General features: G+C 40.3%; 9 protein-coding genes across 25 annotated transcripts; 5 read left to right on the top strand and 4 right to left on the bottom strand.

Moving 5' to 3' along the window:
* The first annotated feature begins 30574 nt into the window (after positions 1-30574).
* LOC117544723 (delta-type opioid receptor-like) lies at positions 30575-37298 on the top strand. The gene is made up of 4 exons (XM_034214073.1): positions 30575-30754; positions 31021-31294; positions 34548-34900; positions 35165-37298. The coding sequence occupies exons 2-4, from the start codon at positions 31050-31052 to the stop codon at positions 35692-35694; spliced, it is 1128 nt and encodes a 375-aa protein (XP_034069964.1). The 5' UTR covers positions 30575-30754; positions 31021-31049; the 3' UTR covers positions 35695-37298.
* An 816-nt stretch (positions 37299-38114) lies between these two features.
* Positions 38115-41661, top strand: chmp5b (charged multivesicular body protein 5b). Of its 2 annotated transcripts, XM_034214075.1 has the most exons (8): positions 38115-38281; positions 38911-39015; positions 40164-40210; positions 40310-40403; positions 40482-40553; positions 40715-40823; positions 41120-41235; positions 41321-41371. In XM_034214075.1, the coding sequence occupies exons 1-8, from the start codon at positions 38213-38215 to the stop codon at positions 41369-41371; spliced, it is 663 nt and encodes a 220-aa protein (XP_034069966.1). In that variant the 5' UTR covers positions 38115-38212. The 2 variants fall into 2 exon arrangements, with proteins under 2 accessions (XP_034069966.1, XP_034069965.1); XM_034214074.1 differs by having other exon boundaries at positions 40310-40553; positions 41321-41661.
* Positions 41662-41666: 5 nt separating this feature from the next.
* fastkd3 (FAST kinase domains 3) lies at positions 41667-45958 on the bottom strand. Of its 2 annotated transcripts, none has more exons than XM_034214072.1 (7): positions 45855-45958; positions 43199-44671; positions 42966-43051; positions 42476-42650; positions 42323-42392; positions 42106-42220; positions 41667-41913 (listed from the first exon to the last, which is right to left on the bottom strand). In XM_034214072.1, exons 2-7 carry the CDS (start codon positions 44640-44642, stop codon positions 41815-41817), a joined length of 1989 nt encoding a protein of 662 aa, XP_034069963.1. In that variant the 5' UTR covers positions 44643-44671; positions 45855-45958; the 3' UTR covers positions 41667-41814. The 2 variants fall into 2 exon arrangements, with proteins under 2 accessions (XP_034069963.1, XP_034069962.1); XM_034214071.1 differs by lacking the exon at positions 45855-45958 and adding an exon at positions 45143-45227.
* A 930-nt stretch (positions 45959-46888) lies between these two features.
* myl12.1 (myosin, light chain 12, genome duplicate 1) lies at positions 46889-49945 on the bottom strand. The gene is made up of 4 exons (XM_034213965.1): positions 49860-49945; positions 48212-48416; positions 47866-48027; positions 46889-47547 (listed from the first exon to the last, which is right to left on the bottom strand). Exons 2-4 carry the CDS (start codon positions 48393-48395, stop codon positions 47375-47377), a joined length of 519 nt encoding a protein of 172 aa, XP_034069856.1. The 5' UTR covers positions 48396-48416; positions 49860-49945; the 3' UTR covers positions 46889-47374.
* A 3156-nt stretch (positions 49946-53101) lies between these two features.
* On the top strand, positions 53102-75072 carry myom1b (myomesin 1b). 7 transcript variants are annotated; one of them, XM_034213953.1, is made up of 39 exons: positions 53141-53231; positions 53664-53877; positions 55515-55649; positions 55749-55923; positions 56916-57073; positions 57268-57360; positions 57852-57940; positions 58307-58348; positions 58994-59008; positions 59733-59894; positions 60447-60608; positions 61626-61767; positions 62320-62519; positions 62875-62928; positions 63022-63146; positions 63217-63400; positions 63481-63655; positions 63741-63862; positions 65547-66002; positions 67521-67717; positions 67807-67933; positions 68176-68360; positions 68445-68559; positions 68636-68792; positions 68874-68980; positions 69070-69114; positions 69214-69350; positions 69445-69589; positions 70044-70103; positions 70800-70867; positions 70957-71070; positions 72200-72287; positions 72374-72412; positions 72511-72616; positions 72840-73003; positions 73172-73208; positions 73404-73426; positions 73708-73763; positions 73855-75072. In XM_034213953.1, the coding sequence occupies exons 2-39, from the start codon at positions 53723-53725 to the stop codon at positions 74113-74115; spliced, it is 4875 nt and encodes a 1624-aa protein (XP_034069844.1). In that variant the 5' UTR covers positions 53141-53231; positions 53664-53722; the 3' UTR covers positions 74116-75072. The 7 variants fall into 7 exon arrangements, with proteins under 7 accessions (XP_034069847.1, XP_034069844.1, XP_034069848.1 ...); XM_034213957.1 differs by lacking the exon at positions 65547-66002; XM_034213951.1 differs by having other exon boundaries at positions 68176-68559.
* Positions 75073-78286: 3214 nt separating this feature from the next.
* On the top strand, positions 78287-89780 carry LOC117544680 (phosphatidate phosphatase LPIN2-like). Of its 3 annotated transcripts, XM_034213959.1 has the most exons (22): positions 78287-78546; positions 81841-82041; positions 82799-82894; positions 83010-83287; positions 83361-83477; positions 83597-83723; positions 84424-84868; positions 85224-85323; positions 85400-85587; positions 86073-86166; positions 86251-86320; positions 86421-86501; positions 86596-86672; positions 86873-86932; positions 87010-87166; positions 87378-87526; positions 87662-87748; positions 87831-87983; positions 88244-88358; positions 88463-88566; positions 88650-88770; positions 89459-89780. In XM_034213959.1, the coding sequence occupies exons 2-22, from the start codon at positions 81850-81852 to the stop codon at positions 89483-89485; spliced, it is 2838 nt and encodes a 945-aa protein (XP_034069850.1). In that variant the 5' UTR covers positions 78287-78546; positions 81841-81849; the 3' UTR covers positions 89486-89780. The 3 variants fall into 3 exon arrangements, with proteins under 3 accessions (XP_034069850.1, XP_034069852.1, XP_034069853.1); XM_034213961.1 differs by lacking the exon at positions 86873-86932; XM_034213962.1 differs by lacking the exon at positions 86873-86932 and having other exon boundaries at positions 88650-89780.
* Positions 88100-98998, bottom strand: emilin2b (elastin microfibril interfacer 2b). Of its 2 annotated transcripts, none has more exons than XM_034213964.1 (9): positions 98634-98998; positions 98388-98513; positions 97178-97359; positions 95445-97064; positions 91748-91933; positions 91013-91054; positions 90891-90929; positions 90696-90812; positions 88100-90483 (listed from the first exon to the last, which is right to left on the bottom strand). In XM_034213964.1, the coding sequence occupies exons 1-9, from the start codon at positions 98759-98761 to the stop codon at positions 90149-90151; spliced, it is 2775 nt and encodes a 924-aa protein (XP_034069855.1). In that variant the 5' UTR covers positions 98762-98998; the 3' UTR covers positions 88100-90148. The 2 variants fall into 2 exon arrangements, with proteins under 2 accessions (XP_034069855.1, XP_034069854.1); XM_034213963.1 differs by having other exon boundaries at positions 95445-97070; positions 98634-98989.
* Positions 98999-99328: 330 nt separating this feature from the next.
* Positions 99329-131748, bottom strand: smchd1 (structural maintenance of chromosomes flexible hinge domain containing 1). Of its 6 annotated transcripts, none has more exons than XM_034214023.1 (48): positions 131573-131747; positions 131321-131457; positions 125455-125530; positions 125082-125240; positions 124909-124991; positions 124635-124768; positions 124393-124507; positions 123913-124032; positions 123612-123778; positions 123417-123510; positions 123130-123337; positions 122932-123052; positions 118353-118533; positions 111710-111907; positions 111519-111632; positions 111308-111414; positions 111002-111084; positions 110804-110917; positions 110185-110253; positions 109950-110069; positions 109714-109858; positions 109365-109467; positions 109075-109147; positions 108639-108778; positions 108382-108510; positions 108056-108280; positions 107759-107901; positions 107278-107363; positions 107068-107186; positions 105746-105907; positions 105041-105169; positions 104840-104919; positions 104544-104701; positions 104348-104460; positions 104194-104255; positions 103920-104007; positions 103608-103739; positions 103336-103491; positions 103120-103246; positions 102864-102983; positions 102492-102571; positions 102250-102372; positions 101891-102072; positions 100756-100862; positions 100227-100297; positions 99972-100140; positions 99724-99882; positions 99329-99619 (listed from the first exon to the last, which is right to left on the bottom strand). In XM_034214023.1, the coding sequence occupies exons 1-48, from the start codon at positions 131595-131597 to the stop codon at positions 99510-99512; spliced, it is 5916 nt and encodes a 1971-aa protein (XP_034069914.1). In that variant the 5' UTR covers positions 131598-131747; the 3' UTR covers positions 99329-99509. The 6 variants fall into 6 exon arrangements, 5 of the variants coding, with proteins under 5 accessions (XP_034069914.1, XP_034069912.1, XP_034069913.1 ...); XM_034214021.1 differs by having other exon boundaries at positions 110792-110917; positions 131573-131746; XM_034214022.1 differs by having other exon boundaries at positions 109365-109470; positions 131573-131745.
* On the top strand, positions 131707-138327 carry mettl4 (methyltransferase like 4). Its single transcript, XM_034214025.1, has 8 exons — positions 131707-132154; positions 132504-132569; positions 132731-133097; positions 133338-133407; positions 133761-133935; positions 134019-134125; positions 134208-134299; positions 138016-138327. The coding sequence occupies exons 1-8, from the start codon at positions 131894-131896 to the stop codon at positions 138255-138257; spliced, it is 1380 nt and encodes a 459-aa protein (XP_034069916.1). The 5' UTR covers positions 131707-131893; the 3' UTR covers positions 138258-138327.
* Positions 138328-142030: the final 3703 nt, after the last annotated feature.

Raw genomic sequence — 142030 nt, 5'->3', positions numbered from 1 at the left:
CCGTTACATGTATTCCGTTACAACCCAACCCTGTGTAAGGGTGAGTGCAAACATTTTCGTTAAAACTAGTACCTGAGTGCAACGGAAGTTGAAGCTCCTGTGGCGGAGTCTTCCAGAGCCTGGAGGCGAGCATCGATAGCTATCATGGAGCTAGCCAGGGATTGCAGGGAGCCGGCCGCGCTACTCTCCATAAGGGGTGTGACACTCCCTGCCTGGCGAGCCTGAGAAGGGGTGGATTTTTGGAGGGGGACGGGATCCTGGAGGGCTCGACTTCCTGCCCTTTTTTACCTCCGTGGCTGCGGCCTCGTCCTCGCCCTGCTCTCTGGGGAGCTGACTGGAGCTGCTGCCCCGGACTGGGGAGCTACGCTGGAGACCTGGTCCGAGAGCTCTCGCAGCTTGAGAGAGAGTGAGGCCTGGGGCTGTGGGAAAGCCCTGCTGCAGGAGCCGGGCGATGAGGAAGTCTGCCTGTAAGCCTATAAGCCGCTGTGGGGAGCCGAACCGGGAACGGAGACTTCCAGAGAAGGTTCGTGTTCCGAATTGTCCGAGTTGGACATCTTGAGCTAGTTGTTTCTTACGGTTTTTCTCACGAGAAGGAGTATTGTATTGCAACTACCATTGCGTGTGATCATCTGCAATGACAACTGACAGGGAGGAAGAGCAGGCATTTAAGGAATTTAGCATGTGCAGCGATTGGCTGCTGAGGGGTGACGCCCTCGTATTTAATGAGGGAAGGGAGCCATAGAGTGACGTGTAAGTGACTCGTGTTAGGTCTTCATTATTGAACTTGCGCTAAAGCTTTCATTTATCTTATCAGTTTGATCAGATAATCAAACTTCCTCCTGCAGCCATTTGTTTTTCCTCTCCGCTGTGCGAGGGAAAGGGCAATTGGTCTAGGATGTCAGCTTCAATCACTTCCAAATGAGCGGACATGACATAACTGACAGCAGCCGACTGGGATCCCATGGAGCCTAAGGAAGTGCAGGATAGTGAGGAGATGATTAAAAAGAGAGGAAAGAGAAAGCCCGTTTATTGATCTGATACGAGCCATCTTCCCTGTTTGTGCTGTGGAACAAATGATTTCACTTTGAAAAGGGATTTTCAAGTGATGGGTTTCCCTTGTTATGTCCTGGAAGAGCCTTAAGGGATGGAGAACAGTAAATAAGATGTTTCTGTTTGCTGCCCTTCATCTCTGAGCAGCAAAGATAAAAGCACAGTGGACACAACAAAGCAATTGTAGTTAGTAAATCAGCTTTGGAGGTTGTGCTTCTCTGTCCATATGTGAGGAATTTCTCATCGGAAACTAATAAATAATGCTCTGATGATGGAGTTATTTGTCTGGTGAAACCATTTACAATCACTGGGCAAATCAGCCACGCTCTGAATGATTCAGATTTGTGTAATGGAATAATTAGGCTTTTTTTCTTATTTGGCACTTCAAAGACAGAAAATCAATCCTACAAAAACGTCTTCATTTGAGGTGCAGCCCTCAGAGCAAAACTTTAGTTTGTTGAATATTATACTTTTATTGGAGTTTCAGTCTCGACATGAGACATTCGTTGATTTTAAATCGTGTTTTGACCACAAATAGCTATTTTTTTAAGTGTATTGAAGCAGATGGAAAACCATTGGTTTTTAAGTTTTACAAATTGAACTAAACAAAATTAAACCATGTTTCAAGACAAACTTGGATATTGATACTAAATATTTGTACCTAGGAACTTTACTGTTAATTAACGTTAATTCAAGATGCACTTGTTGACACTTGTATAAGCAGGACAAATAATGGATTTTACTCAACATTCTATTTTAAATGAGTAAGTATATAAAAGACCAGCAGTTTTTTTTATTGAAAACTCTTTGATAATCTTCAATAGTGTCCATAGTATGTGACCTTATGACTCTAAATCAATGCAGCATTGTTTAGCTACACTCAAAAAGTAGGACATTCCTCGTAGGATTTTTGTGTATTTTTTTAATTCTCTTTATTGTTGGAAAACAACAGCAATCGTTTTTTTTTTTTTAAATTCCCATTCCTTTCAATAACTTTCATGTCATGTGACCCAAAGACTCCAAATCAATGCAGCATTGTATGGACAAGTAACACACACACACACGCACATCTCTTTTTATTGAATTTGTGTGCTTGTGATGAACACTCAGTTTCCTTTTTGAATAGTCTCTTTTTTCTTTTGAAAGCTTCCATGTTATCTGACCCAGTGACTTTAAATACAGACGGCATCTCGTTTAATTGGATTTGAGTGCTTTTTCTAGTTTATTTGATTTGTTTTTGTGCAAATTCAGGAGAGAAATGTTCTTTTTAGTAAAGCAACAAAGGAATTTTCATAACAATATTCTCCATTCTCTTTCATGCAAGGTGTCCCTAAAGTGGGTTGTAAGAGTTTTCTGCATGCAAAGCTTACAAGTCAACATTTCATTAAGATTCATTTTAATAAAGAGTTCCTGCACATAAACCTTCAATACCACCCTTTCTATAAAAATTATAAAATAACTACAATGTGAAATGAAGCAAAAGTCATTTCTAAATTCCCAGTCTCAGCCTCTCTCTGTTTTTCGGCTTCTGTTTCTGATTGATTTGTTTAAAAAAAAAAAAAAGATATCCTGCCAGAACTCTTGGAATGAAAAATCCATCAACATTCAGCTACTTATCTCGTATAATTTCCTGTGACTTTGTGTGGCACAAGGATAATATACACAGACAGATAGTGCCACAACAATAAGGAAAGGCATTAATCTTCTCTTTCTTGCCAAGTTCAATGCTGGTGCAAGGAACATTATTTGATGAGCTGGTACTCACAACAACACATGACAGTTTTAACATGTAGCTTTGACACTTTAGCTGCAGGCTGCGGCACATTTGGTGGGTGACACATTAAGGGGAGTGAAAGGGGATACAAAAAACATGTAAATGACGTTTAGCTGCCTCTAGAAATCTGAGATTGAGTTTCTGAGCTGCTCCAGGGATTTCATCAGTGACGTGCGGTGAGGTTCATGGCTGGTGAGGCACTGACTCTTTCAGAGTCAGATTTACAAATATTATATTCTGACCTTAATCGAAATATTCTGTTATTTTCAAAAGCTTTTTTGGTCTGATGTTTCGATTCATTTTAAACAGACCGTTCAACAAAAGGAAACCCACAATCTAAATATTGGATTGTTCTTTCTTAGTAAGATCCAATTTTCATTACCAATGTGGTCTTACCTTGACTTGAAGATGAAGTCCATGCTATCCTTCTGGACAACAATCTCTATTACTTTTTTGTAAAAGTCCTCCTTATCTTCCTCTAGTTTCAAAAGTCTAGTTTGTTGTTTGCGTCTGGTCTACCGTCTCTGCGTAGAATAACAGTAGCAACAAGGACCTGTGGGCTCACGTGCGCCCCCTTCAGTGCGGCAGAGGTTATGGCTGCCTCCCCTGGTGATTTTTTCATTGCCGTTGTACGGCGAGCCTAAATATCATACGTGAAATAAGTTATTTAGAGACTATGGATGGCGAGAATAAATGTAATAAAGGGATCTACAAACATTACATTGGTGACCTACAGTGAGATGGTAACAGGCATGCGCTTAGGGCCCGCTTTCCAGACAGTTTCTGTGAGGTGACGCATTCTGAGGTGAGGCAGATCTCATCTGTGCCTCACCTCACCCCACAGTCTGGCTTGAGCGCGCTCACAAAATAAGTGCCCGCGCTAAATTAGTGCCCGCGCTCCAGCAAGTTACTGTGGGCTTACGAGAGGCAGAGCTCGTCCCTCCCTCACTTCTCATCGCTACCCGTAGTTGTAGCGGAGCTCGGCAAATTAGCTGATTTTGACTATAAAAAGCGATTGGAATCATACATAAATCACATTTACAACACAGATCAGTGGAGACATTTTATTATTACTATTTAGTTTTTCTTTAGTTGTTTTTCCGTTACATTGTAGTATGGCCAGTCTATGAGTATGACAGGTGAGGCTCTGCCTCCCCTGACTGCACGTCGCTGGATTTCATATATGCTTCACACACGTAATGTTATATTGTGGGGTCACTTCTTTAGTCCTCTGAGCACAGATGAAAGACCACTTACAGTAAATGTTCTAGATAAAAAACAAACAATTCCTCCTCTGCACGAATGCAGACGGGAGCAATACCATAGCCAAAGTGGAAATGGAGTCAAAGATATGGTATTTTTGAGCTGCAGTCTTTAATATTGTGATTTGGTACCGGACACAACCCCTATTAGGTTATTCTGACTTTTATTGTTTTTATTCCGCGTCAATTTGATCGCATATGTTGCACGCTTCAGTTTATCTTATTTTGTTACTCTTTTATACGATATATCAATGTTTTACTTACTTAGTTTAGTGTTTTACCTTATTTTGTGCTTTTGTTTGGTTGTTTTTCTTGGAAAAAGAGTGTAGTTTGTTGCAGAAACATTCAAAAAAATCAAACCTTATACATCAGCCCAACCTGGAAATTCGATTCCTAATCTCTAATAGTTTTTAATCCCCCTAAGACATTTATTTCCATTCGAGTTGACCCAGAAGGTTAATAAAGACCCTGGAGATGCTTCACCTTCAATCTCGCAGAGCTGACTTTCCCCGAGGGGATGAAAACATTGTGACTGCTCCCTGAAACACTTCGCCACAATAACGATTGTTAAAGGGATCATGTTGCTGTCATGATCTTCTTCTGGAAATTGCATGAATTGAGATGATGACTCACACTTATCTAACTCATACGTGCCTATAATGTGTCCTCCTGAGGCACTGAGATGTATTTCTGGCAGACACTTAGGATGAAATAACAGTCCTTTAATTGCCTCTGGCGTGTAGTTCAAAGCATGTAAGTTATCTGGATGAAGGATACAGTGGCCATTAGCAGACGGCCTGTCAGGATATTGACCATTAGGACCATGGCACTTGTCACCTCTATCAGCCTAAAGATCAGCATCTGGCCCCAAAGAAATCGCGTTGACGCTGAATTAAAGCTCTGATACTCATAAATGATTCATATGTTATGATTCGTATATATCAGCAGCATGATTGATGATTGCCTTTATAGATCCAACCACTAAAGCATGCCCAAGGAAGAAATATATGAGCAGTGCACCATTATTGACAATGACAGGACAAGACAGTCTCAGTCTGAAGCTGATATTTACAACTCAATATCTCAAAATATCAGCCGTGCGCATCGCCGCATCATGCGTGCTTGGGGTATTTGCTGATGCTTAGTATAACCGTGATTCTGATAATGTTTACCTCAGAAAAAGTTTCTTTCGGCTTTTTTGTTTTGAAGTCTTAGGCGACGGCGTGTTGGAAATGTCCTTTGATGATTACAGATTTAAGTGAATACAGAAGAGTATATCGAACAAGCTCTCATGTCTTCCATCTCCATATTAAAATAAAACAAACACTGACATCTCCTGTGATCCTCAACCAGCTATTCACAGTTTCTTTATTTTGGATCATGTAAACAGCATTTAAATACAGAATGGTTGATGAAAAGGAGGTTTAAGGATTCACATGTAAATGTAGCATTATTTTCTATACATGTGTTTGCATAATGCACAAATCATGTATCGACAAGGTTTAGTATATTGCTTTGATGTTGTATTCTTACATTGTTTTATATTTCGTTTCGGATGATTATTTCCCTCTTCATAGCCTGTTTCTTGTACATGTGTATCTGAGCATCATTAGATCTTATGTGTAACACTTTATACATTCACTTTCCTTATAACATACTACACACAATACATAGTTGTACACATTTACAAAGACTGTTTTAAGTGTAATTTAACTTATAAAGTATCCATAACTGACGTATAGATAGTATTAATAAATGATGATAACATATTTGTAATCATACAAAAGGACACATTTTCCTGGCTTATAAACACATTATACTTTGGGACAGGTTATTTATAATTATATAGCTTTTTAATTAATATTTACTTGTCACAATCTTTTATCCTCATTAAGAAATCGTCTAAGGATTTAAGGTCTTAAAATCACTGTAATAGATAGATAGATAGATAGATAGATAGATAGATAGATAGATAGATAGATACTTTATTTATCCCAATCTTGGAAATGATTTAAATTTGGGAAATCATTTAATGATGATGGTTCAAACACATTTCATTACTTTCCGTAATACATTCTGTAATGAAACGTGTTTTCAATACAGACTAGCATGTCCATTTTCTGAAATATAAGTGAATATTGAGCATTTGGAGTGTGAATAAAACTCAATGTTTCTGTACTCACAATCTAAAGAGTTTGAGTGTAGAACATTTGACTCAAATCAACAGCCTTTTAACCAGCAGTAACTGTGAGAAACTTTAGTTTGAAAGCCCATTTATTTCCCCCTTAGTGTTAACAGGTTAGCCCTGCGTGTTTTAGACAGTTACGGCAGACGGCTCTGTTATCGCTGACGGATGTGTGCTGTCCCCTCTTTGACAGGGCTTATTAGTGAGAGTAATGCCTGCTATCTGTAGGCCACCTCTGGCCCGCATTTAATCGCATGTGTTGCTGTGTGGGATGTGCTCTTTGGGTTTGTTCGTCAGAGTTATGAATACGTTCAAGTGTGTCGCGCCTGCTGGTAGATGTGTGAACACCTCAGCGAGAAATCAGAGGAACATCTGTTGTCTCCGTTCAGCTGAAGCACATATTACTGAAGGAGACAACTTACATTCATTACACCACAGCAACGTTTTCCAAGAAGTAAACAGCAGGACATAGTCTTTATGTACATAATCTCAAAATCCCATCACTTTTACTTGGAAAATAATCTTTTCAGAGTGTTGAAAGTCAGATAAAATCATCATAGATCTTAGAATAAGCCTGCCCATCTGGCCTCCTCTGCCGAATGAAAATCCCGGTGATTTTCTTTGATCCTTCCCCTCACACATCAAAATTGTTGTGCACATGGATCCCATTGTTTTTAAAAGAAAGATGTTATATGCGGCTCACTGCACCCTCACTGCGAGTGCGAGGGGGACCCAAGTTCCCATCAGCAAAAACACGTGGGTTTGCTATCCTGGCTCCAAAATGGTGGAATGAGCTCCCCATTGACATCAGGACAGCAGAAAGCTTACACATCTTCCGGCGCAGACTGAAAACTCATCTCTTTCGACTCCACTTTGAGCAATAAAATAAAAGAATACAAATAAATGTATATCTATATATAAATAAAAAGCACTTATATACTAACAAAGCACTTATATACTAACAAAGGACTGTTTGTATCTTCTTGATCGAATGCACTTACAGTATTGTAAGTCGCTTTGGATAAAAGCGACAGCTAAATGCAATGTAATGTAATTATAATCTAACAAAACTAACTTTCGTGTCTCCACCATTTAAAATGAATGAGCGTTATTTTATTTCCTGAAAACTCAACGAGGCGGCTGGGGTTTAAAATGCAATAGACCAAAAACACCTGTTCATATAATTTAGAGCTAATTATAGGGACATGGAGACAAAGTACTGAGTTTGTGAGCTTGTTGTGTTCCAAAGCAGTTGTTCAGTTCCAGAGGAAAGAAGAAAAGCTCTAATTTGTAATTAGAAACATTACATTTATGCTGCCAGAAGGGTGGCAGTGAAAGCAGAGGGTCTCGACGGACCAGACCCGGGCGACAGAAGCTGGCTTTGGGGACGTGGAACGTCACCTCTCTGGGGGGGAAGGAGCCGGAGCTTGTGCGGGAGGTGGAGCGTTACCAGTTGGATCTGGTTGGGCTCACCTCTACGCATAGCGCCGGCTCTGGAACCTTACTTCTGGATAGGGGTTGGACTCTATTCTTACTCCGGAGTTGCTCAAGGTGTGAGGCGCCGGGCGGGTGTGGGGATACTCGGTTGGGTGCTTCGTTGTTGGAGTTTACCCCAGTGGACAAGAGGGTCGCCTCCCTACGCCTGCGGGTTATGGGGGGTAAAACTCTGACTGTTGTGTGTGCTTATGCACCAAACAGCAGTTCGGAGTATACAGCCTTCTTGGAGACCCTGGAAAGAGTCCTGTATGGGGCTCCTGAAGGGGACTCTTTAATCTTGCTGGGAGACTTCAACGCACATGTGGGCAATGATGGAGACACTTGGAGGTCTACATGTGTTTTGGAGGAACGGCCCCCCTGATCTGAACCGGAGTGGTGGTTTGTTACTGGACTTCTGTGCTAGTCATGGATTGGCCATAACAAACACCATGTTCGAACATAAGGATGCTCATAAGTGTACGTGGTACCAGAGCACCCTAGGCAGAAGGTCCATGATCGATTTCGTTATCGTATCATCAGACCTGAGGCCGTATGTTTTGGACACTCGGGTATAGAGAGGGGCGGAGTTGTCAACTGATCACCATCTGGTGGTGAGTTGGGTCGAGTGGCAGGGGAAGCCTCTGGATAGACCTGGTAAGCCCAAACGTGTAGTTCGGGTGAACTGGGAACATCTGGAGGAGGCCCAAGTTCAGGAGGCCTTCAACTCACACCTCCGGCCGAGCTTTTCGGGCATTCCTGTGGAGGTTGGGGACATTGAACCAGAGTGGTCGGTGTTCAAAGCCTCTATTTCCGAAGCCGCGGCGGGGAGCTGTGGTCTCAAGGTCTTAGGTGCCTCAAGGGGCGGTAACCCTCGAACCTCCTGGTGGACACCGGTGGTCAGGGAAGCCGTCCGACTGAAGAAGGAGGCCTTCAGGGATTTGTTATCCCGGGGGACTCCCGAGGCAGTTGCAAGGTACCGACAGGCCCGAAGGGCAGCAGCCTCAGCCGTGGCCGAGGCAAAGCAGCGGGTGTGGGAGAAGTTCGGAGAAGACATGGAAAAGGACTTACGGGTGGCACCAAAGTTGTTCTGGAAAACTGTCCGACACCTCAGGAGGGTGAAGCAGGGGACCATCCAAGCTGTGTACAGTAAGGATGGGACGTTGTTGACCTCAACTGATGGAGTGTTAGAGCGTTGGAAGGAACACTTTGAGGAACTCCTGAACCCGACAACTCCGCCCTCTATGTTAGAGGCAGAGCTGGAGTATGACGGGGGATCAACACCAATCTCCCGGGGGGAGGTCACTGAGGTCGTCAAACAACTCCACAGTGACAAGGCCCCGGGGGTGGATGAGATCCGCCCAGAAATGCTGAAGGCTCTGGGTGTTGAGGGACTGTCATGGTTGACACGTTTCATCAACGTTGCGAGGAAGTCGGAAACAGTACCGAAGGAGTGGCAGACCGGGGTGGTGGTTCCCCTTTTTAAAAAGGGGGATCAGAGGGTGTGTGCCAATTACAGAGGCATTACACTACTCAGCCTCCCCGGGAAAGTTTACTCTAAGGTACTCGAAAGGAGGGTCAGGCCGATTGTTGAACCTCAGATTGAGGAGGAACAACGACGGATCAGCTTTTTACTCTCGCAAGGATCCTGGAAGGGGCCTGGGAGTACGCTTATCCGGTCTACATGTGTTTTGTAGACTTGGAGAAGGCGTATGACTGAGTTCCCAGGGAGTTACTGTGGGAGGTGCTGCGGGAGTATGGGGTGAGGGGGTCTCTACTCAGGGCCATCCAATCTCTGTACTCCCAAAGCGAGAGCTGTGTCCGGGTCCTCGGCAATAAGTCGGACCAATTTCCGGTGAGGGTGGGCCTCCGCCAGGGCTGCGCTTTGTCACCAATCCTGTTTGTAATATACATGGATCGGATTTCGAGGCGTAGTCGTGGGGGAGGGGGTCTGCAGTCGCTTTACCGCACCGTTGTGACGAAAAGGGAGCTGAGCCAGAAGGCAAAGCTCTCTGTCTACTGGGCCATTTTCGTCCCTACCTTCACCTATGGTCATGAAGGATGGGTCATGACCGAAAGAACGAGATCGCGGATACAAGAGGCCGAGATGGGTTTTCTGGTGTCTCCCTTAGGGATAAGGTGAGAAGTTCAGTCATCCGGGAAGGACTCGGAGTTGCACCGCTCCTCCTTCGCGTCGAAAGCAGGTGGTTCGGGCACCTAGTTAGGATGCCACCTGGGCGCCTCCCTAGGGAGGTGTTCCAGGCACGTCCAGCTGGGAAGGGACCAAGGGGTAGACCTAGGACCAGGTGGAGGGATTATATCTCTTCGCTGGCCTGGGAGCGCCTTTGGACCCCCCAGTCAGAGCTGGTTGATGTGGCGAGGGAAAAGAAAGTTTGGGGCTCTCTGCTGGAACTGCTACCTCCGCGACCCGACCACAGATAAGCGGGAGAAGATGGATTGTTGGATGGACATTTATGCTGTATATTATACATAGGTTCATTGTCACTGGATGTGTCATTTGTGAAGGTTAAAAACAAGTTAACCCCCATGCTCTTTTGCAAAAATACTATAAATAAATGCATTATTAAAAATCACATTATAAGCCTCATTTAACTGCGTTAATATGTCACCAAGTGCTGGAAAGATCTATAGTAAAAGAAAAGCTACCCTAGTAAATAATTTTAGATTAGTAATTTAATATTTATATTTATTTTTCATATTGAATTGTACGCTTGCATGTAGACATATTTTAACTTTTCTTTTGGTGCACTGCAGACATTTTTGTTAACTAACAGGCCCTCTAGGTAGAAATGTATTGGAATGAATTAATTGGAAGCTAATCAATGGGACTGTACCGAAGGATATTTCATTTTTTAGGAACTTTTCTTTGAATTTACAGTTACATCAACCCATTTTGAAGAAGAACAGAAATGGACATTTGTGTGAGGTCATGCTTTACGAAAACAAATAATTACCATCAATGCCAATGTTGAACTGAAACATTAATCAGGCTGACATTGTAAAGCTATAATTTACTTAATCAAGTCATTCAATCTTGTGTTAAATAAAGAGGAATTGTCAGTAAAGCTCTATGACGGAAATCCACCTGAAATTAGGCCTTTGGTGAACACCTGGGACTCTTTACTCAACACATACATAAATGAACATGCCAATACCAAATCTGCATTGTCAGTGCAACAGTTTAGTCGACTTTGTAGCCACGTCTCATGCTTTCAGGTGTTATTATACGTCTTCCTGCCTTTAGTGCTCAGGTTCCTTCATCAACAAATATAATAAATGAGCTAAATTTGGCTGCGTATGCTTCGGGCTACACCTGGCACTCTGCTCAGTCTCCTCTCACTTCCCCATCTGAGTTACTGAGGGCCTGAATGCACCATCAAAATGTCGGTGCTGTACAATATTCATAGCTCAATGATTGATGCTGGTCCTCTTTACTAGTGTACTGGCACTTCCTGACATAACACACTGTATATAGGTACACACATATTTTATATACATGGCTGTTAACAGAAAGCCCAGTGGAATAGATTCATCAAGAGTTGAAGAAACATGACATTAACTGGAATTTCCTGCTTTTCCCAATGCGCATGTAATAATAACTTAAGACCCATGTTAAGTTATTGAACAGTTCAAGACATTAACGCAAAAATGTCTTGCTCAATCAATATTTACTGATTTTATTTCTGGGCATTGGAGTCAGATATTTAAGTTGATCAAAACATGAGAGGGAGAAATATGAACTATTGGTTTACATTTCTGAAAAGGCACTTTTTTATTGATACATTGACTTTTCTGACTGAGCCAAGCTTTTTTAACAATTTTTCCAAGTGCAAATTAACAACATGCATTTACCTCATTTAATGTATCTCCCACACTTCCATGCCTCTGTTGGATGTTTAACAAAATATAATTTGTATTAGACTGCTGTAGATAATTTTCTATTGCTTTAATCGGAGTATTTGCTTTTAGGTTATTTTTAAGACACAGATGTATAATTCAGAGACAGCAGTAAGTAAAGAGTGTCTTGTCTTGCCTCTTAGCAGTTCAGCTCATTTAGAAACAGGTTAATTACACCATTGGGATGATGCAGCTTTGAAAAATGTGATTTACGGCTTGTTCGTAATGATGGATTAACCCCAACAAATTTGCTGTTCGTGACCAAATGGGAATGAGCTCTAAAGCTAACACGTGACAAAACTGATCTCCATTTCAAACTATCCAAAAACACTTTCAAATGAAATGTCTATTTAAATACTTTTCAACTTTCAGTAACTGGACATCAATTCAAACATGTATGCACTTTTGGCAGTAACCTTCAAAATATGCATTTAATCATGCCCAGAATCAGACTTTCATCATCAATTAAATCTAAATGCGTAAGTCTCAATGTCCTTCATCAATTCACTGAACTCATTTGACCCCCCCCCCCCCTTTGACGTCTTTTAATCATGAGCCGCTGTATTCAGATTCTCACATGCATTCAGTCTCTTGTTCACAGTAGCACACTATGCTATCATTATTCTCCCAGAAGCACTCTCTGGCTCTCATCTGCACCATAGCGGATGAGAGCCAGGACTATTGGAGCCAAACTCCTCACTGCTCTGCAGCAGATGCAGCTGATGTGTCCAATCCATGTTTAGATGGAATTGTCGGAGCAGCTGGGCCCTTAGAAAGAGAGTGGGCAGAACAAGCCTCCAAACAAGCTCAACGTTTTTCTAAGGAATCTCTCTGTTGTCTTTTAAAGGGGACCTATCATGCAAAATGTACTTTTTCATGTCGTTTATATAAACATGTGTCCCCTATGTGGAAAGAGACTCTGAAAGTTTTAGGAAAAAATATTGGCTCACTTTTTGTCCTGATCCATTTATATAAAAACCTGTCTGAAAATGAGCTGATCAGATTTTGGCCACTTTATGATGTCATAATGATTTTTTGGCTTGTGTAACCATTAGCCAATCACCAACCAAGGTAACCCCCGCCCACCTTATCACCTGAATCTCCTCCTAGAGCACAATTTGCAGAGGGGCGTGGGGAGTGGCTCCTTATTTTTCATCTAAAGTAACAGACCCAGAATCAGCACTTTTGAAACCCAAACACTTCAGAGACATGTTTTGTATATATCGGAGACCTATAATATATTGATGAAAAACAGTATAATAGGGGACCTTTAAAGTCAAGATTATGACATTTAACGTCACAAATTAAAGGTCCACTATTATGCTAAATCCACTTTTTCATGTATTTTATACATAGATATGTCCCTTCTGTGAAGAGATTCTCTTTTTGTCCTGATCCATTTTTTTTTCTGTCAGAAAATGAGCTTATCAGATTTTGGCCACAATTTTTTTGGGTTGTTCAACCATTAGCCAATAACCAACCAAGGTAACACCCGCCCACCTGATCACCTGAATCTCCTCCTAGTGCACCATTGTGTTTTTATAAACCAAAGGGGTGTGGCCAGCAGCAGCTCATTAGCATTTAAAGCTAGTACAGACACAGAAACAGGGCTGAAACAGAGGGGTTTACGTCATGCTATGCATGATCTGTTTAGGATATAGAGCCAAACACTTCAGAAACATGTTTTGTATATATCTGAGACCTATAATATATTAGCCTACTAGGCGACATTTAAGCAAAAAAAAGTTTTAAAAAAGTTACAGGGGACATGAACTCACACAATGACCAGGTTATCATTCTGTGAAAAAAAAAGTCAGGGTCTCAACCTTCTCAGTATTCTCAGATAAAAGTAGAATAAAAGAATGTGTAGGACTGTGTGGGCAATCCCCGCAGGCCTCCAACTCTTCCTTTTGCTTTAACTTCAAGGAAGATTTCACAGGGGAAGGATCTTTCTTACTCCTCCTCCCCTCCTGAGATCAGTTATTGGGGGGCTGTCATGAGCTGCTTTTATTCTCTGTAGCAGTCACATTGTTCTGCTGCTGCTGCTCTTTAATCCATCTGATAATCACGGGGTTTAGATCCAGAACAGAAGGATAATCAGGTAGTGGAATTAGTAGTTCACTGATATTAAGGAATGATTGTTAAAAGTTGTGAATTATTATATATTTAACTTTATGCAGCGCCCTGAAAGTCTATTAAACTTAGATCTAATTATTTTGTTATTCATTCACTTTGGTTTACAATTTAAATGCACTTGATCAGGGTGAAAAGGCAGAAAAGTGCATTGTCTTTAATGCCACAAATATCATGTAAAATAAGTCTTGCTCTACTTTGTGCAATATATGAATATAAAAACACTTTCTTTAAGCATTTAAAAAGGCTTTTATGTTCTCAGAATCACAGCTGAGGCGTTGTTTGACAAAAAAAGAATCCCAACTCAAGGTCTTACTCTTTTTCTTTAAACCAAATCTTGCCGTTTTTCTCAGCAGTTTGCTTTACATGTACACCTTATAAATATAGGTGGTTGTATATAGGGGTTAGATTGTGACGTTTGACTCAGTTTAAACATTAATTAAAAAATGTCTGTATACACTGATTCCTCTTCAGTGACCCAGTATATGCTGTGAAAGCTTAGTCTGAGTAGTGCTGAATGTGTTTTGAGCTTAGCATCAAAAGTAGAACAACATCTTCAATTCAATTAAATCCCTTCCACCTTATTTCAATGCATGCATCGAATATCCATGGCAGGTAAATATTGGATCTTGCCATTCCGACATATCCATCTTTCTTTCCCACTGCACGGCTTGTCCGATGGAGCATACATTCGCGGTATCCAGTACGCGGCATGAATAATTTAACAGGACAACGCTGTTTCTCTGGTTTCTGCAAGTATCCTTAAAACCATTATCCCCCATGGCATCCATTTTAAACACAGTTTTTCTATTCTCTCTCCAATACCTGTTGTGTAATCTCATGCTAATTCAAATGCAATGTCGATATAAACCATCATGTACTGCCAAAGCAGACCCAAGGGAACAATGGAAATAGAAATATCCAGCTTTACTTGTCAGTTATTTTTAGTAAAACAGCACATATGTGACTTTTAGATGCTCGGAACATTTATTCTTGATTTTATGTTAAGTGTTTTGACCTGGCCTTGAGCCAGGTCAAAAAGCCTTGAGGTCGGGAGAAATTCACACTGTTCTTTATATATCTCACTGTGTGGAGTAGTTCGGTCTGATTTATCAATATCATATACAGAGCACAGATACAGGATTATGAGGATGTAGGAGGTTTACACATGACAGAAATGGGCCTCAAATTGGGTTTTGGTCTGACAGCCCCTGGGGGGAGTGTTTAAAAGGACAGCAGGTTGTACAGCAGCCCTTGTTCAAACCCTGCTGATGTGTCACAGTGCAAACTCATCCTAAAGCTAATGAGGACGGAAGTTGCTTCAGGGATCATTTGGGAACACATGCATATAGAAACTTTTGAATACATTAAATTGTTTACAGAACACACTAAAACTGCTTTGATAAAGAGGTTGACTTAAAAACATTCTAAATATTTGTTGGTGATGATGAATGATCATAAAACAAGCCTTTTTAATTGTGAGTATTGTTCCTGCTGAGCAGCTGCATACATTTTGGCAGTGTATTAATGAGCCTGCCATTTGCACAGCTTTAAGGATCAAAGCATTTGGGGGTTCATGGTCAGACTTCATGACAGCACCACACCGTGCAGGCTGTTTGTACAACTTCATTAAGCTGTAGCTGGAGGTACTTTTTAATTGGTAAGAGCAGGGTGGGAGCTGTTTCTGACTTCTAACCAGTTTAATGGGCCCTAATATGCTAATTTTCAGGTTCATATTTGTATTTTGTGCCTCTACTGTGACATGTTTACACAGGGCCGGTTTTTGGCATAGGCGACATAGGCGGTCGCCTAGGGTGCCAGATCTGATCTGCGCTGGTAGCTCTGGGAGGAAAAAAAATATTTTTGACCCTTGGTGCTCATCCTAATTTCGGCCTAGATGAAACAATATTCATAATTAAGTAAATGTAACACCCTTTTCACCCCGGTTACACGTTTCATTTGCCCTGTACGATGGGCGCTGTAAGTGATGAAAGTGGGGGATGTTGGCTTATCAGGCGCCTGCAGCTCACAGCCAAAGTGCGAGTGAGTGTGGAAGCGAGGGAGAGAGGGAGAGGGAGAGAGAGGGTGCACCGGTACCGGCGCTGTTGTTATTAGCATCTGGTGCTAGCTGCTCTAACAGATATAAAAAGAAGATGTTTCTACAACAAGGGTGGAGGAGAGCTCTCCTGTCAGACTGAGAGGCTCAGTGAGGTAAAGGACTCTGAGTGTTTAGATCAGTGCTTCTCAAAGTGTGGTCCGCGGACCACTGGTGGTCCGTGAGCGCTCCCTAGTGGTCCGTGAGTATATTGGTAACATTTCACATTTGAAATAAATAAATACATTTAAGTTTTCCGCACTCTCGCGGGAATATCTCCGCAATGGAGCGCGCTAAAGTTTCACTTTCGATTGCATGATATAGCCCAGCGCAACACCTTCATCACACTTGCTGCCACTTGTTTGTACCATTTTCAGGCGATTTGTAATCTGTTCTAGAAAAACGATGCGATATTGGATATTTGTGGAGTTAGGTGGTCCGCGAGTGTTTTTGTATTGGTTAAGTGGTCCTTGGTGTGAAAAAGTTTGAGAAACACTGGTTTAGATAGTTCACTTTAGTCTAAGTTATCTCAGTGGGTCTCAAACGTTTTGATCACAATGTATGTAAACACATATTTCCAAGGCACTCCTTCATAATTATTGGGATAAACAGGTTTGAAATAATTTCAATGTATAGGATAGGACAGTAAACCAAACATATTGTTTAAAACTGGAGAGATAAAAAAAATATGCATAAATAAATAAACGTTAACTAGATAAAATAAGATATGAATGAACAACAAAAATAAAATAAGTTACATTTATTTTGTATTGGCTATGGTAGGTTATTGGTTATGTTCACATACTTATTTGATTATTAAAATGTAAACCGATCTTTTTCATATGGGTGTTTTAGAGTTGTACCCCCTAGATCTAGTCTCTTGTACGTGTGTGCTCAAAGTGCACCAGATTGAAGCCTTTTACTTTAAAATGTTCAAAAATGTCCCCCGGACCCCCCTAGAGGATGTGATGTCCACCCCCCAAATCAAACATGTTCATACAATACTGAATACATTTGAAGCCTTTTTGATGTATATAACCAATGTCAATAAGTTTCTGTTTTCGTAGTGTATTTGTCTTTTGTAAATCTCGCCTATGGGGCATACATTGGCTAGAACCGGCCCTGTGTCTCCATGCTTTAATGTTCAAAAAGCTCTTTTTTTTTCTCATACTGCCTGTGCTGCAGCACCTCTTTTCACCCTCTGTCTGAAACCAGAGCCCAGTCTGCTCTGATTGGTTAGCTGGCCGGCTCTGCTGTGATTGGTCAACCACTTAGAGATGTCCCGTCCCTTAGCCTATTATGCTAAATGTGTTGGATTGCTAGCCAATAGCAGCAAGAGTGAAATAACACACTACAGGAAAGGGAAAACCAAAAAAACACAATAGGGCCCCTTTAAAAATTATAATTTGCAATGCATTTTAAACTAGATATATTGCACACTTCTTTCCATATGGCAATAAATGAACTTTGCTTTGGTTTTAGTGGTTGTAAAACGGAGCATGAAGCCATAGCTACATACTTAATGAAAACTCCCTGTCTTTATGTTCTGATAATTTAGGTGCTGCTGACAAGACTTAATATAAATGCACTTCCATTGCCTTAACACCCCCCTCTGCCTGATATATGTATTCATATTTGCCTTTCCAGTTTCCCAGAAGCAGCTAACGAATGAGAGAAAATGCCTGGAGTCACACTTGGTAATGTTCTGGAGTAAACCTAAATGATCCATATGGGGAAAAGGCTCATTAGGTTTGCCTCATGATGTGCTTTTAAATTGCTGTATTGATGGTAGCACACCCGGAGGACATATAGTTTGTATGTAAAAAAGATTCCTGAAGCTCTATAGTACAGAAGCATTCACATTATATTATTCATATTGGGTTACTGGTGGTTAAGACTAACCCAGAATCTAAAAGGGTTAAAACTGCAAATTACATTTGAATGTTTTTTACTGTATTTTAGAGGTTAACTTCTTACCTAAAGTTTCGTGCCTTTTTTAATTCCAAAATAACGTATCGATCTCTTTGCACTGAGGATTGAAATAGGAGATGCTGATGTCCAAGCTGTAAAATAGCTATCATTTTGAGATTATGAAAACTGTTGAAAAATGTTATTTAGAACTATAAAAATGTATTTTACACAAATAACTAGGGCGAATTATTAAAGAATGTCTTTTATCCTTGCAACAATTGATCTTTTTTTCGTATATATTCCAGAAATGTCTTTCCCTCTGGTTTGAGGATATATTGTGAACAATGTGATTAATTTCCTCCATGGTAACTGATGTAATAAAATTAGTCCATTACCATCATCAGCAGCACAATGGCTCAAGCTGTTATTATTCTTTTTTCAGTGTTCCTGATAATGCTGGCAAAGCTTCAGAGCATCAGCAGGTGAGTCAATGAAACCGTATTAATACCATGGAAACACAAAAGCTTTTCAGGCTGATAGCTTGTTCTCTAGGCTGTAATGCACAGCAGCATTAGCCTCTGTGCCTTCATAATAAAATGTAAAGTCAAATCGGTGCCACTCCAGCTGTGGCCTCCGTTATTGAGTGCAGATTGGAAAAACAGCCTCCCAGCTCAGCATCAGGGGGATTTATGCCGTTCATTTATCTGACGGGGGTGATTCATTTGGCGATGATCTACGATCCACCGCAACAAAACACACATATGCGTTTAACCTGTTAAGCCCCATGCCTGTTTTTCAGGTCTCAGGCTCGAAAATGACATTTCCAGAACAAAAATAATTTTTTACTTATAGTGAAAACCACCCTTGGATGATGGTAAGGTAGACTAAAAGCTTTAGGAATCCAAAGTACAACATATAATAATTACCCTGTATCAAGATTGATGCAAAACAAGTGACATTTGACCTTTTTAGAGAGGTTTAGAAGAAAAAAACTCCACCTCTGGGATGATTTGGGTGGAAATGGGCGTTTTTGCCGTTTCTCTGGAACCCATTGGTCGATTTTGATGATCTCTTTTTAACCGTTAGAGCCAATAAAATCAATGGGGAATTTCCACATACACACCAACGTTACCATTGAGAAGTGGGGGGTATTCGCACACAGTTTGCCCAAATCGAAAGCTGTCTTATGCTCTGAAATCTGAAAACTAGTTTTATTGCTGATGGATGGTCAGAAATCATTTCAAAGTGACACAGACACATTGGATTAACCTTCAGCAGCGTTGTTATTGTTTTAATGCCATTGAAGACAACTTTTGATCAGACAACGACAAAGGTAAGAGATATTGCCGTGTTTGCTACCTATAATGCCACGCGTTGTGATGTCTGTTTTTGTTTATAATGTTGCGAGTAATGATCATGGAGTAATGATATAGATACATATCGATTCTGTGTATTCTAACGATGTGCAGTTACGATAAGTAATAAGGGTGTTATACCGTGTTTTCTGTGCTAGCATTTTTTTGCTCGGGGCTAATTCAGAGACTCAGCGTTAGCCTTGTGTTTCATCAGTTAGCTGAGTTTCTTCCCGTTACATGGATATGAAACATTCATAGTTTATTAAATCTTAAGAAGTCCTCAGATACTGTTGCTTGCAGATGTTGTGGTTTCGGACCCGCCGAAGGGTACGTGGGGCTTGAGAGGTTTTAAGGCATGTGTAATAAAGCTTTCATTATTAAGCAGGCGCATTTTAAAGCAGTTATTAGTAAGTGCAGCCATAATAATCCCTGCTAATCTCATTTTAATATTTGTTTAAAATTGATTTATGAATCTTATTTAGCTCAGACATATGACAGCTAGTGGATTATTTATTCATACAGGGTTCATACTTTTCTTCATGAGCTCCCTAAAAGTTATTTTGAATTAGGAATTATTTCAATCATTTCTAAAGTTCACCCCACACTCCGGTCAGAGTGCTGCCTATGGATGTCATGGAAACTGAGAAAGTGATTCACTCCACACCCAGCACACCACATACCTCCATCTGTCTGGTGAAAGTGACTGTGTGCACCCCCCTGCAGACGAGGGGGGGGGCTCTGATGAAGCATGCATTCTAAATATACTACAATATACATCTGAGTGGCATGCACGTGTGAACTGTAACTCATGTGTATTGGAACAGTGGAAACGAAAAGGGTCGCAAAAGTAAGGAATTTGGGCAGTATTTCCCTAAAGGTGTATGAAGACGTTTTGTGACCCCTTCACATTATAACCAAAATGAAAGTTAGTGAAGCAATGTGTTCGACAGCTCTAAAAGAAATAGTGCACCACAGTTCCTATTTATTAGTCTTCTGAATCACGCCCTATAGTATTTTGTTTGATATCCGTGGAGTGTCAGCTGCTGCGGCCAAAAGCTCTTCATATCAGACTTTAGAACATCTGTGGCAGTGTAGTTTTTAACCAACAGCTCTACTGAAAAATGGCACAACAACTCTGTTTGTCCATATTTAGGCACAAATTGTCTAATATACCGCACTTGCATGTATTAGCGTTATGTGTGCCAGGTCCAATTATAATAATTACCTCAATCTTATCAGTGTTTAGCTGCAGGTGGTTCAGAATCTGGGCCATCCAGTATTTGAGGTCAAGGATGCACTTCTTGAGTGTTTTCATTAAAAGTCCAATGAGTGTCATCAGGGGAGCTACAATAAATAGTTGTATGTCTTTTCATTCCTACTACTATTTTACAAGCCTTATCTGAAAACACCATGCATTATTTATCATTTGTCGAACAAGTATAATATAGAGGGCAGTGATGTGTCTTTAGTCTGCTCCGAGTAATAAAACATATTTTAATAAAAGCTTTTTTTATTATAATTATTGCATTTTCTCTATGAGCTAAAACAATTGAGCAGATGATCGTTCCTTGTAGCCATTTGTCATCTGTCTTTTAAAGGCTTATTGTACGTATGAATGTTGCATGTTCAAACATTTAAAATACTGTAAACCAATTCAGAATTACACAAATGTTTTTGATTATTTCATTCAACTAAAGTAATTACAAAATAAGCTTAGAAAGCAAGATTGAATAGAGTACGTTTAGCGGCCATTTTGAGTAATCCTATGCCTTTCTTTTCTCGATACTGTGCGCAATAATAATAATAAATGATTTACAAAAGGAGAGTCAGCTGAGGATGCTAACACATAAAGAGCCTAATAATCTGCTGATAGAATATTGATACGTTCCAGAGAACCTGATAGTGTCTCTCTTTCTCGGAAAAAAGCGATGGTTTATTTATCTGTAGTGTGGGGGAAGCATCCTATAATAGCTGAATGTTGTTTTCACTGGTTTTAACCATCTGTTCCCATAACTGACATCGTCATCAAAGTCACAAACATGGAGCGGATACACCTGATGCCAAGCGCAGAACAACACCATGTGTTCCACTAATTCACATAGAGCTAGCTCAAAACTGTCAGGAAAATATTGGCAGGCATTTGTTCAAGAAATAATGTTATCTTTAGGAAGGTTTTTGACTCTCCTATACTTGCTGTGCATGTTGATAATCTAGACACTTGACATCGTATTGTAATCGTAATTGCATCTGTAGCCATGAAAGAAAGACAAATCTGGTGAGATTTCTACATTTATAACGATGATTGTGCAGAAACTTGCAATACCGCTCATCATCTGTTGAAATAACATTCCGAAAAAGTCGAGTCTATAGGCAACAGGAGCTATAAGCGTAGATGCCAGCTAGTTTTTCCTTCTCAGTGAAATACAGTAAAATAGAAGAGTTGAAACTAGCAATCGAGACCATGTTTAAAATGGTTACTGAGGTTTTAAATTAAGTGAGAGGTTGGGTCCTTTTATTATAGAGTTACTTATAATCTGACTTCTTTTTACAACCAGTGCAGAGGCCATTAGAAGGAATGTCCATTTAACGCACTTCACTCCTAATACCCCAGGTTGCCACTTGGCTTTAACGCTCTGTAAAGCTAGTAAGGATGGCACCTGGAAATGCCATCAATTTCACATTAGGATAGAGCAGATAAACAAACTGGTGAATCCATTCCTCAGATGTTTGTGTTTATGCTATGAGAAACCAAACTCTGAATCTATCCCAATGCAAACGTATATCTATGACTAAATAACTGAGTGGGGGAAGTCTTAGATCACAGTGCGGTATAGCGACATGTTACATTTCAGTGTGACTCTCACTTTGGTGCCATGATGGGAACCTGTTGCCATTGCCCATTGTCAGTTATCAGTTACCAAGAAGGTTGGAGCGCTACGCTAACACTTCCTCACCTAATACCTCAAATATGAATTGGAGTAACTGGGAATATCAGCTGGGTATTTTAGCTTTCACTATGTTGCATTGGCTTTGGTATGAATTACACACTGTACGTCCACTTATATATTCCGTTTCATAGAACTCAAGGCTGCTTGCTGGGTATGAATGTATGTATGCCTGGGGGGGTAGCACTGCATGGTTCTAAATCAAGGTGGAAAATGCTGCTGAGAAACATACCTGTTGATCGTGTCTATTGACAGCTCTCACTCCTCATTAAGTCGCATGCATCCATCAAAAAGTCCCCGGTTCCTCTGCTGACTGTTGGTGGAGCTTCACAGCGAGAAGCTTCAATGTACCGTGGCCGACCTGCCGTGGGGGACCAGGACCCCTCGCACTGAAGCCCAGACCCCCCCCAGCAGAATATGTGAGGATTACTTTTTGAATAATGCATACAGGTTCTGTGAGTATAGGTTTTTTTTTATTTATGAAACACATAGTAAACATAGCTGTGACTGCACTGCAGGGAGATTCCACACTGCCCGCTGGAGCTAAACAAGTTTTTAGACCGAGGGACAAATCATTCTGTACTGAGCGCACGTCCAATGCTGTGAGATTTCCGCAGTGTGTTTTCTCTGTGTAATATCAGGCTCCAGTGGGTTTGTCATCCATCTCCTGATTTGTATTAAATAAAAACAAAGTTGGCAATAGGACAGTACGGGTAAACTTGATGCAAACAAACTGAGGAAATACGATTTATTTCTTCCAAAGGAAATCAAAAAGTATGTCTGCAATATATCGGAATATACGTGGGTTAGGGTTTGCCTCCTCTAAAGAATATAGGCACATTTGTTTTATTTAACTTCTACAACAAAAATCAGCATTTTGAAAGAAATCTGAAATGTCCTTTATGTTTAGGGATAACTATGGTTAAGATAAGGACAAATTAAATAAATGAATGTTGAGTATGATGTGACATCATATAAAAGTATACAGAGAAATAATGAATATTATGCTTTTCAAACAACACACTCTCACTCCCTAACAACAATAGCTGGGGATTGTGGGTAGTGTAGTCTCTTTGGCGCTCCACATTTCAAAGAAAACAAGTTGTTTCTCAGAATTGAAGGGGAAACACACAAAAGCATTGCACACAATTGAAACCTATCAATGCCATTTAATTAACAAAGGTAATCTGGTGTTTTTGAGTTGATGAGTAGTGGAGATATCACTGTCAAATCAATCGACAGTAAGGAGAATACTTACTTCCGGGTGTACAATTCTCCGTTATCCAATGGGAATGGACGCTCACATTGCCTTTAAGAGCTGCCGACATAAATGAATGCGGTGCTTCCCTGAGCGTCAAATACCGCCGCCGATGGGAATACATTGCAATCAGTTGAAAGCTCTTTGCGTCCGTTTATGAAGCTGAAGGAGCCTCGGCGCGTCACAACTGGACGCCACGGGACCCTGACCAAGCATCGCTCCTGGACGCTTAGGGAGTGAGAGTGTGTTCTTTCAAACAGTTTTTCCATGAGAAACAGCTTATTAATGACAGTATGTGATGAATTTACTGACAAATGATGAGTTTACAAAAGGACACATACAGTAGATTGTGAGTAATGATTATTTTGTGCCCTTACTTTCCTCATCTGGTTGGTTTCCACGCTCTCCATCACTCCTGCCTCTTCCTCCAACTTTTTCTCCACATCAACCTCTAAATTCTCCAACTTTCTCCCTCCCATGTGTTTGATGTAGAGGACCCTCTGTGTGCGGTCCAATCACTCGGCCATTGATTGTAAACGTCCCGCTCGCTCACTGCGCCCGGTCAGCATTTTTAAAAATGATCGGCTGCTCCTCGGGTGGTAGATCAAACACGGTGTGCCCCGCTGGCTCCACACTCAAAATGGAGCTCATAAACAACTACAGTATGGATGAGCTTGGGGGCACTTTGTTGCATTCGTATCCCTTTTGGAAAGCAATCAATAACATTGTAATGTCAAATTAACTTTATTTATCCCAATATCGCAAAATTCCCTATGGGGCTTTTTCACACCAATAATGTTTTGATCTATCTCTCTGTCTAATGATAAATATATATTCTAATGTTAAAGGTCCCCTATTATACTCTTTTCAACAATATATTATAGGTCTCAGATATATACAAAACATGTCTCTGAAGTGTCTGGTTCGAAATACCAAACAGATCATGCATTGTAGCATCCCATAAACCCCTCTGTTTTAGCTCTGTTCCAAAAGTACTGAATCTGTGTCTGTAGCTTTAAATGCAAATGGTCTGCTGCTGGCCACGCCCCTCTGCAAGATGATTGGTTTACAAACTCACAATGGTGCTCTAGGAGGAGATTCAGGTGATAAGGTGGGCGGGTGTTACCTTGATCAGTTCTTGGCTAATGGTGGCACTATACCCCAAAAACATTGACATCACAAAGTGGCGAAAAATCTGCTCATTTCAAGACCGGTTTTTTATATAAATGGATCAGGACAAAAAGAGAGAGAAGACATTTTTGTGAAACTTCCAAATCTCTTAAGACAGAAGGGACACATATTTATGTATAAAAGACATGAAAAAGTGGATTTTGCATAATAAGTTACCTTTAATATACAATATTATAACTTATTCCTTAGTTATAGAGGCTTCATTAATCACACTGGCTTTGATTGTGAAATGAGGAGCATCTAGTCTATTTATTTCTTAAGGGATATGGATTTTACAGACAACACTAAGGTCACATCCTCAGTATTTTAAGACTGCAACTCAAGATTTTTCCAATAATAACTTTCACAATTACTGTTACCATGGGAAAGCAAGCTATTTTGTTGAGTTTACACTTAGAAGAAGTGTTTTGCAAAGCAGTTAATGTAGTAATTATGTCCAGGGTTTTATTGTGAAAGGTAAGAGAGGGATCATTTCCTTTCCCCACAACCTTGTTAAAGTATGTGTGGTTTTGTTATTAATGTCTATGATTATTTTGGCATGTGAAACATTTTTTGTTTTGTAAGTAGGACTCAGTATTTCAAAAAATCTAGCTAAATCCCTGACAACACAATAAAAATCTGACTTTGACAGATTTCTTTGTCCATCAAAAGTAAAAAAGGAGTTTGGACATACCGTGTTAGGAAATGATAAACACTTTGAAAAAATAAGCCATAATAAAACAAGGTTTGAGGGCAGCAAATTACTTTCCTATCCCCCTCCATACATCCATGTGGTGGAAGCATTAATGTATAGCTCTGATCGAAGGACAAAGCTTGCAAGATACATTTTATAACATCAGGGCTCTTCTTGGTGAGCAATTTTTGTGTTATTGGAAAAAAGTCATCTTCCATTCCCCGAAGTAAGTAAATAACACAAAAAATTCTTTACTACCTATTCCATGCAGAGAGGAACTATTGAACAGCATAACAACACGCTAGAAAAAAAGGAACCCAAGGACTAAACAAGGTAAATTCTAAATGAATTCATTATGTCCTCTTTTTTCTTCATTTTTACGATAGGATGTTATGTTTAAACCAAAATGACGTTGATTTGGGGCCTGAGTGCACAGTAATGGCCCCAGGAGATCAGAAAAGAACCAGACTTTCCATTCTCCTTTGCACTTTTCTCTCTTTGTGGAAATGGGCTTCAGACTTGTATTTGTCTGTCTCAGAAATCCTTTTAGACTAAACATTAAGAGTGAGCATCAGGGCCAAAATAATATACACTTTTCTTACATACAGTAATTCCTCTTTGACCCCTCCCATCTCTGCGCGGGCGAACAAAACAATTTATGGCTTCCATCTGTCCTTTCATGCTTTGTGAGTTCAGACAAAAGCTGTGAGAGATACTCCACTGGCCTCCTACACGTTTTCACCCAAAAAACTGACAAATTATGAGCAAACTAAATGTCATCATCGGTGTTGCAAATAAGTAAACACTTAGCTCAATAATCCCGCACGTCAAAACTAGATTAATGCAATTTCTACACAATGGAGGCTCTGTACTCAGTCTATAAATATCTATAATTTTGAGCTGTTTTGCTGCAAATTAGCTATTTGGATAGAGATGGGTACATATATTTTTGACGCTGTTGGTCTCTTCCTGGAAAAGAAAACAATTCCCTTTTTCTGACAGGGAAACCTCAAAAGCATTCATTATATCCTAGATTAGCTCATATAACATTCTTTTGGCTATTTTGACACTTGTTATTCAACCAATCAGTTGCCCTTTCTTTACAAGGAAAGACTGAAGTATATCTATACAAGTTCTATATTGACGCAGTAACTACATGCACATAAGGATATATTAAAAAAACACTAATAATATACGAGTGAAATGTCAATGACTGAAGTGGATTCATTGACCCATCATCACTTCTACTGTTCTGACCAGATAACCTTTAAAGATTGCATTTAAATCCATAGAATAAGCACCTAATGGTTCATTAAGTCAATACCACTGTCATCACGCTTCTGATCATCTGTAAACCATCACCTTTTTCATAGATTCATTTGCTTAACACCTCACTGGGCAGAAATGACACTCAGTAAAGTCGTAAATCTTGAAATTGGTTCAATAAAGTTTTGGAAGAAACAAGGAAAGAGATAAAGATGGTCATAATTTACTTATCTGTGTGTTTATTTCAGATTGGAATCATTGAGGGATATGTGAAAAATGTTTACCGACCAACGCATCAAAACATTTGTGAAAGGAGGAGTTACAAATCCAAGGTTTTTTCTCTCCAAATAATCATTTCTGATGCTGTTTGTTGGTGATCACAGACACAGGCATTACAAGTAATCCTCTGTATTTGTTTAATCCCTCACTGCCGATGTACAAATGAAATACTTACAAGGACAGAATTGTCTCTAAACTCAATTGTGAAGGAAAGATGGGATCTAGTTTGAGTATTAATGTGATGGTGTATTGATTTCTGAGGTAAGATTTTCTTGAGCTTGCTTCTCTGCATCAGAGGTCAGGGCCAGTTTGAGTCGAGAGATGTTTGCCAATGCAGAGCCTGAACTGGATTTGTTTGGATTATTACAGCAGAGATCAAGAGCCTAAGCAAAGAAGTACTTCTACAGCAACATTGACTAAGTCTTACAAATGAAATTCACATGTTTATATGTTTGTATTGCCATGCTAGTTGAGCAGATAGGGATGGCATATGTCAGTGATCCCCTGATTAACAAATCGGAAATCAGAATACTTTATTTAACCCAGGGGGAAATAAGGGTCTTTTGATATTTGGCCATTTTACAACAACATAAATACATACATATACATGAGAAATGTAAGTAAAATGTGCAATAACAGTGTTATCATCCAGCCTCAGTTGTATTCTGAGTTAAGCGATAATCAGTTTACGCTAGCATGCAAGCAAAACTAAGACACTGAGCATGCTAAACATAATTCTGTAACACCTAATATTATCCCTTTTTATGTATATTCTCTCTCGACAGGAGCTGTTTTCATCTGACTTCTCTTCTGGCATGTTTTTCGATTTTTCGACCAAGTTATTTCTATCACCCTTGCCCAGCATGCACATGGTAAGTATCCCAGATTATGTTTTCCTCCTCAAAGAACACGGGAGATGCTGTAGCTCTACTTTGACCAAGTACTGGGGAAGATTTTTTCCCTCCTTTTTGAAGAATTCACCTTTTTCTTCAGAACCCCAAGACAGTTCAGTCAGTGTTTTTCGAATGTACACGTCTATAACTGAACTGTAGCTAAAAGTCAGTGAATCTCCAACCAGGAGGGATATAAAACTTGAGTGAAGGCTGATGCTCACCTTCAGGTTCGTAGACAGGTGAACAGGAGGAAAAGTCCGGAGTCAAGAGAGGTTCCTGCACTCTGTTGATTTAATTGCAATAAAACGTATATTTATGACTCATGGTTTCGATTCCTTAGACCTTCATCTGGTGAGACCGCTAGGGATATAATAGCCAGTTAATAGAAGAAAAATGAAGTACTCACTAAAATGGCTAGTAATTAGCCAGAGGAAGCAAATATTGAGCTGCCACATAATGAAGGTGTAATTAACATCCATCACTTTCAAATATTAGTTCTATAGTTTCTTAGCTTTAGGAAACAGCAAAATAAATTGAATTTTGTTAGAGTTAGGTTAGAGACACGTACAACTGAACTTTCACAAGCTTCACAAAAACATATTGACATGAGCAGAACACTTTAATTCAAAATGTGTAATGTTCACTGGTTTTAAAATTAAAGGTGCCATATCACAAATTGAAGAACTCTTAGTGTGAGTAGATAAGAAAATATATATCTGTGGATTCTTTTCCATTTCCCTAGGAATAACTCCCACTAATCGACCTCATTGCACAGAGATTTCTGACTACAGTTATGTAATAAAAGCTAACACCCGGAGCAGAATTGAGCTCATTCATTACTCTGCTTGAGTCAGCAGCGAAACTGTTTAAATGATATTCTCTCTGCAGTAATAACTTTTGACTTTTCAGTGTTTTTCTCCATATGTTCACCACAATTGCTAACAGAAGCTCACAGATCCATCTCTCCAGAGGGGCCTTGAGGAATCAGGAAATGAGACATTTTCACATCCTCAGTAGCAGATTGATTACTTTGCCTTTGACATGCTGAGGATGAGTCACATTGAGATCCAATGTAAATGACTGTTGCATAACATTGACACAAAGCATTGCCCTAATCATGCATCGAATGTAAATGTGCGTACGTTTCTTATTTTAATCTGATTGTTTCATATAACCCCTGAAGCCCTGACGTTTGCTATCTTTGAAACAACCGGAGAAAATGATCTACAGTAATATAAAAAAAATCTATCGTCTTCTTAAATAGGACAAGATATAAACCGGACAAAAGTAATAAAAACAATCCTGGCTTTCAGTTGAAATCAATCACCTTTACACAGAGATTTCCACTTACAAATAAAGTATACAGTAAACAATGTAACCCTGTACATTTGGTGTACTTCTTTGGGTCCGACAAAACCACTGCTGTATGTCTAAAATATATAGATGTGGATCTTTTTCTGATGACAAAAGCCCACATGAAAATGTATGAGTAAATCCTTATTTTGACACAAACTGACAACCAAATGTGGCGATAAAGCATGTTATTACAGCAAAAAAGCATGAAATGTTGGTTATGCAATAACAATATTGGTTGTATTTGTTGATCTATAGTATTGTATCTTGTCTTTATTTATTTTAGTGCCAACAGCCTATATATATTAAGCCTATGGATACCATTGCTTATAGATGAAGCCTATTAAACCTTTAGCAGAAGTATGTTGTTGTCTGTACTTCAAGCGAATAAAGCGGTATGTTTTCGAGGGGTTAGACACAGCATCACAGTGAGACAGATGCACCTCACACAGTTGTGCAATCTGTCGTCCAACACACTTCACTGACTAAAATAATACTCAGTCTTAACAGCCTGTGATGCCAGTATTGTGGGATAAAGAAGAGCTTCTTCCTTCCTGGCAGCCATACTGCAGGGGATCCTTTGGGAAGGATATCAATCAGACTGTGGGGCTACATTGTGTTAAACAGCATTGTTCACAGTTAATTAAAGCTATTTTCTATCTAACAAAATGTATGTGTTCAATAAAAGCTGTTATCAAGTGAATTAATAGGCAATGTAAAAAAAGAACAGCAGCATTCTGAGAGCTGCGTCCCAACTTTTTGTCATTTAGTTCATTGTTTGAAAACTTCGGGCACTGGACCTTAGTCATCCTCTTCCTCTCCTGACCCTCTCTGCACTGAAATGTGCAGTATGGTGCACAGTGAATAACCCCAGCTGAATGTAACATCATGTCCTTCCTCCTGCATCCCCTCTCCTCTGTTTCCCCCTCAGCTGCTCCAATGTCTGTTTACACTGAGGGACATTTAGCTAATTGGCCAAATTCCCTTAAAATATGAAAGACAAACAAATACAATTTGTCAGAACTAAACATGGTAAAGCAGCGTTCAGTTATTATGCTCCAAATATCTGGAACAAACTCCCAGAAACCTGCAGGTCCGCTGCAACTCTGACTACTTTTAAATCCAGGCTGAAGACTTTTCTTTTTGTCGCTGCTTTTAATTGAACTATTCATATCTTAGACTGCACTGTAACTTTTATCCATGTACTTTTTTCTTTTAATGTTTAATTGACTGCCATGTATTTTTTTCTTTTAATGTTTATTTTATTAGCTTTTCTTTTTAATGACTGATTTTAAATGCCATTTTCTTAATCTCTTTCATTTTTTGTAAAGCACTTGCCTTGTGTTGAAAAGTGCTATATAAATAAACTTGCCTTGCCTTGCCTTACAATTGATGCATTTTTTATTTCTTGACAAGGATGTGTTAATGATGAACAGTTTTGGACATAAGATTGTAGGAGGCTGTGTGGCTGCCTGCAGGTTATTGTCATCGCTCTGTCATCTCATATTTTGTGTGTGTGTCTGTGGTGTGTGTCTGACTGCATGCGCGCCGCCTCTCATTCAGTGCGTGTGTGCATGAGTGTCCGCAAAGCCGCTGCTGCTCCTCTCCAGGCGCGCATAGCGCATAACCATCCACAAACTTTGATGAGCCGTATCCTCCACCAAGGCAACAAAACAACCTAGGCTGAATACGTTTTTGAATTATTTTATATTCTGTGTCCGACAATCCGGGACGACCAAGGTAAGTAACCTGCGAGCTTTAAATTCCAATGATTTTTTTTCCTGAAAAGCTGGATCTCCTGTTTGTTTTGCATGATTACAAGTAGCTTGAGTGAAGTTTGAAAGGCTGTCGTGCTTTTAAAGAAACGTTATGATTTATTGTTTTTATTCTAATCAGGATAAACTATGTTGCCTATATTATATGCAGCTAGTGTAACCCCGTTAATGAGCGCAATATCATTGTACTGCCCATGAGCATGTTTTCCAATCGAAACTCTTATTTTGAAGCTTTTTTCTAAAACAAAAAAGGTGTCGAGATGGAAAGCACTCCTGTTGAAATATTAAAAGAAGAGAATAAGTGCCTCTCCACGCTGCTGGACGACTGTCCGGTGAATTCTTCAGCCTGGGTGTCCGGATACTCCGAGAGCCGCAATGTGACCCGCAATGATAGCTGGGAGGCGGAACACATGTCCCCCATAATCCCCATCATCACTGCGGTCTACTCTGTGGTGTTTGTGGTCAGCTTGTTGGGCAACTGCCTGGTCATGTATGTGATCATCAGGTAAGAACGTTTTAAAGTAAAATCCATACAATAAATATATCTCACAATACGTTTATAGAAGATTACATTAGGAATATTAAGGTTAGAGCTGTATGTTATACCTACATGATATCTGACAGGGACTTTTATTCTGCACATACATGAAGCTTAATTTTGCCATTTGTTTTTGGAAAATACTGAAAACAACAGAGGTCCATGTTAAAGAATGTGTTCCTCTGCAGTCACTGTAAATGTTATTACTTGTGGAGAAGGCACTGGCACCAACCCTTGGGCTTTCACAGTGACCTCAAGGACATCTGGTCTTTGTTATCGTTCTATTAAGTGCCATGATTCTAAAGGTACTCTGCTAAAAGCCCATTTATACAGCTCATCCAAAGGGCTATTAATGTGCAAGTTAAATGGCTATGATCTAACACATTTAAATATACATATGCATATGTTTGTAAGGTAAAAACAGAAGCTGTATGTTGTCAAAGAAAGGTTAAGACATTCTGTCATTCAAATGTGGAACGCAATATAAATGATTGTGCCTCCTTCCAACCGACCCATTTTATGAATCTGCAGTATCAACCCTCAAGCTGTAAAGTACAACAATATTCTGTAAAATGTTCCCAGTCTTGTGGATATGATACTAACCATAGTTGAAACCTGTGGTGCTTTATCAGGCCGATAGCTTGCTCGCACCTCATTGGTTGTTATTTATTGTCTATGGGAGCCAACCAATCTCCACTGATGAAATGTGAAATGCAGTAGTGGCACCCAGAATGCTCTGTCGGAGACAACAATTACCTCAAATCAGATTGATTGCAACGCATGCCAAGTTTATCACTTCAGTTACAGAAAGGACTGTACGATTCTACGGTTGAGTTGCTCCGTGGAGGACGATGAAGAGGCAGTAAAAAGGTTTTATGTTGATTTAGTGTAAACAACATCTGGAATTGCCCTCATTTAAACACTCACAACGCCAACAGGCCGAATGTTTACGTAAACGTTAGCAATAAGCCATAAGTAGAAGTAGCCTACTTGAACAAGACCAGTGCACCTTTTATGGCTTTAAATGGTAGTGTTAAGCAGGGGTGCCCAACCAGTCAATCGCGATCGACCGGGTCGATCGCGGGGAGATTCCAGTCGATCGCGAGATGTGTCTAAAAATAGAACACAATATTCTGTTTTATTGTTAATGTCCTATAACATAATCTTCCCGTGCCAGAATAATGCACTTGAACGCATCAAAGCTTTGTGATTGGCCGGCGTGACCCCATGTGTCGGGGCGTGGCTGGTGGGGCAGTGGGTACTAGTTGACGTTAACTTGTCCGTGTCAACAGGAGTGACAGTCCGCACACACACGAGACCGCAATTATGGCAGAAGCAAAAAAGCCCAAAATATATAATTTTCACTCCGAGTGGGAGGATGATTATTTCTGTATCTATTCCAATTCAAAGTCCATCTGTCTCATCTGCAATGCGAGCGTGGCTTTATCGAAGAAGGGTCATTTAGGAGCGGCATTTCAAAACATTGCACAAACGCTGCGAGACGGAATGCCCTCCTAATTCTGCCCTACGCTCCAAAAGGGGAGGGACCTGAAAGGACAGCTAAATGCACAGCAGTCCATTTTCACCAGGCCCAACAACAAGAGCAAGGCTGCTACCAGAGCATCTTATCGTGTCAGTCACGTTCTTCGAAACACATGAAGTCTTTCAAAGACGGCGAAGTTGTGAAAGAAGCATTCCTGGAGGCTGCCGACGCGCTTTTGGGGGACAGTAAAAATAACAGTAGCATTTCAACAGGTTTTTGATATAATAAAAACTCAAGTTAGATACCGTTATTAATCAGCTGTAAGTTTTAGTTTGTTTGAACTTATTCATTATAATTATTGTACACAATTGTATAAGAATGTAAACATTAAGATCTGTTCTGTTTAAATTGATTATAGTCTATTATCAATTCAGGTTAATAAACTAGTGTTGCTTGCATCCTATTTTAAAGGCATTTATTTTTATACTCGACTAAAATACAACAAAAAAAGGGTTTGATTCTATTAATGTTGTCTTTTTTATTGCACTTTGGCAGCAGATTCCTGAGTAGCTTCAGATCTGAGTTGTTTTATTAGTAAGCCTAATTTATACTTTTGTAGCAATACTATTTTTATATAATGGCAAAGAAAGGGTTCAGAGTCTTTTCTTTTCTTCCTGTGTCATATGTGGCAGCACTGTTCAATGCTTCTTGAAAACATTACCCACTGTAGTGACGTGTGAATAAACTCCAACTCTGTATCAACAGCACTGTTGTGTAACTTCAGTTAAATACTTGTGTAGATTAGAAAGAGGTAAGATAAAGGATCTGCAGTATTTTATGAAGTATTAATCGTACAAAGGTCAGTTCTATACAAGTAGAAGTGTGTATTCACCTGGTAGGCTGTCAGTAATGGCTACGCCTCTCTATTTGGACTGGTAGATCTCGGCAGACTGGCAACTTTAAAAGTAGCTCTCGGTTCAAAAAAGGTTGGGCACCGCTGTGTTAAAGCATCTGATCAATAAGTTTGCAAGAAAATGTTTAAAACAACTAGCCTTCAAATTAAAGGGGTTACGTTGTAGTGCCTTTCAGCTCATTGTTTTGGTTTATGTTGTGTTTCACCCTCACAGCTCTATTCAGTGTTGTTTCCAGTCACAGAATATAAGTATTCGCATTGGGAAGTTAATTTGCTGAAAAAAACCATATAATTCAACTTTCCCAGTATTTAGTTTTTTTGTTTTAAAGTACGTCGTCTACCCTGCAAAATCACCATTAATGGCTTCATTCAAGGACTTTACCAATGGATAAAAATACTTTTTTGATTTGATTTTCAGTAAACATGCTGTATGTAATAACTCAATTAACATAAACAAAACATGTATGTAGGCCATTCAAAATCACCATGCATTAGAAAATGCAATTGTGAAGGACCTTATTTTAATCTCAATGAGTCATTGTATCCATAGGCGCCACCACGTTCACAAAATTAAAGCTTAAACAGTCATCACATACTGCTTTAATGCTATCATTATTAAATGAACTGAAAACAAGTTGACCATAAATGACCTGCGAGCAGCATACTATACATAACAATAAAGTGTGAGTCAGAAAAATTACATTACGGATTCATAACAAGCCAAGAAGGAAGGTCTTCAGGGCCAGCCATGCTATATATATGTATTCAGTGGGAGGTACGCTCTGGTCATCATAGGACAACCTTGTGCTCTGCATTTTTAACAGGTACACGAAGATGAAGACAGCGACCAACATTTACATTTTCAATCTAGCTCTGGCTGATGCCCTCATCACCACCACCATGCCCTTCCAGAGCACGGACTACCTGTTGAACACCTGGCCCTTTGGTGAGGTGGTTTGCAAAGTGTTCATCTCCATCGACTACTACAACATGTTCACCAGTATCTTCACCCTCACCATGATGAGTGTGGATCGCTACGTGGCTGTGTGCCACCCTGTGAAAGCTCTGGATTTCCGCACTCCAATCAAAGCCAAGATGATCAACGTGTGCATCTGGATCCTGTCCTCGGCTGCGGGGATACCTGCTTTTATCCTCGGTGGCACCCAGACCAAGAGTGGTGAGGAAGTGCTTTCACGCACACTGAATAACATTACTGACTTAATTAAAAAATATAATATAATATATTCTATCCATTTGGCAGTGAAGAGTTTTCCATTAGCCACACATCATGCCTCGCACTTCCTGAAAAGAAAAAAGCAGGGCTGAGTGCAAGATGTTCCCGTATGGGTGAAGATTAGCATAACCACTGATAGCAGGCAGAGTGGAATTTTATTTTTGGTGAAGTGTCACTTCATTGCTTCTCTTTCCCTTTTTCTTGTAGGAATAACTGAGTGTGCCTTGCAGTTCCCAGAGCCGTACGTGTACTGGGACACACTGATGAAGATCTGTGTGTTTGTCTTTGCCTTCGTGGTGCCTGTGCTCATCATCACTGTGTGCTACTCCCTCATGGTCCTGAGGCTGAAGAGCGTCCGAATGTTGTCCGGCTCCAGGGATAAAGATCGCAACCTGCGGAGGATCACGCGTCTGGTGGTGGTCGTGGTGGCTGTGTTCGTGGTCTGCTGGACGCCCATTCACATTTTCGTCCTGGTTAAGGCGCTGGTGGGCGTACCTGAGACCACCGCCATCATGGCCGCCTACTTCTTCTGTGTGGCTCTGGGCTACACTAACAGCAGCCTGAACCCTGTCCTGTATGCCTTTCTAGATGAGAACTTTAAACGCTGCTTCAAAGACTTCTGCCTCTCGGCCAAACTGAAGGGGAAGAAGGTGTCGGGGAGCAAGAAGATTGCAAGCAGCGTGCGGGAGGCCGCTGTTCCGTTGGAGAACACCGATGGGACTAGAAAGCCGGCATGACTAGCCGTGGAACTGTCTTCAATTTCCCACATTGGAAAAGAAGACTCACATGACCTTGGCATAACCCATGTCACATCAGCCATGTAGTTTTGACTTTTTTTTCATCATCACTTGGACATTGACCAGTGCCAATATTCAGGATATAACTTCAGAAAGCAATGGAAAGTTTCACATGATAAATTGTACTCCATTTTGATTTGATTTACCCTCATGGGAGTTGTTACATAGATTGTTCACTTAGTATCACACAGTATCAGAAACTCATTAATAATATATACTTTAAATATTGCTGTGAATGGGCATCCCCAAATCATATGGCACATCCTGAAAAATATTGCATGTAGCCAGCATTCAGTACTCATTTAATGGACAAATCAGAAAAAAGACTGTAACAAAATTGGCTCCTTGACATCAGTGTTTTAATGTTTTATGATCATTAAGTCGCATTTTGTTTATGCGTTTCTCAAATTCAATCTATTTCTATCATTCCCTCCTGTATTTCTATAGCCAAATGTGCCTTTAATAGTCCAGGATAACACGGTTGTAGCGCCGATAAATTATTTTAGTAATGATAACTGAATGGGGTCAAACAGCCACTGCTTTTTAAGAAATGCAGTTAACATGTTAGCTTCATGAATCACTGACAGCAGATATGTGTCAAAAACCTTTTCACCTCTGTGAAATGTTCTGAAGGACCACAATGTGAAAGAATTGATTCATGTTGGACTTTGAAGTCACTGGGAGGTAAACAAAAACCTCTGCCGCATCAAAGCAGCAGAGGTTTTATCGACGAATAAAGTTTGAAATCCTGGACTTGAATGTGCTTTTACAATTTGACAGAGGGCTCTCTATCAGCTTTCACTCTGGTGTTGTTTCCAGATTGATAAGCTGTTTGATTTATGGTATATATTAAGTCATGTGTGCTTTGTGTGGCTTTTACCATGACAACCTCAATCTAGTAATGTTCTCATCTGGGCAATCTAACAACATAGCTGTTCAAACACGTTTTTCTCTTATGAGCTGTACATATGTATACATTATTTTGTATGGATAACAAAAGAGCTTTGCACAGACTAAATTAAGAAATACTGTATTTGTGGCATGTCAATGATCATTGCTAAGATAGTATAAAGCAACATCTGCAGCCTGTGCTTGACGCCTGTGCAATGATGTCCTTTTGAATGTACTGCAAATATACTCTGTATTATATAAACATATGATTACTCATGGTATTAAGTCATCTATCTCATTAGAGGTCAGTAAGTATTAATGGATTTCAGTGATACACTTAACTCCCATTCTGTGTCATTCTTATTTCCATAATCCAGAGCTTTATTGGTTTGTTAACAAATGTTTATGTATGACGGCATTACAATAGATAAAGCACAGAAGTTGTGTTTTTTGACAACTTAATAAGAGACATTATTATAAGACACTCCACTGTGACCAAAACATCATTTGTTTTCTTTTCATTCTCTGTGCTTACTGTTTAAATTAGCTGCTGCTGTATATTGGCATTGTCATCTGTCATCCATCAGAAGACATATTGATCAAATCGTTCTGTGTGTGACTTGCTCAATATTAAATTAAGTTTAAAAAACCCACATTGATTCTTTTTTCTTGTCAGTTTTCATATGTGAAGTCTTGGTAGTGGGTGACGCTCTCCTTAGACTTAGAGGCTGCTGGAACGTCCTTCTGTGTTTGCATTGAATCATTTATTTGAATACCTTATATAAAAACGAACATGAAGAGCAGTTTTTCCCTTTTTTTTCCTCACAAAGTTTCAGTGTGAGGTCAACGATCCTCCTGCAGGTGTAGATTCTGGGTTTTACTGTATGACCACAGCTCCCTCCAGAGGATACAACATGCCATTACTAAAATGTATGTAGAGTAATCAATAGAAACCAATTCTGCTCTGATTGATAGTTTCATACACACTACTTGACATTATCATTTTACATAAGTGCTATTAACAAACCAGCTTCTCTTTGCAATGTTTACATTATTGATGTGCTGTTTTGTGAGCACATTTTTAGACATGTGCAACATTCAAGCACAACAAAACCTGAAATGTGGAATGTTTTTCCTTAAAAACCTTATTTGGAGTATCTATATTGTTCTTTATTTAAAATGTCACCTTTCCTTTTGTTACATACTTCATTCAGGTACAGTGGAAGGGGGGAAAGTCATTGAAACCCCATCCCTATGTGTTATTGTATTTACGATTGATATGTTTAAATATCACATTATGTTCTAAATGCCAAAAAATATATAAGTTACACAATATTGTTTAGGGACAAACATACATAACAAATAATCTAAACATGAACAAAAGACAAACTGCTGTTTGTAGGGTGTGACTGAGATGTATACATCTATGGACTGAGTGAGCAATGATCATGTGACTTCTCTGACGTCATCCCACAGTCTCTTCCGGGTGTTTTGGTGTTTTCCCTCAGCTGGACGGCGGACGGTGACAGCGAGCTAACGAAGATAAAAGCCTTAATTTTTTGCCAAAATGAACCGACTTTTTGGAAGAGGAACGCCCAAGGGTCCACCACCGAACCTTACGGACTGCATAGGGAGTGTAAGTATAATCCAGAAATAACTTTATAGACGCTGTCTCGAACAAAGTAAACAAAGATGGTTCCCCTCTCGGCTGGCTAAGCTAACTGCTAGCTCACTTTTATGAGCAGTAAACAGGCCTAAGTGTGCCATATGTACTGCCATTATGTCATTATAAACTAGCCTAATGGTTAATAGTTGTTGCTTTACTGATGAAAGTAAGTATAATCCCACTTGGCGTTTGTACCCACACACAATGTGTGGCTAGTATCGGTCGATAATCAAGGGTTTTTAACGAAACAATCGATGTATCTGTTAACGAAATGTATCAGCATATTGTATTCTGAGCAGGAATTTGAGCCATTTAAGTGGCATTCAACCGAAACGATGTATCTCTCTGAATGAAATGGCTGACATCAACCAGTTGTACAGGTTATATGTCTGGGCAGAGTTATTTTTAGCCAATAGAAGGTAAATGGGTTTGCTGGTTATCACTCTATCAGCCTCAATTCAGCTTGTGTGTAGTGCACTTAATGTAAAAGCCCTCTTTCCAATGTAACAGTTAGTTAGACCTGGCTATTGGCTTTTAAGATTAGCATCCTGTAATTCATTAAAAGTGGATGTACTTATCATGTGTTTTATTATTTGAAGGTTGATTCTCGGACGGAGTCCACTGACAAGAAGATTGCCAGACTAGATGCTGAGTTAGTGAAGTACAAGGACCAGATGAAGAAGATGAGAGACGGGCCCTCAAAGGTGAGATTCATTTTCCAACGATGCTGTAACACAAAAAGTATTTAGGATGCTGACAGCTAGGACCACATTTTATATTCTAATTTTTGTATAAAGTGAGCATTCACACACATGTATTCCTATATTTGTGTTTTTCTTATAACAGACATATGCTATGAAAGGCAGAGCTCAACACGTGTGTACATGAACATTATTTTTGATGCTGTACTGTATGGATCACTGAATACAGATCTTGTATTTTTATAACATTACATTTGGCTGACGCTTTTATCCAAAGCGACTTACAATAAGTGCAAAAACCAAAGAGATTCAAACTCCCAACAACAAGCAAAGTGCAGATATATTATCTTCAACCAAGTCATACAATTTGAAGTGCTGGTGAATTAGTTACAAGGCTTTTAAAGTGCTTTTTTATTTATAGATATATAGAATCGGAGGGATGAAACCCTCTTTAATGGTCACACATGCAGAGCACACAGCACACACAGTGAAATGTGGCCTCTGCTTTTAACCCATCCTAGTACCAGGAGTCTAGTACCAGGAGTCTAGTACCAGGAGTCTAGTACCAGGAGCAGTGGGCAGCTAGTGTACAGTGCCCGGGGAGCAATGGGAGTGGGGGGAAGGGGGTTGTCCGGTGCCTTGCTCAAGGGCACCACGGCAGGGCCCAGGAGGTGAACTGGCGAGCAGTCCACACTCCATATTTCGGTCTGTTCGGGGACTTGAACCGGCGACCCTACGGCTCACAGTCCAAGCCCCTACTGACTGTGCCACTGCCGGCATATATATATATATATATGTATTTTCTTTATTATTATTATTTTTACAATAATTGAATTGCCAAAGTACACTCGGAACAGATGCGTTTTCAGATTGTGACAGAATGTCTGTTTCCATTACCGTACTACAAGAAATGTAAACATATTTTCTACAAAAGTCTGTTTTTTTAATAAAGAATTCACACTTCTTAAATGTTAAATCTGGCTGTATCAGAAAGTTGTTGTTGTGTTGCAGATGTTTATTTAAATCAGAAACTATATGATCAATAATTGAATCAATACAACTTACTCTTACTGTTGTCCAGTTAATGTTTGGTGTTGATCTTCTGTTGATATCCTTTGTGAAATATACTCGCTCATTTTCTCATTTAACAGAACATGGTCAAGCAAAAGGCTCTGAGAGTTCTGAAGCAGAAGCGAATGTAAGTGCTCTAATTTCCAATATTTTCCCTATCAACCAGAGTTATTCTTAACATCAACTGATGTGAAAGTCTAATTTATGTAATTATTTTGTCTTCCAGGTACGAGGGCCAGAGAGATAACCTCATGCAGCAGTCGTTCAACATGGAGCAGACAAACTACTCAATCCAGACCCTTAAAGACACTAAAACCACAGTAAGAGAGTTCATTTTCTACTGGACGTCTTCACACATAGAATGGCTCTTTGTGTTAACATGTGCTTTTTCCTTTCAGGTTGATGCCATGAAAGTCGGCCTCAAAGACATGAAGAAAGCCTACAAGCATGTGAAAATTGATCAGATTGAGGTATTTGTTTCTAAAATATATATTAAATGTGAGAGCCATATTTGCCATCAAGTGTCGGCTATAACCAGCACAAGTGATATCAGCATATAATAGGGTGTCATACATTACGTCCAATAGAATCTGTCAGTGCTGACAACAACACTTTTTATTGATTTATTCAGGATCTGCAAGATGAACTCGGAGACATGATGGAGGACGCCAATGAAATCCAGGAGGCGATGGGCAGAAGCTACGGCACACCTGACATCGATGAGGACGACTTGGAAGCGGGTCAGTAAAACAGTTCTTTATCCCTGATTTCATTTAAATATATGAAATAAATTGTAGTGTACAGATTATGAAGATGTAAACATTTGTGATAATATCAGTAGTACTTTAAGTAATCTATGCCTCTCTATCATATCCAGGGCATCTAGTCTAGACCCAACATTGGGGATTGTACTTTGTCCATAATGATTAATAGCTCATTACCCATAGATTTTTTTTATTATAAATTGTTGTCGCCCTTCCTTTCTATGAGGTGAAGGTGGCTGCTGTTTGTAATGTTGAACTGTGTGTGTCCACAGAGCTGGACGCGTTGGGAGATGAGCTCCTGATGGACGAGGACAGCTCCTACCTGGACGAGGCTTCCACGGCTCCTTCCATCCCAGAGGGCATGCCCGGCGACAAGTCCGTCAACAGGGTACTTCAGTTTGATAATATGAACAGGTCTTCTGATGTGTCTACTGTCAGACCTTTCATTAATAGGCTTTCTTCTTCTGTTACAGGATGGTGTCCTGGTGGACGAGTTCGGCCTTCCTCAGATTCCTGCTACATAAGAGCATTCAGGATGCTCGTGCTACTTTTACATGTATCATAGCCTTTTGTATGTATCCAACTGACACTCCTAGCCTTATAATGCATAATCATAAACCAAAGCATCTTCTGTTGAATGCATTTTGGAAACTAATGTCAAGTCAGGCATCTTTAATTAAAAGTTGTGATTATTATTTTGAGTGAGCTCATATCGTATGTATCTGAAGTGAAATTGGATTCTCTTAAACTTTGTACAGTTTCTGCAGCGTTTGTTGCCAAGAACAAAATAAATTATATTTTTCAAAGACTACAACCAAGTCATTTAAAAGTCATTTAATTGTTAAATAAATTTTGTGAAAGTGCATAATAAAATCACTATACATTTATTTGAAAAAATAAATACAAATTCCTTTATAGAAGAAAGGGCTAAAAGAAAAAGACAACCACAGCATACTGAGTGGCATCATCACCAGCTCATCCTGTACGTGTGAGGGAAGACTTTTTGGTGCAGATACTCCATGGCACTGCTCTTAGTTCGCAGTTGTTCAAACTCATAGTAAGGAACCTAGGAAGAAAATATACGTTTTCAGTCATTTCATTCGGACAAGAGATACAAAATGACATGGTTGAACAGTGATAAGTCCTGAGATACTTGTATTGTATGACCGATGTTGGAATAAGTCATTAAAGGGATGAAAATCAGGCAGAGAAAACAAACTGCTGAATCACTTAAGAATATGTAAGATGAAGGTCTAACCTGAACAACTTCATATCCCAGAAGCCTCAGGTGTCTCTGCTTGATAGCCTCTTTTCCAAGTAGTTGCCTCTTGTTCGTAGCAAACCTCTTTTGTCCGTCGATACAAAGAGCTATCCTGTAACATCCATGAAAAGAAACAGTGCAATGTGTTTTAAACGATGAACCTCAGAATCATTTTCTATTTAGTGTAGCAACCTCTCAATAATAAACGACTGACCTTTTGTGGACGTCATCATTATGACTGGCAGGCAGCACATACCCCTCTTCATCGAGTTTTATCTCCACATCTTCAAAAACAAAGAAGTAGTTGATGTTAAGCCCCTGGAAAGAATCTTATGAGAGACGTAGGATCTAACAGATGTTGCGTTACCCAGTGTGTAGCAGTACGGTGTCAGAACTTTGGATCCAAAGTATGACCGAGCGCCGAGCAAATCCACCAGTCCATTTGTCACAGAGTTGTACAGCTGTACGTCCACTGGCGTTTCCAGAGAGCGTCCGGATGTGAGGAAAGACTTGACCCAGTAGTTGGGGTGGAGCCTGGGACCCTGAGGAGAGGACAGAAGGTGTAAAGACACACATGCAACTCTTTGTTTCACAGATGGAAACCATTTTGTTATTACTTTACAACTAAATCCACCCCATGTCCATTTGTAGTAGATTTTGTTCTGAATTAGAGGTTGTATTCTTTTTGTTTTCGTCTCTGGGAAAGTCACATGTTCAGGGTTTAGTCACGGATAACTGATGTGCACTGAGCCTTACATACTGATGGCATGTTAAGTAAGAGGGTGTGTATTCAGGTTTGGGGCATTCTTTTGAACTGGCCTCATCTTTAACTTATCTAACTGTTGAAACATGTTTACCTTGTAGTTAGGACACTCCAGCTTCAAAGTCATGTAGAGCTGGGTCAGCTGTGCCATGGCGATCTTGTCCAGTCCCGTGCTCTGCTCTGAAACACAATACAATCTATGTTAGTCTATTGTTTGAACGATAATGGCCAAATTATAGATTGATTACGGGACAAACATAAAACCTGCAACATGAGAGGTTGAATAACATAGAGGTTGGGTTGCTGGTGTTTGACAGGATGTTTTACCTTGCAGTTCCTGTAGAAAGAAATTGTTGAAAACTTTGGGGACAAAATTAACAGGGAACCTCTCCACCAGGGTGCAGGAGTGGAGCAGGTTGAGCAGCGTTCTGGGCTGAAAGTGCGACAAGCGTGTACGCAGGATGGTCTCAACTTTCCTGAACACATCTCCTGCGTTGGGAGGAAGGTAGCCGAGTTTCCCGAGAGCCATGATCTGCCTCGTCACCTGGCTGGTGCTGTAGTCGTCCGCTCGGTACACAAAGCTCTCTGCAATGGCGTCAACCACAGTCTCTGACAGGATGTTCCTCCGGCCAAAGAACTGCATCACCTTGGTTACTGTCTCAGGGTGGGAGGTGAAGGCCATTCGCGGAACATACCTCTCCATTGCCTCCACAAAGTAATGATCGCTGTGACCAAAGTGCATTAGGGCCCCGAGCACAGCGGTGAGTTCATCGTCTGTGAAGTGGGGGACATGGCGGACGGACTGCTTGCATAGACTGATGACAAGAGGAATGGCCTGCATCTGGTTCAGGGACACCAGAGCACCAAGCAGCCCGCTGACAGCAGAAGGGTCCATGCAATAGGTCACTTTCATGGCGTGGGTGTGCATTGCGTTCAGCAGGTGATGGTATTTCCCATCCTGACCCACGCCACCTTGCATCAACATATAAGCAGCGATGAGATCTTCAAGGCTCCAATCGGCAGGCTTCTGCTTCTGGATTTGCTTCATCACCTGCTCCAGCATCACACAGCTGGACCCCCCTATAGCCAGCATGGCCTGGCCCAGGTTACACAGCTGCCTCACGCTCATCTGCCCTCTGTCCAGCCTCTCCTGGCTTTCAGACACCAGCCGCACCATCAGCGTGCTCCAAGGGTCCAAGAAGAGGCGAGTGCCAGCCAAGAGTGTGGATACTATCCCAGCATCCGTCAGCCACCCAGAGTCCTGCTCCAGCTGGAAGCACAGGGCTCGGATGGTGTCGTTCTCCAGCACCGTGGGGTCCTTCAGGGAGGCACCTTCCTGCTCCAGGTCGGCCACACGGTGAAGTGCTTCAGCAGCCATGGTGTCAGACATGATCTCCACGGAGCGCAGCAGTTTGAAGACCTGCCGGGATGAGGAGCAGTTTGTGAGGCGCTGCTGGAAGGCCTGATTCTCTGCATCGGTGGGTTGGTGCAGCCGGGTCAGACGGAACCGAGGGGATGAGTCTTTGTGGAGACCCACAGAGCTGCTGGCGAAGAAGGATGGCTCCTTGACGATGGTGGTCAGGTTTCTTATCCCATAGTCCGAGTGGAGCTTCTTGCTGCTGGATGAGGTGAACACGTAGCCTACACATGAGGACTGGCCTTCACTCCTGGTCCTCAGCAGCCTGGAGGGGAGCACAGGTCCAACCGGAGGGTAACGGAGAATCCCGAACTGCCCGAGCAGCGGAAATCTCTGGATCAGCTTCAGGGCCATGACCCTGCATCAGGAATCTTCAGACCCAACTGAAACAAGAAACACAAGAAATCTTTTTTCCAGGATTGCTTTGGTAACACACACACACACACACACACACACACACACACACACACACACACACACACACACACACACACACACACACACACACACACACACACACACACACACACACACACACACACACACACACACACACACACACACACACACACACACACACACACACCACACACACACACACACACACACACACACACACACACACTCACAATATGTAAGTAATTCAGAGAACATTCTACAGGCAGAACTTAGATCCCTTCGTCGTTACTCTGCTGTCAACTTACAAAAGATCAACCTTGACGTATCTGTTAGCTAACGTTAGCTACTAGCTTCCTAACTAGAGTTTATGAGTCGCCCTGTACGAAGGTTGACACTTTAGCTTACGGTATTAAATAAAACACTACATGAAGAGGTGAAAACGCCAAAAAGTATACCTGGACATTCATACGAAGGTACAGGCTCACTGCACCAGTGTCAGCCAAGATGCTGTCGTAACGTGGTTCCGTAAGAACTATGAGGCGTTCAAGGCACCTCGTTTTTCTGCAGTTGATGATTGTTATGACTCGGGCTGAACGCATTTCATGCGGTATTTGGTAGGAGGGATATTGACAATGTAAAGTTACCAGAAATATTGCTAAAAAAAGTTAGGTAGTGTTTCTGTAGCAGAACAAAGGGTGAGGCAGGTGCCACAACATGAACATTTTATAAACCTTTCCAATTTTGATGGACATTATTATTTGTCTTGTAAATCCTGTCTGAACCGACAGCATTAGAAGGCAGCACCATGACGCGTAAAATCCGTAAAATCATGCTGGAAATGTTCATTCAGATAATAGTCTATGATTCAGATATATACTGTATGATTAACCGGAGGACAAAACACAAAAACAGATCAAAGTAAAGTGTGCCAATCATGGTGCCAATACATTTATAAAAATGTCAATTTGAAGAGATACCGAAGAGGATTAAGAAAAGGCATAGTATAGTATTTAAAAAAACCTCACAGTATATTTTCAAGATCTATAATTGATCATAGAATAGTGTATCAAGGAATTAAAAAAAAGTCACAGTATAGCAAGTCCTACATTTTGAAAAAAGCCATTTTATAGCATGGAAAAATATATAAAATCCAGTTCAAGTACTTACTTGTTGTTTTTAAATCATTGCATGGACTGGCACCACATTACCTGTCTGAGTTGTTGCACCGCCATGCTCCAGCTAGAGCATTGCGCTCAGCTCAGCAGAATATGTTGGTGGTTCCTCAGAGCAGGAAAAAAACCAGAGGTGACAGGGCATTCAGTGTTGCAGCTCCTAGCCTCCCAGCACATATCCGGACTGCTGAGTCTATTGAACTTTTTAAATCTCAGCTAAAAACTCACCTCTTTGCACTGGCTTTTAATACTAGTTGAACATTACATTTTTATATTTGTATGTGTTTTTTATTTATTTATTTTTTATATGTTTCTAGTTATTGTGCTTTTTATGTTTTTAATTCTCCCATTGTGTTATTTAATATTGTAGTTACTGCCTGTACAGCACTTTGGTCAACTGAAGGTTGTTTTAAATGTGCTATATAAATAAATAAAGATTGAGATTGATAAAATGGTAATAGGAAAGAATATTCAAAATATCATTAAAAAAGTCCCAGTTTAGTTTGTTGAAATATAATGGCTAGTATGTTTTTAAAAAATTATAATGTTGAAAACATTTTTGCATTTAGAAAAAAATGAAAAAGTCATACTACTTTAATTTTGTATAGCTTAAAAAAAACAAACGAAATTGTATAGTTTGTCGATTATATAACAAAAAACACATATCCACTTTGTTAATTTGAATTATTTTCTTATTTCAGTTATTTAATTTTTAATTGTATTAATCTGTGCTGTCCTGGTTTTCATCCTTACCCTGTTGCTGTTCAAACTACTGAAATTCCCCACGGGGATTAATAAAGGTCCATCTTATCTTATGTTGAATAAAATGAAAAAATGCACACAAAAAACATGGTATTTTATGTGGGAATAAGGCACGTTAGTGTTTAGAAACCAGGCGTGGTATGTCGTTGACATACATAGTACAGCATGTTAAAAAAAAATGCAAAAATAAATACATGGTATTTTTTTCGAGTGTGTGTTGTGATCATTTCACATTTTTCAGAAAGAATTCAGCCAATGCTAGTCGGAACATGTTGAATGAATTTAGTGAGAAGAAAGTCGACCTGTCAAGACTTGAAAGGCATTCTAATTCTGCCACAGGAAAAATAAAGACAGAATAATGCAATATGTAATTCAGTTGTCATTTATAGAAGGGAAACAGTAGGCATAATACAACTTGATAGAGGGCTTTATTTAAAAAGTTTATATTATAAAATGTAAAAATTCATCTAAACCTGATCATATGAACTGCAAAGACATTTCCCTTAGAGCTTCCAAGGCGCTGCCACTTCACATCTTTACGTGACAGGAAAAACATTTTACAGCCTCTTAGATTTATCTTCTCATTGGAGATGTGTACATTTGGCAAAACTGGAAGTCCACAACAAACAAGATTGGATATTTATTGCTTTGGTGGTAAATGGGGTTTATACTGGAGAGTTGAGACATGCAGCACGGTGCTCTAGCTGAAGAAAGAGGCAAAAAGGGTGAAAAGGAATCTGCTGGTATGGCTCTTTAATCGTCCTTATCCTTGGCGCCGTGCTTTAGGATGCGTGTGAACTCCACGTAGTTGAAGTTGCTCTTCTTGTCGATGGGGGCCTCCCTGAAGAGCTCGTCCACCTCCTCGTCTGTAAATCGGTCACCCATTGTTGTGAGCAGATCTCTGAGGTAATCTTCCGAGATGGAACCTGAGGGGAAAACAGTCGGATCAGATAAGGACATGAATAAACTTGCAATGAAAGCATTACCATCTTTAAGAAACCACTATCTTAACAAAACTGGATTGCTTTGGGCAGGGTAACTTTTTCAAAACACACCTGAAATTTAAAAAAGGTGTAGGGGAGAATTGGAACAAAACTAAACTTCCAAAAAGATCATGGAAAAAAAGGTTCTTTAGAGCCACTCTTGTCTTTAAAATGCAGATAGAAAATCAGCTACACTTTCACTAGGTCAAACCAGGATTATTTTCTGTCGTTCAAAAAAAAAGTACTGTCAGAAGAATGTACCTGCTCCCTCCTCATCGAAACAAGCAAAGGCATTTCTGATCACATCCTCAGGGTCTGTGCCATTGAGCTTCTCCCCAAACATGGTGAGGAACATGGTGAAGTTAATGGGTCCAGGAGCTTCCATCATCATGGCCTCCAGGTACTCATCAGTTGGATTTTTCCCTGTAGAAATACACAGGTATATTGCACTTAGGCTAAAGGGTTTCAATACAGAATGTGTTTTAAGTACAAGTGACAATAACAACTGCAAAATAAAAAATGTCAGCCAGTAGAACTAGTTTTAAAACCCATGTAGGTGCACACCCACACACTATTAGGATGTTAGTAAGCTCATGCTACTACTCACCCAGTGATGCCAGCATGTCGTGGAGGTCCTCTTTGTCCACAAACCCATCACGGTTCTGGTCGATCATGTTGAAGGCCTCCTTGAACTCCTGAATCTGAGACTGGTCAAACATGGCGAAGACATTGGAAGTCGCGCGCTGAGGGCGCTTCTTCGTGGTCTTTCCCTTTGCTCTTTTGCTAGACATGTTGACTGTTTTTTTGTTTACCTGTGAGAATAAATATATAAATATTAGATTATGCATTCAGCAATTGTACTTTATTATTTAAGGAGGCGACCATAAATATCAGTATCATTTAAAAACACTATGGACATGTACATAGCAAAATGTAGCTATTCCATCGAGTCATCTTTTCTCTAGCAGTCAGAGAAAAGATGACTCGTTGGAAGACAAGCTCATGAAATGTTTTGTCCTGTTACTATATGAGTTTGCCTTTACAACGATTTGGCAGGGTGTTTAATTCTCTGGCAGCGATTCCCCAGTGCAGTGTCCTTCGCGGCGCTATAAATGGAAATGTTCACTTATCTTTCTATGTTGATCAGCTCACTGGCTTCACTGAGGGCAGGATAATTAGTGATGTGAGGACAAATGCCCTTATCAGGACATGTCTGAGATGAAGACTGAAACAGTCCTACATTTACATCTTTATGTTGACATAAGGAAAGTGGCTCGACCAGCTTGAACAGGAGTTGTATAAAGCCTTGCTTGGTATTATAATTAGATATTGACAATATAGTTAAATGGTTACAACTTCTCTATGAAACTAGTACGTTTTAAATATAAGGCTCCAGTAACGTTCAGTTATAGTTCTAAATGTCATAAAAATGTTCTCTGGAAGTTATCAATTGGCCTGCCAAAAAACACTTTATTTTGTGTATACATCTCCCATTACAAATTCAGAAAGCGACACTTTAGCAAAGAAAAGCAGAACATTCAAAAACCGGGGAGGATGACGACAGGAAATAAGCGTCAATTAGGCTTTTTAAAAAAAAAGCCTTTCCGAGTAAAGAAATAGTCAAAATGTTAATGTTTATATTTATTGCAAAGCACTCATTATCAGGTTATGAACACTGTACAAATACGGACTGGCTTGATCCCCCAAACATGAGCTAACGTTATGGTGACACGGTTTTAGTTTGTACTGCGCACTTGACAAACCGTACATTACAAAGTTTAACTTCAACAAAACTAACTTGATCCTTAATTCGTTTTTAATACCTGACCTAATCACTACTCCTGGGGAATTACGTGTACAGTCTTAATGGCTTGCGGCCTAGCTTGGGTCACATACAATAATTACGATACTGTGCACAAGGCTGTGAACGATAGCACACTACAAACACTCATCATTCAGTTGCGGAAGTTACCTATGTTCACATGGAAGATGTATAACATTTTCCAGGTTAACCATTCACTTAAAAAGTAACAATACTAATTCGGGATCTAAACAGTCGCTGTCTAGTCAGTATCCGAGCAGCTAACAGTTAGCCGTGTTTTTGATGCAATCAAACGGAACACGCCTAACGACACGATAGCACGTTATTCAGATATACGCTTTTTATATTTCTACCAGCTGTGTGGTATCTTAATATCAAATTATTCATAAAGTAACTATTGTAAGCTGAAAAAAAGGCTAGAACACAAACTTACCTGACAACAACCCGAAACTTCTGCTAGCCCGATGCTGCTCTTTTCTCAACCACCGCCCTCTTCACTTCCTGATAACATTGTTGGGTATTTAGAGCAAACCAACTGTATAAAATAGGGGGATTTATAAATTATGTTACTATTATTATTATTATCTTGAAAACCAATTAATAGGTTGTTTCGGTGTATACATAATAAATAGATAGATAATGCTTAACTTGATCAGAAAGCAGATGATAATGTTTAATTCTTAGTGGTAATAAAATACAAAGTATGACATCACACCCCCCGACAGAGTGTTTGTGTAACTTCCACAAACACTCCCTTGCCTGCCTTGACATTCCTGGATATGCCCTTTTAAGGGAAGAACGAATACATCGTCCTTCCTGCAATTAAGGCAAGGGAAAACTTGAAGGATCCTCACAAGGAAAAAAGGCAAACATAACAGTAAATTATTATTTAGCATCAAATTAAATGTCTGTGTTATTAGATGTATCAAATTAAAAACATATAGTTCATTTTTCCCTATTTAGTTGACACTGTTTTCAAGATACATAGTAGGCTTTTTTGTGTTGCTTTTGCTCTTTTATGGTCATTTGGAAAACTAAAATACCTGCATATGTTACTAGGTGCTGCATTATCTTTTTGTAGCCTTCTCAGCTAAGTTTTTCTTGGATAAAAACGACGTTAACCTCAATTGAACTTTGACCTGAGGAAGTAATGTGAAAGCTAGTAAAAATGAGAAGAAGTTCATATGCTCAAACCAAAACAATGAAGAGAAACATTTTTGACAGGATGGATAATAATAGATTCTGACTCCCAGCTTGTGCCAGACAACAGTTGGTACCCCGGGTCATAGCTGCAAAAAGGGAGGCTTAGTACTGCAGGGACTCAAAGGAAAGATGTTAATCTGTTGACTCACTGGTTAAAACAAGCCATGCCAGCCTTTTGTCCCGTTGTCATATCACTTTCAAAGTGCTGTAAGCAAACAAACCACCACATGCATTAAAAACACGACTATTCGTAATGATGGTTACAATTGTAGTTCATTTATTTAAAAACTTGACCTCACTGTTGGATCCCTTCTCTTTCAAAGGAGCAGTCGAAACACTGTATACTGTATATGTAGTGTCACCACCAACCACTAGAGTGTGCTAGCTTTATAGAAAACCATTCCTTCGCTCACTGATATTATAAACAGTTTCTTGAGTTTGTTACCTAATATTGTGTTAGCTATTCAATTGAATTTGTTTATGTCTACAACTGTTATCTCAGACATTCAAGTAGCTTTTAATGTGTGGGGGCCATACTAAGCAGAGCATACAAATACCCTTAATAGATCCCATGAGATGTCCATAGGGTTGGAATTTCCTGACAGCTGAACCAAGTGGCATGGTGCTAACATTAATGTACTTCACATACAGTACACAGTTCACATATATGAGCATCTATCAATACAATGTCACATAATACAACTTAACCACAATCTGCTGTCATTTTTTAAATTCATCACATTTCTGATATCTCAACAAACTGAACATGATAGGCTTAAAGTCTACAGGGTGGTTGTATTATATTGCATTCAAGTATACAGATGAACTCAATGTTATTAACCATGGTAGTTAAAATGTGATACAATTAATCATTTCAATAATTATTAAACGTTTTTATTCTTGTGCATTCTTAGTCAAGCAGTATCAACCAGATTACACTAAAGGCCATGCTGCTTATGATAGAACCTACAGAAAGAATGTGTTCTATTCTTTGATATCAATAATATTCACTAATAGGTAGGTACAGTATGTCAGGGTTCTACACAGACTTTATGATATAAATATATGTAATAAAATCAAGTGAACATTATTGTTACACACATACTGTAATATGCTCAGTGTGACTTTTGTTTGCTTAAGGTATGATCATCACACTGGTTACGTTCCTAGGAAGATAATAACATATATAACACAAACATGTATCTATAATAGAAAATTGCATTTCAGTGCAAATAGTTTGATCAAAAAACAATACCACTGTTAGTATTTTAAAAACGAGGGCCATAGTCAGCAGATGGCTAGCTTAGCTTATCATAAAGTTCGATTCAAATCATTCATGTTGGCAAATTATTAACGGCTTCTGACATACAGTATAATACAATTGTAGAATATATCAAAATGAATATATCAAAATGAATTTTGATATATTCTCAAGAGTATTGTTCTTCTCAGTGTTAATCTCTTTTATGGGTTTACACTTTAGATTGTTGCCAAAACATTGTAGGCATGTTGGAATGCTCACTGTTTTAAAAAGCTTGCAACTCAAAGGTCTCAGAGGTGTTCACTGACGTGATATTTTTGCCATGGAAACCTACCTAGTGTTGTGGTCAATTCCAAGAACAATGTCCAAACATCTGTGGCTGGCAGCTAAATTGAATCTGCCTGCCAAATGGCCTCTAATAAACTGACTTTCAACAAAAGAGTCCTGAATGAGTCATACTTGCACCAGGAGAGTGTTTCCATCAACAATCATTGAGTTATCCATCTCTCCTTAAGGAGGCTCTGATGAGACGAGGGAACAGGAGGGGACGTTTGTGAGCTTCCACAAAGGAGAGTGGGTCTGAAAGTGAGAGTGACAAAAGAGACTTTAACAATAGCATGCAGCAGCTAAAGTTAGACTGCTATGGTAACAAGTCAAGACAAAAGATACTGGAGATTAAGCAGTGATGGCATACTGTGGGCTGAGAGCAAGCAAGATCTTCAAATGTAAACAAATAATAATGAATATTAGTTCATACATTTAAAATGGTCACTTTTGAAATCTGGGGGTCACTGCGCCTTTCGGGAAATCTGCATCGTGAGGTGCTTTTGTATCCTAACTTTAAAGTAGGCTTTGTCATATTAATACCTGGTTGACTCCATCACATTTATTTGCTTACATCTGCATAAGGCTGTGACATAGAAACAAACAAAGTATACAGTAAGGCATATCAAATCTGTACATTAACTCATAAATACAGGAGTTAGGATAGTATTTTATACATAGACAGGATAAGAGGCAAACATTCATATCAAAAGATTAGACAAAAAATACAAGAGTAAGCCTGTGTTTACCTGCAAATTAGACAGTAATGTTCATCAGCAGAGACCTGCAGCCATAAATGTGTTGTCCCCCAACACTCTGCTCTCAGCTATATTTATCTCCACCCTCACCATAAAAGGTTGTGACTGCTGCTTGGACATTCTGGCAAGGGACAACATTATTTTTGTTGTATAGACCGCAGCCCTGAACGCACCTACCTGTAGTTTTGCTGGGATATCGAGCTTTGGATTTTGACCATCTTTTCCTCTATAACTTGGAGTTTAAGGGATTTTTTCGAGGGTAAGTGGCAACAGATATGCAGGGAGGAGGCCTGATAAGTGAGGTTGTAATTGATGCATGTTTGTCATAGCATGCTGAGAAAATGCCTGAAGCCTGAACCTTATATGTTGTCTAGCTAGCTGATTAGGTTTACATTTGCAATTTGAGGATGTTTAAAAGTATAACCCCTTTAGTTTTTCCTGTTTTTGGTCAAGACAATATTATGCTTTTTTTTAGCAACAATATTGTTAGAAATATGAAATGGCATCATTGGGATTACCAACTTCTCCATATTATTATTATTTAGTTTGGCAAAGTAATTTGTTTTCCATAAGCACAGTAAAGCCAATTACTGATTTCGACCAAAGTATGTAACGCTAAATGAAAGTCATTGACCTACAGTTTATAATAATGGTAAATCCACCTGCTCTTGAATACTAACTAACCAAACAGACAAAGTAGGCAGCAAGAAACTCGGAAGCTCGCGGCTAACACCAGGAGCGGCCTGCAACATGTCTGGATCTTTACCGTTCTACCAGAAGCACCACCGCCACTATGACCGTGACTACAGGAGCAAGGAGACAGTGTCCAAACTGAGCCAGTACCAGGCCAGCAGCAGGTACACGGCTGGCAGCAGCACCTCCGCTGCCACCAGCAGGAGCAGTGGGTAAGAAGGAGGAAGAGGATCATACCTTCATCAATCCACTTCTTGTCACAGGAAGCTCCCCTTAACACCCAACCTAAAGTTCATCTCCATCAACCTTGTTGGATCACTTCCCGGTCACAGCTATGAGATCATATGTCCCGCTTCACAGCCATATTGACACCAAAGTAACCATCCTTCCCTCTTCTGATTCTCCTTGATCAACCTTCACACACACACCAAAAGATCTTTGCTCCCTAAAAACATCTTTGAATCCAGCATGAAGCTCCTTGCATGATGACTAATAAAGGACCTGTTTGCTTTTCTGCCTGCTCATGAACTCTTATCTGTAACACATCTATTCCTAAATAACTCAAATGATTTTTGGATATGTGGTTTATTACATTTTTGCTCCAATCAGGGAAAGACTGTTGGTTAGAGAAACGGGACGGAAATGCTATGTATGTTGTGCAATGGTTGAGTTATGGTATATGGCATAGACTGAAATAGAATCTTGACCTGTACATACCATGCTGGAGGGAAAGTAACAAATGACAGATTGTCAGTCTATCTTTAAAATCTCATATCATTTACATGCATTATATATTAAAAACGAAGTGACTTACCAAAAGACACAAGTAAAGTTGTTCTTTAGTGGACATTGTTGAAATGCATTAGTGTTATTGCGGTGAATATGCTCGGTCAAATGTACTGAAAAAGAATGATGGTGGTGTCAAGTCACTGATTTAAAGCTGTTTTATGAGATGGATTCTCTGTCCCTGGGAAGGTGCTCTTCTTTCATATTTAAGGATTTACAAAACACCCTGCTTATGGGGGTCCCATTTTTTTACAGTGGCTTATGTTTAAATACACTGGCCTGGAGAGTGTGAACAGGTCAGGGGGCTTAGGCTTGGCTTACACCATCAGATATTTGCCTTTACACCAGCCACCAAATCTGTGCTGATGAGAGGAGGATTATGATGTGATGATGATTTAACAGTCCGAGTGGTTGCATTAATGTCGTCCTGGCAAAGATACTGCATTTATTTAGGAAGGAACATTGACGTTTACTGGATTTCAGTAATGAATCCAAAGTGTGGTCTTATTTCTGGATATTGGAGAAAGTGAAAATGGTCAGAGCTGAAGGAAAAGTGTCCCAGATAGATACATGGAAAAAGAGAGCAGTAGCCCTGTCACCAATCTGGTCCCCCCTGCTTATCAAGTTCTTGTTATCTCATTCCCTTAGCCCCCTACCCCCAACTCTGAGTGCTGCAGATAGTGTTTCCACAGACAAACTGTGTGGCGTCTGGCCTTAAATCTAAAACGTCTTTTCTTTCATCGCTCCACTTGTCATTCCTTCCCGAACTGTAGCCTTAGAAAGCAAATAGAGTATGATACATGATTATTCGATTTGGCGTCTTTTAGTTATTGAATAAATACAACAGTGGTACTCATGTTGTCCTTTGCATCAGATGCCATTTGTTGATTCAAAATATTTAATTATTCTGGACACATACAAATAATACAACTAAACCTCTTCACTACCCACTGAACCTTCATCTACCACTAATTGACCCCCCTCATGGCTTCATCCCCACATTTTGATGTAATCTTATTAGTTGCATAGTCTGGCCAGGCTGATGGTTTTCTAAATGTCACAGACTTAACGTGTCTACACATTATGGGCTGGAAGCGAGCAGACTGAGCCCTATACTCAAGAGGGCCAAGCCAACTTACTTGGCTGTGGATAAGGACCACCAAATCATCGGCTACGTAGTGCCTATCTTCAGGGGCAGGTAATAATCTCTTCAAAGTATACTACAAGAGTGTTTGGAGACAATTTTTTACAGTTATGCCTAACTCCCCATTCCTGGACCTTCTCTACAAACTCCTAGTCAAGAGTTTGGGACTGGGTTTTCGAGTAGAGAGGAAGCAAGGGTGCGGGACTCTTCTGAGTACATGGCCCGCAGGGATTTGTTCACCAGTGGCATGGAGATGGAGAGGTCAGAGCAGACCTCCAGGAGGGAGGCCATTCGAGAGACGGCCGAGCGCATCTCTCTAAACAAAAGGGTCAGTGGGGGAATTCTAAATGTAGCTTTTTAGAGCTTGTACAGGAGGTGATATACTCTTTCAACAATATAAATAACTAACTGCTTATCATTTTTACATCACAAAATATGAGTGACATGATTGTGAAGGCTACTCTTACTGTCACTTAATGTAAATCATTTAGTAGATCTTGATCATTGTGTTCTTTCAACCCTTTGTCGCAGTTACATTTTTCTTTCTTGCATTTTGTCACTATGCTGTCCAACAGCAGTATTGAGTTTTTTGAAACCTAATATGGACAGGTCCATTTTTAAATGTTTCAATATATGATTGTTGAAATACAGAAAGCTTTTCTACCATCTGACATCTTCAGATTAGACTATCCTCTTTCATAATATTACAAATATATGTTCTCCAATCATAGAATAATATCAGGCTACATTACAAAATGAGGTTAGCTGCATGGTTGCATCACTGAGCAGAAATCATTTCAGTACTACTTAGTGACACCTAAGTGCCTTTGGTGTTTGTTACTACTCCTTACACAAGGAAGTTATTATTGTCCCAGGGTGATTATCATGTGAAGTAGGATCCAACCATTCATTAAGCATCATACAATCCACAGTGACCGCTTCACTGTATTAATCTGTCTTCACTCTGCCAGATAGCGTTACTACTAGGTGACACATTCTTTAGGGGATCCTGTTTCTTGAGACATAGGGAGGCAGTGTCCCAGTGGTGTTGTCGTTTTATGTGTTGACTGGTTACTGGACGCTCAACTAGACGATGCCTCAAGACCCCTAGCTATTCTCAGAACGTAATGAACGACAAACACTCACAACACGTTTCAAGTTTAAAAGTACAAACGTCTTGCATGGGGGAAAAAAGGGATGTTGCTGAATTAGTTTGCTTTGTTTTTGCTTCAACTGTGGATTGTGAATACCTGGTGAAATATACTATATATTTTTTAAGTTTAAAGTTCAATTGTCCTAAGTGATTTTGTCTGTTTATAGATCCATGAACACGGGGTACACTTTAAGCGTATGAACGAAGACAGCCTGATGCATACCCCGGAGTTTGTGATTAAACCGCGCTCCCACACTGTGTGGGAGAAGCAGTGTGTGCGGCTGCACTGCACTGTCCGCGGCTGGCCGGACCCCCGGGTCGTCTGGTAGGTCACAGACATACATAATAACCAATATTATATCTTTAAATCTATCCTTTCTGTCCCCTTCTCGCCTGCCTATTCATCTGTGATTGTACTCATCTCATTTAGATGGCTTTATCTATTATATGTGTCATTTTCAAGTTCTTTCTTTTTCTTCTGGCCTGTTTTCTTTCATGTTTGCTGCCTCCTACTAAAAGGTACAAAAACAATGTTGCCATCGACCCTGTTGGCCATGGTGACAAGTATAAACTTGAGAGCAAATACAACATGCACTCACTGGAGATCAACAGGTAGGTGTAGCTTCCCCTACATACAAATAAAATCTTCCCAAAACATTCAACACTGTAACAGGTTTTGTAAATATAAATGAAACATTGCCAAATGTGTTAGACTTTGCATACATCTTAGCTTGTGTAGACTTATTGTTCTTATGTTATTTTGTACTTTTATTTTACATGTACTTCACCATACTCTAAGATCAAAGACCATTTTAACACACTCAAAATCACAAGGAGAAACAAATGAGATGATATTTTTTCCATTTTAATAGAATATGTCGGCTGCAGATACTTTCATGTGAGACCCTCACCACCTGGTGCACATGACATCAGCAGTGGTGTCTATTTATAACCAAAGTATTCAGGAGATATGGAACGCTTACAGCCAGGGCTCACATACTTGGTATTATTTACATGTTTGGGAGGTTGACACGGGGGAAGGGCACAGTACAGTAGATTCTGCTTATCATGGGAATTGATCACCTGATGCTCTCCTCTTTCAGATGTGATTTTGATGACACAGCCCAGTATCGTGTCTCTGCCATGAACTCCAAGGGAGAGCTGTCTTCATTTGCCTCTGTCGTTGTTAAGAGTAGGTTTCAGAAAGTCAGACAATCATCACACCCCAATTCACCTATCATGAACAAGCTTCACAAAATGTGTTAAAAGAACAAGAAAAGCCAGTAATTATAGCTCATTGTACATCAGTTAATTAGTAAATAAGTAAAGTTGCCAAATGTAAAGGCTTTTTCTGCATATACCGATGTATTAACTGCAACATCTCTTAAAAGTAGGAACCAAATATACTTTGACTTGTACATTTCTATTAATGAGAGGCCTAAGCCAGTGAAACGTGGCAAATGTCATGGTGTATAATCTCATATTTGGATATCTTGACAGTATAATACTGTGCACACCATGTGTTCGCTTTAATGGTAACTACTGCTTTTCTCCATAGGGTTCAAAGGTGATATGGATGAGTCCCTGCCATCCCCTAGACGTAAGTGTGAATTTACTGTGTATTTGTATATATTGTATGTTAAATTGTGGAATTCATGTTGCATTCATTGATGTACAACCACTACGGAGTAGAAGAACAAGATAAAAACACAGCATAAACATACTTTGTCTTGATAAGCTGTTTTTAGCTAATTTGTTAGCATATTGCATTAATTTATACCTCTAGCAGACTCTGAGCTACGTTAGCATTTGCTTTTCTGCCAACCTGATGAATATATGTCATAAAATGTACTCTCCTTTTAGCTCTGTTTTTGTCTTCAACAGTTCTTGAGAAAGATGTTTGATTATTTTCACCAGCTATTTGCTAACTGTGTCTGTCTGCTGTGCGCATGTACCGTACAGCTGCTTACTTTAAGATGCTGAAAATATCTGCCCAATGCTGATGTAAGAAAAGTGAATGAGACTGAACAAAGAAAACAATAGTATAATAATGAAAACGATAGTAATAATGGTAATTATGCATTTATTTGTCATTTGATTTTTTTTTATATTATTGACTTTACTCTTGCTGGTTATCTGCTTATACTGTACACACTGATATACAGTGAAGAGTGTGGGGGTTGGGGGCTGTGCACTACTGCACTAACAACTGTTCTGTTTCCTTGATGCTGCGGCAATAATACAGGGGGCAGTACTGAAGGTAACAGGGTCATGTGATCACTGTCACTGTTTGGTCTCTGCATGACCACTTGTCTGTCTGTGTACATGGTGTTCACAGTACTCCTTGTATGGAAAAATCTACAGATTTTTCAGCATTTCAGAGTTGACACCAAGTTAAAGTATGCAACCTTGCAAGCTTATGCGTCCATTTTTTTAAAAGGAATGTGCTAGTGTGAGAAGATGCATTTGCGTAAAATGAGGGATTTTGTTGCCATCAATGTATAGAGCCTTGGAAATACAAAACTGTAGAGTATCTTTTTTCATTTTGTACTGTAGATCCTTTCAACTAATTCCACATCTGAAATCACTGAATATTGAGTGATTTCTTTCAACCAGGTTTTTCACAAGTTTGATGTGCTTCACTGTTTAATGCATGATAATGACGAAAACATCCACTTTTTGGGAGCACTGTTCTGTTTCATAGTCACTCTTTTAGCTCGTATTTTATGTTGTTCTTTATTCCTACACGTGTTCTCTTCCCTACCTTTTTCTGTCTGGCTGAAAAATGTCGATCTAGCTTATTGTTTGTTATTTGGATATGATTTTTGATGTGATAATGTTGTTTCGTAGTGAATGTTTTGTTCTTCCACTTGAATTGAACGCTAGTTCAACTCTTTGTACAATGAGTGACGTGTGCAAAGTGTTTGCACATTAATGCCAGTTTAAGCTCTGACTAAAGCTGCTGTATCTTGCTCTGTTTGCAGATGGCCCCGTGTGTGAGTACGGCGTAAACTTCAAGACTCACATTGTTGATAAATTTGGTGTGACGTTTGGAAGAGAGGGTGAGACCATTAGTCTTGGATGTACAGTCATCATTTCCCCTGCCCTGCACCGCTATCAGCCAGAGATCCAGTGGTACAGAGACGGTAAGAAGATGAATTCAACATATGGATTTACTTAGCCGCCCCAAACCATTGATCACTCATATCATTTTCTTTGAAAAAAAGTACAAAATGATTGGCATCAATAAATACTTATTTTACCAAAAATACAAGCATTTGGCAGAATTATTTCAGAATGAAAATATGAAGATCATTTGAATGATTGTGTTTCTTATCTTAGCATTTAATATCGCATCATCATTTGTTTATTGATTATACTTTTTATTAGGGATCAGAATCAACAGAGTAACTAAGGTTTTTTTTATTAACTGAGGGGAGAAAAGAGTGAATTATTTCTCTATGAATTGAAGATATCTTGAAGTATAGAGTAGCAGAATATAGGAAATTATAGTACTAAAGTAAAGTACCTGTGTAAATATACGTTTCAGCACTACTCCTTATCTTACACTATGGAATGAGTAGTGATTTTGAATAAATTAAGATTTTTGTGAATGTCCCTGGTTTGTATATTATTTTTAGAAGAGGATTATATTTTTATCACATGTTACTCAACCACCTTCTATTGTATTTTCCCAGATGTCCTTCTGTCTCCTTCTAAATGGTACAACATGCACTGGAGTGGAGATCACGCCACAATGACCCTCACACACCTGAACAAAGAGGACGAGGGGCTCTACACCCTGCGTGTCACCACCAAGTCTGGATATGAAACCTACTCCGCCTACGTCTTTGTCAGAGGTGGGTATGCCATCCGTAACTTATCCGTAAGAAATAAATATCCCAAAATAATGAGTGCATAACATGTCTTTGCACAGACATTTTCACCACCATTATAGTCAACCAAAGCTAAATGCAGCTTGTTATTGCGTTATTATGTCATCAGGTCAAGATCAAAGCAACAGCTTGTCCTCTGGCAGCTGATAAAAACACTACATTTAATAGTCAAATTTGAGTGACTGGTTTTAAAGGATATCTTTATAGCGACAACACACAGTGGAAACTCTTTGGCATGGGTTTGAATACTGTGGAAGGTGGTCAGGGAAGCTTATCTTTGGTGCCTTCAGAGACAATCTGACCTTTACAGCTTCAGCTCCTACACGCTGAGTGTGAACAAGCTAGAAAATAGACCCTGTTGTTGACTCAGAGTTGACCAGGGGGGAAAAAGGAGACCAGGTACAGTCTCCATAACAAAACGCTATATGAGCCTGGCTGCCGTTGGGCTATTCTCAGAGAGCTATGGAATGACCCTGGTGCAGAAAGATACTGTAAATATCTGCTAGACGAGAAACAATAGGCTGCCCAGTGTCCTTATTGATCTGTGTTTCTCTTTGTGAGTGAACACACTTTGTCTTTTAAGCTGCATGGATACACACTTACCCAGTTGACATTTGCTCCTATACTTAATGATGCAACTCTTAGGTGGCCTGGCATTACCCCATATGTTTCTTTAAGAGTCATCACTCTTATCCCCTTTCACTCGGGGGGGGGGGGGGGATACAGCTAATTCTGTCCTCCTCTCGCTGATTGCTCTTGGCTTGTGTTTAAAGTGAGGACCAGAAACATTCCTGGCATCAAGGGCTGAGCCCAAACCGTTCAACATACATCACACAGCTCATTTTAAACCCACCAGTAGAAGCAATCAACTATAGACAACACTTTAAATGAAAGATAACGAAATATGAAAAAGAATAGTGTGTAAAACAAAAGAAAGTACGCATACCGTTATTTTATTGTTGGTGTTTCTGGATGTGTTAGATTCTGAAGCTGAGGTTGAAAGAGCTCCTGGGGCCCCTCTGGATGTGCGCTGCCTGGATGCCAACAAGGATTACATCATCGTCACCTGGAAGCAGCCAGCTGTCGATGGGGGAGACTCCATTTTGGGCTACTTTGTGGACAGGTAGGTCAATATGGTGCTAGACATTTCAGTAAAGTGTCTCACAGGAGTGGTAATCTGGAAAACAAACCTCAAAGATTTAAGAGAATGGGAGAACAACAGTTTGAACATAATTGTCTGTGACATTACACTTTTTTCTGTTTGTGATTCGTCTCTAAAACTCTGGTGTACCTAGTTATTCTCATGAAAATGTTTTAATGAAGCAGCTTCAGTGGCTTGCTTTGCAAATTACAAAACATAATGTATGTTGAAAACTTTTCAAAAAATTGTTTAAATGAAAATCTGAGGGAAAAGATAATAATAATGTATTTAAGTACTATTTGAAAAGTCTGGTATGAAACCAACAGATACCACTCCCAGATGCAATACTTATTACGGAAAATAACCTTTATATAAATACAATAGCAAGAATGTCACTGACTGGTATTTTAAAAATCAAACAGCTGCACTCAATCCTTTGCACACATTCTCCAAAAATTCTGGGAGTCAGTAATTATTTAGGAACATTTTGTTAAAAACGGATGTATATTATAACCTATTGTAATTTGTGTTCAGATGTGAGGTTGGAACCACCCACTGGGTCCAGTGCAATGACACTCCGGTTAAGTTTGCCCGTTTCCCCGTCACCGGTCTGGTGGAGGGCCGCTCCTACATGTTCCGTGTGCGTGCCGTCAACCAGAATGGCATGAGCCACCCGTCCAGGGTCTCTGAGCCGGTAGCTGCCATGGACCCCTCTGACCGCGCCCGCATTAGAGGTACTGCAGCCTTTTAATGTCTGTCAGCTAGAATACAGCCTATCTCTTATCCATATTTAAAGAGCTTTACAAAGTAATTCAAGTAAGATAGTACAACATGAGTCAGGTACAATGCTATTGGCCGATATAGACTCTATTTTTTCCTATTGTTCCAGAATATTATTTAGACATTTTGTTTCTTTTTCCTAATGTTTTTTTTTTTTTTATGTTAAAAAGCTTTTTCCACTGCCACTACCTATGATCAAATTCTGTTCAGAAACACCTTATGATTTCAAATTGGAATCTTTTTTATTTTTTCATAAAAAATATAATAATTTGAAATCCCTAATTCATAACTTTTCATGATTTTGATCAGGTGCCTCTGCTCCTTGGACTGGCCAAATCATTGTCACAGAGGAGGAGCCTGCAGGTAGGACACTTATTTTGACAATTGCTGATTAAATCTAGTTTGCTCATTTAAATGGTGTCTTCAGGGACTCATACTTTATCTCTTGACCTTCAGAGGGCATTGTTCCTGGCAGACCTCTTGAGCTGCAGGTGACAGAGGCCACCAAGAACTATGTGGTGCTGAGCTGGAAGCCCCCTGGAGACAAAGGCCTTGAGGGTGTCATGTACTATGTGGAAAAAGTAAGTTATTGACCATTTTCCTATTTGTGACTTATTAAGGAAAAACTCACACTTCGTATCTTTGCTTCAGTGTGTTGCGGGCTCAGACACCTGGCAGAGGGTGAACACTGAGATCCCCGTCAAGTCTCCTCGCTTTGCCCTGTTTGATCTTGCTGAGGGGAATTCCTACAGCTTCCGCGTCCGCTGCTGCAACGCTGCTGGTGTCGGCGAGCCATCTGATCCAACGGAGGCCTCAACTGTTGGAGACAAGCTTGGTTAGAAAAAACAAATGCAGGCATCATCATAGCATTATGTCCCATTTACAGTTAATGACACCATGCATTCTGGCCCACAGATATCCCATCTGCCCCAAGCAAAGTTGTCCCTATCAGAAACACAGACACATCCGTTGTTGTGTCTTGGCAAGCATCCAGTGAAGCTAAGGAGTTGGTTGGATACTACATTGAGGCGAGCGTTTTGGACAGCAATGAGTGGGAGCCATGCAACAACAAGCCTGTTAATGTTACCAGGTAAAACAACTCCTTTCCTGTTAACCATATAGAGGAGTTTGTATATAAAAACAATGCCATTATCATATTTGAAATACATTCACAGGTTCATCTGCCATGGTCTGACGACGGGAGAGAAATACGTGTTCAGGGTGAGGGCAGTGAACGCAGCAGGGCTCAGCCAGTTCTCCCCAGAGTCTGAGCCTGTGGAGGTGAAGGCTGCTATTGGTAAGTAAAACTTTACAGGAGTAAGAACAAAGTAAAAAATATAGGTCATCCTGTTTTTTAGATGTGTGGTTTTAGGAAAAATCCACCTATAGAAAAGCGTATTAATATTGTTTAAAAGTCAGCCTTTGGTATTGCCGAAGTATGTTTTTTAACTTGGTTGTAACAAAAATTATGTTAGGATATATTATATTAGGACATTTCTTAAAGTTATAAAAGACATGCAAGAGTTTGCATTTTTACATGATGTCTTCAGTTTGTTATACCATCAGCATCTACACTCCCACACTTTCTCCACCATGGTTCCACCCTGTCAACCTATCACGTTGTTCTGCACTGGTATGTGCCCCACCTACCCACCACCATGTCCAGTCACATACACCCTCCCTCCTCCTCCTCCTCCTCCTCCTCCTCTTCCTCCTCCTCCCTGCACAGCCTGAGGCGGGTCAGGACTTGTAGACTTCCTCTATTTTGGGTCATTCTGATCCAACTCAGTGGTTGTTACAAACCAGCCCAACGTCACACACCACCACCATCCCCCATTTCCCTCACTTTTCCTGGGCACAAGGCGTGTCGGCAACCCCACACGGTGCTAAAGGTACCGTCACACACACCTCCCCGCCCCATCGAGCCCCTTAATGTGTGTCTGTGTATGTTTAAACCTCTCATATCGCAACTAACCTGGCAGTGGAATTGCTCTGATCAATTGGTGCCTGAATTAGAACGCCAAACAAAAACGCTATGGCTAAAATAACAGTATTTTTTCATTTATAAGTTACGTCATGATACGGCACATTTCTGCAAGATCATATATATAGTAATAACACCCTATACAATAATCTATAAATCCCCCCAAAAATATCCTCAACTTGGACACCATCATTCTTTAAAGCAATAATTTAGTATCATCACCTTATCAAGATAAAGGTAAAGATAAGATAAACAATAACATGGAATAGGATAAAATACCAATTCTGCTGCTGTTATAATCGTCCTTATCTCCTGCATGTGGTCCCTAAAAACTCTTGGCATTTCAACCAAAATAACTTCCAGCCTTTGGATGTTGCTCATTCACTGGCAAACTTTTAACTGAGCAACTTTCTCTGTTTCCCTCATGAAACACACTCACTTAGTACACAATGCCAGTGTGTTTCTCTTCAGGCAGACATATTGGTAATGTTTTTAGGAAACACAATGATTTCTACTTTGTTTAAATACAAAGAATTGAATGGGCTGTTAAACTACTGCCCCCTTTACTACTTTCTTAAAAACGTAACTCACAGTACAATTAAAGTACATGTTATACATAGATAAGGAACAGCTAAAAGCTAAAAACAAATAGGCCTACAATACTTCATATCAACTTTTTAATGGAAGTCTACAGTGTTTTTCATAGAGGGTTGCTATAAAGCCTGCACGCAAACAGTCATTGCCTGGTATTTTTCAAACACCTGCATGCTCTCATAATCCAAAATAAAGTCTTGTCACCTCCTCACATGGATGTCACTTGTTGGCCATCTTGTCTTCATTTTTCACTCCCAGTCAGATGAAGACATTTCACTGTATTTTTAGGCTGATAGAGAGAACTGTTTATGTTTCTGCTAGTCTTCTCGACTTGACTTGTGAACAGATCTTGTGCCTGTTTCTTTAAAAAGCCTCTTTTGCTTTTCTCTGCTAACTCCTGTAGGGGGCGGCATCCCTCATGGTGTGTTGCCGGAGATGGGTCCGGGGGGTAACGCTGGCCAACTAACTGAGCACAGGCCACGCTGGACGGGCACGCATGAAAATGTCCAGTCCCCCCTTTACACTAAGCGCAATAAAGCTCAGGCTGACACGAAGGCCAGGCAGGGGGCTGGGCCAGATAGCTCAGCACTCACACAGCCTGACCCCGTCGAAAATAAACACAAGGGGGGCAAGAAAGGCAGTGTGTCCTGGGCCCCTGACCTGGCAAAAGACCTGGTCTCAGAGTCTGTGTCAGACTCAGTTTCTGACTCACTAACTGCACAATTAGAACCTGTCACTGCTGAGGTTCAGGATCAGGCTGTAAAGACAGTCAATGAGCCTGAGGCCAAACAAGCACGTAAGTTCCCTGTAGATGCTTCTGCTAATCTGGAGACTGCAAGGCCCCGGAGAGAGTTGGAAGGTGAGCACTGGTCACAGATGGACATCTTTCTGTCAAATCCAAAAGAAAAACACAAAAAGCAAATCCCCCCTCTTAGCATTCTTAGAAATATGACTTCATCATGTAATAAAAGAAAGATTTCCCCTTATGAAAACAGTTTTGCAATGTTCTAAATGTATCTGCTTTTGATATGAATCACTAAACAGTTGGTAAAGTTGTCTACTGGTATTCTTCTTTTTAAGGTAAGTCGCTGTATAACACACCAAACTTTAACTCAACACAGTCCCGCTTGTCAATAGTTTTAAGTCCACCACTTTCCCACAACCTCCTCACTTGGAGGCTCAACATCGGTCACCCGGCACCTCGGGACCTGCCATCACATTCAGTACTCAGAGCACTATGTCATGGCAGGAGCCGGCTAATCACACCCTGTACTTGAAAAGTGGGTCATCCAACCAACTCAAGAGCACCACACTTGTGACCTAAGACCTTTTTGGTATAACTGTGTTCTCCTTTTGAAGTCCACGTCTCAGACATTTGACTAAACATCCCTTAATAGGAAAGAGTATCAAGTTAAAGTGACTATTTGTGTCGAAAAGCCATTTTGTTATCCCCAAGTTACAAATTATTGATTTTGGGCAGCCTAAGGGGCTGCCCAAAATCAATAACAGTCACAGTCCCAGAAATCACTGTGTCAAATGTCGGAATTTTCATACCACAAATTGTACTGCATAACTATCCAACCCATTATATATAGTTCTTTTTTGACAAGAGGTAGACAAGAAAAAGAATTCCACATCTGTCTGTAAAATATGATGCTAAACATGGTTCGCTTAGCATAGCATTAGCAAGACTGGATACGGGCGTCTCATTAGCCCGGCGTTGTGACTTCCTGGATGACTGGTTGTCACATTTTTATTTTATTTAAATTTAACAAACAAGTTACAACATTATAGTGAGCTTTAGCAAGGTTTAACGTTTTCAATTTTCCAGTTGTCATGCTAAGGAAAGCTAGCTATCCTGGTTAGCATGTAGACCTTTCAATGTAACTTCCAAAGCAAAGAAGTGTATTTTCTAAAATCTGACACAGTTCTTCTAAGCACACCTTAATACAGAAGCCTTTTCAAAAAGGTGCAATTGTGTTGTGGGTTGGAAAATATTCTGTTACAGCAGGTACTCATACTATTGTATTTAAAGTAATAAACACTTCAATGACTTCAGTAGAATTTTGGCGATGGAAGAAAGAGAATTTAAATGTAGTCAATACGTGCTGTAAATAGAACAGTTTTCAGTAATGGGACACTGAAGCTTACTAGCATCGACAAAGCTACAATAAACTCATGAAATGCATTTTTAGGCTACAAGCATTTCAAAGGATTATTAATGAATTCCAATTCATTTGAATGCAGCTGGACGGAGGTATAAAAAAATACATTTGAAAATTAAAAGTATCACCTCATTGTTTCAGTTTCCCATTACTTCACCCAGTTCCCCCTTGGGAGGCGTTATGGTGTTAATTTATGTTTTCTATCATCTCAGCCTCCCCTGCTCCACCCTATGGCATCACTGTCCTGGAGTGTGTATTTGACTCCATGGTGCTGTCCTGGAAACAGCCAACATTCATCGGCGGTGCTGACATCACCGGATACTTCGTGGATTACCGTGAGGTCATCGATGGTGTGACAGGGAAGTGGCACGAGGCCAACATCAGGTCGATCAGCGAGAGGGCCTACAGGGTGAGTTATTAAATTCATAAAACCAATAGGTTCCAATTTTAAAAGGCTCTTATAACTAAGGGTCTGTCTTCATGTCTCTTTGTCTAAAGGTGTCTGATCTGAAGGAGAAGAGGAAGTATCAGTTCCAGGTGCGGGCAGCCAACATGGCAGGTGTCGGCATCCCTTCACTGCCCAGTGACACCTTCCTGTGCGAGGAGTGGACCATCGCTGTGCCAGGTTGGTTTGACCTACTGTTTCTAAAAAGTTATCTAATCTCTGTCACTATACTTGATAAATGTGTTCTTATCCTCACTTTTACTTGAAGATGACAATCGGTTGTTAACATGTTCATATGAAATCAAGGAAGAACATGGAGCAAAAAGTAGTATTCCTTTTTCTGTGTACACATGTAATCAGACCAACTGACCTTCAGATTTTGAAGCCTTGGTGTGTTTCTTACTTCCTGTTTTGGACCTTAGGGCCTCCTCACGACCTGCAGGTAAGAGAGGTGCGTAGCGACTCTCTGGTGTTGCTTTGGAAACCACCTGTATACCAGGGCCGTGATCCGGTCAACGGGTTTTACATCGACATCAAGGAAGCAGACGCACCAGTGGAGGCGTGGAAAGGAGTCAACACTAAGGCCACAGAGAAGACGTTCTTCAAGGTCCCCATTGTCCGGCTGAGTTATTTTGTCCAGTTACATGTGTGGCAGCAGCTGTTGTGTAATCTGATTTCTTTCATTTTGCAGATTAAGAATCTGAAGGAAGGGGGGAATTTTGTGTTCCGTGTACGCGCTCAGAATAAAGCTGGCGTTGGACAAACCTCAGAGGAGACAGAGCCGGTCATAGCTGTCACTAAACCAGGTAGGCGAAACTTTTTGTGATGCTGGTGATGAGGTCATCATTTCAAGCTGTAACACCAGCGTCTTTGGGTTTTCAGGCACTAAGGAGATCGCAGTGGATGTTGACGATGACGGTATCATATCCCTGAATTTCGAATGCTGTGACACAACTCCCGACTCCAAATTTGTGTGGTCCAAGGATTACGAGGAAATAGCAGACACATCCCGCCTGACAATAGAGACCAAGGGGAACAAGTGAGCTGACTTATTTTAAGTAGAGACTCTTTGATAAACAGAACATCACTCAGTATGTCTTACCCCTTTGTTGTTTTGCAGATCCAAAACTATTTTCAATACTCCTGCGGAGGAGGACATTGGTATTTACTCATGTATTGTCACCCACACTGATGGTGCTTCATCCAGCTACACTCTCTCTGAGGAAGGTGGGTTAAAAATAACACAGAATATATGAAATACAATTATCTTTCTGCTCTGTTTCCTCTACTAATGGATCTCTTTTTCATATCTTCAGAGTTGAAGAGGCTGCTGGAGGTCAGTCATGACCACAAATTCCCCGGTGAGTGTATCAGCATATAATCACAGATGTTTTCTAATTATGTCATGAACCAGGCTTTTTTTAAATTTTGAGCTGGCCCTCACTCTTTCTCCAAAATAGTTATTCCCCTGAAGTCAGAGTTGGCTGTGGAGCTGTTGGAGAAGGGCAAAGTTCGCTTTTGGCTGCAGGCGGACAAGATGTCAGCTAACGGCAAAGTCGATTACATCTTCAATGATAACCTTATCTCTCAGGGGGATGTCAGTAAACAGTTTGTATTCATGATAAGAATGATGCTTTTTGTGTTATTTATTTAGATGATTAAGGTTAATAGGTGTTTTCTTATTTTTGTAGAAATACAAGCTCAACTTTGACAAGAACACCGGCGTGATTGAGATGATCATGGACTCTCTGACTCCAGCTGATGAGGGCACCTTCACCTTCAAATTGCAGGATGGAAAGGCTACCAACCAGTCCAGTTTGGTACTGATAGGAGACGGTATGACCAGTTAAACAAAACAATATTGAGATGATTCTATCGCATATCCAATAATCTAGGGGTCGTGAGATTTTTGTATAGTTCAGATGAGAGGCTAATTCATGGAAATCAAGTGATTTTTGGCATTGAAATACAAGATTCTGCTTATGTGAGTGAACTTTTATTTATAATGTGGTATTGTGTAAAATACTATTATTTTCTCATTTCTATTATATATTTTCCATTATTATAACATTTACAACAGAAAATCTGCCATGATAAAACAGATCTTTTCAAATGTTGACACCAAAATCTATATAAATGAAAATAATTGTGTCAGTTCAATCTGGCAACATTGATTTTGTAATCCTATAAACTAACAGCAACCTAACATGTATATCACCTGGTTCGATACTATGGTTAGATTAAGTGTTTCAAGCTGAATGTTAATATTGTAAACCCTTTTTATTTGCAGTGTTCAAGGAGCTGCAGAAGGAATCAGAGTTCCAGATGAAAGAATGGGTCAGAAAGCAAGGTACACTCACGATTGAAAATAATGGGATATTGCTGATTTTTTAGTAATGAAAAGAGATGTTTCTGATTGGTTATTGATTTAAATGGTATCATGTGTAATTGCAATTTCACTCACATGGAGGTGCTATTACACAAGAAAGCTTTGAAATAACACACACTTAATGTAGCCAACAACAGGGCACTTTCACCCAAGGTCATTTCCTATCTTCTTTCATCCCTCGCCTGCAAAGTTTTATAATCATCAAACAGGAAGAGGTCACCTCAACCTCCTTTTTAGACTAGGATCTTTTATAAATTGGTTTCCTGTATTCACATTTTACAACCCCCTTATCATTGCTAATTTCTCAGAGCACCCTCACACACACTTAGTAGTTTCTTCTTTAATGGGCAAGCGTAGTAACTGAAATGGCCTGTTATCTACAGTTCAGTTGGATCATTCTACCTTCTTTTTAATAGTAACTCTTTGCTAATGTATTCCTTATAATGGTCAATTGATAACAACACAGGATATAAAACAGATTTAGGTTATGCATTTATTATGCAAAAGACCCACTTGCCTTCAACATTGGAACAAGCTAATTTTTTGAATTTTAGCCTTAAAAGTTGATTTCCTGTTGGTCAACTAATCGATCGTTCAGTTAAACGTTTCAGCTCTATGGTAATCACTGTTCATTTTTAACTGACCTCTTTCTTCCAGGTCCTCACTTTATCGAGTATTTGGGTTATGAGGTGACACCAGAGTGCTGCGTTGTTCTGAAATGCAAGGTAAGAAAGAACTTTAAACTTCTTTTTCATGCTTACTCGTTTAAAAAGCTACTAGTTTAATTTAATCAAATCCTATTTTTGTATTTCAGGTTGGAAACATGAAGAAGGACACCTCTGCGCTGTGGTACAAAGACGGACACGAGATTAAAGCAGACGAGAATCTGGGATTCACCGAGGGAGTGCTGAAACTGGAAATTGCTCAGGTAGAGAATATGAGGAAGGAAACCTGTATGAAGTGTGACATTTTCTGTGTATTTATGTGTATTTCTGTACTGTATATTTGTCACTGAATTCATTTGCATATATGAATGTTAATCGTGAAATCATTGCACAGCTCTGTTTATGTCATGCCTCAAAAATATATGGATTCTCCCCAATGTTGGTCCACAAGAACAGGTTGGAAATAAATACAATGAACAATTAAGGGACATTTCATTTACTAATTACACTAAAACGTTTGGATATAAATAACCAGCATTTAAGATGAATCTGAAAAATATATTTTAATTCCATTTCACACAATGTCTGTTATCACTCTCTTCCTCTAACTGTTTTGTCTTCTCCTTCTTCCATTCTCATTTCTCTCAAATGTCATCAAATTTTCCATCTCAGAACTCATTCCCATCCAACTGTCTCGTCTCTAAACGCCTGTCCTATTATCAACATCCCTCCTGGTGGTCTAACATTTAAACGTGATGTCACATCTGTCCCATTTCAGCGCGACTCCCCTGCAGACAAAGCAGACTATGCTGACGACATAATCTGGAGAAGACTTAAAGTTGGGAACAGTTATCTATTGTCGTCACGGGCCAACGGCCACTTCTGGTTTTGCCGTTCTGCCTGAGAATGCTTAATTTATTTATACATGTTTGTTTGTTCGTCCGCTTTTTTGCTTTTGCGTCATATATCTGTTTCTGCAGCACCCCTAGCAGAAGAGAAAAGCTTGCCTTTTCAGATGAATACATTACATTACATTACATTGCATTTAGCTGACGCTTTTATCCAAAGCGACTTACAATAAGTGCGTTCGACCAACAAATACAAACTTGAAGAAAACAGAATCATATAAGTACATCAGGCTTCATAGAGCAAAAACATTTCAAGTGCTACTCAACTGGCTTTAGGTAAGCCAGTCCTTTATTAGTATATAAGTGCTTTGTTAATAGTTCTATCGCCCGAAGTGGAGTCGAAAGAGATGAGTTTTCAGTCTGCACCGGAAGGTGTGTAAGCTTTCTGCTGTCCTGATTTCAATGGGGAGCTCATTCCATACAAATGAAATTCTTTGTTCAGCGTTTTTATGACTGAATTTAATGCTCCTGCTCTTTTTATCAGATTTCCAAGAAAGACTCTGGTGTGTATGAGGTTGTTCTGAAGGACGACAGAGGGAAGGACACTTCCACGTTGAATTTGACCGATAAAGGTAACTTTTAAGTCACAAACTGACCTAAGCAATCTGACTGTAGCAAAACATATCACTTAGCATGATCAAATGTTGTTCTCTTTAAGGTTTCAAAGACTTGATGAATGAAGTTTTCAGTTTCATCGGTAAGAAGATACATTTATTTTACAGAAATTCAACCTTTTGGTTCCTTATTCATTTTCGATTTTAAATTTCACCCCCAAAAATAATATTCTAATTGCAGCCAATTCCTCCACTCCGCTGAAGATCACAAGCACAGAAAATGGCATCCGACTCTACACCTTTGTCAGCTACTATAACGATTTACTCCAAGTGACATGGCACTACAAGTAGGTCATGACTCTAAAACAACTATATAAGCATGTACACATTTCATAAAATGTACACACTATAAGATATTCAATGATGCTTATTTATTTAAGAATGATTCATAATTACACCCGGCAGTAAAATGGCGTGTCCTAATACTTTCTGAAGCCTTGTGCCCTTTTAACCATGGTCAAATGTGTCAGTGGTTAGCCCACCTCATGTTTCTGCACCTCTCTCTGACAGGGATTCGGCCATCTCCTTCTCTGACCGCATTAAGAGTGGAGTGGTGGGGGAGCAGCTGTGGCTGCAGATCTCAGAGCCCTCAGAGAAAGACATGGGCAAATATGCCATTGAGTTTAACGATGGGAAAGGTGGCCTGAGGAGGACCGTGGAGCTGTCTGGTCAAGGTAAGACCACCAACATATTTAAAACTCCAAGTCACATGATTATACACTTGTTTTTAATACCAATGTTTTACATTTGGGAAGTATAATAGCCTTTGTGTAGTTCTTTCTATTATTCTTGTTTTGTATTCAGTGTATCCTTGACTATAATCCATATGTTTTGTTTTGCAGCATTTGACGATGCTTTTGCAGAATTCCAGAGACTCAAGTAAGTTACGTTTTCCTAAATAGCTATCATATTTTTGTAATCACAACATGCATGAAAGCCACATTTTGTATATGTAAACCTACAGTGTTTTTAGAAACCACATGCAAAAGTATGCAGACAGATTAAGCTCTCACTTTCAGTTCTGATTCTCTCATCTAATTTGTTGTTTCCTCTTTCTTTTTATTACCTCATCAGAGCTGCTGCTATTGCAGAGAGAAGTAAGTGTGTTTGGCCTTGTTTTTGTAACGTTTTAAGCCTGGATGAGGTAGTGATTGAATATCAAGAAGACCTGTCTATTGTTTAGAATACTGGGAAGTGGAGATCGAATTCTGACAGATCATACAACTCTGAGTCCTTTGAATTGCATTATTAAGCTTCCACTGATAATGTTTTAAGCAATGTAACATCCACACTGTATATTAGGATAAATATTAATATATGTAATGTGCAACATGGTGGTTGACTACTACCTTATTGAGGTTAACATTGTTTCTTTCAGGTCGTGCTCGAGTAGCAGGAGGCCTGCCTGATGTGGTCACTATACAGGAGGGCAAGGTAATCTTTTTAAACTAATAATATGAGCAAGCAATTAGACCATTTTAGTATTACTGAATAATTGTACGTGTGCTTGCTATCCTCCATCCAGGCCCTCAATCTCACCTGCAACATTTCGGGCGACCCCGTGCCAGAGGTCACCTGGCTGAAGAACGACAGGGAGATCACGTCCGACGAACACTGCATTCTCAAGTTCGAGTCAGGCAAGTTCGCCAGCTTCACCATCACCGGCGTCAACATCTCGGACTCTGGCAAGTACAGCATCCTGGTGAAGAACAAGTACGGCACGGAGAGCGGGGACTTCACCGTAAGTGTCTTCATCTCTGAAGAGGCGGCCAGCAAGAAAAAATAAAGGCGGTCCAAATATTGTCGTACATATGTATAAATGAAAAAAACACTGGAAACAGTTAAAAAAGAGAAACAAAAGTGAATGTGTTGTAGAATATAGCATTTAAAGGTGCTGAGTCTGAAATGAAATGTCAACAGAAGTTAAGAAAGAGTGCGGTGATGAGTTAAAATCATAAAAATACACATTTGGTCAACAATAACAAATCTAACATCATGTCCACTCAAAAATTTTACTGGTGCAATTTTAGTTTTTCTTTGTGTAAAGTTGTGGCATGCAGGGAGCCAAATGTTTGCATTCATATTACTTATGAAACATTACTTGACAAAATAATGCCAAATATTTAAGTTTAAGAGATGTTGTGCTGATGGGATGCAACGTAAAGTCAAGGAAATGAAATCATGTGTTGATGGTCTATTCAAAAGCAAAATGTTATTACATGTTTTATCCCATTTGCTACAAATTAGGTCTTATTTTACTGCCAAGCAACAGTTTTAACAGCTTGTCTTTCAGGAAGCAATGCATTATATTATATTAGAATTTAGTTTAATTGTATGACAATGTAGAAAGGATTCTGAGACTCAAATTATTGGTCAAATTAAACAATAGTAAACTAATTTGTTGCAAATGGGTTTAAACATGCATCGTGTCATTTAATCACATTTAGCCCTGTTTTGCAATAATACACAATCATTTGAATGTTGTGCTCATGACATCACGTCCATTGTCTCCCTGTTAGTAGTGAACACTGTATGTTTGCCCACTCTCATATTGTTATTTATGTAATTCACCATTGTTATGATATCCCTTCACATTAATGATTTTGATGCCTCCTTTATTGTGATGATAACGATGCCACTGTAATGAAGACTGTTGGATCACTGTTCATTAACAATGGATATTGCATAACTTCTTCCTTTCCTGATTAGACTAATAAAAATGAGCATGTACTTCCCCACTTCCTCTTTGAGTTGTCTCACTTTGGTTTGAAGCCTACACCCTTCACTATTCACTCTCTCATTTCAGTTGACTCTTACCTTTTTCACTCCCAGTCACGATATCTGTAGACTTGGACTCCTCGACGATATACCACCAGCATGGAGAAAAACCCATCCCTCTACTGAAATCAATGTGTGCTCCATTAATGATGCCCTGAAAATAAAATCAAAAACACTTTTAGGGAGCAGAAAAAAATCAAGCTGTTCTGAAAGTATTTGAGAGAAAACTAATGTTGTTTCAACGCGTTGTCTGGTCACCAGCATCAGTACCCTCATACAGAAGACTTTTTATACTTGATACAGTATTCAGGTTTTTCACATGAGGACGTAACCCTGTAAAAGTATTTGTATGGACTAGATAGATAGATAGATAAGATGGATACGTACTTTATTGATCCCAATTTGGGAAATGTTTTGCATTGCAGCAGCATAAAAAACAAGGCAAGGTAAGAGAAATAAAGACACGAAATACACAATCCAAAATATTTCTGAAGTAGAAATAAAATAGCTTTTAAAAGTAAAAAAACATACATGTGGAAATTTCCAATAACAAAATATAATACAGGATATTATATGCACATTCATTTAGCAAGAAATTGATTATTCAAACCACCTAACATGATATTCAGTGAGCTTTTGAGATGCTGGTGGGACAATCTTTTTTTTTTTACAAAACAAATCTAGTTCTCATTCATAGCATTCTTTTCGATGTCTTACTATGGTATACGCAGGAAGGCGCATCTCGTAGTGAGACATCTCACTCGTGCTACTCTGAGAACCGGGGTTACACAAGTAACCTAAAGTGATTCCCACTACTTAGTAGTCCTTATTCTAAGTTTAACTTCTCCTGTAATTTATTTGATATTGATATCGATCTTCTCATCAAGAAACTATATATCTCAAAATGTCAAACAGGACTATTGTATGCCAAGTACTAAGTGTTGTCTCTTCGGCTTATTTAGACATCATTTTAAACATTGAAGAAGAAATAATACTGATGAAGGTTCTTATTAGAAAGTGGGCCAAAATTATCTGAAGAATCGGAATGCACTCGACATGAAGCAATATCATTCCATGTGTTTTTAGATATCATTTTTTCATCAGGTGAATATACATTTGGATAGATTATGAATGTTTGGAGTCAAGAGTATCCAGGTCACAGGCAGTCATGTATAGGTCTGACCTCACTGAACGTCCTGGGTGAGTAGAGGACTTAATTCTTCGGCTGCTGTGATGGTTATTTCTGGTTAGAGCAGGTCTTTTTAATACATGGCGACGTCTGACTCCAGTTCTCTCCTCTCAGGTGGAGACCACAGATGGAACACCTGACCTGGGGGTGACGTCATACTGGACTGATGCAGACGGAAATGTAGTGTTTGGCCCAAACACCCCAAAGGAGAAGATGAACACCACAGTCACTGGAACGAAAACCCCAAAGCGGAAGGGTGAGAGCTTAAAAGAAATATGGCTGAAACATTACAGCATGGCATCATTTTGTCAATAATGAATGAATGAATGTTCTTTTGCAGAATCTGTAGCTAGGAAACTTCCAATGGAAAAGGTTGGAGACACAGATGAGGAGAAGGTTGCAGTTAAACCCAAAGCTACAGATTCAAAACAAACAATAGCTGCAAAGAAAAAAGTTGCTGACCAGCCTTTGACTTCTGACCAATCAGAAGCCTCCGTGAAGCCTGCAGGCAAAGTGGAGGAGCCCGGACCAGTATCTGAAAAACAGCCAGAAAACACTGAGCGGTGAAGAAAGTATTTATTATACTCTCATATACATATATATATTACAAGTTTGATGTGGGCTTTTGTGCTTTATTGATGTGCAGTTATCCTCACTTAGACGTTACATTTTCTCTTTTAAAATATTAATAATAATTACACAATTGTTTAAAAGATTAAGTATCTTTTAGAATATTACTTTTTTATGATGCACTAATAATAACACTCAACAGAACAATGTTTTTATGGATTGTCTGCTTTAGATTTCGATATATGTCTCCTGTTTCTGTTTCTTAATTTTAGCTTGAATAAAGATTCCATTCACACATGTATTAGTTTAAATGATCATCCTTATTAGTATACCGTGCCGGAAGACTTGTAGATATACAATATACAGGCAGTGTGGAGGCTTATGTGAACGTGAGGCCCTCTAGTAGGGAGTAAGAACAAAGCCAACATGGGAAATTCTTGGGGTTAAACAGGGCAGAAATAATTCAAATCAACATGTGCTAAAGAGGTCTAGTGAAGACAATGGTGCAGTGAGGGGAACTTGCATCAGTTATTAAATACAACATTCTGATATTCATTCAAAAATAATTTCCTTGCCAGAGTACTTTGTTATTGATTATTATTGAGATTAGAAAAAAGCAGATAATAGCAATACATATTGCTAACTGACAAAATTGAGAGAAATTGCAACAAAAAAAGCATCGATAAATCAAAAAATTCTAAAAGATCTAACTTTATAGTTGCTTAAACTTTACAAGACCTGTATTGTATGCAAAAGTATCCTAACTTTTATGTGGCAAGGTCCCCAATTTAGGAAATTCCTGTGTAAACATCCAGTTATCTGACTCAGCAGACATGTATATGGGGAACTGAAACATTCTACTTCCCCTCCAGAACTATTAGATGGTACTTCATTGTTCCTCTGAACTTATAATAATAAGACAGCTGGTTTCACACTGCCCTTTCTTTAGGCTAAGGAGTCCCAATACTATGCAGCACTTCATTCACCTGCATGAATAAATTGTAGCATAGTGAATCTGCATCAACTCTTCAATCAGTTTAAACAGGTTAAATATGTTCTTGTAGATGTATCCTTTTTTTAATTTAACAATTTGGTTGAGGTCTTTTTAGATTCTACCTCATCTGCACCAAATGAGGACTCATGTTTTTGTACTCAATCAAGTTTAATTATTAAATGTGCTGACATTTTGAATGCATTGCCTTACATGGAAATATGAAGCATGCTTCACGATATGCAAGCTAAACCCAATCTTAATAAAAGTTGAAGACACCAGTTTGTCTTTGATATTTGAACAGGAAGTGAAACCTTGGAAATACATGAGATTACATAAACAAAAGTTTATCAGAGGTAACGTAAAAAGGAAACAGAAACCAAGAAACGTATTTTACAGACGTACACTACACTGCCATTAAGAGCAGCAAAGCAACTAGAAACTGTAAACACGATATAGCTTTAGTCCATGGTGTAGTTATTTTATAGGGTGTTAAGAAACACTTACATTTAATTACATTTTAATAAAAAATAATCTCATAATTTACCTCAGTATTTAAACTCATCAAACGTCCTCTTGCGTTGGTGTCACGTGCAGCCTGGAAATTGAAGGGTCACGTGCTGTGGTCAGCCTCTTCACAGCAGCTGCAGCATCAGAAACTCACCGGCGGAGGAACTGTCTCCGTGAAGGTAGGATGATTTATATAGCTACACTTTCTCGTTTAACCGAATTTAACAGCTTTAAAAAATAAAACGAGACAGGAAGTGAATACATTATGGTTAATGTTGCAGCGCAGTCCTTGAAACCGATTTAAGAAGTCATTAAGCAGCATTTATGTAACCCATGAGCCGGTGTAATACTGAGTATCCGGAATAAAATGTTATGATAGCGGATAGTAGCGATAACAACTGACAACGACACCCTTTGTGTCTAGTAAAAAATAAAACGGGCATTTACTACTGTGTAACATGTTGTCTATAGATGTTTTGTTAAATGTACCATTCCTAGCTGTCCCTAAACATAAGCATATTTTGTATAGCCTACCTGAACTGAAGACTGAAGATCTGTCCAGGTGAACAAATGGGACTATATTTTTGGAAATATGATTCACATTATGAGGTTGCTAACTTTTTATCATAGGTTTTACATTCAATGCATGACTGATGGTATTAAGGAGTTATCATGTGATTGCTTTTAAGAGCATTCTCTAAAAAAGTGATAAAGAGATAAGGATCCTGATTTGTATAATAGGCCTTTATATCAGTGCATTGTATTAGCCTATAGACTATCTCAATCCAGAGATGAAAGTCATTGTAAACTGAGGTTAAGGCTATTTTAACCGGTGCTTTTTCTTCCTTAAAGTGCACATCAAATCGAAGTAATTATAATACTTCACAGCTTTAGTTTCATTATTAACAGTTACAGTGTATGAGTCAAAACAATGTGACACAATGCTGGTCCAGACAGCACTGGCTGACTCAGTTACATTGGGACACTTGGGACACAGTGAGCAGGACAAACATGCTCTGACAGGGATATCTACATTGGTCCTAATCTTGTAAACAGGATTAACACGTCTTAAGGTCTTCCCAGAGTGCCCAGAGAGAGATCTGGTTGTGCTGGATGTGTCCTCATCGAGTACAGGGCATTTTGTATTGAAGCACAAAACAAAGCTTTAGGGGTTTGGTCATTGTTATTCTAATTGTGCTGTATGCATGAAGATGACTTGATTATTGTCTTAGTGAGAAGCTTAGTACATTTGATTCCTGTGAATGAAACTAAGACACAAGATATATATTTGTACCAGTTTTCATCAGCGGTTTTGGAATTAAACAAGTTGATTAATAGAAAAGTCTGTTACCATCACTTTTGTTTAAAAATATTTCAATATTTGTACTAATGTTTTTTTACTGGTTTCTCGTAGTTTTTCCCCCTCTAATAATACACTGAATTACTTATTTATGTTTTACTTTTTGTTGGACACACAAGCAATTTCATCATATCAAGGTGGATTATACAGAAGATCCAATTTTAAACTATTTTAGTCTTTTACATTTTAGAGACCAAGCAATTAATTGATCAATAATGTATAAAACTGAATCATGGAAAGTTTGGTAAGGACATCTAATTTTAGCAAATTGAAACCAGACAGACAAATGGCAGACTCATCTACATCTTCAGGCTTGAAGTGCTTCAGTAGAGGGTTCTACTGTACATGACGTGCTGTGGGAGTCTAACTAAATGTGTTGTGTGTACATCATGCAGACAGTTTGTAGTCAGCTCACCAGAGAGATCAGTTGTGCAACGTTGCTATCACGGTCGATGACTCTCATCTAGACTCTTCTGCTTTGTCCAATAAATGAGCACTTTCACTGTACAATGTGCTGTGGTTCACCGAGGGGAAAGCCACTGCAGGAACACAGTGTACACTCTGACACTATTATCAACTCGGGGCATAACACTCCGGATGCTCTCTGTAACCTTGGGTAGTTATAAAGTCATTCAGTTACAGCTCTGAATCATATTTAATTGATGAAAATGTCAATATTGTATAGTTATTTAGTCAAGACTGGATGGATTACCAGATATGCATGGTCCCCAGAGGATAAAGCCTACTGACCTTGATGATCCCATGACTTTTCCTCTAGTTCAGTTGTATTTAGGAAAAATATCTCAGCAGATAGATTGGACATTTTGCTCAGACATTCATGACCTCCAGAAGATGTACCCAAGATCCTATGACTTTTCTATTCGAGCCAATGATGGTTTTGAGTGAAATGTCTTGGCAACTATTGGATATATTTGCTTTGAAAATGGTCATGTTCCCCTGAGATAAACATTTCATAATGTTTTTTATTCTCTTAAAAACTCCCACCAGCCTCACCTATTGTTCCAATTAACAAATGTTAGCATGCTTACACAATTAATGACTATTTAGAACATATTTTGAATGCTATCTGCATGTTAGCATAGCCATTGAGAGCTTGTTTGTGTTCATCAGAAGCACCTCTCTGGTAAACCTGACCCTGAGACCATCCTTACTGCAACAGCCTTAATCTGGACCCACATTTCAACCCTACCATTCCATTGGGGATGCCGATAATGGTTAAATAATGTAATGAATATTCACATGGCTAAATAACAAAATATATTTATCTTTTGACCTTATCTCATGCTATAAATGAAAAATTTTCAAAATGTAATTGAATAGCATGGGAATTCTTGATGTAGGCTTATCCATTGAATTAAGTGCATTTCAAATGAAGATGAATTTATTACACTGATCTCAATATTATGGTATTTATCACCATGTTGCCCAACCCGACAGATGTAGCTGTCACCGGATTGTGAAGTGATTATCAGGATAAGACGAGATGCATCGTAGCTATTTCTGAGCAGAGCATATTTTTAACGACTATATCTTAGGAGCAATAGAGTTTAGTTGGTTCAGTTGTGGTCAAGTCCATCTAGCTGGTATGCAGCTCTGATTTTGTCAGTGTAAACAATTGTCCTAAATACTGAAACACACTGCTGCACCGTTGCTGTTAGGCTCACATTGTAAAATAGGTTGAAACGAACATAAACACACATAATGACACAGTGACATTCACTATAAAGCAGGTGCATTCAAAACAGGCGAACACTAAACAGTAAAGTGACATGCTAAAATAGTAATACTAGTCGCATGTAAGTTAAAACAGGAAGAAATTGGGATTTTAGTGTGACTGTGTTGGAGAGACAGAAACACACACTCTCCTGTATCGAGGGCATGATTAAGTCTCCTTCAGCTCAGGACTCTTCTGAGGAGAATGGGACAGAGCCGCTGTGTTTAGAGACCAGCATTTCCTTTGCAGACGTCTCTGATCAACAGGAGACTTAGTACTGGGACACTGACCTAGTAAGACGCAACAGGAAAGTAGCGAGTGGTTTTTTTTTCTGATACTAATTGAATTATGAATGATAATGGGTGTTTTTGCTGACAGGTGGACACCATGAACTACGTAGGGCAGCTGGCGGGTCAGGTGCTGGTCACAGTGAAGGAGCTGTATAAGGGGATCAATCAGGCCACGCTGTCGGGCTGCATCGACGTGGTGGTGGTCCGACAGCCCGATGGGACCTTCCAGTGCTCCCCTTTCCACGTTCGCTTCGGAAAACTGGGGGTCTTGCGCTCCAGGGAGAAAGTAGTGAGTGCTCCAAGTTTTATGTCACAACAGTAAGGTCATTAATAAAAACGTGGCCAAACATCCACTCGGATTAAACAATAAGCTGTTACGATACCGTTTGTTAATGCAACATCTCAGCAAGCATTAAAGTTTACCACAAATATTTTCAGCCACAACTAGAGAATACATACTCATCCTTTGACACATCCAGCAACATGTTGTATATGTTCATTGTATGTTTCTCTCCTTCCCTCTGAAGCTCATAACATCCATTCCACTTCTCACAACAAGAGATGTTCCTCACTCTCTATTCTCAGACTCTGTGTCAGCTAAGGGCTACGGTGGGATAGACAGACTCAAGCTCAATTCAGCCTCTTATTCCCAGCACCTAGAGAATCATCCCATTCAAGATAAGGGTCTTACAGAGGGGTCTTTTCTTGCTGCAGGACACTGAGTGCAGGAAGTACACTTTTGTTGACGGAGAAAAAAGGAGGTTCATGAAATGTCCGCATTTTTGCTTTTCTGTTCAACTCAGCCAGGCCAAGTCTGAGTTACACTCAGTCCAATACATGGATTACAACTTGTGGCCTTCTTACAAGCTGTTGTTTTTTCTCTCTGGCTTAGCTCTAATTCTTCCTTGTGGCACAGTTTGTTTGTATATGCATAAGCTGTGTTTTCCATGCATTTGGAGCTGTAAGCAAACCTTCTCTGCTGAGGCCAGATGAGGACAACGTGGTGAACTACACATTCACTTACAGAAATGTGTTTGATTCTGCAGATTGATATAGAAATCAATGGGGAACCTGTAGAGCTGCACATGAAGCTGGGAGACAACGGAGAGGCCTTTTTTGTCCGAGAAACAGAGCAGCACAACGTGAGTTCTGAACACATCACGATACAACAAAATGAGTTAAAGTAAATCATTCTTTCATGTTAGCATTAGCTCAAAGCATTGTTGCGGCTAAGAACACACTCAATTTCTTTTTTAGGAGATAGTTCCAGCTCACCTGGTGACCTCACCCATCCCCTCAGAAGAGCATCTGTTGAGGAGCAGAGAGCCCAGATGTGAGAACATTCTGCCTCTGAGTCCAGAAGACTCCACCTCTGGAAACCTCCAACCCTGCACCAACACAACCGGGAAGAAGAAGAGGAAACGCAGGAGGAAGCACAAAGCGGAGCCACGTAAGGAGGAGCAAAGCACACCTGCAGGAGGGGAGCCGGAGCTGTGCGAGCTCAGTTCAGATGAGGAGCACACACACAACGGATGGTACGCAGACAGTTTAATATCACTTTGTGATGTGATGTAAACCTTTGTTAACGTCATCGTTTCCCGCCTTCAGGCCATCTTCCCTCTCCGTGATGAAGGAGAACATGGACCACCGGCAGCCTTCCCCCCTCACCGCCCTCGAATGGGACAGCTACCCGTTCTCTGACGCCGACTGGTCCCCTCGCACTACGTACGCACCCCCCACTCTGCCCATATTTACATTGTTCATACAAGCATAAAGACACAATCCACTTTATCATAACATGCTGAGTGAAAACACATCTCAGTGGAAATGTTGTTTGCTTACAGCGGGGAGATGTCGGAGCCCATATCGCACAAGAGTGACTCAGAGCTGATGCTGAAGCCGGAAGAGAGCATTCTCAGGGCCGAGTCCCACATGCAGTGGACATGGGGAGAGTTCCCAGAATCCACCAGGGTAAGGCTAAGACCTAGGTTGCTGTTGTTTTATGCTTTATGAACATGGACAACAGAGAAACATATTCTTCATTACCAAAGTTCAAACATCTTTTAAAAGTTGAACAAACCCCACACAGCTCAGTAAACACTGTGAAATGTTGACTTTATTTGATCATTTCAGTCAAAACTAACGTTCATATTTCTCTTTTTGATTATAATACTGATGAACGTTCAAAACAAAGCACTTTGGCAACTTACCACATACGTTTTAAAATGCTTAATAAGCACCGTAACGTTCATGATATCATTTCTCAGTCATAATCGGTTGTTTCCGTGAACGGCTGACTGCTGTGCGACGGCAAATGCTGCGGCTGCAATGCATTGTGGGGCAGCATTTTCTCCTCTCCTTTCGCAAAGGGAGGTCCAGTGGTTCCTAAGCTAAATGAGGTTATAAAGGAAGTTTGCTTTCCTATCATCTAGAGAATTCGAACGGCACTTATCATGGCTGCCACTGAGGGACTTCCGGGTCATTTCACTCCGTTAGGAAGGTTCCTAAGCTAAATGGACTATTCGACTGCAACCCGAGCCTAGTAGGACTAAACTTTGGGAGACAATAATAATACATCATGTCTTCATTTACACATATTTGGCTAATCAGGAAGGATTTTTGGAAAAGCATTTGTGTATATTTAAGTGTTATCTTGTGCTTTTTTTTCTAGGTCAACAAAAAGGACAAATCAGAGCCAAGGATGCTGACCATCACTCCCTCTGAGAACACACACTTCAGGGTTATCTTGAGCACTGAAGCCATGGAGGAAAGGGAAGAAGAGAGAACAGATCCCATTTGCAGTATAGTGAAGCCAGAGCCCCGCACCATCAAACCTGATCAGTGCAGCTGCTCCTCTCAGCGCCACGAAGCTCTGTCGGGAAACACAAACATGACCAGCCACAAAACAGACCTTTCAGATTTAATGTCCAGCAGTTTTACCTCGAGGGCGTGTCCCCCCAAATCTGACCTCAGCCCAAAGGCAGCCCACGCAATAAGGTGGAAGTCTTCGCCGCCGAGCTGCTGGGGCAGCGGGGGGGGCAACGTGGCTGCAGATTCAGCAGCTGTTTGTCCCGATTCAAGATCTAAACCCAGCGACTCCCCGGCCAAGAGGAGAGGTAACACACACTTTTATAACTCTATTTCTGTACACTATGCTCCTAATCTAAGGCAATTATAGAATATCTTCATTCTGCAGCAAGGACGTTTTACGGGTATTTCAAATAGGTCTTTATTATTCTTATTAGACATTTAAACATATATATATATTTGTATTATGTGTCTTAAATGCTGTGGGAAAATCTTGAGATCTCCAGACAACATGAAGGTTCTCTACATGCACTTGAGTGGATGTTGACAGGAAGGAAGTGGCTTGTAGTTGCGTAGAGTTTACATTCACATGCACAAGTTAAAGAAAAGGAAGTGAAAGGGAAAACTAATCTGAAATGTCTCGTCTTTGCTTTCTAAAAAAAGGTGTGAGCAAGAGGAGCCAACACCAGGGCCCTGAAGATATTTACCTGGACGACCTGAATGCACTTGAACCTGATGTTGTTGCCCGCTACTTCCCAAAAAGGTACACAGAAGCATAATTTATCCCACTCAGAGTTTCTTACTGTGTGAAATCAATTGGACCATGTGTGTCTTTGCAGTGACTCTGAGCAGGTTCCTAAACTCTGGGTGGAGAGGGGCCGGCGCTCTGGGTCCCAGTCCCCCCAGTCTGTGGGCAGCGGCGCGGCAGACAGCGGCACCGAGTGTCTGTCCGACTCCGCTGCCGACCTGCCCGACGTCACGCTGTCGCTGTGTGGAGGCGTCGCAGAGAACTCTGAGATCCCTAAAGGTACCTTGTAATCAATAATAGCAGCAATTATCAAATCCAAACTGATAAAACATGTACTACATCTTGGTTAGAATTCCAGTGGGAACAGTAGGTCCTATTTACAGAATGGAAAGTAGATTTTGGAAGCAGCAGCTGATTGAACTATATACCAGAAAGTTAAAGGCTATTTTTGTAATTTGCAAAAGGAAGAAATAAACATTTATTGACTGCTAGCCTTGAAATACTTCCCTGGGATTGCATAGGTGTACATGTGACGTGTATACACTTAATTATTTTACCTGTATTTAGACATTTCTTTTCTCAAATCCTTATTTACCACATTAGTTTGTTTTGCGTGTTAGGAGAACACCACTAATCCTATTGCTTGATTTTGTGACAAATGAACCTTTAAAACATTGAGTATGGTGCACTACATATTTTGGTACATGCATATCGAAATATGAACTATCATTTATAATGAGGCTTATACGTTCCATTTATTGCAGAGAAATTCATGGAGCACATCATCACCTATAATGAGTTTGCAGAGGATCCAGCGATAATTGACAATCCCAATTTGGTGGTTAAAATTGGAAACAGGTGAGTTGTTAAGGTTCATTTAATAACTCATTAATACCTAATAACATGCGCACATCACAGTTAATGAAACCCTTTTTTCCTCAGGTACTACAACTGGACCCTGGCAGCACCGTTGATACTCAGTATGCAGGCTTTTCAGAAGAGCTTGCCTAAGGTATCCTGTTTTCTACACTGTGTTTTAGTGTCCTCTTACTGTGAATAGTATCTGCACATAAGACATGTATTTACACATGAACTGTTTCTCTGAATGGCAGGCTACAGAGGAGGCCTGGGTGAAGGAGAAAATGCCCAAAAAGTCTGGACGGTGGTGGTTCTGGAGAAAGAGCAGCGTGAAGGTCAGGGGGAATCCCTCACTGTTTGTAACTTAGGAATTACTCAATGAGGAACAAATATAAAAATGGCTAATAATAATGTGTCGTCTTTCTTCAGTCATCATCAGAGACCAAGTTAGAGACACAAGAGTCCCTACCGGGAGAGACTGCCCCTCTCCAGGCCCCAGCAACACAGTGAGTCAGCATCAAGCAGTACAGTCACACACCAACACAGCACTGTTGGGTAAACATGTCCCACAAAGGCAGAATTAGCCTGTTAGTCATTTTCTGACTCATAAACATGCATTCAGGAGGAAGAACTTAAATGCTGTTTTGAATTAGGCAGCTGTAATTCACATTGTTATGTTGTTTTGTGCATGATTCTGCATATTTAGTGGACAACAAAGCAGAGATACAGGCAGAAGAGGTCTACTGCCCTCTGGTGACTGGAAATGGTACTGCAGGGATTTCTTGTTAACCACAGAATCATAAATGTGGCTTTTTGTCTATGAAATTGTGTTTGCGTCTGCAGGCAGAAAGCAGCAGAGAGGTCCAGCGACGATGAGACTGAAGAGCTGAGCGCTATGACAACCGCTACGACACCTACTGAGCATGTGCAGACAGAAGGCCCGACCCCGGCGCCTTGTCACTCCTACAAGAAGTCCCTCCGCCTGTCCTCTGACCAGATAGTAAGATCACTGATACTGGTAGCGAGGCTCAATTTAGACAAAGACAGAAACTGTGTCATCAATCTGCTATTTATCTGAGTGTGTGTATTAAAGCTCAGTGAACAAAAGAGGGAAGAGGACATCTTTGATATCGTTGGTGTACAAAACAGTAGTAAACCCCAATTCTTCCAGGTGTATAATCTTCTTTTATGTGGTTTTCTATTTCCCGCAGGCCAACCTGAAGCTAAGGGAGGGCCCTAATGATGTCACCTTCAGCATAACCACTCAGTACCAGGGGACATGTCGCTGCGAGGGCACCATCTACCTGTGGAACTGGGACGACAAGGTCATCATCTCTGACATCGACGGCACCATCACCAAGTACGAGAACGTCCAAATATCCATCTCTTCGTCACTTGATAGTGTTTATTCTCAGGCTTATTCCTCCTCATTCGCAATATTCAAAAGAGAGTTCTTACTGGTGTATTTACACCACTGCTCCTCTTCTCCCCTCAGATCAGACGTGTTTGGTCACATTCTGCCTCAGCTCGGGAAAGACTGGACTCATCAAGGCATCGCTAAGCTCTACAACTCCGTGCACGAGTAAGATATACATGGATTAATACTTACTATTCAAATATGTCAATAAGTAGATGGGCTAATAATAAATATCCTCCTGCTACAGGAACGGCTACAAGTTCCTGTACTGTTCGGCCCGAGCGATCGGCATGGCTGACATGACGAGAGGGTATCTGCACTGGGTGAACGACAGAGGGACCCTCCTGCCTCAGGGGCCCCTCATGCTCTCCCCCAGCAGCCTCTTCTCTGCCTTCCACAGGTGAGAGACCCTTTACCTCAGCGTTTATTCACAGCTTTTTAAACAACAGCATTTCATCGACCAAGATATTAATTTGAGCAGCTAAAGAGTGAATTTAGATACTGAAAAAACAAATGCATGTCAGAATTTAATGTATTTACACCGTTTTTATGTTCATTTTGAAAACGTTTAGACTATGAACTGTGATAAATGAGTTTTCTGTGTTTCTGTAACGTCAGCAGTGACATTTCATCTTTATTTATTTTGTATTCTTTTGATAGAGAGGTCATAGAAAAAAAGCCGGAAAAGTTCAAGATCCAATGCCTCACAGACATCAAGAACCTGTTCCTCCCAAACACACATCCCTTCTACGCAGCCTTTGGAAACAGAGAAAGTGTAAGTGTAACATGGTTGTTGTATCATTTCAAGTTAGGGGTTTTATCTTCACTTCTTCAGGTATTTTATGTTCAGACTTATTGTCTCTTTCTCCTGTATTGAAGGACGTGTTTGCCTACAAGCAAGTGGGCGTGCCCGTGTGTCGGATATTCACAGTGAATCCCAAAGGAGAGCTAATCCTGGAGCAAGCAAAAGGCAATAAAACATCGTGAGTACGGAGGCATCAATGGAGTTTGTTTGTGTCTCTCAGACAAACGCTTACTGTTCCCATCGCTGTTTTTCATTTCCCAGATACAGCCGTCTGAGCGAGCTGGTGGAGCACGTGTTCCCTCTACGCAGCTCCCAGCACAGCGCCACCTTCAGCTGCCCCGAGTTCAGCTCCTTCTGCTTCTGGAGGCAGCCCGTCGCCGAGGTGTGTTTAGAGGAGCTGCTTTGACTCAATCTGGGGTTCATATTTGAAATGAAGAGGAATGGCTTCTAATATAAGAAATTCTGGAATAGCTTGATATTGTCACATTCCACTTTAGTGAAAGAGTTTGGGATATGAATGTACTCCACGTTTATACATCACATCTAAATTAAGAGGTGTATTTGAGGCTTTTGGCGCATACAAAAGCCAAAACATGAGTCTCGCCATTCAAATCGGTTTTTGTTAGTGTAGGTAGATATTACCGAAGCACTGATTTTGGCAGTGGAGGTGTTTAAACTGGCCACTGTTCAGTATGAAACAAATACTGATTGTATTTCTCTCTTTCCATGACTTGAGGGCGATCATAAAACATCCACGGTTATATTTATAGCAGCTATATTTGCATCCCTTGTAAGGCCTTACTCACTCTTTAGTGGCCTTATATCTCTGCTTACTAACTTTGCACAACGCAACTAATGACTTAGTTAATAATTGCATTGCTGTAATTGAAAAAAGGAAGTCTTTATGAACTGTAGACGCTGATATATTGGTATGAAGTATATTTGCAAAGCCCAGATTGAATTAGATAATTATTAACTAATCTGCTGCTGTGTGACGTTGCCATGGTAAACCTGCAGTATATTAATGTTATGCCTCTTTTTGTTTTGATCCTTTTCACGCTCAGTAACAGCTGAAAGGTGACGTTTTCTTTCTATGAAAGTGAAGAACTCTGTGTGAAGAGAACACACACTATACTGTATATCTGATTTTGTGGAGACGTAGCTCACGTTTCAGGGTAGAAACCTCTGCTGATGTGTTTTCTGGAGATGATGTAACAATGAGAGCACAAAGAATGTTTTAAATGACTGTTTTGAAGAAAAACAAGTGGACAAATACATTCAACAGTTTGCTTTGACAGTTATTTAAAGTAGTGTATATTGTGAACGCTGTATTAAATGTTAAATTAAATGACAGTGCTCTAATAAAAGCACAAGCTATATTTGAAGAAAAAAGCCTTTTTGCACATTTTTGACAATCTTAGCTTAGTTTAGGATGTTATAGGTTGTTTCTGAGAACAAACACTTTAATAGATTTCCTAAGTAAGTATGAACAAATCTGATCAACGGGAATTTCATTTTTACATGTTTTTAAATATTAAGAAACTGCGGTGGACGGCAATAAAATGTGTTAGAAAGAAACAAATATAACAAAAAAATGCAGTGTAAATGCTCTATATATTAGTACTTAGGATAGAAATAATCTCATTTATTGAGACTATTTTTAACCTCTTTTAGAGTGTCTTTCCCTCCCTGATAATAGAAAATCACCATTAGCCTTAATACGTCCATGATATGATGAGGTGTCTTTAAATAAGGCATGGCTACCGTTTGGAGGGGCTGCTGGGGTGAAGCAGCGTGGCGCTGAAAGATGACAGGATCTCAGAGGAAGCGGAGATGGCGAGTTTCCCCGCCGTCATGATGACTCCCGCTCGGTCTCCTCTCCTCAGCGGCAGCACCAGGCTCAGGGAGGTGGAGCTGCTGCAGGGACACTGGTCATGTGACAGAGGTGAAGCTGCTCCGGACAGGAAGCCGGTGGAGTCTAACTTCTGGACGCTGCGGTTGGACACGGAGAGGACCGCCTCCACCCTCTCCCCTCGCTGCGCCGCCAGCACGGCCGTCACCAGGTAGCGGCCGTCAGTGGGCGCTGTGAAGATTCCTGAGAACAACACACGATGATTTTTATGTCCACCACTTCAGATACAAATATTTTACCAACTGTTTGATGGATTCCCATGAAAAATGTAGTCCAAACATTATTCTATTAATTGCCAAACTAATGAACCAATAATCAGACATTTTAAATTATAAACTTGTGTCAAATGTAGCTTTGTGTCTTTGTTTGGGTTGTGAGAGTGTAGTCACTGTTACCTGTGTGAGCGTCATAGTGTCCACCATCATTGAGCAGCACCTTGTCGAATCTAATGATCCCCTTCTCTCCCTGGAACGGCTGCAGAGTCAGCCCGGCGGAGAACGACGCCCTCTCATCTGAACACAGGAAGAAACATGAACTAACAGCCGTTACCCTCACAGCGGGTGTAACCTGAATATTTAATCAATTCTGACCTGAAGCAGAGGCAGGTTTCTGGCGTGGCATGTTAACATCTGTGGAGAAAGAGAAAACATTTCATCCACTCGAAACTGTTGAGTAATTATGCAGCACAGAAAAAAGTCTAACAGGTATTTACCTAAGATGAGTGGTTTTCTTGTCTTAATGGGGTCAGGGGGGGCTGTGAAATAAAACATAAAGATGAGACACGTGGAATAATCCTTGGAAACATGCAGAAGCTCATCCAGAATGCAGCGGCTCGTCTGGTCTTCAACCTTCCTAAATGTTCCCACAGCACGCCGCTCCTCCGCTCACTTCACTGGCTTCCAGTAACTGCTAGAATCCACTTCAAAACAATGGTACTTGCTTACCATGCTGCGAATGGATCTGGCCCTTCCTACATCCAGGACATGGTTAAACCGTACACCCCAGCACGTGCACTCCGCTCTGCATCAGCCAAACAGCTCGCTGCACCCACACTGCGAAGGGGACCCAAGTTCCCATCAGCAAAAACACGTGGGTTTGCTATCCTGGCTCCAAAATGGTGGAATGAGCTCCCCATTGACATCAGGACAGCAGAAGGCTTACACATCTTCCGGCGCAGACTGAAAACTCATCTCTTTCGACTCCACCTCGAGCGATAGAATTACTAACAAAGAACTGCTAACAAAGCACTTATATACTAATAAAGGGCTGGCTTACCTAAAGCCAGTTGAGTAGCACTTGAAATGTTTGGCTCTATGAAACCTGATGTACTTATATGATTCTGTTTTCTTCAAGGTTGTGTCTTCCTGGTCGAATGCACTTATTGTAAGTCGCTTTGGATAAAAGCGTCAGCTAAATGTAATGTAAAGAATTAGTGTGAGTGTCTGACCTGGAGCGCCAGCGAAGCCCAGGACAGGCATCATGCTGCCGTCCGTTCCCTTGGGCAGCTTGGACGAGGTCATCTTCCCTGGAGGTCCCGCCTCCCCGGTCTCCATCACAGGGGGCTCCAGCGGCCCTGTGAGGCTCTTACCTGCACCCTGGGGAAGCCCATGGTCCTCCACTGAAACATGAATACCTGAAAGAGACAGATGCAGAGATTGATGAGGCTGCAGGTCAGAGAGACGCAGGCCAAAGGTGGAGGCCATTCACATTTAAATGATGAGCCAGAGAGGCAAATGGCAAAGAAAACAACAGTTTGCTGTTTTAAGCCTGCTGACCTGAGACATAAAAGTGTCAGTCTTATTTTGAGCTGACTAATGGTAGGTGCAGGTTTTTGATTTAATGAGGGTTTTTTAGGTTATATATTACACATTCATTTGTGCCAAGGAGGTCAAAAAGGTTTGAGAATAAATGTCCACCTTTAACACAACCCTACTTTTTTTAAATAACGGCATTTACTTGGGGACTTCTCTTGTTTATTTTGGGTGGCACTGTCAATATATATATACATATATATACTGCAGTTTATCAACACATCACAACACTGGCTGGGGGGCACACACTCTGGGCCACCACCAGACAACAGACTCCAATAAAAGGCATACCAAGACACGGCCACATGTTCAATCACCAGACGGCCTGCCCCCTCGGCCCGGGGAGAAGAAGGGTCATTTAGAATGGAAGCCTGTATAACACAGCATGTGGAGAGGGACCGGTGTGTGTGGGGGGGGGTAAGTCTGCGTGTCCGCACATGTGCATGGTTTGATAGCCATGGAGTCTTTTAATGTCAGGATTCAAAACCGATTTCAGAGCAGGAGGATAAAACAGGCACACAGGATGTATGTCCGTACGCCAGAGTGTTTGTCATGATGAAAGAGGGGGGCTATAAACACAAGCAGCTGGCTCTTCTGAAAAGACGCACACTCCCAGCAAAGAGGCATGGGAAAACCTCGCTCTGTTAGTCACTTAACCCCCCCCCCCCCCATCAATAGTTCCAACCCCCTTGTGTCCCAAGAATGGCCACTTTCCACATTACATACCACCTAATTATGACTGCAAGGCAATTTGTGGGTGTTGACTTTATGAGTCACCAAAACACCCTCAAGACTCAGGTTTAAGAATCAATAAATCTAGATCGGCATCCAGAAGTCACAGAGGAGATAGATTGCAACAACAAAGGCTTTATTGAACTTCTGGAGGGCTTAGTCGAGCCCCGTCTTGTTTTGGGTTCATGGGGTTATCATGTCACAACGCCGACCAGAGCCCCCCCCCCCTAATCTCTCACAGGAAAGCATCTTATCTGAGAAGGTGCCGGTAAAAGAGCGCTACGATGCTTTGGGTGACTACAGGACACCTTGATAAACAGAGAGGGATGTGCTCTACAGAAGGAAAGACAAGATAGACATTTCACATATAATGAACTGGTGAAGTGACACATCATTTATTTATAAAGTATACAATACAACTAAAGACATAAGGGGAGTTATCATGGAAATGTGGCTAAAGCCAAAAAAGCTTTTAAGTGGACCTTGTTTAAAAAAAATCTGGTACAACTTTCTAATAATAAGACATGGTTCCCAATGGTTTAAGTCATAGTTCAAAAAATATAAAGATTGAAAAAACTATTTTGGGTTGCCAGGTTGTGAAAAATCCCTTTGTTTATTCTCCTTCACTAGGATACCTAAATTATCCATTTAAATAGCTTATACGTTTTGGTGGACACTAAATGACCATTTACCTTTAAGGGGGGAAACATTGCAAAATATTCAGGTGAAATGAATTAATGGATTATAACCAATGTATTTATTATTAAAAAAAACTATTAGCTACAACTTTAAACAGTATAAAGGGTGCCTTGTTGAAGGTGGTATCAGTTTCTATTACAGCATTTTTACCATGTCATGGATTGATCTAATTTCAGCACAATTATTGATAGTTTAGATTTCCACAAAATTCAGTAACTGTTATGCACATGTACTGGACGCCCAATTGTTGAATAAAGAAATGGGATGTTTGGAGAAAAACCGTATGTATTTCTGTCATTTTGTGTCAACGAGCTATTATAAATTTAAGCTACAACTTCATAATTGGCGCAGAAAGCTACAAAAATCATTTTAGGAATGACAAAATCCCTGGCATCTGTCTTCTTCCCCTTCCTGACCCTCTCATTTAGAGTTAACAACTGCTATGACATCATGGCCCTCACATTGACAAATGGCCCCTGGGACACCCGGTGCAGCTTTTAGGGTTTCCACTGTTTATTTCAACAGAAAAGGAACTCAGCCATGCAAGCTAAACAAGTTTTAAAAAACTGCACACTGAAGAGACAGAGTAAAAAGAGGATATGGGTGATATGTGGAACCAGTAGCACTCAGAAGCTCTTGGCTCTGATATAAAGGCTCCCTGTGATAAGCTGAGCAGAGGGCTCTCTATTATGGTCTCCTCCAAGCAGCTTTTTCCACTCTCTGCAGATAAGCTGGGGTGGGCGGCACTAGGATGAGGCAGCTAGCAGGGCAAAGACAAACAAGGAGCAAACATTTTTTCACAGAGCCAGTGTTCAGAATGGCCCCGGTGACACCGCTGAGCATGAGTGGAAATCGTGAATAACTGTGCTCCCACTTGCAAAACTTCCCAATGACAGCATGATGAATCAAACGCCATATTATGACAACAAGCACGGGGTGGAGTGGCAATAATCACATTGGCACAAATGAGAAAACTGGCAGCCATAGAGATGATTCAAGACATAACAAAAATATCATGATGCAAATCCTCTGGTCTGACTTGGACTGTAACCAGAACAAGAACCAGGACTATTTTATTCCAGCCCACATCCCGGGAGAACCTGGAGGGGATCATGTACTGCATCACCTGCGCCATAAACCAGGGACTGAAAAACTAGCCGGTCCCAGAGGAAGAGAGTTGGCTCGTAAATATTAAGGCCGTGCTTCTAGTTCACTTTACAACTGTGGGAGTCCGAGGAGTCCAGCTGGGTCTCAGGCACCATTAATGAGCAGACTTATACCACAAATATGCAACATATGCAGCAATATGAACATGTACTCTCAAAATATGCTTACACCAACCAAAGTCTTACAATAGTATCCAGTAAACTGATAAACTACATAGCTTAAGAGCTTAACAGCGTTTATGGACACATAAAGGAACACTTTGATGCACACAAAAAAAAGCCAAGCAAGCAATATTTCTTTATGCCAAGGCATTGCTCAACACAAGTGGGGTCTATTAAATCAACCATGTGTCTCCAATCAACCCTGGCAGTTTCAACTGAGAACATGGTTTAATCAAAATCCAACTTCCTCCCACTCACACACCAAGTCTCTCCAATAAAAGGACAAAACAAATGGAATACAGTCCAAGCAATGATCTAATAGGTCGGGGAAATATGACAGCTATCCGATTGATCTCAAGCTTCTGCTGTTTAAACTCCTGTGGGTAACAAATTCGACTTAGCTTAAATGAAACAAGAAAAACAATTTGTGAAAGCGGGATTATGAAACTTTTGCAGAGCGAAAACATTTACAGTATAATGGAAAATACAGTAGCACCGTAGTTTAATTACTGAGGGATTCAGATAATCATCCAAACCCGAAGGCAATTATGTTTGTGTTAGCATAGCCGCTTACCTGTCTTCCCAGTATTGCTGTTGGTTAGCACCTGTAGGTCCGTGGCTGCATTAGAGATTTGATTCTGGATGTTCTCACAGGTTCCCCTCAGTCCTCCAATATCTCGGGCATGAGCGCTGACCGTACCATTCAGATGTTTGACACAAGTCCACAACCCAGTGACGTGTTTATTCAGGGCCTCTTTGATCCTCTGGAGGCTAGAGGAGATGGGATCCAGCTTGCTACATAAACCCTCCACACTAACAATGCGGCTGTCAATGCGTGCCATCTCCTGCCCGACATCTTCAGTTTGTCCCTTGCAGTGGTCGGCCCCAGCGTTCACCTCCCTGCGAAGCTCGTCTAGATGGGTTCTCAGCTCTTGATGCTGCTCCAGGAGGTCCTTGGCCTCCTGCTCAGCCCCTGTTTTTACTTGACCCCAGGTGGAGTTGAGGATCAGAGACGCTTGAAACTGCTGGTTGACTACATCTGATAGAGAGTCCTCCAAAATCCCTACACGTCCTTTAAGATAGCTTAACTCGCTGTGGACGTGCTCAATGCTGGTGCTGGAGTTGGGGAGTTGGCCCTCCATGGCTCCACCGATGTGAGCCTTTAGACTTGATTCCACAGCATCTACAGCAGTTCTGCAGCTCTGGAAGTCTTGTTGAATGTTTTCTACAACATTTAAAAGACCCCCAGATGGAGAGTTGGTGCTGGTATTTGCCAACATGGTGGTGAGTCTTTCTTCCATGGAGAAAAGCTTATCCTCCAGAGTGTCCCTCAGGTCTTTGATGGCCTCTGCCTGTTCTTGCTTCAGCTTCACCTCAACGGAAAGACATTGGGACGCTGAAGTTTTCTCAGATGAGTTCAGATGGATGTCCACAAGACCAGTGTCTGCATTTCCTGGACCAATAAGCTGGGTCTTAATGTCCTGGATCTCCTTCCGGAGGTCAGCTTCCTTTGACTCCATGAGCTCGGCCAGGCTGAGATAGTTTGTTTCCGTTCCCTCACACTGCTCCTGAACCGATGTGATTTTATAGTCGCAGGCGTTCTTCATGTCTGCTATTTTGATGTCCATGCCTTCCATTAACTCCTCTCTCAGAGCGCTGATCTTCTCGTCCAGGTAGGCCCGCAGGTCTGCACCACTGGTTGGAGGAGCAGGAGCGGGTGTGGGCAGCTGGTTCTGGGCAGCCTCCATTAACAGATGAATCTGTCCGTCATGGCTGTTGACGCGACCCAGCAGGTTGTCCAGGGCATTGCTCTTGGACTCCAGATCGTCTGTGACCTGGCTGATCTTGTTCATGACCTCGTCCATCTGCGTTGTCTCACTCCCAAAAGAGAAGTCCTGCACCTGAGCGATGTGGCTCTCTGCCCCTCTCGCGCTGGAGGGCTGTCTGAAGTTATTCAGAAGCGTAGCCAGCATTTTACTGGCGTCCTCTTGAAAATCCAGTCTCAGATTGGAAGACATGTCAGTCATTCTTGCCTGCATGTCGAGGACCATCTGGGATAGCCGCTGCACCTCCTCCTCCAGGTGTTGCTCGCTTTGAGATCCTCCACGACCCGACTGTGGCCTTTGACCTGTCTGACCTCCAAACTGCCCCTCCCCTCCCCATGGATGGTTCCCCTGATTCTCTGTCCGCTGATCTGGAGCTTCAACGAACAGACGGAGGGATGGGAAACAGGTATATTAATGCTTTTTTTTACATTTTTCAAGCTGTATACATTTGTTTCACATATATTCATGGTAGATTTCTCACCTTCTGGGACTGGAATATGTCCAGAGGCAAAGGGGGAAGGAGGCATACGCTCTACTTGGAGCCGCTTCAGATCCTTCACCTCCATGCAGTCATGGCCCTGGTAACCCGGGCAGCACCTCCACTCCAGCTCTGTTAAAGTCTTGTATGCAATCTTATACATGGGCCTGAACTGTGTCCGATATCTGAAAGCATTAAAAACATCCAACAATTCACAATTCCTGCTGAACATTGGTCTGTTCTAATAATGAATAGACACAATTCAGTCCATTAGATGGTCCGACTTTGCGCAACTCTTTTCAGGAACACAATGGAAACTTGGAATCACAGCACTGTTTGTTGACAAATTAACAGTAGATAAACACCAGTCACATAAAAACAATAATTAAACAAGCATATGGCAGGAAGCAGCTTAGCCTTTTCACCATTTCCACTGTTAACCACACAGTCCTGCCACTGGGTGATTAACTATTTCACAAGTGTGTTTGTTGCTTAGTAAACACTGAAGCAAAACAAAGTCAGAGGAATGTCTGCCCATCTTTGCCATTCATGAAGATTCAACACAGATGCCTGAATTACCTTTTGGTTTCTTAATCATGTTTTAAAGATTCTTCTAAGGATGAATGTCATTTATATTAGAGAGCCATTTCAATGAAGCAACAATAGAAAACAAGTGCAGTGTAATTGAGCAGAACAATATAAGTAGGCTACATTTACTCATTATTGGTATTTAAGTATCATTTTGAGTTACTTGTAAATTACTTGAAATGTCCATGTTATGCTGTACTTCTACTCCATTACATGTATTTGGTTAAATAGCACATTAAGTTTTGAAATAACTTCATAAAAAAGCAAACTAGAATTACATAAAGTAGCTGAAATAGATCCTGCTGCTGCACTGGTGATGCTTACACATTAATGTCTTGCTCATTCAAATCTAGTAGATATATATTTGTAATCACAGCCATTTGCTTCATAAGTAGGCCTACTTGTTTTCAAGAGTACATTTACGTTTTGTATATATTTGGATACTTGGAATATCTGTAGTAACACTTTTACTTTAAGATCAGATTCATCTCTGAAATGGTTATTTACATCACAGTCATGTTGTCAGTGCTTCACTCCACGCTGTTGATAATAGAAACCACACATTGATAAAATACTAACAGTAGAACATAATATTCCCCTACCCAGTGCAATTCTGGGAACTTACATCACTTGTTGCTCACAGTTTGGCAGCTCCGGAGGACACGGCAAAAGTTCGGGCTGCACGAAACTCTCCGTGCCTCCCACGACGGAACAGCTCACGTTCTTGTGCACAACGTAGGCGCACCAGTTTCTGCAGAAAATGCGCCAGTTAACGGCATTGCTTACTTTCCAATAAGAGTTACTCGATGATACATGACCCAATAAATGAGTAGACGTTTATATTTTAAACACACACACATGAATTACTTACTTATTTCTTTGGCGCGTTCCAGAGCCAGAATATGATCTCCCCTGGAACATGTTATGTTGGAATGGTGTTCCACCGACGAGAGGAAACGTTATTAAAAAGTGAAAAAGTCCACAGATTCCGCGCTTCATTGTTACAATGTTTCCCTTCGGGAGACTCAAAAGTAATATTTGAGATTGTAATCAGCAGTGAAGGTCTGTGTTCCAATGATCAGTGAAGGCACCGCCGGCTGTTCCCTTTCTGCATTGCGCAGTTTACAACCTCCTTCCAGCGTCCTTGGATGTGACGTTTCAGGACCCCCTCCAATACAGACAGAACACTTTTTCCGGTACACACACACACACACACACACACACACACACACACACACACACACACACACACACACACACACACACACACACACACACACACACACACACACACACACACACACACACACACACACACACACACACACACACACACACACACACACACACACACACACACACACACACACACACACACACACACACACACACACACACACACACACACACACACACACACACACACACACACACACCTTTCAGCATCTAAAAACACAATGTTACATATCCTGCACACATGTCTGCACATATCCCTATAACTAAGAACATATTTTAAGTTTCACTGAGGTTATCGAGTAGTAATAATGACACAAGGAAAGTGATATCTTACTTTCTTTTTTTTTAATAGAAAGAATATAAACGTTCTTTGAGCGAAACGTCATGGCTTGACATGCCATCATAAGTCTAAATAAAACAGTGTACAAAAAGAACAAATCTGTACAAAGGGAACATAAAAACAACTTCACAAGAATACAACATTAAGCCAAAGAGGCTTGCTTTCAAAATATCAGGTTGTGGACCTCAGGCGTGGATCTCTGCTCGATCTCTTGGGATTGATGCCGGATGGCTCTCCAGCGCTATCAAGAGCCCGTTTCAATGGTCTGCCTGGGGTCGACACTAGACGTAGAAAACAGACTCGTTACAAATTAACTTGAAAATGAAAAATGAAAATATTTGTATAGATGTATTCCCTGCCCTTACTCCCAGATCAACAAACATACCGAGCTGTCTCTCAATCTCTTCCAGCTGCTTCTTTCTCTCCTCCATTTCTTGCACCTTTCTCAGCATTTCAGGAGACTTCATGTTATTTAAGTGATGGTCACGAGCCTTCGCTGCCTGATCCACCTTCTCCAGAGCTGAGCGTTGTTGAGTGAGCAGGTCTACAGAACAAAACGAGAGAATTTAGGCACAATTGCACTTATAAGAACACCAAAAAGCAACTATGAAATATGATTCTGAGAGATGTCACCTATGTGGTCCTTAAGTAAAAAGTAATGCTGTGGGAAGGGGGCTCCAAACACTTTTAATGTGTCGATTGGTTGGGCTTTGTTATTTCTTCCTCCAAACTTGCCCCTGGAGCTGACCCTGTCCCCCTGCCTGGTCAGGATGGTGGGACATGGCTTCTTTTTCTGCACCACCTGTAAGTAAAGGCACAGTTAAGTGGGGAAAATAAAACACAGGCCGCTGGATGTAGTGGCACGGCTTCACCCTCAGCATCACTCACCGCCTTTCTGTAGTTGTTAGCAGAGTCCAGGTCATCAATCAGAATTGTCTCTCCGAGGATGTTTTTAAAAGCTGCAAAGGAAAGGCAAACAGGAAACCGTCAAAACCGACAAATCTAAAACATTCTTGTTTTACTGATTTACTAGTAAAACTTTCACAATCTGAGACATTAAAGCAGAATACTTTTGAAATTGCTACTGATACATGTATTTGGCAATCAACGTAAATATGTCCCATAAATATTCGAAGCAACTTTTTTTTTTAAATGCAGAAAATTCCTAAATAGTTTTTTTTAATGTGGCACAAGAGGCCCACTTTCTGCTCCAGTGACGGTGAGGTAACACCTCCACTCCTGTGAGGTCCCAGGTGGAACCATTTACCCAGCAGGAGTAATGGGGGCATGAAGGAAATACCCCAACAACAGCAAACACAAAAAGACCTGGGAAGTCTCCGGAAACCCACAGAAAACCTGGGCTGGATCTGCAATAACTAGGCAGAGTCACAGTGAGCATCCATTGGAGGCCGCTAACCCATGTCACGGTCCCGGTCTTCGGTGTACAGCAGCAGGTCTCTGGCGTAGACCGGGTTCCCAGGGGGATCAAAGAGCATGCAGCCACTCCCCATGTGCGGCAACGGTCTGTAAGAAATTCATAACTTAGTAAAGAGACTGAGAGGTTCTAAGAATTGTTATAAAAGGACCAAACAAGTGTTTTTGATTGATTTCCCGAAGAATCCCTGAGGTGCAAACTTTTCCAAAACTCAAAATATTCAGTTTATTATGATACATGATTGGTGTAATGACTCAAACAAAGAGGACTGGAATAGTTGCAGTTGCTGCTTTTTCCCCAAAATAATCAAAAAATGTATTAAATATTTTTGGGTTTGAGATTCCTGGTTAGACCATACGATACATATGGAGTATGGTTTTCTGAAAATAGCTTTTTCAAACTATGCAACACCACTGGTGTGATTCTTTAAGTAGCTGTCTTATTTATAATAATTAGTCACTATTATCATTTAACCAAAATGAAAAAAATCATAATAACTTCTCGTTTCGGACAATCAAAACTGGAGGCAGATGTATTTTCTAATTTTCTTACTTGAATTGCCCCTAGTTTCAGAGTTTTGATATGCTGGATTTCTTTAAATTTAAATGTACAGTATGTTATCTGATGAACGAAAGCAGGAACTCATATGTGTTTACAATCTATTTATAATTGGTCTTTTTCATCCTGTAATTTTTCTTGTTTGGTTACTATGCCGCATGAATGTTCGTCTTGGGAGGGAAGTCCTTCCTGTGGTTCTTCCTGGAGGACATTTTCCTTATCCAATTGTTAAGGCCCTTAAGGCTAATTTGTGGTTTCCTAATATTGAAGTGTATAAATATAATTGCCTAAACTTCACAGAAGCTGTCCTTATTGGCTATTTGTTCAAGAAAGAGGTGCCACAAGATCTTTAAATGACTGTTTTTGTAAGGCTTGGGGGAAGGAGAAAGCTTAACAATGAAAGACTATAATCAAGGACGAACAGTAATCTCACCAGGAAATTCACGCAATAATGAAATGAATCGCATTGAAGTGTGTGGGCACAAATACAGCTTGCAAACCTTTTGGGCTCACAAAACACTATTTAAAAAGGATACTATCATGGACCCAGATTGTTTACCTGTTGCCAGGGTGCACAAAAACACTGTCGAGGGCCATGACCTGCTGCCGGCCCCTGGTGTCGTCATAGATCCTCTTCGCTGCTTCAGTGGTTTTGGTGATGACACAGTCCATGTCCCCCTGGATGTGCCAGGAGATAACCCACGCAGCATGATCGTCCTCCACGAAGGCCAGGTGGCCGACCTGCATGCAGAGAGGTAGAGGCTTGAACACACAGCGCTGACAACAGTTTTCTCTGATACACATATTTAGCAGAAGCATTGATTGGACAAATGTGCATCGAGGTCACTGTTTCCGGAAATTAAACTGGGGTTCAAAAGCTGCTAATCTAACAGAATTCCTTCTTCCCGATGATATTACCATTCCCAAAACATCCTGCTGCCCCTTGTAGTGATCCTGGAGGGAGCAAACTCTTCTGCGTGTTTTCATTATCTTTTCAATTTCAGCACGCTTCTCAGTTATGAGTCTGTCAAAATGTGGAATCTACAACAAAACAAACGGAAGATATGTAAATGTCAGTTCTTGATTATGTGTATAGATGAGATCCTAATTTCAACATGTACAGAAAATACGTGTGTATAGAGTTCAAATGGTACACATACGGTTTGTGCTGTTTCCATGTTCCTCCTGTGAAGATCCTTTCTAATCGAAGTCTCTTTGTGACTTGCAGCGATGTGATGAGCTGTGAGGGAAGAAGCACTTGCAATTATGGACAATTTCAAATATAAATGGGTAGACACAAAAGAAAAGGCGCGGAATGTTTAACTCTATACTCTCTTGGTACCAGTTATAGTGTGTTTGTAATACCAAATGTTAAAAAAGCTGGTGTCAAAGTATATGCTGCTTCTCATAAACATTTCAAATAAACACGTGAGTTGTCCGACTGAAATGTGATTTAAACCCAACTCTAAACACGTGTCTGTGTAGAACAAAACATAGATGGAACAAATACAAAATATGTAATATAGTCTTACAGGTCAGCACACTAAGGAGTTGTCCATAAGTGTTAAATAACTCTTTATCTGCATGAACAGCAGTGGTGAGATCATCTTTCTTCTTGGACAGCTCAGACATTTTCCGTTGGTTGTCTGCATCTAAAACAGAGAGATAAAGGAAGATGATTGTGGTTAAAATCACAGAAAGAATGCAGACTAAAGTTGCACATAACTAAAACATTATTTGTGAAATCTGAGTCATATCTCATGCACCAATATTAGCCCCGGATCATACCATTGTAGAAGTGGAAGGGCAGCTCAAAGGGGGCCAGGGTGGGGGGAACCATCGGCCCTTCAGGTGTGAAGAGGAGGGTGTATGCACTTCCATTCTCCCCGGGGCTGTTCTCCATGAGAGCCAGCCTCTGCGCAGAATAAATTAAACAACAATGTGCATCATGGCGCCGATCCAAAATAAAGGTTGTGGTGTGTACTATGGCAAATGGTTACTCACGTCGATATGTGCCTTTCCTTCTTCCAAGCTAATTTCCAAAAATGTGGTTTTGCCTTCAAACAGAGGGATGGTTTTGTTGCCGTCTCCGCTGCAGTTCTTTATAGAAATGACCACATTCCCGTTAAGGTCTTCCCCCGTTGGGTTTCCAGAAGAATCCTGGAATCAGACAAAGAAACCATCTGATAAACAGTCACTTATTTTAATGTATCTAAAGGGAAAAGTGTTTGTTCTTTCGCAATAAAGTAGACATCCTTCTGAGGAGGAAATCTCACCATTATCCTCAGAGTCATATTCTCCACCAAGGTTCGGTGGGCTAACACCTTACTGTAGGAAACAACTGGGGTGGGTGGCTGAGAGGCGGGTCCCAGTTTGACAGGTTGATTGGCCACCACATTTATAGTGATCTACAGAGAGGAAACAGTGCCGAGTCATTATTTTCAATGAGTCAGGATTATGATCTACTCACCTGAACAAACACCTTCCTGTTAAACAGACATGAGAGATAACATTATGTCTTGTATTTCAGATTAATGCTGGGTGTGTGAAAAGTGCTGTGATGTAACCAGATTCTAGGCTCCACCAACCTGTTCACTGAAAAGGAATGTAGCTCCTTCCAGTCGTAGAGAAAACTGGACCGTGTGTTTTCCAACTTGTTCTGGGATCTCTTTATCTCTGTAGTGAAAGAAATACAAAGGTTAACTTTCTTGGACGGATCCTGGCTAGCTGTTTGTGCTAAGTTAACTGGATGCTTTTAAAATCGTATAAAAACAAGAGCGCTATCTCAGTCATCATCTAACTTTTCCTTTTAAAATATTGCAACAACTCAGAGAAATACATAAGCAGATGAAAGCATTTTACCTAAAGTAAAAACGGTCGCTCTTCTGGTTCTCCATGGGTTTACTGCATTTCAGCTCAGTGGCCTGGACAAAAGAAGAATATAACACAACAATTAAGGATGTACTTTAAGCAAATGAAAGTCAGAGACATTCCCCATGATTAGTCAGCCACTTACCGTCTTTGGTGGAATTCTTCCTGATTGCACTCCCTTCCACAGCAGCATGGACGCAGCAGCAGGATTGGTGGTAATGGGGCTTCCTTCATCAGACACCACCGTCACAGAGAAGACTAAAAAGACACACAGCTGCTTAGTTTGCTCAGAGATGCTAAACAAGATGGAGAGAAAATAGAGAAACAATAGGGATGCAGACCTGGGAAGACGCCTCCTGCAGGAAACGTTGCATTGTTGTCGTACACCACGGACAGGCTCACAGGTTTGTTGGGATCAGGAGTGATGGTGATATTCACTGAGGGACCGGGGATGGGTTTGCGGTCGAGGGACCCTTTAAAATCCAGCTGATAGTACCCCCTAGTGGACCAACAGAGTAACAACACTTAAACTAGAAACTTGTGGAATACGTCATGTTTACACTACTGGAAATGTGGACGACCTTTGATTTGGGATTTTTATTTGCATTATGATAATTAAAAAAACAATGGCGCTCACTTTGGTCCGCTCAAACTGGTAACAGTGAAAGAGGCTTTCCCTTCCATGTTCACAGGTTGTGAAACAACAGATGACTTCACCTAAAGAAACAAGATCTCATTAAATGTCTGTACAAATCAGAAGTAAGTTCCTGGTCATTGCTGGAAAGTTGAAATGGAACAAAGCAAATATTACGTGTTGGTATTTGCTTGTAAAGCTAACCTTCAGTGCCTGTGGTGACGACTTCAATTGAACCACCACCCTCTGGTCCGAGCAGGGGTTCCCCCACTCGTCACACAGCTGGACAACAAACGGTGTGTCGATGCCTTGGTCATTCAACACCTGCAGAGGCTGATAGGTATAGAAGAGGAGCTCAGACAGATAGTTGGTGCTGTAAATATAACACTGTGAGGTAACAGGGTCAAAGGGGTTCTCTTTTAAATGTTATTATAGAGTGGTGCAGGAATGAGTCATTAACCAGCTAGCATGTTTAGCACTTCGGGGCTCCCTTGTCTCAAAGTCAAAAATGTTTTGATTGTGTTTTTGTTTAGATTCCCAAATTAGGTCTTAAATTTAAGCTCAGGAGAGTTTTACGTTTATTTCTAATACATCAAAAACACTTGCTTAGCGGTAGCGACGCAAAATCATGCAACTGTGATTTAGTTCGTTTGTAGCATTTTCTTTTGGCAAATGTATTTACGATTCAACTTTTATATTATTTAATATGTGGAGACTATCCTACTAAATTAAAAAAAGGAATTTAGTAGCATAAACCTGTCCGCCACAGATCTTATTTTCTACAATACTACGAAATGTTTTTTCTTCTCAGAACAAAAACGCGTCATGACTGCACCAATCTATTGAGCTGTAACCAGGGAAGTGGTGATAAGGATCTGAATCCCTCTCTCCAGTAACTTCCTGTCTTACCTGCACTGGCCCACTGACTAGTTTAAGCTGTGCAGGGACTCCAGCGGTCACTTTTACTATGACGCGCTCCTCATATTTCTCGTAGGTGAAGCAGATCTCTCTGGGGCCAACAGTCCCCGACCTGAACTGCACCCCCATCACCAGAACAGAACTGCTGCTCTCCTGATTTCAACACACATGAGAGAGTGAGGGTTAATTCATCAGTTATTATCAGTATATCTACACAGTTATGGAAGTATCCAGATAATTTACTTGAGCAAAAGTATTGGAAACACAATCTAGAAATAAAGAGTAATACATTTTTTGGATTATATGAACTGTAACTTAGAAAAAAATACAATAAAGTTGGATCAAAAGTAAATGTACCCATTAGGTCGAATGGCCTTCGTCACAATAGCATTGTTACAGAGTATTTATTTATTCAAGGAGTTTAATTAAGATTAATTTAAATTGACAGAAAATGTATCAATATCTAACTAAATTAATTCATTAATATCACTACTGTAATAAAGAATGAATCGCTTTAAATGATTTTCAAGGCAAATAGGCAACAATGGTGTCTTGCTGCGAGAAGTTACTGCTTTTCTTTGTTTTACATCTTGTATAGATCATTAAATCTAAATCAAAGAAAAGTAGCCAAAGGATAAATGTAGTGGGATACAATGCACACTATTGCCCGGTGGTAGTAATAAATCAGCATAACAAGAAACCAGAAAAGTTGCATTCCAGTTATTTATAGCTGCCCAACAACTCATTAAATCAGCAACACAATTATCTAATTAGTTGCTGTATCTCTTACAAGAAAAGAACATGCTTTTGAATGAGTGCATGCCATAGAGTGTATATAAGAAGGGAATACTCATCAGGTGGCATTTAACAACACAGCCCTTGCACCGCCCATAAATTAACAAGGCATGGAGATATCATGGCAATAAATCAAAGATAGGCAGTATTGTAGTATAATAGGACACCTCAATGCGTCAGGAACGCTGCTGGTGCCACACAGAGACTGAAAATGCACTTTAGGAGGTGCTCCTTATCAGTGCCATTCAAGTTGATAACCTTGCTTGCTCATGCATACAGTATAGCCTCTGCTTGGCTTTGTTATGGTGTCATGGATGGAGAAATAGGGCTTCCCCCCATGGAGAGATAGGGCTTCCCCCCATGGCGAGTCACAGGATGTAGGAGGAAGAGCTTAGCCTGATAAATGTTGGGGAAAGCTAAGATAGTGAAGACAGCATGGGTGAAAGACAATGTTTCAATTCAGGGCTTCATTTCTGTTGCCCAAGTCCTCCGTAAGGTTGAGAGTCTTTTTTTCCTACCTGCCATTTGAAGGTGATGGCCGATTCGTCCAGACCCTCAGCTTTCACTGCCATGTGGTTCTTAGAGTCGGAGGAAAGCGTCTTTGTTACATTATCATACTGGTCCACAAGCTCCAAGCCTGTAAAAGAAAAGAAAAAAAGATGTGTATCATGAAGCTGTCAAACATATCCTAATAAATCAGATGTATTGTTGATAATGTTCACACTCACTGATGTTTCCTGGTATGACTTCCCCGAGCTTCACTGTGCTTTTCAGTAGAGTTGCTTTCAGCCGGTTTGGTTCATCAGGCTGTGGTCTACAAACAAAACAAGCAGGGATGTGGATTTGAAACATACCAGTCTAGATATCAAAATAAATGTTAGACAATTAGGGCAAATATGCTTAATGCAGGAGAGTTAGATGAAAAAATCTTCTTCTTAAATATAAAGCTGTGCAGGAAATATGTGACAATTAATTAACTTAACAGGGGGATTGTTTGCCCTCCCGACAGAGCTCAGCTAGCTTAATCATTTCCTCACTAGTCTTTAAGCTAAGCTAATAAACGGCATGCATACTTATTACACAGACATGAAGGTATCAGTCTTCTCAGCTAACTCCTGACAAGAAAGCAATCAAGCATATTTCTAAAAACAAACTATGCTTCTCAGTTTGCATCACATAATCACAGTGTAGAGAGAAGATGTGCTTTACTTGATGTGGAAGGAGACTGACACATTCTGGTCTTGGTAGGACACCTGGAAGAAGCGCTCCTCCTGCACCTGATGGGGCACCTTTAGGTCCGGCAGCTTCCCCTGGACCAAATCTCTCAGATTTACATCGCCTGTCCAGTTAACCTTAAACACAATCATAATGAACAAAGAAAAAGTCAGTAACAAGCTAGGAAATGTTCAGAAAAACAACGAGTGAGCATGGTTTCTTTTTATTTATTTATCCCCACACCATTTACAAAACCAACAGGAGAGGAACACACATATATGCGAGACACACCTTTATCTTGGAGGCTATTTCAGCCGTGAGGGGAATGTCTCTACCAGCCTCATCGTACAGTTTGTAGAAGAGGTTTTCCATCAGGCCTCCAGCCAGCCAGAGTATCTTTTCGTTGTCCGTGAGTACCAAGTTCTCATCGTCCTTGCTGCAGATCTCCATGCGGCTGACTCTTTTGCTCGGCACCACCTCCAGCTCCCTCATCACCGGCTTGATTTTCTTCTGACTCTTGTTGGAAAACCGAGAAGGGATTGAGACATCGTGATAAAGATTACATTATGGATTTTTCTACAAAGCAGAAATCTTTGTTGTGGAGTTTTTAAACTTACAGGCATCTCAAATTGAACATGGAGCTTTTCTGGTTGTCCCTTAATTATTTTCAAGTTTACGGGCTTTATCATGAGCTGTCCGGCTCCTGAGTTGCTGCAGTCAGTAGCCACTCCCGGAAACCCCTGAACCTAAGGGCCAGATAAAACTGTTTATTTATGTTCAGATTATATTAGGGGAAGTAAATAGAGCAGGCCCACAAATAAGAAAACATGACCGTTTTTATAGAGATTAATTCCTGGCATTCACACCCCCATACCTCGCATCGAACGATCTGTTTGGAGTTAGCTGTGATGTTTCCTGCCTCATCGTGGATCTCAACATTAAACAAGATAGGTTTTCCATTATCTACTTTGATTGGTTTGTCTTCTGGTGTCACGTGGATGGAGTGTGCAGTACCTGAAAAAAAGCCCAGTTTTTTTTTATTTTATCAACTATGACGAGGAATATTTAATTGACAGGGAGAAAAAGATGAGGAGGACTGCTGACAACATGGTGGTTTGATTATTATCTAAATGTTCGTAGCAAACCAGTTAAACCGCACCTGATTTACGTCTGAAATCTCTACCAACCCCCCAGGTAATATTCAGAAGGCAATAAGTTGATTGTTTGAAATGTAATGACACCAGCAACGAAAAAGCTACGAATAGAAAATGATTATCGATCATAATTTCTCGCAGCACAAACCGTCTTACCAGGAAGAAGACTGAACTTGATAGTCTCTGTGTTTTGCGTCAAGCCCGGCAGGGTCACTCTCAGATCATATGTCTGCGGCATAAACAGGATGGAAATGAAATAACAGAGGTTAAGAAGCAGTGGGATCTTTTCTTGGGTATCAAGCAGTAGCACTTTGTGTCAAATATTGTAGTTTTGTCTACAGGGCTGAAAATTGATATATTTTACAAGTTTGCTTTTCCCTTGAAACAACCTTTAGTTCTAGCAAACCAATTTCAGAGCAGAGTTAAGAGCATCTTGTTTTTCTAACCTTTGGTTGTAGGTAGTTCAAGACTTTTCCACTTGCTTTGACACGTCTGATGTATAACGTCGTCCCACTGCTTTCCGTTTTGTCGAAATTGAGTGAAGTCAGGCTACTAAGTAATAATAATAAGGAAAATGTTGTTAAAGGGGCCAGCACATCCAACATCTTGCAAATTAAAGACATGATCACATTTAAGATAAACCTATGATACTGAAATATATACAAATCAGTTAAATAAGTAAAGCCATGTCTAAGCAGCGTTTCATTTAATTAGAATAAAAGGGGGTCTTCTAAGGAAGCTGTCCACGGCAAAAAACAAAAGGAAACAAATCAAAATTAGGGTGAAGGGACCCACCTGCATTTGAGTATAGGTTTGAGATCTGGAGGAGGCACTGTGGGGTGGTCGTAACCGTCCTTTATCTGCAGAGGAATGTCGAAGGGCATTCCCACGCGAAGACTGGAGCTCATTGTACCAATAACAAAACTCTCAGCCTTTCCCTCTGAGAAGGGTGGAAACAATGGACATGCGTGATTATGGCATTCAGAATGGTTAATGATTATGAGAAGCTAAAGTTTCCTTGTGTTTCAAACCTTTGATGGTGAAGTTGAGTTTGTAGCTCGGGAGCTCTGTGCCCCCAAAGCTGTCGGCCTTGTTCTCGTTGATAAGAGTCCTCAGTATCAGAGTATACTCCCCCAGGCCGGTCAGCATCTCTGCCAAGGGTGAAATGTTTGCAACTTGATACATGATCTTTCCGGAGACAAATACTTCTGGACATTCAAAATTCAAACCAATATTTATGAAACTGACAAATAAAATGGAACGTACCAATCTTTTTGAACCAGAAAAACTTTGCTGAAGTAGGGGTAGCATGACTTAAGACTTCTTTTTTTTGACCTGCAAATGAAAACATAAAGAGTTTAGTTTAAGCTGTGCACCAAAAATCGAAAAAACAACTAGAACAAAGTACAGCTGGCTAGTATTGCATTTTCAAATAGCTGCTTTTTTCGGGCGGTAGATGGAATACTATTGGTTAGCAGACTTTTAATTTCAATTTATCAAATTTCAATGTACCAACTTTAGCTTTGAGAAAATTATTTAAAAAAGCAATTTTTCATCATTTAAAAAAGATAATATAATCATAGTATAATCAAGTATGTACAAATGACAGGATAATCCATAATTTAATCATAATTACTATTTGTAGCAGCTCTGTAAGGAATCAGGTAAACATAAAAAAAAAACTCCTGTAGTTATGATGATTCCACATCAAGCGTGTATCTCTTTGAATGAAAGTTTTATAATATAGTTTTTAGATATCATAAAACAACAGATTCCTTCCGGTTACACCCATAATGATCTACTCTTTAATAGTTTGATCACTGTTTGGTTTTCAAATGCTATTTTCTTTTTCTCTTACTTCATTACTGCTTACCAGGCTTATTACCATGCTGAAAGACTTTGAGATCAATAATGAGTCTTTTCCCGGCTCCCTGGCCAACTGCTGGCATCTGGGATATAGACTCTCCTTTCTTGTTCATTATGTTGATGCTGAGTGGCCCTGAAATTATGCAAACAACGTTTAGAAAAAAGGACAATTGTATTATTTGACCTGGTGTTGTACACAGAAAATGCAACAGTTTACCTAATGGAGTCCCAGCTGGACGAGCGCCACCCTCTAGCCAGGGGTCTCCTTCAGGCCAGCTCACGTTCAGACACTCTGGAAGCCTGGCACAAACAAATACCATTAGCTAATAAAATGTCCTCAAGGGTTAAGTACCACAACTAGTCAGGAGAAGGAGATACGGTGTAGGGAAATTAAGCATCGTAAAACAAATGACTTCCAAAAAATGTTAGAAAGTGGGATATTGGAGAGGATTGAGCTCTGTAAAGGGTGTAAATATTGACTATGCTAGCAGTATAAGAGCATTTCCCCTATCTGCTTACTCACTTGGCTAGGTCATTGTCAATGTTTCTCTGGATGGCTTCGGAAGTGGCGTTCTTGTCAATCTTGGAAATGGGTATGGTCTTGATCTTGTCGTGAAATGCTTTGGGTTCCTAGGAAACAGATTTGTTGGTTGATATCAGCCTCAGTTTTGTCCTTTATTGAATCCTTAAAGTACTAAGACTGAGATAAAGATTAGTAATAATTGTCTTCTTACCATACAAATTTCCACCTCTCCCCCTGTGGCAAAGACATCTTCTTCATGTTGTCCATACAGCAAGAAACGCACCACGCTGCCATAGAGAATGGGCTGCGTTTTCTGAGACTTCACCTGTATGAAGAAGTATGTGGGCATCAATACAGAATGGAGAATAACCCGAAAGTACACATGTAAAAGCAAAAGCTTACAAGTTGGCCTTTTGAGTATATTTTGCCGTCCCATTCGATGGAGGTGAATGTCGCCCAGGGATACTGCATTCTCTTAACAGGCAATTCACTTCGTGTGATGGTCTTCTTGAAGTTAAGGAACTTCACTTGCTTGTCCCACTTCTCGTGACAGTTCTTTAGCCACTGCATGAAGTCCTTCTGAATGTTACCTCTTTGTTTCTGTGGACATGGAAATAAAGCAATACCCGGTTGTTGTACTTTCGGGTTATTCTCCATTCTGTATTGACAAGTAACCTGATCAATGTTAACCCTCTATGGCATGACTTTTTATTTTGGGAGGAAAATAATGTTTCACCATGTGTTTTAGGAGCTTAGGGGTCCCTGATATTATATCAATTATAAAATGTGACCCCCTCACCCCTCAACCAGGGGTTGGTTTGTTGCCTCAGGGCAACAATGTGCTACGAGGGTATTGAAGCACCAAGGATTTATACAATTCAGAAGAAATAGAAAAAACAACTATGAATTCAAAAGGTTTTCTTTGTGTGTGTGGGTCTGTCTGCGTGTGTTTGTGTGTCTGCGTGTATGTGTTTGTATGTCTCTGTGTTTGTGTGTGTATTTGTTTGTATGTGTGTGTCTCTGTGTGTGTGTGTGTGTGTGTGTGTGTGTGTGTGTGTGTGTGTGTGTGTGTGTGTGTGTGTGTATTAGGGCTGTACCCGAATATTCGACTATTCGAATATTCGTTCGTTGGCCAACTATTCGGGTTTCAATTTCATTATTCGGATATTCGTTTTTTTATTTTTCCCCCAAAAAATAAAAAAATGTCCCTAAATGTATGCTATCAATAAAGGCGAATTGCCATATTCTTATACTATATTTATACTTTTGAATTGCACTGTTAAAATGCGGAAATATATACAATCTCAGCCTGTGCTCCTGACATCGCGTTCACTCAGTCACGAACGCAAACGGCACGCTTCACCTCGCTTCACCTCGTTTCACACACCTGAACACAAAATGCCGAAGACTTCAGCTGCGTGGGACCATTTTAAAAATTGGACGACGGTAAGAAGAAGGCAGTGTGCCAAATATGCGACAAGAAACTGGCCTACCACGGTGGCACAACAACTCTGAAAAGTCACCGGATGCTGTAAGTACTAGCCTAGCTTAGCTTAGCTGTTGTCAAATTGCCGTGATGAAGCTGCTTTATCCACCGTTTAAACAGTAACGTTACACATGATAACATCGTGCATTTACATTGCTTGGAAAATAGTTGCAAGCAACCGAATTGTTTTTTTATATTAGTTTTTCAATTGTATCCGAATAGTGAAAATAATAGGAGCAATGTGGGAACATCTGGAGCTAAGGCAATTATTGGCATACAGTTCGTTCATTTATTTTTCGTTCTTCATTTATTTAAATACTGTTTACTGTATCGGTAACAAGTATTACACTGTTAGGCCTACTGTTACGGCTATGTTATTAAAAGTATTGTTGTTATAACAGAAATATGTGTTTTGTATCTTCAGGTTGTAAAACGTTATAGACGGAATTTGGAACCAGATTTGGTCCCCGGGCGCTGCGCTGCGGCTGGGTTACATGCAGAGGACACATTTCGTTGTAATGTATGCGAGTACTGAGACAATAAATAAATATAAATCGTAATAGTATGCTCTTTCTGCGCTTCTGCTTAACAGCGTGTTGTCAGGTGTCTCGGAGCGTATTATGAAAAAAATTTGGGAAAAAAATCTCTCCGCACCGAATATTCGCTGCTGATTACTACCGAATATCCGGAGCCCGACAAATGGTATTCGGGACAGCCCTAGTGTGTATGTGTTTGTTAGTGCTGGGGGGAAACGATTATTTTGAAAACGATTAATCGGGCGATTATTTGATCGATTAGTCGACTAATCGAACGATTATTTTTCTGTTGTTCAATTCATAAAAAACGTAATGTAAAAAAAAGTAATGTAAAACATTTTGTTTCCACGATACTGTGTCTCAGGGGATCTTAATATTTAAGAACCTATTAATGTGTTATACCAGATTAACGGAAATAATCTCAGCTAATTGACGATACAAACCATGTTTACCAAAACAAAACACAAGTCTCATAAGAAGCAAACTAAAATGCTATCTAAATGACCCCTGAGCGAAAAATGCTAACGGACATTGGCACAGAACTCAAGATAACCCTTATTACTTATCGTAGCTGCACATACAAGATATCCGATTAAAGCTGAGACTCCACAGATTATGTAGGTACATAGTATCATCACTGAGTGATCCGGACTCGCGACAGGGGAAGCAAATACAGTCATCACAACACGTACCTTCACAGAGCTTCTAGGGAGATCGTCTCACCGCCGTAGCTGTCAATCTGATCAAAATACGTGTTCAATGGCATTAAAATGAGAAAAAACGCGGCTAAATCGGTTAATCCATAGGTTTTTAACGTCTATGTATAAAAAAATTATTGAATTTATAATCCATAATTCCATTTTTATGTAAACATCGGAGAGCAAATGCTAGCTGCTAATGGTTGCCACCACAGCTAGCTGCTGCTTCCGGTCAAGCAGCAGTCTCAGTGATATATAAATATCTTTGCGTTTTGGACTAACTTTAAAATATTTCCATGCTTTTGAAGACCTAGGGCGAGATGTTTTCGTTTGAGGGCTTCGTGCGCAATCCTGTGAGGTTTCAGTCTCCATTGTGTTAGAAGTGCGATTGCGAACTGCTTGTTGCTTTGGGTGACCCACGTGTGTGTGGCGACCATATATACAGTCTATGGTGTCGACGCGGAAATATGTCGTCGACGATATTTTGAAGTCGACGCGTCGACAGTGTTTGTATGTGTGTATATCTCTGTGTGTGTGTGCGTGTATGTGTGTATTTGTATGTCTCTGTCTGTGTGTGTGTGTGTGTGTGTGTGTGTGTGTGTGTGTGTATGTGGTTGTATGTGTGTGTGTATATCTGTGTGTATGTGCGTGTCTGTGTGTATGTGTGTGTATGTATGTGTGCGTGTATGTGCGTGTGTGTGTCTATGTGTGTGTGTCTGTGTGCCTAACCCTATCTTGACCTTCACTGTCCTCATTGTCAGACGGAATAGCCCTAACAGCCTGATCGTGTCCCTTCTGCCCATAACATGCGTTGGTGTCCATTTCCTGTATATATCATATATATATATGAGGCAACGAACAAAAAAACATAGTTTTAGCTAATTAATAAATACATAATAAGTCTTTAAACAATCAAATATACTTCTTTACGTATTCATGCACATGCATGTATTTTTTATTTTAAGTTGTGTACATTTCTAATATGTTAAAAAGTGAAATGTATCTTACCAAGTGGTGGCCCTGAGTCCCCTGCAGCTTTGCTTGCAGAAAGGACTGCTTCACACCCAGACAAAATGCCACACCCATATAATTCCCTCATTTTATTGGTCACTAGCATGTCAGGTGACATTGTGTATATTTAAAAATATAACAAATATTTAAAGGGCCAGTGTGAAGTCGAAAAAAGTGGTTTGTTGCCTCAGGGAAACAGTATGCCATACAGCAGGGGTGCCCAACCAGTCGATCGCGATCGACCGATCGATCGCGGAGAGATTCCCTGTCGATCGCGAGATGTGTCTAAAAATAGAACAACAATATTCTGTTTTATCGTTAATGTCCTATAACATAATCTTCCTGTGCCAGAATAATGCACTTGAACGCATCAAAGCTTTGTGATTGGCCGGCGTGACCCCTGTGTCGGGGCGTCGCTGGCAGTGTTGCCAACTTGGCGATTTTCTCGTTAAATTTGGCGGCTTTCCAAACCCTCCGGCTACTTATTTGTGTCAAAAGCGACTAACGACTAATCTAACGATTTATAATGGTGTTATTAGGGACTTTTCTGGTGTTTGGAGACTTACGTATTGTTCTGCAGTTAACGAGCCGCGGGTGCTGCCGTGAGCCCCGCCTCCCTGCCATAGTACTCACAGGCGCGCCGCTCAGACTGACGGCCCGTCCACACAGCGGCGTGCGTTGAAGCTTCTAACGCTTCTGCCCATTCACTTTGAATGGGGTGACGTCACTTTTAGCCGAACTGCATTTTGGGAAGCGACGTGGAGCGTTGCTGGCGTAGCTGGCGTCAAAAGTTGAGCAATGTTCAACTTTTGACGCCTCGACGGAGGCGTCAGCCAATGAAATCCCGTTTATTCAAATCTGCCAGTACAATCGCTAGCCAATCAAACCGCGTGTATGCTGGGAGAGACTACGCAGGTCATTTCCTCATATTCAAAAAAATTGAGGGAAAATTCATTGTAGCGGTAGTGAATCACCCGGTGCTGTATGATCAGTCTCTGTTCATCTACCGGGATACAAACCGGAGGAGCGAGGCATGGAGGGAGGTGGCAGAGACAGTGGGTGAAACTGGTAGGTTTTCGCCTGTTTGGGGATTTTATATCCAGTTTACTTCGTTTTAACATTGCTATTGCTTTGTATGTCGGGGGCGGGAGATTCATGTGATTGGTTGTTGGTCGTGTTGCTCGCAAAAAATCCCCAAGCTTCAGATACGCCCACCTCCAAGCGTCAACGCACGCTGCTGTGTGGACGCTCTGTGACAGTTGCCTGGCCGCAGCAGAGCTGCTGCTGCAGTCAGAGCAGAGAGGAGACAACCACACTCCCCCGCGTCGAGACTGCAAATGAATTGCGCATGCGCCAACTGCCAAGCCGTCCTGGTTTTGAGCAGGATTTAAATGTAAAATGTAAATGTTTCTTCACTCACTTTCACACTATAATAAATAACTGCCTTTGCTTTGACTCACACAGCCTCAGTCACTCAATCACCTCGTCCACTGTGTGTGTGCCTCTCTGTGACAAGCATCATGGCACAGTCTACATTGTATTCTCAAAAATACAGAAAGGAGGGGGAATCAAACCCTGAGTATAAAGGATGGTTGAAGCCATTTATTGGAGATGACACACGGGCATACTGCCTTTATTGTAAGGGGGATTTCTATGCCAAACTGTCTGACACCATGCATGTTAAAACCCCAAAACATACTCAAAAAGGCAAAGACATTTCTGATCTACTGCCGTCTGTATTTAACTCCGGTGGTTTCAAGTTTTGATCCTTGAAGGGTTGGGAACGTTTTTTGTACTCCCCTCTACCATGCTCTCTCCTACAGCCGCAATTACATGATATGCAAATTAGGCGATGCCGTCATTTGGCGACTTTTCGGACAGCTAATAGCTACTTTCCTTACCATGGAGTTGGCAACACTGGTCGCTGGTAGGCAGTGGGCAGTGCACTAGTTCGCTAACGTTGTCCGTGTCAACAGGAGTGACAGTCCGCACACACACATGACCGCAATTATGGCAGAAGCAAAACATATATAATTTTCACTCCGAGTGGGAGGATGATTATTTGTGTATCTATTCAAATTCAAAGTCCATCTGTCTCATCTGCAATGCGAGCGTGGCTTTATCGAAGAAGGGTAATTTAGGAGCGGCATTTCAAAACAGTGCACAAACGCTACGAGACGGAATTCCTTCCTAATTCTGCCCTACGCTCCCAAAAGGTGAGGGACATGAAAGGACAGCTAAATGCACAGCAGTCCATTTTCACCAGGCTCAACAACAAGAGCAAGGCTGCTACCATTGCATCTTATCGTGTCAGTCACGTTCTTGCGAAACACATGAAGTCTTTCAAAGATGGCGAAGTTGTGTAAGAAGCATACCTGGAGGCTGCCGATGCGCTTTTGGGGGACAGTAAAAATAACAGTAGCATTTCAACAGGTTTTTGATATAATAAAAACTCAAGTTAGATACCGTTATTAATCAGCTGTAAGTTTTAGTTTGTTTGAACTTATTCATTATAATTATTGTACAAAATGGTATAAGAATGCAAACTTAAAAATTGATTATAGTCTATTATCAATTCAGGTTAAGAAACTAGTGTTGCTTGCATCCTATTTTAAAAGGCATTTATTTTTATACTTTACTAAAATGCAACAAAAAAAGGGTTTGATTATATTAATGTTGTCTTTTGTATTGCACTTTGACAGCAGATTCCTGTGTAGCTTCAGATCTGAGTTGTCTTATTAGTAAGCCTCATTTATACTTTTGTAACAACACTATTTTTATATAATGGCAAAGAAAGGGTTCAGAGTCTTTTCTTTTGTTCCTGAGTCATATGTGGCAGCACTGTTCAATGTTTCTTGAAAACATTACCCACTGTAGTGTGACGTGTGAATAAACTCCAACTCTGTATCAACAACACTGTTGTGTAACTTCAGTTAAATACTTGTATGTGTGTAGATTAGAAAGAGGTAAGATAAAGGATCTGCAGTATTTTATGGAGTATTAATCGCACAAAGGTCAGTTTTATACAAGTAGAAGTGTGTATTTACCTGGTAGTAGGCTGTCAGTAATGGCTACGCCTCTCTATTTGGACTGGTAGATCTCGGCAGACTGGCAACTTTAAAAGTAGCTCTCGGTTCAAAAAAGGTTGGGCACCCCTGCCATAGAGGGTTAATATGATATCTTTTGCACTAATAATATAATATAATATATATCCACATATATATCCACATCTTAAACTGGTGCTAAAAAAGTACAAATGTTGAATGTAGGGCTGCAAAGTTTTGTAACAAAAAAATAAAGTTTCGAATGACTACCTGTCCCTTAACAATGCGTGTGAAGAAAGTGTCCCTGTGCTTCAGTTTCAGCTCCAGTTCCATGAAGGTGAGCTTGTTGGTGCTGACTGGGAATCTGTCGTCAGTGAAGAGCACCCCTGAAATCCGACTGTAACACTCTGCAAGCTCCTTTACTCCTTTACTCTGAGCACACCAGTCAAACCTGTAAAACACATGGATAGCACCAATGTAAGCAGACCAGCAGTGTCAAATAAATAAGTCTTCAGATTGTTTCAGATTTATAACTGACAGTCAATTAAAGAGCTTCATTGTGTGAAAGACTTTAGAGTTTGATATGACTGTTAGAAAAATATCGTCACCGGCTTGAGCTTCAATATCAGGATACGTGTATTTATTATGCTTGAAAGAATGGAAGAAGTCATCACATACAGAGCATATGGTACAACTAGTTTCCAGAACAGTGTCCCGTTGTGTCAAATGATCATATAATAATTTAAAACATATTGTCTTATACTCTGATTGCCTTTTACACTGTTAACATTGTATTTTTAGTCTTGTATGTGTTTAACAGAGACATACACTGAACAAAAATATAAATGCAACACTTTTGTTTTTGCTCCCATTTTTCATGAGATGAACTCAAAGATCTAAAACATTTTCTATATACACGAAATAACCATTTCTCTCAAATATTGTTCACAAATCTGAAAAAATCTGTGATAGTGAGCACTTCTCCTTTGCCGAGATAATCCATCCCACCTCACAGGTGTGGCATATCAAGATGCTGATTAGACAGCATGATTATTGCACAGGTGTGCCTTAGGCTGGCCACAATAAAAGGCCACTCTGAAACGTGCAGTTTTGCTTTATTGGGGGGGTCTGGGGGGGTCCGAAGACCAGTCAGTATCTGGTGTGACCACCATTTGCCTCACGCAGTGCAACACATCTCCTTCGCATAGAGTTGATCAGGTTGTTGATTGTGGCCTGTGGAATGTTGGTCCACTCCTCTTCAATGGCTGTGCGAAGTTGCTGGATATTGGCAGGAACTGGAACACGCTGTCGTATACGCCGATCCAGAGCATCCCAAACATGCTCAATGGGTGACATGTCCGGTGAGTATGCTGGCCATGCAAGAACTGGGATGTTTTCAGCCTCCAGGGATTGTGTACAGATCCTTGCAACATGGGGCCGTGCATTATCATGCTGCAACATGAGGTGATGGTCGTGGATGAATGGCACAACAATGGGCCTCAGGATCTCGTCACGGTATCTCTGTGCATTCACAATGCCATCAATAAAATGCACCTGTGTTCGTCGTCCATAACATACGCCTGCCCATACCATAACCCCACCACCACCATGGGCCACTCGATTCACAACATTGACATCAGAAAACCGCTCACCCACACGATGCCACACACTGTCTGCCATCTGCCCTGAACAGTGAAAACCGGGATTCATCCGTGAAGAGAACACCTCTCCAACGTGCCAGACGCCATCGAATGTGAGCATTTGCCCACTCAAGTCGGTTACGACGATGAACCGGAGTCAGGTCGAGACCCCGATGAGGACGACGAGCATGCAGATGAGCTTCCCTGAGACGGTTTCTGACAGTTTGTGCAGAAATTATTTGGTTATGCAAACCGATTGTTGCAGCAGCTGTCCGAGTGGCTGGTCTCAGACGATCTTGGAGGTGAACATGCTGGATGTGGAGGTCCTGGGCTGGTGTGGTTACACGTGGTCTGCGGTTGTGAGGCCGGTTGGATGTACTGCCAAATTCTCTGAAACGCCTTTGGAGACGGCTTATGGTAGAGAAATGAACATTCAATTCACGGGCAACAGCTCTGGTGGACATTCCTGCTGTCAGCATGCCAATTGCACGCTCCCTCAAAACTTGCGACATCTGTGGCATTGTGCTGTGTGATAAAACTGAACATTTTAGAGTGGCCTTTTATTGTGGCCAGCCTAAGGCACACCTGTGCAATAATCATGCTGTCTAATCAGCATCTTGATATGCCACACCTGTGAGGTGGGATGGATTATCTCGGCAAAGGAGAAGTGCTCACTATCACAGATTTGTTCAGATTTGTGAACAATATTTGAGAGAAATGGTTATTTTGTGTATATAGAAAATGTTTTAGATCTTTGAGTTCATCTCATGAAAAATGGGAGCAAAAACAAAAGTGTTGCATTTATATTTTTGTTCAGTGTATGTTAAGGATTTACATTGCAGGAGGGCCAAAGGAAGTGTAAAAGGGGGATATGAAAATGGTACAAGGACAAGGGGATTTTATGGTTTTATGGTGGGGATGTTTAGATGATAGCTAAGGGGATTTAAGTGCTTTTGCAGGTGCTCAAAGCGCTCTAATAAAAAATAGGATGCATTATTATAAGATGTCATCTGAGGGGCTTCTTACTCTGTTTTCCTTCGACTTCAAAAACACCTCTAAGTGATCGCCATGCTGAAAGTTTCCTGCTCTTAGAGAATTTATGGATGCATGTTTCACCCTTGCTTCTCCCAAAGCCATTAACTGCATTCCAATTGATGATTCATTAGCCTCTGGTACTCTGCTTCACCTTAAACCTACACAGAATCTATACATCACTTTTAATCAAGGTAAATATTTAACTACATAATTACACAGTTTTCAGTTCATATTTTACTTAATCATTCTGTTTCACTCATAATGACTGTAGTTTAGTAAAACATGCCTCTTTACAATAAATCCAATTATATATTTAATTGGCCTTAATGAAATGAAAGGTACTCGGGATTTTCTTTCTAGAGAACTAAACTTTGACCATGGCAACCTGATGAATTCTGCTCACCTGTTGTATATGCAAAACATTAATCTTCATAAGTTGTGGTATTAGCACTTGGAGGGCATTTACTGCCAGACAGTGGAACAATACAAAAATAATCTTTAATGAACTTTTTAAGACCTTTGATCAACAATGTCACCTGTTACAGGTGACATTGTTGATCAAAGGTCTTAAAAACGTAGGGCAAAATGGCTTCACCGGTCTGGCAGTTTTTCAAGGTGTCCGAAAAAGACAATAAAATAGCTATATGCAACGAGAGAGGAAAAGAGAGGCTCCGTTTATTTCTCCCGTGTTATTAACCAAAGTTAATGTAAACTTTTGAATAATATACTTCATCTAGTATAAGTAGTTTGTTTGAATGTAATAATGATGTTGTTTGTTGTTTGTGGAAGTGCATCATTTATTGAAAAATGAATCTGAACTTTTCGATCCGTTACAATTATAAACTGAAGCAAAATAAAAATGAGCCCCATTAAATTAGTCTTAAACATCAGCATATATTACCGGTCATAGTCCGGTAATTACCGGCTAACGGAAACTCTGCTACACAATTCACAATAGAACACTTTAAATGGAAGATCCCCATAGCCTCTCAAATCAAATGTCAATAACTCACTACAGCCGTTGATGGACTGCTTGATAGAGATCAAATCCTGGACAACCTCAACGAGAGCAAGACAGAGGTCATCTTTTTTGGACCCCAGCCTCCAGCCTCTCTGGTTGATACTCTGGGCTCTCTCAACAAAAACCTCCTCCCCTCTGTCATGAACCTTGGAGTGACCTTCGATAGTGCTTTTAAATTTGATGAGCAGGTCAGCTCCGTAGTCAAAACCTGCTTTTTAAAATAAGACTATTGGGCAAGACCACGTCGTTTTTATCTTTTAAAGACCTAGAAAGGGTTATTAATGCCTTTGTTACCTCGAGACTGGACTACTGCAAAGCTCTGTATGTGGGTATGGACCAGGCCTCAATTAGACGCCTGCAGCTAGTGCAGAGCGCAGCTGCACATCTTCTGACTGGCCATAAAAAGCGTGACCATATCACCCCAATTCTGGCCTCACTACACTGGCTTCCAATTCGGTTCCAAATTGATTTTAAACTCCTTTTATTTGTTTTCAAAGCCCTAAATGGGCTGGCTCCGGCTTATATAGCTGAATTCCTCCATCGCCACACCCCTGCCAGAGCTTTAAGGTCTGCTGACCAGCTGCTGCTGATAGTGCCCAAGACCAGGCTCAAAACCAGAGGGGACCGAGCCTTCGCAGCAGCTGGCCCCAGGCTCTGGAACAGTCTGCCCAGACCCTAGGGGTTTTTGAATCTCCACTGAAGACACACTTCTTCTCTCTGGCCTTTTAGTCAGAGCTGAGTATGACACCTGACATTTCCCTATGCTTTGTTTTTATATTTCTTTCTTATGTTTTAGTAGTGTGCTTTTATTACATGTACAGCACTTTGGCTAGACCAAAAATCGTATTTAAATGTGCTCTATAAATAAAACTTGATTAGATTTGATAGCCCCCACCCATCCTATGATCGGTGATCGGTATCGGGCCAAAAACCCTGATCTGAGCATCCCTAATTAGAATTTGTGTATCCTTTAATCTTCTTTTACTTTGAAAAACAATTAACCGGCTTATATTATGTACATTCTGACCAAAGTTCCGGTCTCATTATTATAAATGTCCTCATCGGAATTTTGCAAAAAAAACAAATAAGCCCATTCCATAGACTGTGTACATTTTCTTGCACTAACATAAGCTAAAATAGTTGAAGTACTTACTCAGACACTGTGGTGTAAGGTATGAGCCGTCCGTTCCAGAAACAGTCAAATATCGGCCTTTTCCTTCTTTCCTGATGCAGGACTCCAGGCTCATTATCACCATCATCTTCATCATCAGGGGCTGATGGACAAAAGACAAACATTGAAATTCAGTTTTGATCCAAAGCTCTAAATTGTCATATTCAAGAGTTTGAATACCTTGCACAGCATTAGGGTCCTCAGGGTAAGTCTCCCTGTCATACAGGAAGGGATGATACCGAATGAGTCCATCCACTGTGCCGCCATCTTGTGCAGTGGTGGCCTTAAACTCAAACGTGTCCACAGCTGATTTTATGTACATAGTCTGAATGTCGTTTTCCACCTCTCTAAGATCCATCACAACGGGAGGCTTGTCACGTAAACTGATCTGTTCGAAAGAGATAATGAATATTAGCAGAGAAAGACTCAATTAAAAGCATCAGCAGAATGTGGAACGGTTACCTCACCATGATTTTTATTTCAGGGTGACAATCCGAGTCTGCGGAGCTGTCTCTCATTTCCTTTCCATTGACTCCATGAATGTAGTAGTGGTATACTTCACTGAAACATGGTCAAAACATTTTTTATGAGTTAAAGCAGAAAACATTGGACCTGTTAAGAGTTTTAAGTTCATATCAAATGTTGCGGGTAAATGAACTTACGCCAGCTGTCTCGTCCACACTTTGATATCCTGTTTTAGAAAAGCGATGTGATCAGGAAAGACTCCTGTAATGACCACAGCCGTGAACTTTTCCTTGCCGGATTCCTCTAGGATGAGGTTATGAAGGAAGCGCTCATCATTTGTTTTCACATGTGAAAGGTCGCCGGGCTGCATGAGGGGGTTGAGACATCAAACAGAGGATAAATAGCAGAGACATTAACACAAAGAGCTTCAAAAAAGCTTGATAACATTGTTATTGAAGTTACAAACGAGCACCGACTTCATTCAATCAGAGTACTTACCTTCCTGTTTCGAATGATCCCACTGTAAACATCCTCTTTGTTCTTCACCTTTTTCTCAAAGTCTTGTTTGGAAATAACCATCTCATGAACATCCGGGGAGCCATATGGTTTACTGATCATCTAAAACACCGAACAAAACCAATCTATCGTTAGTTTCTGCTCATTCACAACAGTGAGACACGTTACAAATACATGCTGGCACACATTCCTGGTAGAAAACTTGAATGCCGTATTTATTTATTATCTATTTTATTTCACTGTTTATCTAGATGTCAATGCACATTACATGTATAAATATAGCAATATCTCTAGTCTCTAGGCAGAAGACACAAATGATCATTCCTCAGTGTTGTAAAGGTTTTAGAAACCAAAAAGTAAAGAAAAAGAGTGTGAGTGATACATTAGTGTTCCTTCTTATGGTAGTGTTTGTTTAAGTGTCTGGTATTGCTTCATTTGAAACTATATTCACTGAAGACTAACCCTGACTGAGTCTCCAATGTGGAAAACAGCCTGTTTTCCTCCAACTCCAAAGAAGGATATATCGCTGTTGAGACTGCGAGGGACAGGATCAGGCCGAACATATCCTTCATCCTCACTGTGAAAAGAATAATTATAATCAAACTCTGGGCATGTTAAACTAAAAAGGTACAATATTGAAAGCTTACGTTGAAATTACATGACTGATTTAAAGCTAGAAAGTGAAGAAGGTAGAGCAAACAAACCTTCCATAGGAGCCGACATCCCTGGTAAACTTAGAGAGTCTGTACACAGCCCAGTTTTTGAGTTGTTTAGAGGTCATCCCGCACCCGTTATCTAAAACAATCACTGCAGGTTTCCCGAGAGTGTCATCAAACATCTGTAGAGAGAGGTCCGACATCAGTAAACAAAGACAACGACTTTGAACTCTTTATGGAAATGACATGAATGGTTAACCAAGATGCAAAAGAAGAAGGCGAAGTATTTGGTCATTTAAGGATTTGCAAATTCAGAACCAACCATGCGTATTTCTATCTTCCTCACTCCTTGGTTTTTAGCTGTGGCTGAAAGAGCGTTGTCGATCAGCTCAGCAAGTGAGTATGCTGGGAAAATGCAAGAAAAAGTAGCAGGCAATGAGTATATGCAGATTATGTCCCTTTCATGCATTCTACTTTGATTATTTAAGAACTTACGCAATGGGTTCTGTCCCCTGCTAGCCCAGTACTCATAGGTGCCACTCTGTATCAGCGTATCATAGTGAGGAGTAAAGTTGATGTTCTCTTCTGTCGCCGCAGCCAGAGCTTGGTGTTTCTGTTTCAACAAGTGGAGGGTGCTGTCATCTTGAAGCTCGTCTGCAATAAAATAAAATGTATCTGTACTATGTAGACTGATATATAAATTCTTACATGAACGGTCAAGTTTCAAAACTGAAAACAAATTCAGAACAAAGTCAGAAAAATATTAACAATTTTCCACAACATTTCGAAAATATTTGTTTAATTGTCTCCTCTATAATGATGAATGATAGTTTATCTACTTTTCATAAAAAATATTTGTTTTACTCACCAAATATTTTAGAATCCAGGACTGCTCTGTCTGTTGTGGCCAACACAAATGTTTCATTTGAACGGATCCCAAATGTCTGTTAAGGAATATCAAAAGTAAGTGAGTGTTCATTTGTTTCTTTGTTGTGTCACTGATTTATTAGAGTCTCTTTAGTCAATCAACACAACATTATTTGGCAAATATTTAGATTATTTTATTTAATATTTTTAGATTTTGTTAAGAACAATAGCCGCGTTCACACCGCAGTACTTTTCCCACTTTAGTTCCGATATAGTTCCGAAATGTCGCGTTCACACCATAAAAAGCCGGAACTAAAATTAGTTCATCAGAACCTTTTTTACCCCCTTTTGCTAGAGAGCAGGTACTTTCGTGGGAGAAAAAGGTTCCTATGTCTGATTGGCTGGGCGGAATGCAAACCACACCCCGTAAAACACCCAAAACGTTTTGTGAAGCCGCCATTTTATTATCCTCGCATTAGCATTAGCCCAGCGCACAAACGCAGAGAGACTAACTTATGGCAACACAAAAGAAAACATGGGAGCGGTGGAGATGAGGAGGTGCCGGCGTTCTGGTGATTTACTCGGACTTCTGGCCGGGGACTTCGGGTGGCAGTATACGCCGTGAAGTTGTTTGCGGCCTGCCAGTAAACCCAAAGCAAAAGAAGAAGAAGTGACGTCAGCGGCTTCATTTGCCTAATCCTTCCCCAGGAACTTATTCCGGTGTGATCGCGATCTGTACTTAGTTCATGAGAACTAAAGAGTTCTCATGAACTCACGGACCTTTGTGGGAGAAGTACTGCGGTGTGAATGCACCTATTGTGGACAGTTCAGAGTTTCTTCATTATGAGGATTTCAGCTTTTTTATTGTTAGTCAATGGGGAAAAGTCTTTCTGGGCCCAGTGACGTCACAGACTGATACGGAAATTGTAGTACCGCCGTTTGGACACAACGAATATTTTCATCAGAGTCCGGCGCACTTCCTGGGGGCATGATGCATTTATCTGATATTTAACAACAAATTCACAGCCAGCGAGTCGCTTGATTTGAGCTTCCAACGCTCATACTGCAGCCCCTCCCTCTCCGACTGCTACCATGGTAACACTCTGATACTCGAGTGCACCACTCTCAGATTGTTTGTTTGTTTGTAGCCTTTATTTAACCAGGTGAAGCCCCTTGAGATCAAAAGATCTCTTTTTCAAGGGTGACCTGCAGGACATTAGTTACACATGTAACATCAGAACAACAATAAGGATGACAAACAACATAATGTACAGGGTACAGTTTACAAACTCTATTTACAGAGACAGGTACCATGAGTATCAAACAGCATGTCACCCAGCTGAGTTTTAAAATGATGCAGGGGAACCAAAGTGCTCAGTTTTAAACATGTTTGCAGACTGTTCCAATTTAGTGGAGCTGCACAACTAAAAGCTTTCTTCCCTAAGACAGTCCTAGCACTTAGCACATTTAATAAAACAACATCATGAGATCTCAGGCAATATGTACTTTCAATTCGTCGAGAGATCAGAGAGCAGATATAAAAAGGTAGTTTACCCAACATGGCTTTGTAAATGAACATGTACCAATGACTGAGCCTCCGTACAGTTAGTGAAGGCAGACCTGCCTTGGCCTACAGGGTACAGTGATGAGTAAGTGCTTTACAGTTAGTAACAAATCTCAGGGCACTGTGATAGGCGGCATCTAACTTTTCCAGGCAATGGGCAGGTGCATTCATATACATCAAATCACCATAGTCCAGCACAGGTAAAAAGGTCACAGTGACTAGCCTTTTCCTGACTTCAAAAGAGAAACAGGACTTGTTTCTGAAAAAGAAACCTAGTCTAACCCTCAGCTTTTTAAGCAGGTTATTGACATGAAGTTTAAAAGTAAGACAATCATCAAGCCAGATACCTAGGTATTTATAACTGGTAACCACTTCAAGTACTTGTCCTTGCATAGTAACAATATCCAAAACAGGCTCTGGTGTCTTTTTAGCTTTTGAAAATAGCATTACCTTAGTTTTATCAACATTTAAAATAAGCTTAAGTTCAGCAAGCTGAGTCTGAATAATGTTAAAAACAGCCTGTAATTTAACACCAGCCTCCTTAATGGAGGGACCTGCACAATACATCACGGTATCATCAGCATAAAAATGTAAAGTAGCTTCATCCACATTTTCACCTAAACTGTTGATATATATGGAGAATAAAAGTGGACCTAAAACAGAACCTTGAGGAACACCATTAGCAATGTTTAACCACTCAGAAGACAGCCCATCAAAGTGAACACATTGGGACCTTTCAGAGAGGTAGTTCACAAACCAACCCTACTGCATGGCTGGATATGCCGATACTGAGTAGCCTCTGCTTTAAGATGCGATGATCGACGGTATCAAACGCTTTGGAAAGGTCAATAAATAGAGCTGCACAACTCTGCTTATTGTCTAAAATACTCGCAATGTCATTAGAGATTCAGATTCACGGGCACAGACAGCAGCAAAACGTGTGTTTCTTTCTACTGACTGGACTGGAGTTGACAAAAATCCACCATACTTCTAGAAGGTAAGTCGTATACATTCGTTGTTAATAAAAAGGAGCTGTGGGAGTACTTATTCATAAATCACCTAACACATGTAATGGGGCATTCTACCGAATTCATGCAAAGTGCGATCCCACAACAACAAAAACTATATAACAAAACAATTAAGTATTCAGACATAGATATTTACTAAGAATATGTTATGGTCTATTTAAACATAAGGCATTCAATTATATAGTGATAAGCTTAATATATACAAAAACATCATTTATAGGGTACTTTCTATTGGGAAGTACACTTAAAACATTTTATTTTTGTTGAATGGTGTATTTAGAAGATCTGTATGATTACATTCAAACAGAAGTTGGAATATTTATATTTATTGTGGGTTTAATTTTTTAATAAAAAAACTATACTCAAAAAATCATGTCCCCAGTTTTCATGTCACTACCGAAACACAAGGGGTTTTAGTCCAATGGCTGAGCCTGGTTTTTAGCTACACCCCTGCACTTTTGACAAATCAAAAATAAATAAACATGGCAGTGACACTGCATCCGTGTCCATGGCTGAATGGCAAGTAGCTATATCCCATACTTTTGATATAAATCTGTTCCAAAATCTGAAAATCGGCGTGTAACCTTAAGAATTGTCACTACCGAACACATATTATCTTCAATTAAGTAAACTTTTTCTGAGTTTTATGCAAAGTATTAGGTTTTTATGTGTGTAAACCTCTTCAAAAACATGTATGCTAGCCATGTACTTGCTAGCATTCTTTAGTTATGCTCAATTTTAGCTAGAATCGTCACTACCGAAACAGTCACTACCGAAACATATGGTTACGTTTCGGTAATTGACATGATCGTTTTGGTAGTGACAAAATGGAATGGTAAGCAGGTAAATCCCAGTTTTGAAATAAATGTGTTTTAAAGTCTGAAAATCAGTGTGTTACTTTAAAGGTCTCCTATTATACTATTTGTACGCATATATTATAGGTCTCAGATATATAAAAAACATGTCTATGAAGTAGGGGTGTAACGGTACACGTACCCGTACCGAAATTATTCGGTACGGGCCCTTCGGTTCGGTACAGGTGTGTACCGAAGTGTACCGAACGAATATAACGTTAAAGGTAAAAAATTGAGAATGTGAACAACTTTTTGGAAGTAATCTCAGGTGCTGCGTTGCAGCACCTGAGAGTAATTTGCTCACATTGGGTTCAACGCGTCATAGAGCGAGCAGGTCATTTCATTGGATGAGAGGCATACTATGAGAGCTGGTCAGAGGGATGCGTTCAAATATAGTCAGTAATTTGAGGAACTGTCGAAAATGAATGACGAACGCAGATAAAGTTGAGCTCGAAAATCCTCCAGCATCATTGAAGTCTCCGGTTTGGGAACATTTTGGTTTCGCAGTTACGTACAAGGATGACGGACAAAGACAGGTGGACCAAACCAAAGCTGTTTGTCGGCATTGTTCAACTAAAATTGGTTACGCGGCTGGCAATACATCAAACTTGCACACTCTTGAAAAGGCATCACCCGAACGTGAATATCACCGGTACCAAAAGAAAAAAGACTGAAGTGCAAACCCAACTCCCGCTAGCATTCAAGCCTCCACCACTCGCAGAGAGTTCAGACCGAGCCAAAGCTATTACAAACACCAAATATCCTTATGTTGCCATGTTAGCAAAGCGCTACCTGGCTGTATCTGCTACCTCTGTCCCTAGAGAGGGTGTTCTCCACAGCAGGAGACATTGTTAGTGCCAGCAGATCTGCCCTTTCGGCAAGCAATGTGGACAAGTTCATTTTTCTTTAAAAAAACATGAAAATACAATGACAAGCAAGTCCTAATGTCAAACTGGCTGCTTAGGTGCTAGTACAGTTCATACAGATTATTTCAGTTCATCGAAATGCTGCACCTTAATGTTCATTTTATTATATTTTGTATTTATTTGAGTGAATACATTATTCACAGTTTAATAATAATAAATATATATATATATGTTTTGTTTTGTGAAAAAAAATTCTGCTGTACCGAAAACGTACCGAACCGAACCGTGACCAAAAAACCGAGGTACGTACCGAACCGAAATGTTTGTGAACCGTTACACCCCTACTATGAAGTGTTTTGCACAAAATACCAAACACATCACCCATTCTAGCCTCATCGCCCACTATTTCAGCCTGTTACTAAAGTGCTGATTCTGGGTCAGTAGCTTCAAACATTCACACGTCAACATAAGGCATGTTATTATGAGTAATGATTAAACAATAAGGTTGATACAACCTTGAGAACTAAATACTGTGGTCACTACCGAAACACTGGATGTTTTGTAAAAAATCAAGTATATTGACTTATCAAATAAAATGATATGATACTGATTGGTTTAATGTATGTTCAATTTCAACAATCATCAACTCTGGAATCAATATGATCAGTATTATGCATTTTACAAAGAAAAATTGCATTGAGATTTTTATGAATTGTATAAATTGAACTTTGAAATTTGATTACAAATTAAATTGCATTGATTTAATTGTGAAAACCCTCAAGAAATATTTGTTAAAATACTATTTAGATAAGGGAAGGTAAAACAATCTTAACAGGTTAATATAATACTTTTTGACTACAGTGTATGTACTATGTTTCGGTAGTGAGAAGTGACCATTTTTGGTAGAGGAATACACTTGTGAAAAACACAAGTGTGGATCCGGAAATACAAGTGTGAATCCTTCTGTGTGCATGTGTGTATTATGAGACTTCTGAGCCCAGAGGAAGAACATTCCAATACAGTCTGAAAATACGATATAAAAATGTACGGTTATTTGACTAGATATGTGTAATTTAGATATGGTACAAAATATATATGGACAACGTTTTGGGAAAAAAACATACAACATTTCAAAACTGTTCCAACCTGACTTTGCATCAATTCAATAGAATGGCCCGTATACATAACACAAAACAAGGTTATTTTAAATGTTGTTTGAAGTTAAATGTTAACTATCCATATTATATTCACTTCAGATGAATAGTATCAGAAAATGTAAAATAAGAAACCAAAGTATATCAGTAGGTGATTCTCTTTGCCATTGTTTTCATCTAGTCTATACTTTTACAACAATTCAATTGTTGGTTTTGGTGTGCCACCCCAAGATTTTCTTTAGCCCCAGTGGCCACCCTTATGATACTTTTCTGGAGGCGCCACTGGTGGTAGGAGATCAACACCAACTGACCATGGACGAGTTTTCTTCCACACAGAATAGTTAGGTATCCTGTTGAAGTCACGTGTGAGCTCTAACACAAGTAAATAAAATGTACGTTACCCGGTGCAGAAGTTTAATAAAGCCTTTGAAGTCCAAACCACTCGTTTCCAGCATTTCCTGGTTAACTTTCTCCCCATTTTTGGAGCGGCAGTCGTAAATACGAATCCTTCTGCGTACTTTTCCTCCTTCCATGAAGGCTGGAGAGAGAAACACCTTCTTAACCTCAATGTATAGGAGCTCACGTTCACTAGCTAGCTAAGCCACATGTGCCATGCAGTTTGCAGTCGTCCCAGACTTTTTACAAATACCCACGGCGATTGAACTGCATGTTATGCATCTGTCCCAGCCTTCAGCTTCAGCTTCAAACACACTATGCCCTCTCTTCGTAGTTAGTTCGCGTGCAGTTCACACACGTTCGCTTGTACGGAAGCTCATTGGACATACACACAGCATCTACTTCCGCGAAATGGAAACTGAAACACAGCGCTAAGTTGTAAAAGGCGCTCTGCCTTCGGTATCATTTTCAGAGAAATCCCGTTGTGTGGACTGGATACGTTGTGTTTTTTTTTGTTGGGCGGGACATGGCTGCTGCACCGCGACACAGTGAGCTACTTGTAACATTTAGATGCGTTGATGCCAGATAAAGCCACAGATTTGACTATGTCCGTGGTGCTGGTAAACACGCAGGGCTGTGTTTTGGATGCACGCTCCCTCATTGATAAGGGATATTTGCATTGCATCCGAGTAAGAGAAAATAATCAGAAGTCACATGTGAATTGCCGTTTCAAAGGGCAGTGTTTTCAGATCTTAAAAAGCCATTTGGATGCGATTGCTAGTGTTGCTGCTGATGGAGGAAACATAGAAACGTTGCAGAAAACAGACAAACCAACGAAGGTAAATCAGGGGCTCAAACATCTATACAGCGACAACTGCTGGTTACCCACCGATTTACAATCACCAACATGAGCAGACTATAAAATAGTTTTTTAAAATTTGTATTTGATGCATGGCTGTTGTATTACACTGGATTACAAACTGAGAAATTAGTGTATGAGGTCTCTTCAGGAATCAGAGTTGTAATAACTCCCATTAAACTTTTTTTAAACGTAGTAAAGCAATCAGAGACACATACTGTTATATGTAAGTGTGTGTTTTTTAAATCTAACATTCTCCCTGAAAAAAAAAAAGTGTATCTGCTTTGTGTGAAGAAAAATACATAAATTGTAATTTATTTAACTTTCAGAAGAGGAAAAGAAAACACAGTGAACTCAACCAGGGGGAAATTGATTCACAGGCTTTCCATAAGAAGGTAGGTTGAATCTCTTTTTCTAACTTAAGTCTTGGCTGCATCTGTGAAAGAAAATGAAATGACAAAAACAAAAGTACCTCAAAATTGTATTAAATATCTTTCCATCACTGAGAATTAAAAGTTGTATTTCATACACAATAATATAAAGTTTGCTGATGCAGATCAGGTCTGTCGTCCTGGAGGGAACCAAGTCTTTGGTGGATTCTGCCCGATCTCTGGGATATCTTAATGGCACTTCAACAACAGACACAGTGAAGGAGCCTCTTCCCTCTCAGGAGTGCAGCCTTGCCGCTCTCTGTGAAATGGCCAAAGAGCTTCCTCTAGTGGCCGACGAGCAGCAGGAGGAGTGTGCTCAGCCACTTGTTACTGCAGATGGCAGTACGTCACATGTGGACTTGTTCTCTCGGGTCACAGAGAATAGGGCAGACTGGGCAACAGTGGTCAAACTGATGGGAGAGGAGTATGTAATACCACCACACACAGCCTTCCTGCTTTCTGATTTCACAAAAATACAACCCATAGTCCACTGTGAGTACAATCTAAGGAAGTAAAACATTTTGTAAATATTAGTCAGACCATCTGGAAAAGCTTTGACAAAATGTATTACAGGTGTCATCACTGCAGGATTGTGGTAACTGCTTTCCTTATAGATACAAAAAAAGAGATACATGTTTTTTGTGGCATTAATGAATGCATTTTTGATGCATCTCAAAAGTGGCGGTCCACTTGCCTGACATTGGTAACTAAAGCTACTTGTTTCTCACACAGATGGAAGAAGGTTTGACTTAATAGTGATGGATCCACCGTGGGAAAACAAGTCTGTGAAAAGAAGTCGCAGGTAATTTGACATTTGAAGTGTGAAAATAAGTTTTTCTAGTGATTACAACAGCACAAAAACAGGCTAAAGGGTTCGGGAAAATGTCAGAAAAAATGAACTGTATACAATTAAAATAAGACAGTATATTCAAAAGCTATATACATTTCCCCTAGTAATGTTGCTCCCAGTATCTTTGCTTATAACCCCTTCAAATGAAGAAATGTTTACTGAAGATCCCTGAGTTGTATCCATTTAAAAAGTGATATTACAGTATATAATGTGACAGTCAGGACCTTTTTAAGAATCAAGTAGAGAAGGGTTTGCATTACATATAATAACATTATAATTGTTTTTACCTTATTTTCTCAATAAAGATACAGTTGTTTGCCCTCATCCCAGCTAAAACGGATGCCTATACCCTTACTGGCCTCCCCAAACGGTTTAGTGGTCACCTGGGTCACAAACAGGCCCAGCCACCTGCGGTTTGTCCGTGATGAGCTGTATCCACACTGGGGGGTAGAAGTTGTGGCTGAATGGCTCTGGATCAAGGTACAGAAACTTGTATGTCTCAATCATAAACATCTGAGCTATTGGAGAGATTCCAGATGTTTTCAGTTTTTTTTTCCCCTTAGGTGACCACATCTGGAGAGTTTGTGTTTCCACTGGATTCTCATCATAAGAAGCCATATGAAGTGCTGGTGCTGGGACGATTTCGTCCCTCTTCAGATAACGAAACAAGGTAAAATATGTGTGACTTGTCTGTGTCACTTTACATACCATTTATGCTATAACAATTCAATGATAAAATGTTGTTTTTTCAGCTCTTCAGAGGCATCAGAGGTTCCTGTGGAGGATCAGCGTTTGATTGTCAGCGTCCCATCAGCTCTCCATTCCCAGAAGCCCTCACTCTCAGGTAAATATTCCAGCATGTTTCTGAATGCTTGGTATGTCCAAGAAATACAGCACTGTTACATGTATGTGTTTTACTGTGCCACTAGAGGGCAATGCTGCAACATCAGAGATTGTTATCTTTCTTGATAAATCCAATGATAAAAGTCTCCTATAACATAAGCAAAAGCTAAGGCACTAAAACTGAGTCAGTTGTTTAGGTTTGCATGGTTGAAATGTACGCAAACTTCATTTTTTTCCATGTTGGAACACGACACTTCTACACTGTTTTGTTATACGAGAAACCAAACCACCAAAGTAATGTGTTCATAAGTATTGTCATTTTATAAGTGGGAAAATCACACTTTTAAATGTATAAGTTGCTTTTCCAACATAGGCAATTTCTTTATGAATTATGTTGAGAGATAACCTCTCAAAAATAACATGCATGAATCCTCTCACAATAAGGTAACTCGTGACCGGTTTGATTTGTCAGATAAGCACGTTTTAATCAAATGTGTCCTGGAAGAAGACTTGACTTCCAACACGGACCCTTGCTACTTTGCATCAATGTAAAACCTTGACAATGAATATGCAGGATCTATGAATAAGAGGCTTGACGTCATGTCCCTCCCTCTCAGGGGAACGCGATTTATTGTGCAGTATGGAGTGCAAAACACAGCTAGTGTTTACCGGCGTCCTTTCAAACGCTCAGAAAGCCTCCACCTCATGGAAGTGGCTCGATATTGCTAAACATTTTTATTTCAATCATAATCATGCCATAGTGGAGCTGTGATAGCATAGAGATTAAGTAGATTAGCACACACATTCTGTTCTATCTCCTGTGATTCTTAGTTCATGCCTAGCACTCACAGCAGGTTTAATCAGAACAGGTTTAATTGTTTTCTTTATTTGCTGTTTTTGTTTTTTGAGTTGTAATCCAGACATCTTTATTTAGATGTGCACAGCTGCAAATGTAATGGCACTAACAATTAAATACAAAAGTAAACATTTTAAACAAATGTGTACTACTATATTCCCAGAAAGAAAAAGCAGCATCTGTTACTGTGGTGCACCTCATTTGAATCGGTTTTAAATCTGAAAGCTCTGTTGTTGTTGTTGTTGTTGTTGTTGGGCGTGGCTCAATGCTGTGAGTGAAAAAAATTGTAATTGCAGGTTGTCATAAATATTAGAAGGGCCTGACCCAACTCTTGCAGAGCTGCTAATAAAGCTGTTTATTTATTTAACTATTTGACTTGATCATTAAACACCTCAGGGCTTGAAGTTTTTTTTATTTTGTTCACTCATGCAATGAATTATGCAACTGGTTGAAATTTCAAAAATATGTTCCAAGACCTTTGGCATTAATCAGCCTTTACTTTCTTACTCTCATCTCAAGCTACCGTCCTTGTAATTATTCTGCAATTTTGTTGAGCATGTCCTGTGTGCTAGAGCCAGTGGGCAGCCTCTGGTGTGAAGCCACAACCCTGGAGTCTGCATCGTTGAGAAACCCTGCCCCACTTCTCCTCCCCTCTCATATAGGGCTCAGATCACTGACATATTTGGTTGCTATGGAGAGATATGGAACACTATTACTGATACAACACATCCAAGCCAGATGGTCAAGCGGCAGGAAAGAAATGTGCTTGCATTTCTCTGTACAACAAGCCCCTATTAATTAGGACCCCATACAACCATAGCAATTGTGAAAAAAGCTCCCTCCCCAACGTGGTAATATAATTAGTGGTTAATTGGCTGTTCCCTAATATTCGTGTCAGGAAGAGGCACATCGCCATTTGTTAGGGCTGCATCAGTGTTGACTAGAAAATTGATCCATCATATTGAGCTATGTATCAATGTGTTTCATTGACAGCTGTAATAGTTATTTCCTTGGTCAGCTCTACCACTTTACATCTTCACTTTTAAGCAGAGGTCATATTGCAGGTGTATTTTTTTTCTTTTGGTTGGAATCACTTTGGTTCGTTAAGGAGCGGCATCGTGTTTTGGGTTTGTTCGTACAGTTTTATATTCATAAAATCGACCAATAAGTAAAATACTTGTAAGCAGTTTTTTTTGGCAGTGAATGATAAAGAGAGAAACATGTATTATTTTATTGGGTGTATACCATGGATGTATAATAAGGTGTATACAAGTGTGGAGGCAACAGTGCAAAAGTGGGATTTTATGTTATTTTGGGATATAAACTGTACAATTAGAAATAATTGAAAGAAGATTAAGATGGGGCAAAACACAAGACCCTGTGGGACTCCACATCTGTGATGCGAGTCGAATTCATTGATGATATCTTGAAAACATTCCATAAGAAAGATAGACTAAAATGTTACCTATTCCAACTATGTTTATAATGTATTGCCATATTTATAAGATTATTAAACAACTCAGATTAGCAGGGTTTCAAGAAAATTTATATTTGAAAGTGTGGAATAAATAACGATACTGTAATTGAACTGGTGTCCTGTGCGACATTAGTTTGCTCTTAGTTTGTCAGGGTTGAATTAAATTTAGGGGGAATACGAAGACCCTGTAAGGCAGAGTTCTTGTCAAGTGTAGTTAAGTTACATCTTCCTTTGCCTTAGGCCTCTGCAGAAGTTTTATACATTGTTCCATTTCAGAGTTAAGATGATAATTAGACCGTTTATTCCCTGTTCAACTTTGAGAGCTGAGTCACCGGTTAAGGTTGAGTTAGTTGGAGAGCTGCATGTTTGGCCTTTCCTCTGTGACTCTGTCTCTCTGACGTGCAAAGGAAACGGGAGGCAGGACACCACATTGTGCAGGCTGGATGGGTTTGGGTATCAGGCTTTTGAGGTCATTAACTCACTGAGTGTTGGCTGAGGCGAGTGTCAGAGTGGTTTGAGCATGCACAAGAGCAGACAGAGTAGCACCGAGGCAGAGGAAGTGAAAAGTATCTGTCAGGTGTGCTGGCCCTATAATATCTTCTGTTATAGACTCAAGGTCACTGCTTTTCTCCACATATAAAGGTGTGTGAAGGAGCTGGGCTCTTGCCAGTGCTGTCCTCTGCCGATTATGGAGCAAAGTGTCTCCTTAAGAAATTAATGCAGTGCAGTAAACTTATCTGAATGTTTCATCTCAAGGTAACTGCCTCAGGTCCCATGGCCCTGAAAGCCACAATGTTAGCTACTTGTCGATAAATTGATAAATAATTGAATTTCAAATGTGTTCTCAGGCTGGTTATTATTTAGCCCTTTTTCCCCAAAGAAACATTTCCATAAATACCTATACATCCAAAACAGTATCTAATGTGTAGCCCAGGTGCAAATAGCATTGTTAGCTACGGACACCCGGGTGCAAATAGCATTGTTAGCTATGGACACCCGGGTGTAAATAGCACTGTTAGCTACGGACACCCGGGTGCAAATAGCATCTGCCTTATACTTTTTGATCCTCCGGATACACACACAATGTGAATTTCTTTTTGGAAAGATTAGGGCCTGGCTATCTTCAGCATCTTCTGTTGATCACATGCATGTCCTTAATGAAAACTGTGTTTTATTTAAAGTTTAACTTGACAGTAGTGAACACATATTTATTCTTTTAAGAGCTACTTAAATCTTGTTTTTAGCCATGACTTAGCAAACCAAAGGCATAACTCCTTTTTGGGGGGGGTCGCTTACTGTTTTATAAATACTAAAAATCTACTTATGTTTGCACCCGAGTTTATTCAAACATGCCACATTAATTCCTCTTCATTTCTCTCTGTAGAGGTGTTGAAGCCCTACCTTGGAGCTGAAGCCAAGTGCTTGGAGTTGTTTGCCAGAAGTCTTCTACCTGGATGGACCAGCTGGGGTAACGAAGTGCTCAAATTTCAACACACAAGCTATTTCACTCTGACGCCGACAGATGACGGCGCAGGCGTCCTTGAAGACGAAGCAGCAGAAGACTGTACGGACAATCCTACAGTCACACAACGGTTAAGCTCATCTGCAGAATCTGTGGACAAATGACCGACCTTCAGCACGTGTACCATCAGTATTTTAGTGGGTTTTTAAATAAAGATTCAATGCCAAAATACTTCTTTACCAGTTTCTTTGATCTGTACTTCTCATGCATGTCGGACCTTTGATTTCTTTTTATGGGGGCTCTTGGTACATTTTTTAAGGTAGTGATCCCAGGGCTGATGATGCATTTGGAGATGAAAGTGCATTTCCATGCAGCTATGTTTAGAACTTCCAACACTGAATTGACACTCAAGCTTGTTGTTTTTCCTTTTGAGTAATCCTTCGTACAATATGTGTCTTAAGGATGATCAAAGTATTTATATTTTTACTAATTTTATGCTTTATGAACTGTATTTCAGAATGTTTTCCCATCCTGAATGCATACTGAATTCATTTTGTATGCAACTGTCTCTAAACAGAACTTTAATTCAAAGTGTTTACTTAAAAGAAGTGCTGTATCCGTAAGGATTTATATCCATGAATTTGCTCTACTTCCAATGAAAGACACTCTCCTTGTTTCACATTTCTAACCATCAGCATAGCCATTAATGTACCGTCTTCTAAGGAATCTTTAATGAGTTTGCTCCCCGAAGATATGATGGTGTTGTTTTGTGACAAGCATGTCTTTCTTTAAAGCAGATGAGAATGATTTACTGTACGGCCACTGCTGCATAGTACATATCATAGCTATCGTGAATGATCTACACATTGACTTGTCATACTCTCTGTCTTAAACAAAACATACATTTAAACTAAAAACAAGAGCTGGTTAAGTGCAAAAGGTGAGGGTCCAGTTGTTTTCAACCTGTAGTAATAAGGTTTTTAGAAAAGATTACAGTGGAAGAAATAGATTTTATGATAAAATAATGAGTGATTAAAGATGGATTGGATGAAATCAGCTTTTATAATGCTGTAATTCCTAAAATACTGTTTATTGTGCCTAGCTATATTTATGAGAATAGTTTGCTCTCGATGTAAGTTCTATTTATTAAAAAAAAAACGGATATCAAAAGGTCCACTTGCTCTTTTTTCAAGAGCTTTCAGCCACACCTGATGGCCTTGGTCTGCAGAGGGTTCATTTATCAGTTGTCATAGAAGCTGTATTGTTACCACGTAAGCACTGTCTCGGTTTAAGGATGTCTTTTTGAATCCACATTTTGTTTGTATTTATCATTTAATATGCTTGTGGTCTTCTCCATGCAACATGTTATAGTCATTTAAATTAGCCTTAATCCTAATGTGCAGTGCTATCCTCTGTAAGCAGCAGCAAAGTAGATCCCCTGTGCTTAATTTGCACGTTACAGCATACAATGCGTAAAAAAGAGAAGAAAGAAATTAGATGAGAGGTGTTTTGCGAGGCGCTGGTGGAGGCAAAAGGTATACTCAACATTGCCAATCAGGTCACCAAGGATTTCTTGTCATTGTCTGTGTTCCCACGGAAACGAGAGGCAAATGAAAACAACTGGCATCGCTCATCCTTGAACATTTCTCAGAAACAGTCCATTTATTAAACATACCATGAATTAATTATCAACCTTGGCATTTGACGCACAGAAAGTTGCCTGCATGCGTTGTGTTGCTCTGTATTGCCTATAAACTTCTGCAACACTTCTGCTAATATTAAACACTATTGCTGTCAGTTGTGTCATGAAGAAGTCAATATGGCCGCTCTCCTCTTGAGACATCTAAATGATGGAACAAAATCAAAGTCACCTTAACTCTACCCTATCACACTGTCACCGTCCCAAATATTCAACGCTTTCGTCTCCTTACTTGCTGTTTTTTCCTCAATAAGCATCATCTCCAACTACGCAACTCTCCCTAAAAGCCTACAGCGTATTACAGAGTGATGTCACTGCGGCCGGTCATCATCCCTCTTCCAGGCGCCAGCAGATGGAGAGCGTCCTGTCAAATGAAGAAGCACCATGAGCGAAGACGTAGTCACCCCGCCTTCCTCCAGCTCCCCCTCCCACTCTGCTAAATGAGGTTGTTCACCAGGAGCAGGGGCACCTCAATTGTCATATTGCTGCTGGATGACTAAGAGCATTCATAGGTCAGATTTCCTTCAATCATCAGTTTCATGTATGTGCTGTACAATTATTCTCAACGGGAACCACTAAGAACATCACCAGGTCAGCCCACACCTCCCCCCTCCTGAAGGATGATAATAGACACAAGTAAAATCAATAATTATAAATAGTGGATAATTACTAGATATATCTGAATAGGCTGTAAGAAAATTAAGTATTTGGTCTCTAATAGTTTCCTTTTTTGTTAGCATTTGTGGAATTAAGAGGGGAAATGTCACTTTAGGAGGTATGAACCACCATTTTTTACAAAAGGCCACATGTCAAAAAGTGTTAAAACTACTGGTTTAATCTTTAATGCATTGCATGTTGTACACTCAAATGTTTTTCATGACATATTCATTCAATTTTCAAAAGTAAACATGTCTAGTAAAATATGCAGTTGAGTAAAAGTTCAAAACCTCCCTCTGAAATGTATAACTCTATAATAAATGTATAAACCATTTATAGTGCCAATTACGTTACAGTATACGTTAAATATACTTTATTTTGTTATTTTCTACCACTGCATATAACTATTTTCATAGGTTAAGTAGTAGACTATTAATTTTTACGATCTCATTTTATGGTTGGGTACTAAGTAATATATTTAAATACATTTTTCAAGATGACTGAGGGAAATGATATGTCATATCTTCTTGCTTTGATCAGATCAGACATTCTTTCTGTTGCACTTAAGAGGCATAATGAATGATTTTGTCCCTCCAGTGTGTAAGCCGTCACAAGAGATTATCTCATATTGCCAATGGTAAACTGCCAGACATATTTCCCATGTAATCGTGAGTATGAGATTGTTGGTGAAAATCTTGCTGTAAACACTCAGAAGCTTTGTCAACAACTCCACTCGCAGAGGGACAAACAAAGCCTTTGGTTTGGAAACAGCCGTGCAGCAAACTGGCAGCCATCATGGCTCGATCTCCCACAGGAGGCTGTGGTGGGAAGACAGAGATAATTATTTCCTAAGAGGTGCTGCTTGTCATCGTCTGTCTCCGTTCCTTGGCCCTGTCATCTTTGCCGCCTTTGCAAGAAACGCATACGATAAAACTACAACGAAGAACACTTAGTAGTTTGATCAGTGAGCATCTTCAGAGAGAATGTGAAATCTGAAGTTGAGCGTGCTGACGTAGAAACGATTCCCAAGGTGTACATTCATAACCACCAACTCTGATGTTTACGATAGCAGCTCCAGTATGCTCTTACATTTCTAACGAAGAGCTTTTTGTGGTTAAAAGAAACATCACCAGGGGATATTTCTAACTCACTGGTCTCTTATTACTTTCCCTTCTTCAAGGTGCAGCAAAATAAGACTCTGACTTGCACTTCATTATTCATCTGCAGAAATCCTAATATTATTAAATATTAGACACAATCCCTTTCACAGTCAGCGTGGAGAGCTTTGGTTTCCTTTCTGATGCACATTTAAATGATAATTTCCTGAAAGAATTAATTTACTTCCAAATTTGAGCTGATATGAATCAAAGCAAATCCTGGCCAGAATGACTTCAATGTATTCATGAAGGTGTAGACTCTGGTAACATAATCTGATTTAACGTAGTACCATGTACTTTATTAAATGTTTCAAAGTCACCCAAGGGACACGATATATCTGGCTGTCATTAAAAATACATATGAAGAGAGGAGAGATATGAGATATGTTCGAGGCAAGCAGTAGAGCGCATGATTTCACAAGAA

This window comes from Gymnodraco acuticeps, unplaced genomic scaffold (assembly GCF_902827175.1).
Source record: "Gymnodraco acuticeps unplaced genomic scaffold, fGymAcu1.1, whole genome shotgun sequence".
Lineage (NCBI taxonomy): Eukaryota > Metazoa > Chordata > Actinopteri > Perciformes > Bathydraconidae > Gymnodraco > Gymnodraco acuticeps.
Note: the sequence above shows the minus strand (reverse complement) of the source record. Positions and strands in the feature narration are given on the sequence as shown.

Coding starts and splice junctions, on each gene's coding strand:
- LOC117544723 (XM_034214073.1), top strand. CDS start 31,050: ATGGAAAGCACTCCTGTTGAAATATTAAAAGAAGAGAATAAGTGCCTC. Junction 31,295..34,547: donor GTCATGTATGTGATCATCAG/GTAAGAACGTTT, acceptor CATTTTTAACAG/GTACACGAAGATGAAGACAG. Junction 34,901..35,164: donor TGGCACCCAGACCAAGAGTG/GTGAGGAAGTGC, acceptor TTTTTCTTGTAG/GAATAACTGAGTGTGCCTTG.
- chmp5b (XM_034214074.1), top strand. CDS start 38,213: ATGAACCGACTTTTTGGAAGAGGAACGCCCAAGGGTCCACCACCGAAC. Junction 40,554..40,714: donor TGAAAATTGATCAGATTGAG/GTATTTGTTTCT, acceptor TGATTTATTCAG/GATCTGCAAGATGAACTCGG. Junction 41,236..41,320: donor GCGACAAGTCCGTCAACAGG/GTACTTCAGTTT, acceptor CTTCTGTTACAG/GATGGTGTCCTGGTGGACGA.
- fastkd3 (XM_034214072.1), bottom strand. CDS start 44,642: ATGGCCCTGAAGCTGATCCAGAGATTTCCGCTGCTCGGGCAGTTCGGG. Junction 43,052..43,198: donor CTTTCTACAGGAACTGCAAG/GTAAAACATCCT, acceptor ATTGTGTTTCAG/AGCAGAGCACGGGACTGGAC. Junction 42,651..42,965: donor TGGAGTGTCCTAACTACAAG/GTAAACATGTTT, acceptor TCCTCTCCTCAG/GGTCCCAGGCTCCACCCCAA.
- myl12.1 (XM_034213965.1), bottom strand. CDS start 48,395: ATGTCTAGCAAAAGAGCAAAGGGAAAGACCACGAAGAAGCGCCCTCAG. Junction 48,028..48,211: donor CGACATGCTGGCATCACTGG/GTGAGTAGTAGC, acceptor GTATTTCTACAG/GGAAAAATCCAACTGATGAG. Junction 47,548..47,865: donor TTTCGATGAGGAGGGAGCAG/GTACATTCTTCT, acceptor TTTTCCCCTCAG/GTTCCATCTCGGAAGATTAC.
- myom1b (XM_034213951.1), top strand. CDS start 53,723: ATGTCTGGATCTTTACCGTTCTACCAGAAGCACCACCGCCACTATGAC. Junction 63,147..63,216: donor TCATGTACTATGTGGAAAAA/GTAAGTTATTGA, acceptor TCTTTGCTTCAG/TGTGTTGCGGGCTCAGACAC. Junction 63,401..63,480: donor AACTGTTGGAGACAAGCTTG/GTTAGAAAAAAC, acceptor TCTGGCCCACAG/ATATCCCATCTGCCCCAAGC.
- LOC117544680 (XM_034213959.1), top strand. CDS start 81,850: ATGAACTACGTAGGGCAGCTGGCGGGTCAGGTGCTGGTCACAGTGAAG. Junction 83,724..84,423: donor AGTTCCCAGAATCCACCAGG/GTAAGGCTAAGA, acceptor TTTTTTTTCTAG/GTCAACAAAAAGGACAAATC. Junction 88,359..88,462: donor CCTTTGGAAACAGAGAAAGT/GTAAGTGTAACA, acceptor CCTGTATTGAAG/GACGTGTTTGCCTACAAGCA.
- emilin2b (XM_034213963.1), bottom strand. CDS start 98,761: ATGAAGCGCGGAATCTGTGGACTTTTTCACTTTTTAATAACGTTTCCT. Junction 97,360..98,387: donor AACTGTGAGCAACAAGTGAT/GTAAGTTCCCAG, acceptor TAATGCTTTCAG/ATATCGGACACAGTTCAGGC. Junction 90,930..91,012: donor AAGAAAACCACTCATCTTAG/GTAAATACCTGT, acceptor CTTTCTCCACAG/ATGTTAACATGCCACGCCAG.
- smchd1 (XM_034214020.1), bottom strand. CDS start 131,597: ATGCATAACATGCAGTTCAATCGCC. Junction 110,918..111,001: donor TCCAGCTGGGACTCCATTAG/GTAAACTGTTGC, acceptor GCATAATTTCAG/GGCCACTCAGCATCAACATA. Junction 107,364..107,758: donor TCAGTCTCCTTCCACATCAA/GTAAAGCACATC, acceptor TTTTGTTTGTAG/ACCACAGCCTGATGAACCAA.
- mettl4 (XM_034214025.1), top strand. CDS start 131,894: ATGCCAGATAAAGCCACAGATTTGACTATGTCCGTGGTGCTGGTAAAC. Junction 133,408..133,760: donor TCTGTGAAAAGAAGTCGCAG/GTAATTTGACAT, acceptor TTCTCAATAAAG/ATACAGTTGTTTGCCCTCAT. Junction 134,126..134,207: donor TCTTCAGATAACGAAACAAG/GTAAAATATGTG, acceptor TTGTTTTTTCAG/CTCTTCAGAGGCATCAGAGG.